This window comes from Schistocerca americana, chromosome 3, assembly GCF_021461395.2.
Source record: "Schistocerca americana isolate TAMUIC-IGC-003095 chromosome 3, iqSchAmer2.1, whole genome shotgun sequence".
Classification (NCBI taxonomy): domain Eukaryota; kingdom Metazoa; phylum Arthropoda; class Insecta; order Orthoptera; family Acrididae; genus Schistocerca; species Schistocerca americana.
The window spans coordinates 34,196,045-34,340,223 of record NC_060121.1 but is presented as its reverse complement, the minus strand read 5'-3'; positions in this window follow the sequence as shown (position 1 = coordinate 34,340,223).

Here is a 144,179-nt window from a genome sequence, read left to right as displayed (position 1 = left end):
GTAATATATTCCGATGCTTCACTTCAGGTTTACTGTTTCCCTCTGACCATCTTATTGACGACGAAACACCGAAATTGCATCGAAATTAAATACAAAAAGCACGATGCCGACTTAAGTACAAGAAGACTGACTCTTCTTACTGTCTATGTTGTGAACCATTCCTGTGACACTAGTTATAGATTCCGATGCTTCAATTCAGGTTTACTGTATCCCTCTGACCATCTCATTGACGATCAAACACAGAAATTTCATCGCAACTAAATACAAAAGGCACAATGCCGACTCAAGTAAAAGAAGACTGGCTCTTCTTACTGTCTATGCTTTGAACCATTCCTGTGACACTAGTTATAGATTCGGTTGCTTCTCTTCAGGTTCACTGTATCCCTCTGACCTTCTAATTGACGATGAAACACAGAAATTGCATCGGAATTAAATACAAAAGGCACAATGCCGACTCAAGTACAAGAAGACTGGCTCTTCTTACTGTCTATGTTTTGAACCATTCCTGTGACACTAGTTATAGATTCCGATGCTTCACTTCAGGTTTACTGTATCCCTCTGACCTTCTTATTGTCGCTCAAGCACACAAAATTCATCGGAATTAAATACAAAATGCACAATGCCGACGTAAGTACAAGAAAACTAACTCTTCTTACTGTCTATGTTTTGAACCATTCCTGTGACACTAGTTATAGATTCCGATGCTTCACTTCAGGCTTACTGTATCCCTCTGACCTTCTTATTGACGATGAAACACAGAAATTGCATCGGAATGAAATACAAAAGGCACAGTGCCGACTTAAGCACAAGAAAACTGACCCTTCTTACTGTTTATATTTTGAACCACTCCTGTGACACTAGGTATAGATTCCGATGCCTCACTTCAGGTTTACTGTATCCCTCTGATCTTCTTATTAACGATGAAACACAGAAATTGCATCGGAATTAAATACAAAAGGCACAATGCCGACTCAAGTACAAGAAGACTGGCTCTACTTACTGTCTATGTTTTGAACCATTCCTGTGACACTAGTTATAGATCCCCATGCTTCACTTCAGGTTTACTGTATCCCTCTGACCTTCTTATTGTCGCTCAATCACAGAAAATTCGACGGAATTAAATACAAAATGCACAATGCCGACATATGTACAAGAAAACTAACTCTTCTTACTGTCTATGTTTTGAACCATTCCTGTGACACTTGTTATAGATTCCGATGCTTCACTTCAGGCTTACTGTAGCCCTCTGACCTTCTTATTGACGATGAAACACAGAAATTGCATCGGAATGAGATACAAAAGGCACAATGCCGACTTAAGTACAAGAAAACTGACTCTTCTTACTGTTTATGTTTTGAACCACTCCCGTGTCACTAGTTATAGATTCCGATGCCTCACTTCAGGTTTACTGTATCCCTCTGATCTTCTTATTGACGATGAAACACAGAAATTGCATCGGAATTAAATACAAAAGGCACAATGCCGACTTAAGTACAAAAAGACTGACTCTTCTTACTCTCTATGGTTTGAACCATTCCTGTGGCACTAGTTATAGATTCCGATGCTTCACTTCAGGTTTAATGTATCCCTCTGACCTTCGTATTGACGATGAAACACAGAAATTGCATCGGAATTAAATACAAAAGCACAATGCCGACTCAAGTACAAGAAGACTGGCTCATCTTACTGACTATGTTTGAACCATTCCTGTGACACTAGTTATAGATTCCTATGCTTCACTTCAGGTTTACTGTATCCCGCAGACCTCCTTATTGACGATGAAACACAGAAATTGCATCTTAATCGAATACAAAAGGCACAATGCCGACTTAAGTACAAGAAGACTGACGATTCTTACTGTCTATGTTTTGAACCATTCCTGTGACACTAGTTATAGATTCCGACGCTTCATTTCAGGTTTACTGTATCCAGCTGACCTTCTTATTGACGATGAAACACAGAAATAGCATCGGAATTAAATACAAAAGCGACAATGCCGACTTAAGTACAAGAATACTGACTCTTCCTACTGTCTATGATTTGAACCATTCCTGTGACACTAGTTATAGATTCCGATGCTTCCCTTCAGGTTTTCTGTATCCCTCTGACCTCCTTATTGACGATGAAACACAGAAATAGCATCTTGATTAAATACAAAAGGCACAATGCCGACTTAAGTACAAGAAGACGGACCCTTCCTACTGTCAATGTTTTCTACCATTCCTGTGGCACTAGTTATAGATTCCGATGCCTCACTTCAGGTTTTCTGTATCCCTCTGACCTTCCTATTGACGATCAAACACAGAAAATCCATCGGAATTAAATACAAAAGGCACAATGCCGACTCAAGTACAAGAATACTTTGTCTTCTTACTGAATATGTTTTGAACCATTCCTTTGGCACTGGTTATATATTCCGATGCTTCACTTCAGGTTTACTGTTTCCCTCTGACCATCTTACTGACGATGAAAGACCGAAATTGCATCGGAATTAAATACAAAAAGCACAATGCCGACTTAAGTACAAGAAGACTGATTCTTCTTACTGTCTATGTTGTGAACCATTCCTGTGACACTAGTTATATATTCCGATGCTTCACTTCAGGTTTACTGTATCCAGCTGACCTCCTTATTGACGATGAAACACAGAAATTGCATCGGAATTAAATACAAAAGGCACAATGCCGACTCAAGTACAAGAAGACTGGATCTTCTTACTGTCTATGTTTTGAACCATTCCTGTGACACTAGTTATAGATTCCGATGCTTCACTTCATGTTTACGGTATCCCTCTGACCTTCTTATTGTCGCTCAAACACAGAAAATTCATCTGAATTAAATACAAAAGGCACAATGCCGACTTAAGTGCAAAAAGACTGACTCTTCTTACTCTCTATGGTTTGAACCATTCCTGCTGCACTAGTTATATATTCCGATGCTTCACTTCAGGTTTACTGTATCCCTCTGACCTTCGTATTGAAGATGAAACACAGAAATTGCATCGGAATTAAATACAAAAGGCACAATGCCGACTCAAGTACAAGAAGACTGGCTCATCTTACTGTCTATGTTTTTCCTGTGACACTAGTTATAGATTCCTATGCTTCACTTCAGGTTTACTGTATCCCGCAGACCTCCTTATTGACGATGAAACACAGAAATGGCATCTTAAGTGAATACAAAAGGCACAATGCCGACTTAAGTACAAGAAGACTCACGATTCTTACTGTCTATGTTTTGAATTATTCCTGTAACACTAGTTATAGATTCCGATGCTTCATTTCAGGTTTACTGTATCCAGCTGACCTTCTTATTGTCGATGAAACACAGAAATTGCATCGGAATTAAATACAAAAGGGACAATGCCGACTTAAGTACAAGAATACTGACTCTTCATACTGTCTATGATTTGAACCATTCCTGTGACACAAGTTATAGATTCCGATGCTTCCCTTCAGGTTTTCTGTATCCCTCTGACCTCCTTATTGACGATGAAACACAGAAATAGCATCTTAATTAAATAAAAAAGCACAATGCCGTCTTAAGTATAAGAAGACTGACCCTTCCTACTGTCAATGTTTTCTACCATTCCAGTGACACTAGTTATAGATTCCTATGCCTCACTTCAGGTTTTCTGTATCCCTCTGACCTTCCTATTGACGATCTAACACAGAAAATCCATCAGAATTAAATACAAAAGGCACAATGCCGACTCAAGTACAAGAAAACTGGCTCTTCTTACTGCCTATGTTTCGAACCATTCCTTTGGCACTACTTATACATTCCGATGCTTCACTTCAGGTTTACTGTTTCCCTCTGACCATCTTATTGACGATGAAACACCGAAATTGCATCTTAATTAAATACAAAAGGCACAATGCCGACTTAAGTACAAGAAGACTGACTCTTCTTACTGTCTATGTTGTGAACCATTCCTGTGACACTAGTTATATATTCCGATGCTTCACTTCAGGTCTACTGTATCCCTGTGACCTTCTTTTTGGCGATGAAACACAGAAATTGCATCGGAATGAAATACAAAAGGCATAATGCCGACTGAAATACAAAAAGACTGACTCTTGCTATTGTCTATGTTTTGAACCATTCCGGTGAAACTAGTTATAGGTTCCGATGCTTCAATTCAGGTTTACTGTATCTCCTCTGATCATCTTATTGACGATGAAACACAGAAATTGCATCGGAATTAAATACAAAAGGCACAATGCCGACTTAAGTACAAAAAAAATGACTCTTCTTACTCTCTATGTTTAGAACCATTCCTGTGACACTAGTTATAGATTCCGATGCTTCACTTCAGGTTTACTGTATCCCTCTGACCTTCATATTGACGATGAAACACTGAAATTGCATCGGCATTAAATACAAAAGGCACAATGCCGACTCAAGTACAAGAAGACTGGCTCTTCTTACTGTCTATGTTTTGAACCATTCCTGTGACACTAGTTATAGATTCCTATGCTTCTATTCAGGTTTACTGTATTCCTCTGACCTCCTTATTGACGATGATACACAGAAATTGCATCTCAATTGAATACAAAAGGCACAATGCCGACTTAAGTACAAGAAGACTGACGATTCTTACTGTCAATGTTTTGAACCATTCCAGTGACACTAGTTATAGATTCCGATGCTTCACTTCAAGTTTACTGTATCCCTCTGACCTTGCCATTGACGATCAAACACAGAAATTTCATCGCAATTAAATAAATACAAAAGGCACAATGCCGACTCAAGTAAAAGAATACTGGCTCTTCTTACTGTCTATGCTTTGAACCATTCCTGTGAGACTAGTTATAGATTCGGTTGCTTCACTTCAGGTTTACTGTATCCCTCTGACCTTCTTATTGACGATGAAACACAGAAGATGCAACGGAATTAAATACAACAGGCACAATGCCGACTCAAGTACAAGAAGACTGGCTCTTCCTACTGTCTATGTTTTGAACCAATCCTGTGACACTAGTTATAGATTCCGATGCTTAACTTCAGGTTTACTGTATCCCTCTGACCTTCGTATTGACGATGAAACACAGAAATTCCATCGGAATTAAATACTAAATGCACAATGCCGACTTAAGTACAAAAAGACTGACTCTTCTTACTGTCTATGTTTTGAACCATTCCTGTGACACTAGTTAAAGATTCCGATGCTTCACTTCAGGTTTACTGTATCCCTCTGACCTTCTTATTGACGATGAAACACAGAAATTGCATCGGAATTAAATACAATAGGCACAAGACAACGGACTCTTCTTACTGTCTATGTATCGAACCATTCCTGTGACACTAGTTATAGATTCCGATGCTTAACTTCGGGTTTAATGTATCCCTCTGAGATACTATTGACGATGAAACACAGAAATTGCATCGGAATTGAATACAAAAGGCACAATGCCGACTTAAGTACAAGAAGACTGACTCTTCTTACTGTCTATGTTTTGAACCATTCCTATGACACTAGTTATAGATTGCGATGCTTCACTTCAGGTTTACAGTATCCCTCTGACCTTATTATTGACGATGAAACCCTGATATTGCATCTTAAATAAATACAAAAGGTACAATGCAGACGTAAGTACAAGAAGACTGACTCTTCTTACTGTCTATGTTTTGAACCATTCCTGTGACACTATTAATAGATTCCGATGCTTCACCTCAGGTTTACTGTATCCCTCTGACTTCCTATTGACGATCAAACACAGAAAATTCATCGGAATTAAATACAAAAGGCACAAAGCTGACTCATGTTCAAGAAGACTGGCTCTTCTTACTGCCTATGTTTTGAACCATTCCTGTGACACTAGTTATAGATTCCGAAGCTTCACTTCAGGTTTACTGTATCCGGATCACCTTCTTATTGACGATGAAACACAGAAATTGCATCGGAATGAAATACAAAAGGCACAATGCCGACTTAAGTACAAGAATACTGACTCTTCCTACTGTCTATGTTTTGAACCATTCCTGTGACACTAGTTATACATTCCGATGCTTCACTTCAGATTTTCTGTATCCCTCTGACCTCCTTATTGACGATGAAACACAGAAATTGCATCTTAATTAAATAAAAACGGCACAATGCCGACATAAGTACAAGAAGGCTGACTCTTCCTACTGTGAATGTTTTCTACCATTCCTGTGACACTAGTTATAGATTCCGATGCTTTACTTCAGGTTTACTGTATCTCTCTGACCATCCTATTGACGATCAAACACAGAAAATTCATCGGAATTAAATACAAAAGGCACAATGCCGACTCAATTACAACAAGACTTGCTCTTCTTACGGCCTATGTTTTGAACCATTCCTGTGGCACTAGTTATAGATTCCGATGCTTCCCTCCAGGTTTACTGTATCCAGCTGACCTTCTTATTGACGATGAAACACAGAAATTGCATCGGAATTATATACAAAAGGCACAATGCCGACTTAAGTACAAGAAGACTGAGTCTTCTTACTGTCTATGTTTTGAACCATTCCTGTGACACTAGTTATATATTCCGATGTTTCACTTCAGGTTTACTGTATCCCTCTGACCGTCTCATTGACGATGAAACACCGAAATTGCATCTTAATTAAATACAAAAGGCACACTGCCGACTTCAGTACAAGAACACTGTCTCTTCTTACTGTCTATGGTTTGAACCATTCCTGTGCCACTAGATATAGATTCCGATGCTTTACTTCAGGTTTACTGTATGTCTCTGACCTTCTTATTGACGATCAAACACAGAAAATTCATCGGAATTAAATACAAAAGGCACAATGCCGGCTCAAGTACAAGAGGACTGGCTCTTCTTACTGTCTATGTTTTGAACCATTCCTGTGACACTAGTTATAGATTCCGATGCTTCACTTCAGGTTTACTGTATCCAGCTGACCTTCTTATTGACGATGAAGCACAGAAATTGCATCGAATTAAATACAAAAAGCACAATGCCGACTTAAGTACTAGAAGACTGACTCTTCTTACTGTCTATGTTTTGAATCATTCCTGTGACACTAGTTATATATTCCGATGCTTAACTTCAGGTTTACTGTATCCTGCTGACCTTCTTATTGACGATGATTCACAGAAATTGCATCGGAATTAAATTCATGAGTCACAATGCCGACATAGGTACAAGAAAACTAACTCTTCTTACTGTCTATGATTTGAACCAATCCTGTGACCCTAGTTATAGATTCCGATGCTTCACTTCAGGCTTGCTGTATCCCTCTGACTTTCTTGTTGACGATGAAACACAGATATTGCATCAGAATTAAATACAAAAGGCACAATGCCGAATTAAGTACAAAAAGACTGACTCTTCTTACTGTCTATGTTTTGAACCATTCCTGAGACACTAGTTATAGATTCCGATGCTTCACTTCAGGTTTACTGTATCCCTCTGACCTTCTTATTGAGGATGAAACACAGAAATTGCATCGGAAGTTTATACAAAAGGCACAATGCCGACTTAAGTACAAGAGGACTGACTCTTATTACTGTCTACGTTTTGAACCTTTTCTGTGACACTAGTTATAGATTTCATGCTTCACTTCAGGTTTACTGCATCCCTTTCACCTTCTTATTGAAGATGAAACACAGAATTTGCATCTTAATTAAATACAAAAAGCACAATGCCGACTTAAGTACAAGACGACTGACTCTTCTTACTGTCTATGTTTTGAACCACTCCTGTGACTTTACTTATAGATTCCGATGCTTCACTTCAGTTTTACTGTATCCCTCTGACCTTCTTATTGACGATGAAACACCGAAAATGCATCTTAATTAAACACAAAAGGCACAATGGCTATTTAAGTACAAGAACACTGTCTCTTTTTACTGTCTATGGTTTGAACCATTCCTGTGACACTAGTTATAGATTCCGATGCTTCACTTCAGGTTTACTGGATCCAGCTGACCTTCTTATTGACGATGAAGCACAGAAATTGCATCGCAATTAAATACAAAAGGCACAATGCCGACTAAAGTACAAGAAGACTGACTCTTCTTACTTTCTATGTTTTGAACCATTTGTGTGACACTAGTTATATATTCCGATGCTTCACTTCAGGTTTACTGTATACAGCTGACCTTCGGATTGACAATGAAACACAGAAATTGCACCGGAATTATATACAAAAGGCACAATGCCGACTTAAGTACAAGAAGACTGACGATTCTTACTGTCTATGTTTTGAACCATTTCTGTGGCACTAGTTAAAGATTCCGATGTTTCATTTCAGGTTTACTGTATCCAGCTGACCTTCTTATTGACGATGAAACACAGAAATTGCATCCGAATTAAATACAAAAGGCAAAATGCCGACTTAAGTACAAGAAAACTGACTCTTCTTACTGTCTATGTTTTGAACCATTCCTTTGACACTAGTTATAGATTCCGATGCTTCACTTCAGGTTTAATGTATCCCTCTTAGCTTCTTATTGACGATGAAACATAGAAATTGCATCGGAATTTTATGCAAAAGGCACAATGCCGACATAAGTACAAGAAGACTGAGTCTTATTACTGTCTATGTTCTGAACCTTTCGTGTGACACTAGTTATAGATTCCATGCTTCACTTCAGGTTTACTATATCCCTTTCACCTTCTCATTGAAGATGAAACACAGAATTTGCATCTTAATTAAATACAAAAGGCACAATGCCGACTTAAGTACAAGAAGACTGACTCTTCTTACTGTCTATGTTTTGAACCATTCCTGTGACACTAGTTATAGATTCCGATGCTTCACTTCAGTTTTACTGTATCCCTCTGACCTTATTATTGACGATGAAACACAGATATTGCATCTTAATTAAATGCAAAAGGCACAATGCAGACGTAAGTACAAGAAGACTGACTCTTCTTACTGTCAATGTTTTGAACCATTCGTGTGGCACTAGTAATAGATTCCGATGCTTCACCTTAGCTTTACTGTATCCCTCTGACCTTCTTATTGACGATCAAACACAGAAAATTCATCGGAAATAAATACAAAAGGCACAATGCCGACTCATGTTCAAGAAGACAGTCTCTTCTTACTGTCTATGTTTTGAACCATTCCTGTGACACTAGTTATAGATTCCGATGCTTCACTTCAAGTTTACTGTATCCAGCTGACCTTCTTATTGACGATGAAGCACAGAAATTCCATCGGAATTAAATACAAAAGGCACAATGCCGACATAAGCACAAGAAGACTGACTCTTCTTACTTTTTATGTTTTGAACCATTTGTGTGACACTAGTTATATAATCCGATGCTTCACTTCAGGTTTACTGTATACAGCTGACCTTCGTATTGACAATGAAACACAGAAATTGCATCGAAATTAAATTTATAAGTCACAATGCCGACATAAGTACAAGAAAACTGACTCTTCTTACTGTCTATGTTTTTAACCATTCCTGTGACACTAGTTACAGATTCCGATGCTTCACTTCAGGCTTACTGTATCCAGCTGACCTTCTTATTGACGATGAAACACAGAAATTGCATCGGAATTAAATACAAAAGGCACAATGCCGACTCAAGTACAAGAACACTGGCTCTTCTTACTGTCTATGATTTGAACCATTCCTGTGACACTAGGTATAGATTCCTATGCTGCACTTCAGGTTTACTGTATCCCTCTGTCCTCCTTATTGACGATGAAACACAGAAATTGCATCTTAATTGAATACAAAAGGCACAATGACGACTTAAGTACAAGAAGACTGACGATTCTTACTGTCTATGTTTTGAACCACTCCTGTGTCACTAGTTATAGATTCCGATGCTTCATTTCAGGTTTACTGTATCCAGCTGACCTTCTTATTGACCATGAAACACAGAAATAGCATCGGAATTAAATACAAAAGGCAAAATGCCGACTTAAGTACAAGAATACTGACTCTTCTTACTGTCTATGCTTTGAACCATTCCTGTGACCCTAGTTATAGATTCCGTTGCTTCGCTTCAGGTTTACTGTATCCCTCTGACCGTATTGTTGACGATGAAACACAGATATTGCATCTTAATTAAATACAAAAGGCACAATGCAGACGTAAGTACAAGAAGACTGACTCTTCTTACAGTCTATGCTTTTAAACCATTCCTGTGACACTAGTAATAGATTCCGATGCTTCACCTCAGGTTTACTGTATCCCTCTGACCTTCTTATTGACGATCAAACACAGAAAATTCATCGGAATTAAATACAAAAGGCACAACGCCGACTCATGTTCTAGAAGACTGGCTCTTCTTACTGTCTACGTTCTGAACCATTCCTGTGACACTAGTTATAGATTCCGATGCTTCACTTCAAGTTTACTGTATCCAGCTGACCTTCTTATTGACGATGAAGCACAGAAATTGCATCGGAATTAAATACAAAAGGCACAATGCCGTCTTAAGTACAAGAAATCTGACTCTTCTTACTGTTTATGATTTGAACCATTCCTGTGACACTAGTTATAGATTCCGATGCTTCACTTCAGGTCTACTGTATCCCTGTGACCTCCTTCTTGACGATGACACACAGAAATTGCATCGGAATTAAATACAAAAGGCACAATGCCGACTTAAGTACAAGAAAACCGACTATTCTTACTGTCTATGTTTTGCACCTTTCCTGTGACACTAGTCATAGATTCCAATGCTTCACTTCAGGTTTACTGTATCCCTCTGACCTTCTTTTGACGATGAAACACAGAAATTGCTTCGGAATTAAATACAAAAGGCACAATGCCGACTGAAGTACAAGAAGACTGACTCTTTCTATTGTCTATGATTTGAACCATTCCGGTGAAACTAGTTATAGGTTCCGATGCTTCACTTCAGGTTTACTGTATCTCTCTGACCTTCTTAATGACGATGAAACACAGAAATTGCATCGGCATTTAATACAAAAGGCACAATGCCGACTCAAGTACAAGAAGATTTGGTCTTCTTACTGTCTATGTTTTGAACCATTCCTGTGACACTAGTTATATATTCCGATGCTTCACTTCAGGTCTACTGTATCCCTGTGACCTTCTTTTTGACGATGAAACACAGAGATTGCATCGGAATGAAATACAAAAGGCATAATGGGGACTGAAGTACAAAAAGACTGACTCTTGCTATTGTCTATGTTTTGAACCATTCCGGTGAAACTAGTTATAGGTTCCGATGCTTCACTTCAGGTTTACTGTATCCCTCTGATCATCTTATTGACGATGAAACACAGAAATTGCATCGGAATTAAATACAAAAGGCACAATGCCGACTTAAGTACAAAAAGACTGACTCTTCTTACTCTGTATGTATAGAACCATTCCTGTGACACTAGTTATAGATTCCGATGCTTCACTTCAGGTTTACTGTATCCCTCTGACCTTCATATTGACGATGAAACACTGAAATTGCATCGGCATTAAATACAAAATGCACAATGCCGACTCAAGTACAAGAAGACTGGCTCTTCTTACTGTCTATGTTTTGAACCATTCCTGTGACACTAGTTATAGATTCCTATGCTTCTATTCAGGATTACTGTATCCCTCTGACCTCCTTATTGACGATGAAACACAGAAATTGCATCTTAATTGAATACAAAAGGCACAATGCCGACTTAAGTACAAGAAGACTGACGATTCTTACTGTCTATGTTTTGAACCATTCCAGTGACACTAGTTATAGATTCCGATGCTTCACTTCAAGTTTACTGTATCCCTCTGACCTTCCCATTGACGATCAAACACAGAAATTTCATCGCAATTAAATACAAAAGGCACAATGCCGACTCAAGTAAAAGAATACTGGCTCTTCTTACTGTCTATGCTTTGAACCATTCCTGTGAGACTAGTTATAGATCCGGTTGCTTCACTTCAGGTTTACTGTATCCCTCTGACCTTCTTATTGACGATGAAACACAGAAATTGCAACGGAATTAAATACAACAGGCACAATGCCGACTCAAGTACAAGAAGACTGGCTCTTCCTACCGGCTATGTTTTGAACCAATCCTGTGACACTAGTTATAGATTCCGATGCTTAACTTCAGGTTTACTGTATCCCTCTGACCTTCGTATTGACGATGAAACACAGAAATTCCATCGGAAATAAATACTAAATGCACAATGCCGACTTAAGTACAAAAAGACTGACTCTTCTTACTGTCTATGTTTTGAACCATTCCTGTGACACTAGTTAAAGATTCCGATGCTTCACTTCAGGTTTACTGTATCCCTCTGACCTTCTTATTGACGATGAAACACAGAAATTGCATCGGAATTAAATACAATAGGCACAAGACAACGGACTCTTCTTACTGTCTATGTATCGAACCATTCCTGTGACACTAGTTATAGATTCCGATGCTTAACTTCGGGTTTAATGTATCCCTCTGAGATACTATTGACGATGAAACACAGAAATTGCATCGGAATTAAATACAAAAGGCACAATGCCGACTTAAGTACAAGAAGACTGACTCTTCTTACTGTCTATGTTTTGAACCATTCCTATGACACTAGTTATAGATTGCGATGCTTCACTTCAGGTTTACAGTATCCCTCTGACCTTATTATTGACGATGAAACCCAGATATTGCATCTTAAATAAATACAAAAGGTACAATGCAGACGTAAGTACAAGAAGACTGACTCTTCTTACTGTCTATGTTTTGAACCATTCCTGTGACACTATTAATAGATTCCGATGCTTCACCTCAGGTTTACTGTATCCCTCTGACGTTCTTATTGACGATCAAACACAGAAAATTCATCGGAATTAAATACAAAGGCACAATGCCGACTCATGTTCAAGAAGACTGGCTCTTCTTACTGCCTATGTTTTGAACCATTCCTGTGACACTAGTTACAGATTCCGATGCTTCACTTCAGGGTTACTGTATCCCTCTGACTTTCTTATTGACGATGAAACACCGAAAATGCATCTTAATTAAACACAAAAGGCACAATGGCTATTTAAGTACAAGAAAACTGTCTCTTTTTACTGTCTATGGTTTGAACCATTCCTGTCACACTAGTTATTGATTCCGATGCTTCACTTCAGGTTTACACTATCCCTCTGACCTTCTTATTGACGATCAAACACAGAAAATTCATCGGAATTAAATACAAAAGGCACAATGCCGGCTCAGGTACAAGAAGACTGGCGCTTCTTACTGTCTATGTTTTGAACCATTCCTGTGACACTAGTTATAGATTCCGATGCTTCACTTCAGGTTTACTGGATCCAGCTGACCTTCTTATTGACGATGAAGCACAGAAATTGCATCGCAATTAAATACAAAAGGCACAATGCCGACTTAAGTACAAGAAGACTGACTCTTCTTACTTTCTATGTTTTGAACCATTTGTGTGACACTAGTTATATATTCCGATGCTTCACTTCAGGTTTACTGTATCCCTTTCACCTTCTCATTGAAGATGAAACACAGAATTTGCATCTTAATTAAATACAAAAGGCACAATGCCGACTTAAGTACAAGAAGACTGACTCTTCTTACTGTCTATGTTTTGAACCATTCCTGTGACACTAGTTATAGATTCCGATGCTTCACTTCAGTTTTACTGTATCCCTCTGACCTTATTATTGACGATGAAACACAGATATTGCATCTTAATTAAATGCAAAAGGCACAATGCAGACGTAAGTACAAGAAGACTGACTCTTCTTACTGTCTATGTTTTGAACCATTCGTGTGGCACTAGTAATAGATTCCGATGCTTCACCTCAGCTTTACTGTATCCCTCTGACCTTCTTATTGACGATCAAACACAGAAAATTCATCGGAAATAAATACAAAAGGCACAATGCCGACTCATGTTCAAGAAGACAGTCTCTTCTTACTGTCTATGTTTTGAACCATTCCTGTGACACTAGTTATAGATTCCGATGCTTCACTTCAAGTTTACTGTATCCAGCTGACCTTCTTATTGACGATGAAGCACAGAAATTCAATCGGAATTAAATACAAAAGGCACAATGCCGACTTAAGCACAAGAAGACTGACTCTTCTTACTTTTTATGTTTTGAACCATTTGTGTGACACTAGTTATATAATCCGATGCTTCACTTCAGGTTTACTGTATACAGCTGACCTTCGTATTGACGATGAAACACAGAAATTGCATCGAAATTAAATTTATAAGTCACAATGCCACACATAAGTACAAGAAAACTAACTCTTCTTACTGTCTATGTTTTTAACCATTCCTGTGACACTAGTTACAGATTCCGATGCTTCACTTCAGGCTTACTGTATCCAGCTGACCTTCTTATTGACGATGAAACACAGAAATTGCAACGGAATTAAATACAACAGGCACAATGCCGACTCAAGTACAAGAAGACTGGCTCTTCCTACCGGCTATGTTTTGAACCAATCCTGTGACACTAGTTATAGATTCCGATGCTTAACTTCAGGTTTACTGTATCCCTCTGACCTTCGTATTGACGATGAAACACAGAAATTCCATCGGAATTAAATACTAAATGCACAATGCCGACTTAAGTACAAAAAGACTGACTCTTCTTACTGTCTATGTTTTGAACCATTCCTGTGACACTAGTTAAAGATTCCGATGCTTCACTTCAGGTTTACTGTATCCCTCTGACCTTCTTATTGACGATGAAACACAGAAATTGCATCGGAATTAAATACAATAGGCACAAGACAACGGACTCTTCTTACTGTCAATGTATCGAACCATTCCTGTGACACTAGTTATAGATTCCGATGCTTAACTTCGGGTTTAATGTATCCCTCTGAGATACTATTGACGATGAAACACAGAAATTGCATCGGAATTAAATACAAAAGGCACAATGCCGACTTAAGTACAAGAAGACTGACTCTTCTTACTGTCTATGTTTTGAACCATTCCTATGACACTAGTTATAGATTGCGATGCTTCACTTCAGGTTTACAGTATCCCTCTGACCTTATTATTGACGATGAAACCCAGATATTGCATCTTAAATAAATACAAAAGGTACAATGCAGACGTAAGTACAAGAAGACTGACTCTTCTTACTGTCTATGTTTTGAACCATTCCTGTGACACTATTAATAGATTCCGATGCTTCACCTCAGGTTTACTGTATCCCTCTGACTTCCTATTGACGATCAAACACAGAAAATTCATCGGAATTAAATAAAAAGGCACAATGCTGACTCATGTTCAAGAAGACTGGCTCTTCTTACTGCCTATGTTTTGAACCATTCCTGTGACACTAGTTATAGATTCCGATGCTTCACTTCAGGTTTACTGTATCCGGATCACCTTCTTATTGACGATGAAACACAGAAATTGCATCGGAATGAAATACAAAAGGCACAATGCCGACTTAAGTACAAGAATACTGACTCTTCCTACTGTCTATGTTTTGAACAATTCCTGTGACACTAGTTATACATTCCGATGCTTCACTTCAGATTCTCTGTATCCCTCTGACCTCCTTATTGACGATGAAACACAGAAATTGCATCTTAATTAAATAAAAACGGCACAATGCCGACATAAGTACAAGAAGGCTGACCCTTCCTACTGTGAATGTTTTCTACCATTCCTGTGAAACTAGTTATAGATTCCGATGCTTCACTTCAGGTTTACTGTATCCCTCTGACCATCCTATTGACGATCAAACACAGAAAATTCATCGGAATTAAATACAAAAGGCACAATGCCGACTCAATTACAACAAGACTTGCTCTTCTTACTGCCTATGTTTTGAACCATTCCTGTGGCACTAGGTATAGATTCCGATGCTTCCCTTCAGGTTTACTGTATCCAGCTGACCTCCTTATTGACGATGAAACACAGAAATTGCATCGGAATTAAATACAAAAAGCACAATGCCGACTTAAGTACTAGAAGACTGACTCTTCTTACTGTCTATGTTTTGAATCATTCCTGTGACACTAGTTATATATTCCGATGCTTAACTTCAGGTTTACTGTATCCTGCTGACCTTCTTATTGACGATGATTCACAGAAATTGCATCGGAATTAAATTCATGAGTCACAATGCCGACATAAGTACAAGAAAACTAACTCTTCTTACTGTCTATGATTTGAACCAATCCTGTGACCCTAGTTATAGATTCCGATGCTACACTTCAGGCTTACTGTATCCCTCTGACTTTCTTGTTGACGATGAAACACAGATATTGCATCAGAATTAAATACAAAAGGCACAATGCCGAATTAAGTACAAAAAGACTGACTCTTCTTACTGTCTATGTTTTGAACCATTCCTGAGACACTAGTTATAGATTCCGATGCTTCACTTCAGGTTTACAGTATCCCTCTGACCTTCTTATTGAGGATGAATCACAGAAATTGCGTCGGAATTAAATACAAAAGGCACAATGCCGACTTAAGTACAAGAAAACTGACTCTTCTTACTGTCTATGTTTTGAACCATTCCTGTGACACTAGTTATAGATTCCGATGCTTCACTTCAGGTTTAATGTATCCCTCTGAGCTTCTTATTGACGATGAAACACAGAAATTGCATCGGAATTATATCCAAAATCACAATGCCGATTTAAGTACAAGAGGACTGACTCTTATTACTGTCTACGTTTTGAACCTTTTCTGTGACACTAGTTATAGATTTCATGCTTCACTTCAGGTTTACTGCATCCCTTTCACCTTCTTATTGAAGATGAAACACAGAATTTGCATCTTAATTGAATACAAAAAGCACAATGCCGACTTAAGTACAAGACGACTGACTCTTCTTACTGTCTATGTTTTGAACCACTCCTGTGACACTACTTATAGATTCCGATGCTTCACTTCAGTTTTACTGTATCCCTCTGACCTTCTTATTGACGATGAAACACAGAAATTGCATCTTAATTAAATACAAAAGGCACAATGCCCACTTAAGTATAAGAAGACTGACTCTTCCTACTGTCAATGTTTTCTACCATTCCTGTGACACTAGTTATAGATTCCGATGTTTCACTTCAGGTTTACTGTATCTCCCTGACCTTTCTATTGACGATCAAACACAGAAATTTAAATGGAATTAAATACAAAAGGCACAATGCCGACTCAAGTACAAGAAGACTGGCTCTTCTTACTGCCTATGCTTTGAACCATTCCTGTGATACAAGTAATAGATTCCGATGCTCACCTCAGGTTTACTGTATCCCTCTGACGTTGTTATTGACGATCAAACACAGAAAATTCATCGGAATTAAATACAAAGGCACAATGCCGACTCATGTTCAAGAAGACTGGCTCTTCTTACTGCCTATGTTTTGAACCATTCCTGTGACACTAGTTACAGATTCCGATGCTTCACTTCAGGTTTACTGTATCCCTCTGACCTTCTTATTGACGATGAAACACCGAAAATGCATCTTAATGAAACACAAAAGGCACAATGGCTATTTAAGTACAAGAACACTGTCTCTTTTTACTGTCTATGGTTTGAACCATTCCTGTGACACTAGTTATAGATTCCGATGCTTCACTTCAGGTTTACACTATCCCTCTGACCTTCTTATTGACGATCAAACACAGAAAATTCATCGGAATTAAATACAAAAGGCACAATGCCGGCTCTGGTACAAGAAGACTGGCTCTTCTTACTGTCTATGTTTTGAACCATTCCTGTGACACTAGTTATAGATTCCGATGCTTCACTTCAGGTTTACTGGATCCAGCTGACCTTCTTATTGACGATGAAGCACAGAAATTGCATCGCAATTAAATACAAAAGGCACAATGCCGACTTAAGTACAAGAAGACTGACTCTTCTTACTTTCTATGTTTTGAACCATTTGTGTGACACTAGTTATATATTCCGATGCTTCACTTCAGGTTTACTGTATCCCTTTCACCTTCTCATTGAAGATGAAACACAGAATTTGCATCTTAATTAAATACAAAAGGCACAATGCCGACTTAAGTACAAGAAGACTGACTCTTCTTACTGTCTATGTTTTGAACCATTCCTGTGACACTAGTTATAGATTCCGATGCTTCACTTCAGTTTTACTGTATCCCTCTGACCTTATTATTGACGATGAAACACAGATATTGCATCTTAATTAAATGCAAAAGGCACAATGCAGACGTAAGGACAAGAAGACTGACTCTTCTTACTGTCTATGTTTGAACCATTCGTGTTACACTAGTAATAGATTCCGATGCTTCACCTCAGCTTTACTGTATCCCTCTGACCTTCTTATTGACGATCAAACACAGAAAATTCATCGGAAATAAATACAAAAGGCACAATGCCGACTCATGTTCAAGAAGACAGTCTCTTCTTACTGTCTATGTTTTGAACCATTCCTGTGACACTAGTTATAGATTCCGATGCTTCACTTCAAGTTTACTGTATCCAGCTGACCTTCTTATTGACGATGAAGCACAGAAATTCCATCGGAATTAAATACAAAAGGCACAATGCCGACTTAAGCACAAGAAGACTGACTCTTCTTACTTTTTATGTTTTGAACCATTTGTGTGACACTAGTTATATAATCCGATGCTTCACTTCAGGTTTACTGTATACAGCTGACCTTCGTATTGACGATGAAACACAGAAATTGCATCGAAATTAAATTTATAAGTCACAATGCCACACATAAGTACAAGAAAACTAACTCTTCTTACTGTCTATGTTTTTAACCATTCCTGTGACACTAGTTACAGATTCCGATGCTTCACTTCAGGCTTACTGTATCCAGCTGACCTTCTTATTGACGATGAAACACAGAAATTGCAACGGAATTAAATACAACAGGCACAATGCCGACTCAAGTACAAGAAGACTGGCTCTTCCTACCGGCTATGTTTTGAACCAATCCTGTAACACTAGTTATAGATTCCGATGCTTAACTTCAGGTTTACTGTATCCCTCTGACCTTCGTATTGACGATGAAACACAGAAATTCCATCGGAATTAAATACTAAATGCACAATGCCGACTTAAGTACAAAAAGACTGACTCTTCTTACTGTCTATGTTTTGAACCATTCCTGTGACACTAGTTAAAGATTCCGATGCTTCACTTCAGGTTTACTGTATCCCTCTGACCTTCTTATTGACGATGAAACACAGAAATTGCATCGGAATTAAATACAATAGGCACAAGACAACGGACTCTTCTTACTGTCTATGTATCGAACCATTCCTGTGACACTAGTTATAGATTCCGATGCTTAACTTCGGGTTTAATGTATCCCTCCGAGATACTATTGACGATGAAACACAGAAATTGCATCGGAATTAAATACAAAAGGCACAATGCCGACTTAAGTACACGAAGACTGACTCTTCTTACTGTATATGTTTTGAACCATTCCTATGACACTAGTTATAGATTGCGATGCTTCACTTCAGGTTTACAGTATCCCTCTGACCTTATTATTGACGATGAAACCCAGATATTGCATCTTAAATAAATACAAAAGGTACAATGCAGACGTAAGTACAAGAAGACTGACTCTTCTTACTGTCTATGTTTTGAACCATTCCTGTGACACTATTAATAGATTCCGATGCTTCACCTCAGGTTTACTGTATCCCTCTGACTTCCTATTGACGATCAAACACAGAAAATTCATCGGAATTAAATACAAAAGGCACAATGCTGACTCATGTTCAAGAAGACTGGCTCTTCTTACTGCCTATGTTTTGAACCATTCCTGTGACACTAGTTATAGATTCCGATGCTTCACTTCAGGTTTACTGTATCCGGATCACCTTCTTATTGACGATGAAACACAGAAATTGCATCGGAATGAAATACAAAAAGCACAATGCCGACTTAAGTACAAGAATACTGACTCTTCCTACTGTCTATGTTTTGAACCATTCCTGTGACACTAGTTATACATTCCGATGCTTCACTTCAGATTTTCTGTATCCCTCTGACCTCCTTATTGACGATGAAACACAGAAATTGCATCTTAATTAAATAAAAACGGCACAATGCCGACATAAGTACAAGAAGGCTGACCCTTCCTACTGTGAATGTTTTCTACCATTCCTGTGAAACTAGTTATAGATTCCGATGCTTCACTTCAGGTTTACTGTATCCCTCTGACCATCCTATTGACGATCAAACACAGAAAATTCATCGGAATTAAATACAAAAGGCACAATGCCGACTCAATTACAACAAGACTTGCTCTTCTTACTGCCTATGTTTTGAACCATTCCTGTGGCACTAGTTATAGATTCCGATGCTTCCCTTCAGGTTTACTGTATCCAGCTGACCTCCTTATTGACGATGAAACACAGAAATTGCATCGGAATTAAATACAAAAAGCACAATGCCGACTTAAGTACTAGAAGACTGACTCTTCTTACTGTCTATGTTTTGAATCATTCCTGTGACACTAGTTATATATTCCGATGCTTAACTTCAGGTTTACTGTATCCTGCTGACCTTCTTATTGACGATGATTCACAGAAATTGCATCGGAATTAAATTCATGAGTCACAATGCCGACATAAGTACAAGAAAACTAACTCTTCTTACTGTCTATGATTTGAACCAATCCTGTGACCCTAGTTATAGATTCCGATGCTTCACTTCAGGCTTACTGTATCCCTCTGACTTTCTTGTTGACGATGAAACACAGATATGGCATCAGAATTAAATACAAAAGGCACAATGCCGAATTAAGTACAAAAAGACTGACTCTTCTTACTGTCTATGATTTGAACCATTCCTGAGACACTAGTTATAGATTCCGATGCTTCACTTCAGGTTTACAGTATCCCTCTGACCTTCTTATTGAGGATGAATCACAGAAATTGCGTCGGAATTAAATACAAAAGGCACAATGCCGACTTAAGTACAAGAAAACTGACTCTTCTTACTGTCTATGTTTTGAACCATTCCTGTGACACTAGTTATAGATTCCGAAGCTTCACTTCAGGTTTAATGTATCCCTCTGAGCGTCTTATTGACGATGAAACACAGAAATTGCATCGGAATTATATACAAAAGGCACAATGCCGATTTAAGTACAAGAGGACTGACTCTTATTACTGTCTACGTTTTGAACCTTTTCTGTGACACTAGTTATAGATTTCATGCTTCACTTCAGGTTTACTGCATCCCTTTCACCTTCTTATTGAAGATGAAACACAGAATTTGCATCTTAATTAAATACAAAAAGCACAATGCCGACTTAAGTACAAGACGACTGACTCTTCTTACTGTCTATGTTTTGAACCACTCCTGTGACACTACTTATAGATTCCGATGCTTCACTTCAGTTTTACTGTATCCCTCTGACCTTCTTATTGACGATGAAACACAGAAATTGCATCTTAATTAAATACAAAAGGCACAATGCCCACTTAAGTATAAGAAGACTGACTCTTCCTACTGTCAATGTTTTCTACCATTCCTGTGACACTAGTTATAGATTCCGATGTTTCACTTCAGGTTTACTGTATCTCTCTGACCTTTCTATTGACGATCAAACACAGAAATTTCAATGGAATTAAATACAAAAGGCACAATGCCGACTCAAGTACAAGAAGACTGGCTCTTCTTACTGCCTATGCTTTGAACCATTCCTGTGATACAAGTAATAGATTCCGATGCTCACCTCAGGTTTACTGTATCCCTCTGACGTTCTTATTGACGATCAAACACAGAAAATTCATCGGAATTAAATACAAAGGCACAATGCCGACTCATGTTCAAGAAGACTGGCTCTTCTTACTGCCTATGTTTTGAACCATTCCTGTGACACTAGTTACAGATTCCGATGCTTCACTTCAGGTTTACTGTATCCCTCTGACCTTCTTATTGACGATGAAACACCGAAAATGCATCTTAATTAAACACAAAAGGCACAATGGCTATTTAAGTACAAGAACACTGTCTCTTTTTACTGTCTATGGTTTGAACCATTCCTGTGACACTAGTTATAGATTCCGATGCTTCACTTCAGGTTTACACTATCCCTCTGACCTTCTTATTGACGATCAAACACAGAAAATTCATCGGAATTAAATACAAAGGCACAATGCCGACTCATGTTCAAGAAGACTGGCTCTTCTTACTGCCTATGTTTTGAACCATTCCTGTGACACTAGTTATAGATTCCGATGCTTCACTTCAGGTTTACTGGATCCAGCTGACCTTCTTATTGACGATGAAGCACAGAAATTGCATCGCAATTAAATACAAAAGGCACAATGCCGACTTAAGTACAAGAAGACTGACTCTTCTTACTTTCTATGTTTTGAACCATTTGTGTGACACTAGTTATATATTCCGATGCTTCACTTCAGGTTTACTGTATCCCTTTCACCTTCTCATTGAAGATGAAACACAGAATTTGCATCTTAATTAAATACAAAAATCACAATGCCGACTTAAGTACAAGAAGACTGACTCTTCTTACTGTCTATGTTTTGAACCATTCCTGTGACACTAGTTATAGATTCCGATGCTTCACTTCAGTTTTACTGTATCCCTCTGACCTTATTATTGACGATGAAACACAGATATTGCATCTTAATTAAGTGCAAAAGGCACAATGCAGACGTAAGTACAAGAAGACTGACTCTTCTTACTGTCTATGTTTTGAACCATTCGTGTGGCACTAGTAATAGATTCCGATGCTTCACCTCAGCTTTACTGTATCCCTCTGACCTTCTTATTGACGATCAAACACAGAAAATTCATCGGAAATAAATACAGAAGGCACAATGCCGACTCATGTTCAAGAAGACAGTCTCTTCTTACTGTCTATGTTTTGAACCATTCCTGTGACACTAGTTATAGATTCCGATGCTTCACTTCAAGTTTACTGTATCCAGCTGACCTTCTTATTGACGATGAAGCACAGAAATTCCATCGGAATTAAATACAAAAGGCACAATGCCGACTTAAGCACAAGAAGACTGACTCTTCTTACTTTTTATGTTTTGAACCATTTGTGTGACACTAGTTATATAATCCGATGCTTCACTTCAGGTTTACTGTATACAGCTGACCTTCGTATTGACGATGAAACACAGAAATTGCATCGAAATTAAATTTATAAGTCACAATGCCACACATAAGTACAAGAAAACTAACTCTTCTTACTGTCTATGTTTTTAACCATTCCTGTGACACTAGTTACAGATTCCGATGCTTCACTTCAGGCTTACTGTATCCAGCTGACCTTCTTATTGACGATGAAACACAGAAATTGCATCGGAATTAAATACAAAAGGCACAATGCCGACTCAAGTACAAGAACACTGGCTCTTCTTACTGTCTATGTTTTGAACCATTCCTGTGACACTAGGTATAGATTCCTATGCTGCACTTCAGGTTTACTGTATCCCTCTGTCCTCCTTATTGACGATGAAACACAGAAATTGCATCTTAATTGAATACAAAAGGCACAATGACGACTTAAGTACAAGAAGACTGACTCTTCTTACTGTCTATGTTTTGAACCATTCCTGTGACCCTAGTTATAGATTCCGTTGCTTCGCTTCAGGTTTACTGTATCCCTCTGACCTTATTGTTGACGATGAAACACAGATATTGCATCTTAATTAAATACAAAAGGCACAATGCAGACGTAAGTACAAGAAGACTGACTCTTCTTACAGTCTATGCTTTTAAACCATTCCTGTGACACTAGTAATAGATTCCGATGCTTCACCTCAGGTTTACTGTATCCCTCTGACCTTCTTATTGACGATCAAACACAGAAAATTCATCGGAATTAAATACAAAAGGCACAACGCCGACTCATGTTCTAGAAGACTGGCTCTTCTTACTGTCTATGATTTGAACCATTCCTGTGACACTAGTTATAGATTCCGATGCTTCACTTCAAGTTTACTGTATCCAGCTGACCTTCTTATTGACGATGAAGCACAGAAATTGCATCGGAATTAAATACAAAAGGCACAATGCCGTCTTAAGTACAAGAAAACTGACTCTTCTTACTGTTTATGATTTGAACCATTCCTATGACACTAGTTATAGATTCCGATGCTTCACTTCAGGTCTACTGTATCCCTGTGACCTCCTTCTTGACGATGACACACAGAAATTGCATCGGAATTAAATACAAAAGGCACAATGCCGACTTAAGTACAAGAAAACCGACTCTTCTTACTGTCTATGTTTTGCACCTTTCCTGTGACACTAGTCATAGATTCCAATGCTTCACTTCAGGTTTACTGTATCCCTCTGACCTTCTTTTTGACGATGAAACACAGAATTTGCTTCGGAATTAAATACAAAAGGCACAATGCCGACTGAAGTACAAGAAGACTGACTCTTTCTATTGTCTATGTTTTGAACCATTCCGGTGAAACTAGTTATAGGTTCCGATGCTTCACTTCAGGTTTACTGTATCTCTCTGACCTTCTTAATGACGATGAAACACAGAAATTGCATCGGCATTAAATACAAAAGGCACAATGCCGACTCAAGTACAAGAAGATTTGCTCTTCTTACTGTCTATGTTTTGAACCATTCCTGTGATACTAGTTATAGATTCCGTTGCTTCACTTCAGGTTTACTGTATCCCTCTGATCTTCTTATTGACGATGAAACACAGAAATTGCATCGGAATTAAATACAAAATGCACAATGCCGACTTAAGTACAAGAAAACTGACTCTTCCTATTGTCTTTGTTTGAACCATTCCTGTGACACTAGTTACAGATTCCGATGCTTCACTTCAGGTTTTCTGTATCCCTCTGACCTCCTTATTGACGATGAAACACAGAAATTGCATCTTAATTAAATACAAAAGGCACAATGCCGACTTAAGTACAAGAAGACTGACTCTTCCTACTGTCAATGTTTTCTACCATTCCTGTGACACTAGTTGTAGATTCCGATGCTTCCCTTCATGTTTACTGTATCCAGCTGACCTTCTTGTTAACGATGAAACACAGAAATTGCATCGGAATTATATACAAAAGGCACAATGCCAACTTAAGTACAAGAACACTGACTCTTCTTACTGTCTATGTTTTGAACCATTCCTGTGACACTAGTTATAGATTCCGATGCTTCACTTCAGGTTTACTGTATCCCTCTGACCATCTTATTGACGATGAAACACCGAAATTGCATCTTAATTAAATACAAAAGGCACAATGCGCGACTTCAGTACAAGAACACTGTCTCTTCTTACTGTCTATGGTTTGAACCATTCCTGTGCCACTAGTTATAGATTCCGATGCTTCACTTCAGGCTTACTGTATCACACTGACCTTCTTATTGACGATGAAACACAGAAATTGCATCGGAATTAAATACAAAATGCACAATGCCGAATTAAGTACAAGAAAACTGACTCTTCTTACTGTCTATGTTTTGAACCATTCCTGTGACACTAGTTATAGATTCCTATGCTTCACTTCAGGTTTACTGTATCCAGCTGACCTTCTTATTGACGATGAAGCACAGAAATTGCATCGGAATTAAATACAAAAAGCACAATGCCGACTTAAGTACAAGAAGACTGACTCTTCTTACTGGCTATGTTTTGAACCATTCCTGTGACACTAGTTATAGATTCCGATGCTTCACTTCAGGTCTACTGTATCCCTGTGACCTTCTTATTGACGATCAAACACAGAAATTGCACTGGAATTAAATACAAAAGGCACAATGCCGACTTAAGTATAAGAAAACCGACTCTACTTACTGTCTATGTTTTGCACCATTCCTGTGACACTAGTTATAGATTCCGATGCTTCCCTTCATGTTTACTGTATCCAGCTGACCTTCTTATTAACGATGAAACACAGAAATTGCATCGGAATTATATACAAAAGGCACAATGCCAACTTAAGTACAAGAAAACTGACTCTTCTTAGTGTTTATGTTTTGAACCATTCCTGTGACACTAGTTATAGATTCCGATGCTTCACTTCAGGTCTACTGCATCCCTGTGACCTTCTTATTGACGATCAAACACAGAAATTGCACTGGAATTAAATACAAAAGGCACAATGCCGACTTAAGTATAAGAAAACCGACTCTACTTACTGTCTATGTTTTGCACCATTCCTGTGACACTAGTTACAGATTCCGATGCTTCACTTCAAGTTTACTGTATCCCCCTGACCTTCTTATTGACGATGAAACACAGAAATTGCATCGGATCAAATACAAAAGGCACAATGCCGACTTAAGTACAAGAAAACTAACTCTTCCTATTGTCTTTGTTTTGAACCATTCCTGTGACACTAGTTACAGATTCCGATGCTTCACTTCAGGTTTTCTGTATCCCTCTGACCTCCTTATTGACAATGAAACACAGAAATTGCATCTTAATTAAATACAAAAGGCACAATGCCGACTTAAGTACAAGAAGACTGACTCTTCCTGCTGTCAATGTTTTCTACCATTCCTGTGACACTAGTTATAGATTCCGATGCTTCCCTTCATGTTTACTGTATCCAGCTGACCTTCTTATTAACGATGAAACACAGAAATTGCATCGGAATTATATACAAAAGGCACAATGCCAACATAAGTACAAGAAGACTGACTCTTCTTACTGTCTATGTTTTGAACCATTCCTGTGACACTAGTTATAGATTCCGATGCTTCACTTCAGGTTTACTGTATCCCTCTGACCATCTTATTGACGATGAAACACCGAAATTGCATCTTAATTAAATACAAAAGGCACAATGCGCGACTTCAGTACAAGAACACTGTCTCTTCTTACTGTCTATGGTTTGAACCATTCCTGTGCCACTAGTTATAGATTCCGATGCTTCACTTCAGGCTTACTGTATCACACTGACCTTCTTATTGTCGATGAAACACAGAAATTGCATCGGAATTAAATACAAAATGCACAATGCCGAATTAAGTACAAGAAAACTGACTCTTCTTACTGTCTATGTTTTGAACCATTCCTGTGACACTAGTTATATATTCCGATGCTTTACTTCAGGGTTTCTGTATCCAGCTGACCTTCTTATTGACGATGAAACACAGAAATTGCATCGGAATTAAATTCATGAGTCACAATGCCGACATAGGTACAAGAAAACTAATTCTTCTTACTGTCTATGATTTGAACCAATCCTGTGACCCTAGTTATAGATTCCGATGCTTCACTTCAGGCTTACTGTATCCCTCTGACTTTCTTGTTGACGATGAAACACAGATATTGCATCAGAATTAAATACAAAAGGCACAATGCCGAATTAAGTACAAAAAGACTGACTCTTCTTACTGTCTATGTTTTGAACCATTCCTGAGACACTAGTTACAGATTCCGATGCTTCACTTCAGGTTTTCTGTATCCCTCTGACCTCCTTATTGACGATGAAACACAGAAATTGCATCTTAATCAAATACAAAAGGCACAATGCCGACTTAAGTACAAGAAGACTGACTCTTCCTACTGTCAATGTTTTCTACCATTCCTGTGACACTAGTTATAGATTCCGATGCTTCCCTTCATGTTTACTGTATCCAGCTGACCTTCTTATTAACGATGAAACACAGAAATTGCATCGGAATTATATACAAAAGGCACAATGCCAACTTAAGTACAAGAAGACTGACTCTTCTTACTGTCTATGTTTTGAACCATTCCTGTGACACTAGTTATAGATTCCGATGCTTCACTTCAGGTTTACTGTATCCCTCTGACCATCTTATTGACGATGAAACACCGAAATTGCATCTTAATTAAATACAAAAGGCACAATGCGCGACTTCAGTACAAGAACACTGTCTCTTCTTACTGTCTATGGTTTGAACCATTCCTGTGCCACTAGTTATAGATTCCGATGCTCCACTTCAGGCTTACTGTATCACACTGACCTTCTTATTGACGATGAAACACAGAAATTGCATCGGAATTAAATACAAAATGCACAATGCCGAATTAAGTACAAGAAAACTGACTCTTCTTACTGTCTATGTTTTGAACCATTCCTGTGACACTAGTTATAGATTCCTATGCTTCACTTCAGGTTTACTGTATCCAGCTGACCTTCTTATTGACGATGAAGCACAGAAATTGCATCGGAATTAAATACAAAAAGCACAATGCCGACTTAAGTACAAGAAGACTGACTCTTCTTACTGGCTATGTTTTGAACCATTCCTGTGACACTAGTTATAGATTCCGATGCTTCACTTCAGGTCTACTGTATCCCTGTGACCTTCTTATTGACGATCAAACACAGAAATTGCACTGGAATTAAATACAAAAGGCATAATGCCGACTTAAGTATAAGAAAACCGACTCTACTTACTGTCTATGTTTTGCACCATTCCTGTGACACTAGTTACAGATTCCGATGCTTCACTTCAGGTTTACTGTATCCCCCTGACCTTCTTATTGACGATGAAACACAGAAATTGCATCGGAATCAAATACAAAAGGCACAATGCCGACTTAAGTACAAGAAAACTAACTCTTCCTATTGTCTTTGTTTTGAACCATTCCTGTGACACTAGTTACAGATTCCGATGCTTCACTTCAGGTTTTCTGTATCCCTCTGACCTCCTTATTGACGATGAAACACAGAAATTGCATCTTAATTAAATACAAAAGGCACAATGCCGACTTAAGTACAAGAAGACTGACTCTTCCTGCTGTCAATGTTTTCTACCATTCCTGTGACACTAGTTATAGATTCCGATGCTTCCCTTCATGTTTACTGTATCCAGCTGACCTTCTTATTAACGATGAAACACAGAAATTGCATCGGAATTATATACAAAAGGCACAATGCCAACTTAAGTACAAGAAGACTGACTCTTCTTACTGTCTATGTTTTGAACCATTCCTGTGACACTAGTTACAGATTCCGATGCTTCACTTCAGGTTTACTGTATCCCTCTGACCATCTTATTGACGATGAAACACCGAAATTGCATCTTAATTAAATACAAAAGGCACAATGCGCTACTTCAGTACAAGAACACTGTCTCTTCTTACTGTCTATGGTTTGAACCATTCCTGTGCCACTAGTTATAGATTCCGATGCTTCACTTCAGGCTTACTGTATCACACTGACCTTCTTATTGTCGATGAAACACAGAAATTGCATCGGAATTAAATACAAAATGCACAATGCCGAATTAAGTACAAGAAAACTGACTCTTCTTACTGTCTATGTTTTGAACCATTCCTGTGACACTAGTTATATATTCCGATGCTTTACTTCAGGGTTTCTGTATCCAGCTGACCTTCTTATTGACGATGAAACACAGAAATTGCATCGGAATTAAATTCATGAGTCACAATGCCGACATAAGTACAAGAAAACTAACGCTTCTTACTGTCTATGTTTTGAACCAATCCTGTGACACTAGTTATAGATTCCGATGCTACACTTCAGGTTTACTGTAACCCCTTGACCTTCTTATTGACGATGAAACACAGAAATTGCATCGGAATTAAATACAAAAGGCACAATGCCGACTGAAGTACGAGAAGACTGTTTCTACCTATTGTCTATGTTTTGAACCATTCCGTCGAAACTAGTTATAGGTTCTGATGTTTCACTTCAGGTTTACTGTATCCCTCTGACGTTCTTATTGACGATGAAAGACAGAAATTGCATCGGAATTAAATACAAAAGGCACAATGCCGACTCAAATACAAGAAGACTGGCTCTTCTTACTGTCTATGCTTTGAACCATTCCTGTGACACCAGTGATAGATTCCGTTGCTTCACTTCAGTTTTACTGTATCCCTCTGAACTTCTGATGGACGATGAAACACAGAAATTGCATCGGAATTAAATAGAAAATGCACAATGCCGACTTAAGTACAAAAAGACTGACTCTTCTTACTCTCTATGTTTTGAACCATTCCTGTGACACTAGTTATATATTCCGATGCTTCACTTCAGGTTTACTGTATCCCTCTGCCCTTCATATTGACGATGAAACACAGAAATTGCATCGGAATTAAATACAAAAGGCACAATGCCGACTCAAGTACAAGAAGACTGGCTCTTCTTACTGTCTATGTTTTGAACCATTCCTGTTACACTAGTTACAGATTCCTATGTTTTACTTCAGGTTTACTGTATCCCTCTGACCACCTTATACGATGAAACACAGAAATTGCATCTTAATTGAATACAAAAGGCACAATGCCGACTTAAGTATCAGAAGACTGACGATTCTTACTGTCTATGTTTTGAACCATTCCAGTGACACTAGTTATAGATTTTGATGCTTCACTTCAGGTTTACTGTTTCCCTCTGACCGTCTCATTGACGACCAAACACAGAAATTTCATCGCAATTAAATACAAAAGGCACAATGCCGACTCAAGTATCCCTCTGACCTGCTTATTGACGATCAAACACAGAAAATTCATCGGAATTAAATACAAAAGGCACAATGCCGACTCATGTTCAAGAAGACTGGCTCTTCTTACTGTCTATGTTTTGAACCATTCCTGTGACACGAGTTATAGATTCCATTACTTCACTTCAGGTTTACTGTATCCCTCTGATCTTCTTATTGACGATGAGACATAGAAATTGCATCGGAATTGAATACAAAAGGATCAATGCCGACTTAAGTGCAAAAAGACTGACTCTTCTTACTCTCTATGTTTTGAACCATTCCTGTGACACTAGTTATAGATTCCGATGCTTCACTTCAGGTTTACTGTATCCTTCTGACCTTCATATTGACGATGAAACACAGAAATTGCATCAGAATTAAATACAAAAGGCACAATGCCGACTCAAGTACATGAAGACTGGCTCTTCTTACTGTCTATGTTTTGAACCATTCCTGTGACACTAGTTATAGATTCCTATGCTTCACTTCAGGTTTACTGTATCCCTCTGACCTCCTTATTGACGATGAAACACAGAAATTGCATCTTATTGGAATACAAAAGGCACAATGCGGACTTAAGTACAAAAAGACTGACTCTTCTTACTGTCTATGTTTTGAACCATTCCAGTGACACTAGTTATAGAATCCGATGCTTCACTTCAGGGTTACTGTATCCAGCTCACCTTCGTATTGACGATGAAACACAGAAATTGCATCGGAATTAAATACAAAATGCACAATGCCGACTTAAGTTCGAGAAGACAGACTCTTCCTATTGTCTATGTTTTGAAACATTCCGGTGAATCTAGTTATAAGTCCCGAAGCTTCACTTCAGGTTTACTGTATCCTTCTGACGTTCTTATTGACGATGAAACACAGAAATTGCATCTTAATTAAATACAAAAGGCACAATGAAGACTTAAGTACAAGGAGACTGACTCTTCCTACTGTCAATGTTTTCTACCATTCCTGTGACACTAGTTATAGATTCCGATGCTTCACTTTAGGTTTACTGTGTCCCTCTGACCTTCCTATTGACGATCAAACACAGAAAATTCATCGAAATTAAATTCAAAAGGCGCAACGCCGACTCAAGTACAAGAAGACTGGCTCTTCTTACTGTCTATGTTTTGAACCATTCCTGTGACACTAGTTATAGATTCCGATGCTTCACTTCAGGGTTACTGTATCCAGCAGACCTTCTTATTGACGATAAAGCACAGAAATTGCATCGGAATAAATGCAAAACGCACAATGCCGACTTAAGTACAAGAAGACTGACCCTTCTTACTGTCTATGTTTTGAACCATTCCTGTGACACTAGTTATATATTCCGATGCTTCACTTCAGGTTTACTGTATTCAGCTGACCTTCTTATTGATGTTGAAACACAGAAATTGCATCGGAATTAAATTCATGGGTCACAATGCCGACATAAGTACAAGAAAACTAACTCTTCTTACTGTCTATGTTTTGAACCAATCCTGTGACACTAGTTATAGATTCCGATGCTTCCCTTCAGGTTTACTGTATACAGCTGACATTCTTATTGACGATGAAACACAGAAATTGCATCGGAATTATATACAGAAGGCACAATGCCGACTTAAGTAAAAGAAGACTGACTCTTCTTACTGTCTATTTTTTTTAACCATTCCTGTGACACCAGTTATAGATTCCGATGCTTCACTTCAGGTTTACTGTATCCCTCTGACCTTTTTATTGACGATGAAACTTAGAAATGGCATCGGAATTAAATACAAAAGTCACAATGCCGACTTAAGTACAAGAAAACTGACTCTTCTTACAGTTTATGTTTTGAACCATTCCTGTGACACTAGTTATAGATTCCGATGCTTCACTTCAGGTCTACTGTATCCCTGTGACCTTCTTTTTGACGATGAAACACAAAATTGCATCGGAACAACATACAAAAGGCACAATGCCGACTTAAGTACAAGAAAACCGACTCTTCTTACTGTCTATGTTTTGCACCATTCCTGTGACACTAGTTATAGATTCCGATGCTTCACTTCAGGTTTACTGTATCCCCCTGACCTTCTTATTGACGATGAAACACCGAAATAGCATCTTAGTTAAATACAAAATGCACAATGCCGACTTCAGTACAAGAACACAGTCTCTTTTTACTGTCTTTGGTTTGAACCATTCCTGTGCCACTAGGTATACATAAAGGATGCTTCACTTCAGGTTTACTGTATCCCTCTGACCTACTTATTGACGATGAAACACAGAAAATTCAACGGAATTAAATACAAAAGGCACAATGCAGCCTCAAGTACAAGAAGACTGGCTCTTCTTACTGTCTATGCTTTGAACCATTCCTGTGACACTAGTTATAGATTCCGATGCTTCACTTCAGGTTTACTGTATCCAGCTGACCTTCTTTTTGACGATGAAGCACAGAAATTGCATCGGAATTAAATACAAAAAGCACAATGCCGACTTAAGTACAAGATGACTGACTCTTCTTACTGTCTATGTTTTGAACAATTCCTGTGACACTTGTTATATATTCCGATGCTTCACTTCAGGTTTACTGTATTCAGCTGACCTTCTTATTGACGATGAAACACAGAAATTGCATCGGAATTAAATTCATGAGAAACAATGCCGACATAAGTACAAGAAAACTAACTCTTCTTACTCTCTATTATTTGAACCAATCCTGTCACACTAGTTATAGATTCAGATGCTTCACTTCAGGCTTACTGTATCCCTCTGACCTTCTTATTGACGATGAAACACAGAAATTGCATCGGAATTAAATACAAAAGGCACAATGCCGACTTAAATACAAGAAAACTGACTGCTCTTACTGTTTATGGTTTGAACCATTCCTGTGACACTAGTTGTAGATTCTGATGCTTCACTTCAGGTCTACTGTATCCCTGTGACCTTCTTTTTGACGATGAAACACAGAAATTGCATCGGAATTACATAAAAATGGCACAATGCCGACTTAAGTACAAGAAAACCGACTCTTCTTACTGTCTATGTTTTGCACCATTCCTGTGACACTAGTTATAGATTCCGATGCTTCACTTCTGGTTAACTGTATCCCTCTGACCTTCTTATTGACGATGAAACACCGAAATTGCATCGGAATTAAATACAAGAAGCACAATGCCGACTGAAGTAGAAGAAGACCTACACTTTCTATTTTCTAAGTTTTGAACCATTCCGGTGAAACTAGTTATAGGTTCCGATGCTTCACTTCAGGTTTACTGTATCCCTCTGACCTTCTCATTGACGATGATACACAGAAATTGCATTGGAATTAAAAACAAAAGGCACACTGCCGACTTAAGTACAAGGAGACTGACTCTTCCTACTGTCAATGTTTTCTACCATTCCTGTGACACTAGTTATAGATTCCGATGCTTCACTTTAGGTTTACTGTGTCCCTCTGACTTTCCTATTGACGATCAAACACAGAAAAGCATCGGAATTAAATACAAAAGGCACAATGCCGACTCAATTACAAGAAGACTAGCTCTTCTTACTGCCTATGTTTTAAACCATTCCTGTGGCACTAGTTATAGATTCCGATGCTTCCCTTCAGGTTTACTGTATCCAGCTGACCTTCTTATTGACGATGAAACACAGAAATTGCATCGGAATTATATACAAAAGGCACAATGCCTACTTAAGTAAAAGAAGACTGACTCTTCTTACTGTCTATTTTTGGAACCATTCCTGTGACACTAGTTATAGATTCCGATGCTTCACTTCAGGTTTACTGTATCCCTCTGTCCTTCTTATTGACGATGAAACACCGAAATTGCATCTTAGTTAAATACAAAAGGCTAAGTGCCGACGTCAGTACAAGAACACTGTCTCTTCTTACTGGCTATGGTTTGAACCATTCCTGTGCCACTAGTTATAGGTTCAGATGCTTCACTTCAGGTTTACTGTATCCCTCTGACCTTCTAATTGACGATCAAACACAGAAAATTCATCGGAATTAAATACAAAAGGCACAATGCCGGCTCAAGTACAAGAAGACTTGCTCTTCTTACTGTCTATGCTTTTGAACCATTCCTGTGACACTACTTACAGATTCCGATGCTTCACTTCAGGTTTACTGTATCCCTCTGACCTTCTTATTGACGATGAAACACCGAAATTGCATCTTAGTTAAATACAAAAGGCTACGTGCCGACGTCAGTACAAGAACACTGTCTCTTCTTACTGTCTATGGTTTGAACCATTCCTGTGCCACTAGTTATAGGTTCAGATGCTTCACTTCAGGTTTATTGTATCCCCCTGACCTTCTTATTGACGATGAAACACCGAAATTGCATCTTAGTTAAATACAAAAGGCACAATGCCGACTTCAGTACAAGAACACTGTCTCTTCTTACTGTCTATGGTTTGAACCATTCCTGTGCCACTAGGTATACATTCCGATGCTTCTCTTCAGGTTTACTGTATCCCTCTGACCTTATTGACGATCAAACAGAGAAAATTCATCGGAATAAAATACAAAAGGCACAATGCCGCCTCAAGTACAAGAAGACTGGCTCTTCTTACTGTCTATGCTTTGAACCATTCCTGTGACACTAGTTATAGATTCCGTTTCTTCACTTCAGGTTTACTGTATCCCTCTGACCTCCTTATTGACGATGAAACACAGAAATTGCATCTTAATTGAATACAAAAGGCACAATGCCGTTCTAAGTACATGAAGACTGACGATTCATACTGTCTATGTTTTGAACCATTCCAGTGACACTAGTTATAGATTCCGATGCTTCACTTCAGGTTTACTGTATCTCTCTGACCTTCTGATGACGATCAAACACAGTAATTTCATCGCAATTAAGTACAAAAGGCACAATGCCGACTCAAGTACAAGAAGCCTGGATCTTCTTACTGTCTATGTTTTGAACCATTCCTGTGACACTAGTTATAGATTCCGTTGCTTCACTTCAGGTTTACTGGATCCCTCTGACCTTCTTATTGACGATGAAACACAGAAATTGCATCGGAATTAAATACAAAAGTCATAATGCCGACTCAAGTACAAAAAGTCTGGCTCTTCTTACTGTCTATGTTTTGAACCTTGCCTTTGAGCCCGGTATTGGATTCCGATGCTTCACTTCAGGTTTTCTGTATCCTTGGACATTCTTATTGACGACGAAACACAGAAATTGCATCGGAATTAAATCCAAAAGGCAAAATGCCGACTTAAGTACAAAAGACTGACTCTTCCTACTGTCTATGTTTTGAACCATTCCTGTGACACTAGTTATAGATTCCGATGCTTCACTTCAGGATTACTGTATCTCTCGGACTGTCTTATTGACGATGAAACACAGAGATTGCATCAGAATTAAATACAAAAGGCACAATGCCGACTCAGGTACAAGAAGTCTGGCTCTTCTAACTGTCTATGATTTGAACCTTTCCTGTGAGACCGGTTTTAGATTCCAATGCTTCACTTCAGATTTACTGAATCCCCCTGACTGTCGTATTGACGATGGACACAGAAATTGCATCGGAATTAAATGCAAAAGGCACAATGCCGACTCAAGTACAAGAAGACTGACTCTTTTTCCTGTCTATGCTTTGAACCGTTCCTGTGACACTAGTTATAGATTCCGATGATTCACTTCAGGTTTACTGTATCCCTCTGACCTTCTTATTGACGATGAAACACCGAAATTGCATCTTAGTTAAATACAAAAGGCACAATGCCGACTTCAGTACAAGAACACTGTCTTTTCTTACTGTCTATGTTTTGAACCATTCCTGTGACACTAGTTATAGATTCCGATGCTTCACTTCAGGGTTACTGTATCCAGCAGACCTTCTTATTGACGATGAAGCACAGAAATTGCATCGGAATTAAATACAAAAAGCACAATGCCGACTTAAGTACAAGAAGACTGACTCTTCTTACTGTCTATGTTTTGAACCATTCCTGTGACACTAGTTATATATTCCGATGCTTCACTTCAGGTTTACTGTATTCAGCTGACCCTCTAATTGATGATGAAACACAGAAATTGCATCGGAAATAAATTCATGAGTCACAATGCTGACATAAGTACAAGAAAACTAACTCTTCTTACTGTCTATGTTTTGAACCAGTCCTGTGACACTAGTTATAGATTCAGATGCCTCACTTCAGGCTTACTGTATCCCTCTGACCTTCTTTTTGACGATGAAACACAGAAATTGCATCGGAATTAAATACAAAAGGCACAATGCCGACTTAAGTACAAGAAAACTGACTCTTCTTACTGTTTATGTTTTGAACCATTCCTGTTACACTAGTTATAGATTCCGATGCTTCATTTCAGGTCTACTGTATCCCTGTGACCTTCTTTTTGACGATGAAACACAGAAATTGCAACGGAATTACATACAAAAGGCACAATGCCGACTTAAGCACAAGAAAACCGACTCTTCTTACTGTCTATGTTTTGCACTATTCCTGTGACACTAGTTAAAGATTCCGATGCTTCACTTCAGGTTTACTGTATAACCCTGACCTTCTTATTGACGATGAAACACAGAAATTGCATCTTAATTGAATACAAAAGGCACAATGCCGTTTTAAGTACAAGAAGACTGACGATTCTTACTGTCTATGTTTTGAACCATTCCAGTGACACTAGTTATACATTCCGATGCTTCACTTCAGGTTTACGGTATCTCTCTGACCTTCTGATTGACGATCAAACACAGAAATTTCATCGCAATTAAATACAAAAATCACAATGCCGACTCAAGTACAAGTAGACTGTCTCTTCTTACTGTCAATGTTTTGAACCATTCCTGTGACACTAGTTATAGGTTCCGTTGCTTCACTTCAGGTTTACTGTATCCTACTGACCTTCTTATAGACGATGAAACACAGAAATTGCATCGGAATTAAATACAAAAGGCACAATGCCGACTCAAGTAAAAGAAGACTGTCTCTTCTTACTGTCTATGTTTTGAACCATTCCAGTGACACTAGTTATAAATTCCGATGCTTCACTTCAGTTTTACTGTATCCCTCTGACCGTCTTATTGATGATGAAACACAGAAATTGCATCGGAATTAAATACAAAAGACACAATGCCGACACATGTTCAAGAAGGCTGGCTCTTCTTACTGTCTATGTTGTGAACCATTGCTGTGACACTAGTTATAGATTCCGATGTTTCACTTCCGGTTTCCTGTATCCAGATCACCTTCTTATTGACGATGAAACACAGAAATTGCATCGGAATTAAATACAAAAGGCACAATGCCGACTTAAGTACAAGAATACTGACTCTTCGCACTGTCTATGTTTTGAACCATTCCTGTGACACTAGTTATAGATTCCGATGCTTCACTTCAGGTTTACTGTATCCAGCTGACCATCTTCTTGACGATGAAGCACAGAAATTGCATCGGAATTAAATAAAAAAGCACAATGCCGACTTAAGTACAAGATGACTGACTCTTCTTACTGTCTATGTTTTGAACCATTCCTGTGACACTAGTTATATATTCCGATGCTTCACTTCAGGTTTACTGTATTCAGCTGACCTTCTTATTGATGTTGAAACACAGAAATTGCATCGGAATTAAATACAAAAAGCACAATGCCGACTCAAGTACAAAAAGTCTGGCTCTTCTTACTGTCTATGTTTTGAACCTTTCCTGTGAGACCGGTTTTAGATTTTTAATGCTTCACTTCAGATTTACTGAATCCCCCTGACTGTCGTATTGACGATGGACACAGAAATTGCATCTTAATTAAATACAAAACGCACAATGCCGACTAACGTACTAGAAGACTGACTCTTTTTACTGTCTATGTTTTGAACCATTCCTGTTACACTAGTTATAGATTCCGATGCTTCACTTCAGATTTACTGTATCCCCCTGACCGTCGTTTTAACGATGAACACTGAAATTGCATCGGAATTAAATACAAAAGGCACAATGCCGACTAATTTACTAGAAGACTGGCTCTTCTTCCTGTCTATGTTTTGAACCATTCCTGTGACACTAGTTATAGATTCCGATGCTTCACTTCCGGTCTAATGTATTCAGCTGACATTCTTATTGACGATGAAACACAGAAATTGCATCGGGATTAATTACAAAAGGCACAATGCCGACTAAGATACTAAAAGACTGGCTCTTCTTACTGTCTATGTTTTAAACCATTCCTGTTACACTAGTTATAGATTCCGATGATTCACTTCAGGTTTACTGTATCCCTCTGACCTTCTTATTGACGATGAAACACCGAAATTGCATCTTAGTTTAATACAAAAGGCACAATGCCGACTTCAGTACAAGAACACTGTCTCTTCTTACTGTCTATGGTTTAAACCATTCCTGTGCCACAAGTTATAGGTTCCGATGCTTCACTTCAGGTTTACTGTATCCCTCTGACCTTCTTATTGACGATTAAACACAGAAAATTCATCGGAATTTAATACAAAAGGCACAATGCCGGCTCAAGTACAAGAAGACTGGCTCTTCTTACTGTCTATGTTTTGAACCATTCCTGTGACACTAGTTATAGATTCCGATGCTTCACTACAGGGTTACTGTATCCAGCAGACCTTCTTATTGACGATGAAGCACAGAAATTGCATCGGAATTAAATACAAAAAGCACAATGCCGACTTAAGTACAAGAAGACTGACTCCTCTTACTGTCTATGTTTTGAACCATTCCTGTGACACTAGTTATATATTCCGATGCTTCACTTCAGGTTTACTGTATTCAGCTGACCCTCTAATTGATGATGAAACACAGAAATTGCATCGGAATTAAATTCATGAGTCACAATGCTGACATAAGTACAAGAAAACTAACTCTTCTTACTGTCTATGTTTTGAACCAGTCCTGTGACACTAGTTATAGATTCAGATGCCTCACTTCAGGCTTACTGTATCCCTCTGACCTTCTTTTTGACGATGAAACACAGAAATTGCATCGGAATTAAATACAAAAGGCACAATGCCGACTTAAGTACAAGAAAACTGACTCTTCTTACTGTTTATGTTTTGAACCATTCCTGTTACACTAGTTATAGATTCCGATGCTTCATTTCAGGTCTACTGTATCCCTGTGACCTTCTTTTTGACGATGAAACACAGAAATTGCATCGGAATTACATACAAAAGGCACAATGCCGACTTAAGCACAAGAAAATTGACTGTTCTTACTGTCTATGTTTTGCACCATTCCTGTGACACTAGTTAAAGATTCCGATGCTTCACTTCAGGTTTACTGTATAACCCTGACCTTCTTATTGACGATGAAACACAGAAATTGCATCTTAATTGAATACAAAAGGCACAATGCCGTTTTAAGTACAAGAAGACTGACGATTCTTACTGTCTATGTTTTGAACCATTCCAGTGACACTAGTTATACATTCCGATGCTTCACTTCAGGTTTACGGTATCTCTCTGACCTTCTGATTGACGATCAAACACAGAAATTTCATCGCAATTAAATACAAAAGGCACAATGCCGACTCAAGCACAAGTAGACTGTCTCTTCTTACTGTCAATGTTTTGAACCATTCCTGTAACACTAGTTATAGGTTCCGTTGCTTCACTTCAGGTTTACTGTATCCTACTGACCTTCTGATAGACGATGAAACACAGAAATTGCATCGGAATTAAATACAAAAGGCACAATGCCGACTCAAGTAAAAGAAGACTTGCTCTTCTTACTGTCTATGTTTTGAACCATTCCCTTGACACTAGTTATTGATTCCGATGCTTCACTTAGGGTCTACTGTATCCAGCTGACCTTCTTATTGACGATGATACACAGAAATTGCATCGGAATTAAACACAAAAGGCACACTGCCGACTTAAGTATAAGTAGACTGACTCTTCTTACTATCTATGTTTTGAATCATTCCTGTGACACTAGTTATAAATTCCGATGCTTCACTTCAGTTTTACTGTATCCTTCTGACCGTCTTATTGATGATGAAACACAGAAATTGCATCGGAATTAAATACAAAAGACACAATGCCGACACATGTTCAAGAAGGCTGGCTCTTCTTACTGTCTATGTTGTGAACCATTGCTGTGACACTAGTTATAGATTCCGATGCTTCACTTCCGGTTTCCTGTATCCAGATCACCTTCTTATTGACGATGAAACACAGAAATTGCATCGGAATTAAATACAAAAGGCACAATGGCGACTTAAGTACAAGAATATTGACTCTTCGCACTGTCTATGTTTTGAACCATTCCTGTGACACTAGTTATAGATTCCGATGCTTCACTTCAGGTTTACTGTATCCAGCTGACCATCTTCTTGACGATGAAGCACAGAAATTGCATCGGAATTAAATAAAAAAGCACAATGCCGACTTAAGTACAAGATGACTGACTCTTCTTACTGTCTATGTTTTGAACCATTCCTGTGACACTAGTTATATATTCCGATGCTTCACTTCAGGTTTACTGTATTCAGCTGACCTTCTTATTGATGTTGAAACACAGAAATTGCATCGGAATTAAATACAAAAAGCACAATGCCGACTCAAGTACAAAAAGTCTGGCTCTTCTTACTGTCTATGTTTTGATCCTTGCCTTTGAGCCCGGTTTTGGATTCCGATGCTTCACTTCAGGTGTACTGTATTCCTTGGACATTGTTATTGACGACGAAACACAGAAATTGCATCGGAACTAAATAGAAAAGGCACAATGGCGGCTTAAGTACAAGAAAACTGACTCTTCATCCTGTCTATGTTTTGAACCATTCCTGTGTCAGTAGTTATAGATTCCGATGCTTTACTTCAGGTTTACTGTATCCCCCTGACCGTCGTTTTAACGATGAACACTGAAATTGCATCGGAATTAAATACAAAAGGCACAATGCCGACTCATTTACAAGAAGACTGGCTCTTCTTCCTGTCTATGTTTTGAACCATTCCTGTGACACTAGTTGTAGATTCCGATGCTTCACTTCAGGTCTAATGTATTCAGCTGACATTCTTATTGACGATGAAACACAGAAATTGCATCGGGATTAATTACAAAAGGCACAATGCCGACTAAGATACTAAAAGACTTTCTCTTCTTACTGTCTATGTTTTAAACCATTCCTGTTACACTAGTTATAGATTCCGATGCTTCACTTCAGATTTACTGTATCCCCCTGACCGTCGAATTAACGATGAACACAGATATTGCATCGGAATTAAATGCAAGAGGCACAATGCCGACTCAAGTACAAGAAGACTGGCTCTTCTTCCTGTCTATGTTTTGAACCGTTCCTGTGACACTAGTTATATATTCCGATGCTTCACTTCAGGTTTACTGTATCCAGCTGACCTGATATTGACGATGAAACACAGAAATTGCATCGGAATTAAATACAAAAGGCACAATGGCGACTTAAGTACAAGAAGCTGACCCTTCTTACTGTCTATGTTTTGAACCATTACTGTGACACTAGTTTTAGATTCCGATGCTTCACTCCAGGTTTACTGTATCCCTCTGACCTTCTTATTGACGATGAAACACAGAAATTGCATCTTAATTGAATACAAAAGGCACAATGCCGACTCAAGTACAAGAAGACTGACTCTTCTTACTGTCCATGTTTTGAACCATTCCTGTGACACTAGTTATAGGTTCAGATGCTTCACTTCAGGTTTATTGTATCCCCCTGACCTTCTTATTGACGATGAAACACCGAAATTGCATCTTAGTTAAATACAAAAGGCACAATGCCGACTTCAGTACAAGAACACTGTCTCTTCTTACTGTCTATGGTTTGAACCATTCCTGTGCCACTAGGTATACATTCCGATGCTTCTCTTCAGGTTTACTGTATCCCTCTGACCTTATTGGCGATCAAACACAGAAAATTCATCGGAATAAAATACAAAAGGCACAATGCCGCCTCAAGTACAAGAAGACTGGCTCTTCTTACTGTCTATGGTTTGAACCATTCCTGTGCCACTAGTTATAGGTTCAGATGCTTCACTTCAGGTTTATTGTATCCCCCTGACCTTCTTATTGACGATCAAACACAGAAATTTCATCGCAATTAAATACAAAAGGCACAATGCCGACTCAACTACAAGAAAACTGGCTCTTCTTACTGTCTATGTTTTGAACCATTCCTGTGACACTAGTTATAGATTCCGTTGCTTCACTTCAGGTTTACTGTATCACTCTGACCTCCTTATTGACGATGAAACACAGAAATTGCATCTTAATTGAATACAAAAGGCACAATGCCGTTTTAAGTACATGAAGACTGACGATTCATACTGTCTATGTTTTGAACCATTCCAGTGACACTAGTTATAGATTCCGATGCTTCACTTCAGGTTTACTGTATCCCTCTGACCTTCTTATTGACGATGAAACACAGAAATTGCATCGGAATTAAATACAGAAGGCACGATGCCGACTCAAGTACAAAAGTCTGGCTCTTCTTACTGTCTATGTTTTGAACCTTGCCTTTGAGCCCGGTTTTGGATTCCGATGCTTCACTTCAGGTTTACTGTATCCTTGGACATTCTTATTGACGACGAAACACAGAAATTGCATCGGAATTAAATCCAAAAGGCAAAATGCCGACTTAAGTACAAAAGACTGACTCTTCCTACTGTCTATGTTTTGAACCATTCCTGTGACACTAGTTATAGATTCCGATGCTTCACTTCAGGTTTACTGTATCTCTCGGACTGTCTTATTGACGATGAAACACAGAGATTGCATCAGAATTAAATACAAAAGGCACAATGCCGACTCAGGTACAAGAAGTCTGGCTCTTCTTACTGTCTATGTTTTGAACCTTTCCTGTGAGACCGGTTTTAGATTCCAATGCTTCACTTCAGATTTACTGAATCCCCCTGACTGTCGTATTGACGATGGACACAGAAATTGCATCGGAATTAAATGCAAAAGGCACAATGCCGACTCAGGTACAAGAAGACTGACTCTTTTTCCTGTCTATGTTTTGAACCGTTCCTGTGACACTAGTTATAGATTCCGATGATTCACTTCAGGTTTACAGTATCCCTCTGACCTTCTTATTGACGATGAAACACCGAAATTGCATCTTAGTTAAATACAAAAGGCACAATGCCGACTTCATTACAAGAACACTGTCTCTTCTCACTGTCTATGGTTTAAACCATTCCTGTGCCACAAGTTATAGGTTCCGATGCTTCACTTCAGGTTTACTGTATCCCTCTGACCTTCTTATTGACGATTAAACACAGAAAATTCATCGGAATTTAATACAAAAGGCACAATGCCGGCTCAAGTACAAGAAGACTGGCTCTTCTTACTGTCTATGTTTTGAACCATTCCTGTGACACTAGTTATAGATTCCGATGCTTCACTTCAGGGTAACTGTATCCAGCAGACCTTCTTATTGACGATGAAGCGCAGAAATTGCATCGGAATTAAATACAAAAAGCACAATGCCGACTTAAGTACAAGAAGACTGACTCTTCTTACTGTCTATGTTTTGAACCATTCCTGTGACACTAGTTATATATTCCGATGCTTCACTTCAGGTTTACTGTATTCAGCTGACCCTCTAATTGATGATGAAACACAGAAATTGCATCGGAATTAAATTCATGAGTCACAATGCCGACTTAAGTACAAGAAAACTGACTCTTCTTACTGTTTATGTTTTGAACCATTCCTGTTACACTAGTTATAGATTCCGATGCTTCATTTCAGGTCTACTGTATCCCTGTGACCGTCTTTTTGACGATGAAACACAGAAATTGCATCTTAATTGAATACAAAAGGCACAATGCTGTTTTAAGTACAAGAAGACTGACGATTCTTACTGTCTATGTTTTGAACCATTCCAGTGACACTAGTTATACATTCCGATGCTTCACTTCAGTTTTACTGTATCCCTCTGACCGTCTTATTGATGATGAAACACAGAAATTGCATCGGAATTAAATACAAAAGACACAATGCCGACACATGTTCAAGAAGGCTGGCTCTTCTTACTGTCTATGTTGTGAACCATTGCTGTGACACTAGTTATAGATTCCGATGCTTCACTTCCGGTTTCCTGTATCCAGATCACCTTCTTATTGACGATGAAACACAGAAATTGCATCGGAATTAAATACAAAAGGCACAATGCCGACTTAAGTACAAGAATACTGACTCTTCCCACTGTCTATGTTTTGAACCATTCCAGTGACACTAGTTATAATTTCCGATGATTCACTTGCGGTTTTCTGTATCCCTCTGACCTCCGTATTGACGATGAAACACAGAAATTGCATCTTAATTAAATACAAAAGGCACAATGCCTACTTAAGTACAAGAAGACTGACTCTTCCTACTGTCAATGTTTTCTACCATTCCTGTGACACTAGTTATAGATTCCGATGCTTCACTTTAGGTTTACTGTGTCCCTCTGACCTTCCTATTGACGATCAAACACAGAAAATACATCGGAATTAAATACAAAAAGCACAATGCCGACTCAAGTACAAAAAGTCTGGCTCTTCTTACTGTCTATGTTTTGAACCTTGCCTTTGAGCCCGGTTTTGGATTCCGATGCTTCACTTCAGGTGTACTGTATTCCTTGGACATTTTTATTGACGACGAAACACAGAAATTGCATCGGAACTAAATAGAAAAGACACAATGGCGGCTTAAGTACAAGAAAACTGACTCTTCATCCTGTCTATGTTTTGAACCATTCCTGTGTCAGTAGTTATAGATTCCGATGCTTTACTTCAGGTTTACTGTATCCAGCTGACCCTTTTATTGACGATGAAACACAGAAATTGCATCGGAATTAAATACAAGAAGTAAAATGCCGACTTAAGTACAAGAAGACTGACTCTTCCTACTGTGTATGTTTTGAACCATTCCTGTGACACTAGTTACAGATTCCGATGCTTCACTTCAGGTTTACTGTATCTCTCGGACTGTCTTATTGACGATGAAACACAGAGATTGCATCAGAATTAAATACAAAAGGCACAATGCAGACTCAGGTACAAGAAGTCTGGCTCTTCTTACTGTCTATGTTTTGAACCTTTCCTGTGAGACCGGTTTTAGATTTTTAATGCTTCACTTCAGATTTACTGTATCCCCCTGACTGTCGTATTGACGATGGTCACAGAAAGTGCATCTTAATTAAATACAAAACGCACAATGCCGACTAACGTACTAGAAGACTGACTCTTCTTACTGTCTATGTTTTGAACCATTCCTGTTACACTAGTTATAGATTCCGATGCTTCACTTCAGATTTACTGTATCCCCCTGACCGTCGTTTTAACGATGAACACTGAAATTGCATCGGAATTAAATACAAAAGGCACAATGCCGACTCATTTACAAGAAGACTGGCTCTTCTTCCTGTCTATGTTTTGAACCGTTCCTGTGACACTAGTTATAGATTCCGATGCTTCACTTCAGGTCTAATGTATTCAGCTGACATTCTTATTGACGATGAAACACAGAAATTGCATAGGGATTAATTACAAAAGGCACAATGCCGACTAAGATACTAAAAGACTGGCTCTTCTTACTGTCTATGTTTTAAACCATTCCTGTTACACTAGTTATAGATTCCGATGCTTCACTTCAGATTAACTGTATCCCCCTGACCGTCGAATTAACGATGAACACAGAAATTGCATCGGAATTAAATGCAAGAGGCACAATGCCGACTCAAGAACAAGAAGACTGGCTCTTCTTCCTGTCTATGTTTTGAACCGTTCCTGTGACACTAGTTATATATTCCGATGCTTCACTTCAGGTTTACTGTATCCAGCTGACCTGATATTGACGATGAAACACAGAAATTGCATCGGAATTAAATACAAAAGGCACAATGGCGACTTAAGTACAAGAAGCTGACCCTTCTTAGTGTCTATGTTTTGAACCATTACTGTGACACTAGTTTTAGATTCCGATGCTTCACTCCAGGTTTACTGTATCCCTCTGACCTTCTTATTGACGATGAAGCACAGAAAATGCATCGGAATTAAATACAAAAGGCACCATGCCGACTTAAGTACAAGAAAACTGACTCTTCTTACTGTCTATGTTTTGAACCATTCCTGTGACACTGGTTATAGATTCCAATGCTTCACTTCAGGTTTACTGTATCCCTCTGACCTTCGTATTGACGATGAAACACAGAAATTGCATCTTAAATAAATACAAAAGGCACAATGCCGACTTAAGTACAAGAAGACTGACACTTATTACTGTCTATGTTTTGAACCATTCCTGTGACACTAGTTATAGATTCCGATGCTTCACTTCAGGTTTAGTGTATCCCTCTGACCGTCGTATTGACGATGAAACACAGAAATTGCATCGGAATTAAATACAAAAGGCACAATGCCGACCTAAGTACAAGTAGACTGACACTTCTTACTGTCTATGCTTTGAAGCATTCCTGTGACACTAGTTATAGATTCCGATGCTTCACTTCAGGTTTACAGTATCCCTCTGACCGTCTTATTGATGATGAAACACAGAAATTGCATCGGTATTAAATACAAAACGCACAATGCCGACTCAAGTACAAGAAGTCTGCCTCTGCTTACTGTCTATGTATTGAACTTTTCCTGTGAGACCGGTTTTGGATTGCGATGCTTCACTTCAGTTTTACTGTATCCCTTGGACTTTCTTATTGACGACGAAACACAGAAATTGCATCGGAATTAATTAGAAAAGGCACAATGCCGACTTAAGTGCAAGAAAACTGACTCTTCTTCCTGTCTATGTTTTGAACCATTCCTGTGACACTTGTTATAGATGCCGATGCTTCACTACAGGTTTACTGTATCCAGCTGACCTTTTTATTGACGATGAAACACCGAAATTGCATCGGAATTAAATACAAAGGGCAAAATGCCGACTTAAGTACAAGAAGACTGACTCTCCCTACTGTCTATGTTTTGAACCATTCCTCTGACACTACTTATAGATTCCGATTCTTCACTTCAAATTGCATCGGAATTAAATACAAAGGGCAAAATGCCGACTTAAGTACAAGAAGACTGACTCTCCCTACTGTCTATGTTTTGAACCATTCCTCTGACACTACTTATAGATTCCGATTCTTCACTTCAGGTTTACTGTATCCCTCTGACCGTCTTATTGACGATGAAACACAGAAATTGCATCGGAATTAAATACAAAGTGCAAAATGCCGACTTAAGTACAAGAAGACTGACTCTTCTTGCTGTCTATGTTTTGAACCATTCCTGTGACACTAGTTATTGATTCTGATGCTTCACTTCAGTTTTACTGTATACCCCTGACCCTCTTATTGACGATGAAACACAGAAATTGCATCGGAATTAAATACAAAAGTCACAATGGCGGCTTAAGTACAAGAAAACAGACTCTTCTAAATATCTATGTTTTGAACCATTCCTGTGGCACTAGTTATAGATTCCGATGCATCACTTGAGCTTTACTGTATCCCTCTGACCGTCGTATTGACGATGAAACACAGAAATTGTATCGGAATTAAATACAAAGGGCACAATGCCGACTCGAGTAAAAGAAGACTGGCTCTTCTTACTGTCTATGATTTGAAAGATTCCTGTGACACTATTTATAGATTCCGATGCGTCACTTCAGGTTTACAGTATCCCTCTGACCTTCTTATTGACGATGAAATACAGAAATTGCATCGGAATTATATACAAAAGGCACAATGCCGACTTAAGTACAAGAAGACTGACTCCTCTTACTGTCTATGTTTTGAACCATTCCTGTGACACTAGTCATAGATTCCTATGCTTCACTTCAGGTTTACTGTATCCAGCTGACCTTCTTATTGACGATGAAACACAGAAATTGCATCGGAATTATATACAAAAGGCACAATGCCGACATAAGTACAAGAAGACTGACTTTTCTTACTGTCTATGTTTTGAACCATTCCTGTGACACTAGTTATAGATTCCGATGATTCACTTCAGGTTTACTGTATCCCTCTGACCTTCTTATTGACGATGAAACACAGAAATTGCATCTTAATTAAATACAAAAGGCACAATGCCGACTTAAGTACAAGAAGACTGACTCTTCTTACTGTCTATGCTTTGAACCATTCCTGCGACACTAGTTATGGATTTCAATGCTTCACTTCAGTTTTACTTTATCCCTCTGACCTTCTTTTTGACGATGAAACACAGAAATTGCATCGGAATTAAATACAAAAGGCACAATGTCGACTTAAGTTTAAGAAAACTGACTCTTCTTACTGTCTATGTTTTGAACCATTTCTGTGACACTAGTTATAGATTCCGATGCTTTACTTCAGGTTTACTGTAGTCCTCTGACCTTCTTATTGACGATGAAACACAGATATTGCATCGGAATTAAATACAAAAGGCACAATGCTGACTTAAGTACAAGAAAACTGATTCTTCTTAAAGGTCTATGTTTTTAACCATTCCTGTGACACTAGTTATAGATTCTGATGCTTCACTTCAGGTTTACTGTATCCCTCTGACCTTCTTATTAACGATGAAACACAGAAATTGCATCGGAAATAAATACAAAAGGCACAATGCCGACATACGTACAAGAAGACTGACTCTTCTTACTGTCTATGTTTTGAACCATTCCTGTGACACTAGTTATAGATTCCGATATTTCACTTAAGGTTTACTGTATCCCTTTGACCTTCTTATTGACGATGAAACACAGATATTGCATCGGAATTAAATACGAAATGCACAATGCCGACTTAAGTACAAGAAATCTGACTGATCTTACTGACTATGCTTTTAACCATTCCTGTGACACTAGTTATAGATTCCGATGCTTCACTTCAGGTTTGCTGTATCCCTCTGACCTTCTTATTGACGATGAAACACAGAAACTGCATCGGAATTAAATACAAAAGGCACAATGCCGACTTAAGTACAAGAAGACTGACTCCTCTTACTGTCTATGCTTTGAACCATTCCTGTGACACTAGTTATAGATTCCGATGTTTCACTTCAGGTTTACTGTATCCCTCTGACCTTCTTATTGACGATGAAACTCAGAAATTGCATCGGAATTAAATACAAAAGGCACAATGCCGACATAAGTATAAAAAGACTGACACTTCTTACTGTCTATGCTTTGAACCATTCCCTTGACACTAGTTATTGATTCCGATGCTTCACTTCAGGTCTACTGTATCCAGCTGACCTTCTTATTGACGATGAAACACAGAAATTGCATCGGAATTAAATACAAAAGGCACAATGCCGACTTAAGTACAAGTAGACTGACTCTTCTTACTGTCTATGATTTGAATCAGTCCTGTGACACTAGTTATAGATTCCGTTGCTTCACTTCAGGTTTACTGTATCCCTCTGACTTTCTTATTGACGATGAAACACAGATATTGCATCGGAATTAAATACAAAAGGCAAAATGCCGACTTAAGTACAAGAAGACTGACTCTTCCTACTGTCTATGTTTTGAACCATTCGTGTGACACTAGTTTTAGATTCCGATGCTTCACTTCAGGTTTACTGTATCTCTCGGACTGTGTAATTGACGATGAAACACAGAGATTGCATCAGAATTAAATACAAAAGGCACAATGCCGACTCAGGTACAAGAAGTTTGGCTCTTCTTACTGTCTATGTTTTGAACCTTGCCTTTGAGCCCGGTTTTGGATTCCGATGCTTCACTTCAGGTTTACTGTATCCCTTGGACGTTCTTATTGACGACGAAACACAGAAATTGCATCGGAACTAAATAGAAAAGGCACAATGTCGGCTTAAGTACAAGAAAACTGACTTTTCATCCTGTCTATGTTTTGAACCATTCCTGTGTCAGTAGTTATAGATTCCGCTGCTTTACTTCAGGTTTACTGTATCCAGCTGACCTACTCATTGACAATGAAACACAGAAATTGCATCGGAATTAAATACAAAAGGCAAAATGCCGACTTAAGTACAAGAACACTGACTCTTCCTACTGTCTATGTTTTGAACCATTCGTGTGACACTAGTTATAGATTCCGATGCTTCACTTCAGGTTTACTGTATCTCTCGGACTGTCTTATTGACGATTAAACACAGAGATTGCATCAGAATTAAATACAAAAGGCACAATGCCGACTCAGGTACAAGAAGTCTAGCTCTTCTCACTGTCTATGTTTTGAACCTTTCCTATGAGACCGGTTTTAGATTTTCAATGCTTCACTTTAGATTTACTGAATCCCCCTGACTGTCGTATTGACGATGGACACAGAAATTGCATCTTAATTAAATACAAAACGCACAACGCCGACTAACGTACTAGAAGACTGACTCTTCTTACTGTCTATGTTTTGAACCATTCCTGTGACACTAGTTATAGATTCCGATGCTTTACTTCAGGTCTAATGTATTCAGCTGACCTTCTTATTGACGATGAAACACAGAAATTGCATCGGAATTAAATACAAAAGGCACAATGCCGACTCAAGTACAAGAAGACTGGCTCTTCTTCCTGTCTATGTTTTGAACCGTTCCTGTGACACTAGTTATATATTCCGATGCTTCACTTCAGGTTTACTGTATCCAGCTGAACTGATATTGACGATGAAACACAGAAATTGCATCGGAATTAAATACAAAAGGCACAATGGCGACTTAAGTACAAGAAGACTGACCCTTCTTACTGTCTATGTTTTGAACCATTACTGTGACACTAGTTTTAGATTCCGATGCTTCACTCCAGGTTTACTGTATCCCTCTGACCTTCTTATTGACGATGAAACACAGAAATTGCATCTTAATTGAATACAAAAGGCACAATGCCGACTCAAGTACAAGAAGACTGACTCTTCTTACTGTCTATGTTTTCAACCATTCCTGTGACACTAGTTATAGATTCCGTTGCTTCACTTTGGGTTTACTGTATCCCTCTGACCTTCGTATTGACGATGAAACACAGAAATTGCATCATAATTAAATACATAAGGCACAATGCCGACTTAAGTACAAGAAGACTGACTCTTCTTACTGTCTATGTTTTGAACCATTCCTGTGACACTAGTTACAGATTCCGATGCTTCACTTCAGGTTTACTGTATCCCTCTGACCGTCGTATTGACGATGAAACACAGAAATTGCATCGGAATTAAATACAAAAGGCACAATGCCGACCTAAGTACAAGTAGACTGACACTTCTTACTGTCTATGTTTTGAACCATTCCTGTAACACTAGTTATAGATTCCGATGCTTCACTTCAGTTTTACAGTATCCCTCTGACCGTCTTATTGATGATGAAACACAGAAATTGCATCGGAATTAAATACAAAACGCACAATGCCGACTCAAGTACAAGAAGTCTGCCTCTGCTTACTGTCTATGTTTTGAACCTTTCCTGTGAGACCGGTTTTGGATTGCGATGCTTCACTTCAGTATTACTGTATCCCTTGGACTTTCTTATTGACGACGAAACACAGAAATTGCATCGGAATTAATTAGAAAAGGCACAATGCCGACTTAAGTGCAAGAAAACTGACTCTTCTTCCTGTCTATGTTTTGAACCGTTCCTGTGACACTTGTTATAGATGCCGATGCTTCACTTCAGGTTTACTGTATCCAGCTGACCTTTTTATTGACGATGAAACACCGAAATTGCATCGGAATTAAATACAAAGGGCAAAATGCCGACTTAAGTACAAGAAGACTGACTCTCCCTACTGTCTATGTTTTGAACCATTCCTCTGACACTACTTATAGATTCCGATTCTTCACTTCAGGTTTACTGTATCCCTCTGACCGTCTCATTGACCATGAAACACAGAGATTGCATCGGAATTAAATACATAAGGCAGAATGCCGACTCAGGTACAAGAAGTCTGGCTCTTCTTAGTGTCTATGTTTTGAACCTTTCCTGTGAGACCGGTTTTAGATTCCGATTCTTCACTTCAGGTTTACTGTATCCCTCTGACCGTCTTATTGACGATGAAACACAGAAATTGCATCGGAATTAAATACAAAGTGCAAAATGCCGACTTAAGTACAAGAAGACTTACTGTTCTTGCTGTTTAAGTTTTGAACCATTCCTGTGACACTAGTTATTGATTCCGATGCTTCACTTCAGTTTTACTGTATACCCCTGACCTTCTTATTGACCATGAAACACAGAAATTGCATCGGAAATAAATACAAAAGTCACAATGGCGGCTTAAGTACAAGAAAACAGACTCTTCTAAATATCTATGTTTTGAACCATTCCTGTGGCACTAGTTATAGATTCCGATGCATCACTTGAGCATTACTGTATCCCTCAGACCGTCGTATTGACGATGAAACACAGAAATTGTATCGGAAATAAATACAAAGGGCACAATGCCGACTCGAGTAAAAGAAGACTGGCTCTTCTTACTGTCTATGTTTTGAAAGATTCCTGTGACACTATTTATAGATTCCGATGCTTCACTTCAGGTTTACAGTATCCCTCTGACCTTCTTATTGACGATGAAATACAGAAATTGCATCGGAATTATATACAAAAGGCACAATGCCAACTTAAGTACAAGAAGACTGACTCTTCTTACTGTCTATTTTTTGAACCATTCCTGTGACACTAGTTATGGATTTCAATGCTTCACTTCAGTTTTACTTTATCCCTCTGACCTTCTTTTTGACGATGAAACACAGAAATTGCATCGGAATTAAATACAAAAGGCACAATGAAGGGTCAAGTACAAGAAGTCCGGCTCTTCTTACTGTCTATATTTTGAAACTTTCCTGTGATACCGGTTCTATACTCCGATGCTTCACTTCAGGTTTACTGTATCCCTTGTACCTTCTTATTGACGAAGAAACGCAGAAATTGCATCAGAATTAAATAAAAAATCCACAATGCCGACTTAAGTACAAGAGAACTGAGTCTTCTTCCTGTCAATGTTTTGAACCATTACTGTGACACTAGTTATAGATTCCGATGCTTTACTTCAGGTTTACTGTAGTCCTCTGACCTTCTTATTGACGATGAAACACAGATATTGCATCGGAATTAAATACAAAAGGCACAATGCTGACTTAAGTACAAGAAAACTGATTCTTCTTACCGTCTATGTTTTTAACCATTCCTGTGACACTAGTTATAGATTCTGATGCTTCACTTCAGGTTTACTGTATCCCTCTGACCTTCTTATTAACGATGAAACACAGAAATTGCATCGGAATTAAATACAAAAGGCACAATGCCGACTTACGTACAAGAAGACTGACTCTTCTTACAGTCTATGTTTTGAACCATTACTGTGACACTAGTTATAGATTCCGATATTTCACTTAAGGTTTACTGTATCCCTTTGACCTTCTTATTGACGATGAAACACAGACATTGCATCGGAATTAAATACGAAAGGCACAATGCCGACTTAAGTACAAGAAATCTGACTGATCTTACTGACTATGCTTTTAACCATTCCTGTGACACTAGTTATAGATTCCGATGCTTCACTTCAGGTTTGCTGTATCCCTCTGACCTTCTTATTGACGATGAAACACAGAAATTGCATCGGAATTAAATGCAAAAGGCACAATGCTGACTTAAGTACAAGAAGACTGACTCCTCTTACTGTCTATGCTTTGAACCATTCCTGTGACACTAGTTATAGATTCCGATGTTTCACTTCAGGTTTACTGTATCCCTCTGACCTTCGTATTGACGATGAAACTCAGAAATTGCATCGGAATTAAATACAAAAGGCACAATGCCGACATAAGTACAAAAAGACTGACTCTTCTTACTGTCTATGTTTTGAACCATTCTCTTGACACTAGTTATTGATTCCGATGCTTCACTTCAGGTCTACTGTATCCAGCTGACCTTCTTATTGACGATGAAACACAGAAATTGCATCGGAATTAAATACAAAAGGCACAATGCCGACTTAAGTACAAGTATACTGACTCTTCTTACTGTCTATGTTTTGAATCATTCCTGTGACACTAGTTATAGATTCCGATGCTTCACTTCAGATTTACTGTATCCCCCTGACCGTCGTTTTAACGATGAACACTGAAATTGCATCGGAATTAAATACAAAAGGCACAATGCCGACTCATTTACAAGAAGACTGGCTCTTCTTCCTGTCTATGTTTTGAACCGTTCCTGTGACACTAGTTATAGATTCCGATGCTTTACTTCAGGTCTAATGTATTCAGCTGACCTTCTTATTGACGATGAAACACAGAAATTGCATCGGAATTAAATACAAAAGGCACAATGCCGACTAAGATACTAAAAGACTGGCTCTTCTTACTGTCTATGTTTTGAACCATTCCTGTTACACTAGTTATAGATTCCGATGCTTCACTTTAGATTTACTGTATCCCCCTGACCGTCGAATTAACGATGAACACAGAAATTGCATCGGAATTAAATGCAAAAGAAACAATGCCGACTCAAGTACAAGAAGACTGGCTCTTCTTCGTGGCTATGTTTTGAACCGTTCCTGTGACACTAGTTATAGATTCCGTTGCTTCACTTTAGGTATACTGCATCCCCCTGACCTTCTTATTGTCGATGAAACACAGAAGTTGCATCGGAATTATACAGAAAAGGCACAATGCCGACTTAAGTACAAGTAGACTGACACTTCTTACTGTCTATGTTTTGAACCATTCCTGTGACACTAGTTATAGATTCCGATGCTTCACTTCAGGTTTACTGTATCCAGTTGACCTTCTTATTGACGATGAAGCACAGAAATTGCATCGGAATTAAATACAAAAGGCACAATGGCAACTTAAGTACGAGACGACTGGCTCTTCTTACTGTCTATGTTTTGAACCATTCCTGTAACACTTGTTATAGATTCCGATGCTTCACTTCAGGTTTACTGTATCCCCTGGACCTTCTTATTGACTACGAAACACAGAGATTGCAACGGAATTAAATAGAAAAATGCACAATGCCGACTCAAGTACAAGAAAACAGACCCTTCTTAATATCTATGTTTTGTACCATTCCTGTGACAGTAGTTATAGATTCCGATGCATCTCTTGAGGTTCACTGTATCCCTCTGACCTTCTTATTGACGATGAAGCACAGAAAATGCAACGGAATTAAATACAAAAGGCACCATGCCGACTTAAGTACAAGAAAACTGACTCTTCTTACTGTCTATGTTTTGAACCATTCCTGTGACACTGGTTATAGATTCCAATGCTTCACTTCAGGTTTACTGTATCCCTCTGACCACCGTATTGACGATGAAACACAGATATTGCAACTTAATTAGATACAAAAGTCACAATGCCGACTTAAGTACAAGAAGACTGGCTCTTCTTACTGTCTATGTTTTGAACCATTCCTGTGACACTAGTTATAGATTCCGATGCTTCACTTCAGGTTTACTGTATCCCTCTGACCGTCGTATTGACGATGAAACACAGAAATTGCATTGGAATTAAATACATAAGGCACAATGCCGACCTAAGTACAAGTAGACTGACACTTCTTACTGTCTATGTTTTGAACCATTCCTGTGACACTAGTTATAGATTCCGATGCTTCACTTCAGTTTTACTGTATCCGTCTGACCGTCTTATTGACTATGAAACACAGAAATTGCATCGGAATTAAATACAAAACGCACAATGCCGACTCAAGTACAAGAAGTCTGCCTCTGCTTACTGTCTATGTTTTGAACCTTTCCTGTGAGACCGGTTTTGGATTGCGATGCTTCACTTCAGTTTTACTGTATCCCTTGGACTTTGTTATTGACGACGAAACACAGAAATTGCATCGGAATTAATTAGAAAAGGCACAATACCGACTTAAGTGCAAGAAAACTGACTCTTCTTCCTGTCTATGTTTTGAACCACTCCTGTGACACTAGTTATAGATGCCGATGCTTCACGTCAGGTTTACTGTATCCAGCTGACCTTCTTATTGACGATGAGACACAGAAATAGCATCGGAATTAAATACAAAGGGCAAAATGCCGACTTAAGTACAAGAAGACTGACTCTTCCTACTGTCTATGTTTTGAACCATTCCTCTGACACTAGTTATAGATTCCGATTCTTCACTTCAGGTTTACTGTATTACTCTGACCGTCTCATTGACGATGAAACACAGAGATTGCATCGGAATTAAATACATAAGGCGCAATGTCGACTCATGTACAAGAAGTCTGGCTCTTCTTACTGTCTATGTTTTGAACCTTTCCTGTGAGTACGGTTTTAGATTCCGATTCTTCGCTTCAGGTTTACTGTATCCCTCTGACCGTCTTATTGACGATGAAACACAGAAATTGCATCGGAATTAAATACAAAGGGCAAAATGCCGACATAAGTACAAGAAGACTGACTCTTCTTACTGTCTATGTTTTGAACCATTCCTGTGGCACTAGTTATTGATTCCGATGCTTCACTTCAGTTTTACTGTATACCCCTGACCTTCTTATTGACAATGAAACACAGAAATTGCATCGGAATTAAATTCAAAAGTCACAATGGCGGCTTAAGTACAAGAAAACAGACTCTTCTAACTATCTATGTTTTGAACCATTTCTGTGGCACTAGTTACAGATTCCGATGCGTCACTTGAGCTTTACTGTATCCCTCTGACCTTCTTATTGACGATGAAACACAGAAAATGCATCGGAATTAAATACAAAAGGCACAATGCCGACTTAAGTACAAGAAAAGTGACTCCTCTTACTCCCTATGCTTTGAACCATTCCTGTGACACTAGTTACAGATTCCGATGCTTCACTTAAGGTTTACTGTATCCCTCTGACCTTCTTATTGACGATGAAACACAGAAATTGCATCTTGATTAAATACAAAAGGCACAATCCCGACTTAAGTACCAGAAAACCGACTCCTCTTACTGTCTATGTTTTGAACCATTCCTGTGACACTAGTTTTAGATTCCGATGCTTCACTTCAAGTTTACTGTATCCCTCTGACCTTCTTATTGACGATCAAACACAGAAAATTGTTCGGAATTAAATACAAAAGGCACAATTCCCATTCAAGTACAAGAATACTAGCTCCTCTTACTGTCTATGTTTTGAACCATTCCTGTGACACTAGTCATACATTCCTATGCTTCACTTCAGGTTTACTGTATCCAGCTGACCTTCTTATTGACGATGAAACACAGAAATTGCATCGGAATAATATACAAAATGCACAATGCCGACATAAGTACAAGAAGACTGACTTTTCTTACTGTCTATGTTTTGAACCATTCCTGTGACACTAGTTATAAATTCCGATGATTCACTTCAGGTTTTCTGTATCCCTCTGACCTTCTTATTGACGATGAAACACAGAAATTGCATCTTAACTAAATACAAAAGGCACAATGCCGACTTAAGTACGAGAAGACTGACTCTTCTTACTGTCTATGCTTTGAACCATTCCTGTGACACTAGTTATGGATTTCAATGCTTCACTTCAGTTTTACTTTATCCCTCTGACCTTCTTTTTGACGATGAAACACAGAAATTGCATCGGAATTAAATACAAAAGGCACAATGCCGACTCAAGTACAAGTAGACTGGCTCTTCTTACTGTCTATGTTTTGAACGATTCCTGTAAGACCAGTTTTAGATTCCGATGATTGACTTCAGGGTTACTGTATCCATTGGACCCTCTTATTGACGACGAAACACAGAATAAGCATTGGAATTAAATAGAAAAGGCACAATGCCGATTCAAGTACAAGAAAACTGACTCTTCTGAGTGGCTATTTTTTGAACCATTCCTGTGACACTAGTCATAGATTCCTATGCTTCACTTCAGGTTTACTGTATCCAGCTGACCTTCTTATTGACGATGAAACACAGAAATTGCATCGGAATTATATACAAAATGCACAATGCCGACATAAGTACAAGAAGACTGACTTTTCTTACTGTCTATGCTTTGAACCATTCCTGCGACACTAGTTATGGATTTCAATGCTTCACTTCAGTTTTACTTTATCCCCCTGACCTTCTTATTGACGACGAAACACAGAAATTGCATCAGAATTAAATAAAAAAGGCACAATGCCGACTTAAGTACAAGAGAACTGAATCTTCTTCCTGTCAATGTTTTGAACCATTACTGTGACACTAGTTATAGATTCCGATGCATCACATCAGATTTACTGTATCCCTCTGACCATCGTATTGGCGATGAAACACAGAAATTGCATCGGAATTAAATACATAAGGCACAATGTCGACTTAAGTTTAAGAAAACTGACTCTTCTTACTGTCTAAGTTTTGAACCATTCCTGTGACACTAGTTATAGATTCCGATGCTTCACTTCAGGTTTACTGTATCCCTCTGACCTTCTTATTGACGATGAAACACAGAAATTGCATCGGAATTAAATACAAAAGGCACAATGCTGACTTACGTACAAGAAAACTGATTCTTCTTACCGTCTATGTTTTTAACCATTCCTGTGACACTAGTTGTAGATTCTGATGCTTCAGTTCAGGTTTACTGTATCCCTCTGACCTTCTTATTGACGATGAAGCACAGAAATTGCATCGGAATTAAATACAAAAGGCACAATGCCGACTTAAGTACAAGAAGACTGACTCCTCTTACTGTCTATGCTTTGAACCATTCCTGTGACACTAGTTACAGATTCCGATGTTTCACTTCAGGTTTACTGTATCCCTCTGACCTTCTTGTTGACGATGAAACTCAGAAATTGCATCAGAATTAAATACAAAAGGCACAACGCCGACTTATGTACAAGAAAATTGATTCTTCTTACAGTCTATGTTTTGAACCATTCCTGTGACACTAGTTATAGATTCCGATGCTTCACTTCGAGTTTACTGTATCCCTCTGACATTCTTATTGACGATGAAACACAGAAATTGCATCGGAATTAAATACAAATTGCACAATGGAGCCTTAAGTACAAGAAGACTGACACTTACTACTGCCTATGTTTTGAACCATTCCTGTGACACTAGTTTTAGATTCCGATGCTTCACTTCAGTTTTGCTGTATCCCTCTGACCTTCATATTGACGATGAAACACAGAAATTGCATCGGAATTAAATACAAAATGCACAATGCCGAATTAAGTACAAGAAATCTGACTGATCTTACTGACTATGCTCTTAACCATTCCTGTGACACTAGTTATAGATTCCGATGCTTCACTTAAGGTTTACTGTATCCCTCTGACCTTCTTATTGACGATGAAACACAGAAATTGTATCGGAATTAAATACAAAAGGCACAATGCTGACATAAGTACAAGAAAACTGATTCTTCTTACCGTCTATGTTTTTAACCATTCCTGGGACACTAGTTACAGGTTCTGATGCTTCACTTCAGGTTTACTGTATCCCTCTGACCTTCTTATTAACGATGAAACACAGAAATTGCATCGGAATTAAATACAAAAGGCACAATGCCGACTTAGGTAGAAGAAGACTGACTCTTCTTACTGTCTATGTTTTGAACCATTCCTGTGACACTAGTTATAGATTCCGATATTTCACTTCAGGTTTACTGTATTCCTTTGACCTTCTTAATGTCGATGAAACACAGAAATTGCATCGGAACTAAATACGAATGGCACAATGCCGACTTAAGTACAAGAAATCTGACTGATCTTACTGACTATGCTTTTAACCATTCCTGTGACACTAGTTGTAGATTCCGATGCTTCACTTCAGGTTTACTGTATCCCTCTGACCTTCTTATTGACGATGAAACACAGAAATTGCATTGGAATTAAATACAAAAGGCACAATGCCGACTTAAGTACAAGAAGACTGACTCTTCTTACTGTCTATGCTTTGAACCATTCCTGTGACACTAGTTACAGATTCCGATGTTTCACTTCAGGTTTACTGTATCCCTCTGACTTTCTTATTGACGATGAAACTCAGAAATTGCATCGGAATTAGATACAAAAGGCACAATGCCGACTTAAGTACAAAAAGACAGACTCTTCTTACTGTCTATGTTTTGAACCATTCCTGTGACACTAGTTATAGATTCCGATGCTTCATTTCAGGTTTACCGTACCCCTGTGACCTTCTTATTGACGATGAAACACAGAAATTGCATCGGAATTAAATACAAAAGGCACAATGCCGAATTAAGTACAAGAAAATTGACTCTTCTTACAGTCTATGTTTTGAACCATTCCTGTGACACTAGTAATAGATTCCGATGCTCCACTTCGGGTTTAGTGTATCCCTCTGACATTCGTATTGACGATGAAACACAGAAATTGCATCGGAATTAAATACAAAATGCACAATGCCGACTTAAGTACAAGAATACTGACTCTTCCTACTGCCTATGATTTGAACCATTCCTGTGACACTAGTTATGGATTCCGATGCTTGACTTCAGTTTTACCGTATCCCTCTGACCTTCTTATTGACGATGAAACACAGAAATTGTATCAGAATTAAATACAAAAGGCTCAATGCCGACTTAAGTACAAGAAGACTGACTCTTCCTACTGTCTATGTTTTGAACCATTCCTGTGATACTAGTTTTAGATTCCGATGCTTCACTTAAGTTTCGCTGTATCCCTCTGACCTTCTTATTGACGATGAATCACAGAAATTGCATCGGAAATAAATACAAAATGCACAATTCTGACATAAGTACAAGAAGACTGTTTCTTCCTACTGCCTATGCTTTGAACCATTCCTGTGACACTAGTTATAGATTCCGATGCTTCACTTCAGGTTTACTGTATCCCTGTGACATTCTTATTGACGATCAAACACAGAAAATTGATCGGAATTAAATACAAAAGGCACAATGCCGACTCAAGTACAAGAAGACTGGCTCTTCTTACTGTCTATGTTTTGAACCATTCCTGTGATACTAGTCATAGATTCCGATGCTTCACTTCAGGTTTACTGTATCCAGCTGATCTTCTTATTGACGTTGAAACACAGAAATTGCATCGGAATTAAATACAAAAGGCACAATGCCGACTTAAGTACAAGAAGACTGACTCTTCTTACTGTCTATGTTTGAACCATTCCTTCGACACAAGTTATGGATTCCGATGCTTCACTTCAGTTTTACTGTATCCCTCTGACCTTCTCATTCACGATGAAACACAGAAATTGCATCAGAATTAAATACAAAAGGCACAATGCCGACTTAAGTACAAGAAGACTGACTCTTCCTACTGTCTATGTTTTGAACCATTCCTGAGACACTAGTTTTAGATTCCGATGCTTCACTTCAGGTTTACTGTATCCCTCTGACCTTCTTATTGACGATGAAACACAGAAATTGCATCGGAATTAAATACAAAAGCAATAATGCCGACTCAAGTACAAGAAGACTGGCTCTACTTACTGTCTATGTTTTGAACCATTCCTGTGACACTAGTTTTAGATTGCGATGCTTCACTTCAGGTTTACTGTATCCCTCTGACCTTCTTATTGACGATGAAACACAGAAAATGCATCTTACTTAAATACAAAAAGCACAATGCCGACTTAAGTACAAGAAGACTGACTCTTCCTATTGCCTTTGTTTTGAACCATTCCTGTGACACTAGTTATAGATTCCGATGCTTCACTTCAGTTTTACTGTATCCCTCTGACCGTCGTACGGACGATGAAACACAGAAATTGCATCGGAATTAAATACAAAAGGCACAATGCCGACTAAAGTACAAGATGTCTGTCTCTTCTTACTGTCGATGTTTTGAACCTTTCCTGTGAGACCGGTTTTAGATTCCGATGCTTCACTTCAGGTTTGCTGTATCCCTTGGACCTTCTTAGAGGCGACGAAACACAGAAATTGCATCGGAATTAAATAGAAAAGGCACAATGCCGACTTAAGTACGAGAAAACTTACTATTATTCCTGTCTATGTTTTGAACCATTCCTGTGACACTAGTTATAGATTCCGATGCTTCACTTCAGGTTTACTGTATCCAGCTGACATTCTTATTGACGATGAAACACAGACATTGCATCGGCATTAAATACAAAAGGCACAAGGCCGACTTAAGTACAAGAAGACTGACTCTCCCCACTGTCTAAGTTTTGAACCATTCCTGTGACACTAGTTATGGATTCCGATGCTTCACTTCAGGTTTACTGTATCCATCTTACCGTCTTACTGGCGATGAAACACAGAAATTGCATCTGAATGCTATACAAAAGGCACAATGCCGACTCAGGTACAAGGAGTCTGGCTCTTCTTACTGTCTATGTTTTGAACCTTTCCTGTGACACTAGTCATACATTCCGATGCTTTACTTCAGGTTTACTTTATCCCTCTGACCTTCTTTTTGACGATGAAACACAGACAATGCATCTTACTTAAATACAAAATGCACAATGCCGATTTAAGTACAAGAAGACTGACTCTTCCTACTGCCTATGTTTTGAACCATTCCTGTGACACTAGTTATAGATTCCGATGCTTCACTTCAGGTTTACTGTATCCCTCTGACCTTCTTATTGACGATGAAACACAGAAAATGCATCTTACTTAAATACAAAAAGCACAATGCCGACTTAAGTACAAGAAGACTGACTCTTCCTATTGCCTTTGTTTTGAACCATTCCTGTGACACTAGTTATAGATTCCGATGCTTCACTTCAGTTTTACTGTATCCCTCTGACCGTCGTACGGACGATGAAACACAGAAATTGCATCGGAATTAAATACAAAAGGCACAATGCCGACTAAAGTACAAGATGTCTGTCTCTTCTTACTGTCGATGTTTTGAACCTTTCCTGTGAGACCGGTTTTAGATTCCGATGCTTCACTTCAGGTTTGCTGTATCCCTTGGACCTTCTTAGAGGCGACGAAACACAGAAATTGCATCGGAATTAAATAGAAAAGGCACAATGCCGACTTAAGTACGAGAAAACTTACTATTATTCCTGTCTATGTTTTGAACCATTCCTGTGACACTAGTTATAGATTCCGATGCTTCACTTCAGGTTTACTGTATCCAGCTGACATTCTTATTGACGATGAAACACAGACATTGCATCGGCATTAAATACAAAAGGCACAAGGCCGACTTAAGTACAAGAAGACTGACTCTCCCCACTGTCTATGTTTTGAACCATTCCTGTGACACTAGTCATAGATTCCGATGCTTCACTTCAGGTTTTAATTTATCCCTCTGACCTTCTTATTGACGATGAAACACAGAAAATGCATCTTACTTAAATACAAAAAGCTTAATGCCGACTTAAGTACAAGAAGACTGACTCTTCCTACTGCCTAAGTTATCAACCATTCCTGTGACACTCGTCCTGTGACACAATAGATTCTGACGCTTCACTTCAGTTTTACTGTATCCCTCTGACCGTCTTATAGACGATGAAACACAGAAATTGCATCGGAATTAAATACAAAAGGCACGTTGCCGACTAAAGTACAAGATGTCTGGCTCTTCTTACTGTCTATGTTTTGAACCTTTCCTGTGAGACCGGCTTTCGATTCCGATGCTTCACTTCAGGTTTACTGTATCACTTGAACCTTCTTAGTGACGACGAAACACAGAAATTGCATCGGAATTAAATAGAAAAGGCACAATGCCGACTTAAGTACGAGAAAACTGACTCTTCTTCCTGTCTATGTTTTGAACCATTCCTGTGACACTAGTTGTAGATTCCGATGCTTCACTTCAGATTTACTGTATCCAGCTGACATTCTTACTGACGATGAAACACAGAAATTGCATCGGAATTAAATACAAAAGGCACAAGGCCGCCTTAAGTACAAGAAGACTGACTCTTCCTACTGTCTATGTTTTGAACCATTCCAGTGACACTAGTTATGGATTCCGATGCTTCACTTCAGGTTTACTGTATCCCTCTGACCGTCTTGTTGACGATGAAACACAGAAATTGCTTCGTAATGCAATACAAAAGGCACAATGCCGACTCAGGTACAAGAAGTCTGGCTCTCCTTACTGTCTAAGTTTTAAACATTTCCTGTGAGACCGGTTTTAGATTCCGATGTTTCTCTTCAGGTTTACTGTATCCCTCTGACCTTCTTATTGCCGATGAAACACAGAAAATGCATCGGAATTAAATACAAATCGCACATTGCCGACTGAAGTATATGAAAACTGACTCTTCTTACTGTCTATGCTTTGAACCATCCCTGTGACACTAGTTATAGATTCCTATGCTTCACTTCAGCTTTATTGTATCCCTCTGACCTTCTTATTGACGATGAACCACAGAAATTGCATCGGAATTAAATACAAAAGGCACAATGCCGACTCAAGTATAAGTAGACTGGCTCTTCTTACTGTCTATGTTTTAAACCTTTCCTGTAAGACCAGTTTTAGATTCCGATGCTTGACTTCAGGTTTACTGTATCCATTGGACCTTCTTATTGACGACGAAACACAGAATATGCATTGGAAAAAAATAGAAAAGGCACAATGCCGACTTAAGTACAAGAAAACTGACTTTTCTGAGTGGCTATATTTTGAACCATTCCTGTGACACTAGTTATAGATTCCGATGCTTCACTTCAGGTTTACTGTATCCCTCTATCAGTCTTATTGACGATGAAACACAGAAATTGCATCGGAATTAAATACGAAACGCACAATGAAGAGTCAAGTACAAGAAGTCTGGCTCATGTTACTGTCTATATTTTGAACCTTTCCTGTGAAACCGGTTCTATATCCCGATGCTTCATTTCAGGTTTACTGTACCCCTTGGACCTTCTTATTGACGACGAAACACAGAAATTGCATCGGAATTAAATAGAAAAGGCACAATGCTCACTTAAGTACAAGAGAACTGAATTTTTTTCCTGTCAATGTTTTGAACCATTACTGTGACACTAGTTATAGATTCCGATGCATCACTTCAGGTTTACTGTATCCCTCTGACCTTCTTACACTCCTGGAAATGGAAAAAAGAACACATTGACACCGGTGTGTCAGATCCACCATACTTGCTCCGGACACTGCGAGAGGGCTGTACAAGCAATGATCACACGCACGACACAGCGGACACACCAGGAACCGCGGTGTTGGCCGTCGAATGGCGCTAGCTGCGCAGCATTTGTGCACCGCCGCCGTCAGTGTCAGCCAGTTTGCCGTGGCATACGGAGCTCCATCGCAGTCTTTAACACTGGTAGCATGCCGCGACAGCGTGGACGTGAACCGTATGTGCAGTTGACGGACTTTGAGCGAGGGCGTATAGTGGGCATGCGGGAGGCCGGGTGGACGTACCGCCGAATTGCTCAACACGTGGGGCGTGAGGTCTCCACAGTACATCGATGTTGTCGCCAGTGGTCGGCGGAAGGTGCACGTGCCCGTCGACCTGGGACCGGACCGCAGCGACGCACGGATGCTCGCCAAGACCGTAGGATCCTACGCAGTGCCGTAGGGGACCGCACCGCCACTTCCCAGCAAATTAGGGACACTGTTGCTCCTGGGGTATCGGCGAGGACCATTCGCAACCGTCTCCATGAAGCTGGGCTACGGTCCCGCACACCGTTAGGCTGTCTTCCGCTCATGCCCCAACATCGTGCAGCCCGCCTCCAGTGGTGTCGCGACAGGCGTGAATGGAGGGACGAATGGAGACGTGTCGTCTTCAGCGATGAGAGTCGCTTCTGTCTTGGTGCCAATGATGGTCGTATGCGTGTTTGGCGCCGTGCAGGTGAGCGCCACAATCAGGACTCCATACGACCGAGGCACACAGGGCCAACACCCGGCATCATGGTGTGGGGAGCGATCTCCTACACTGGCCGTACACCACTGGCGATCGTCGAGGGGACACTGAATAGCGCACGGTACATCCAAACCGTCATCGAACCCATCGTTCTACCATTCCTAGACCGGCAAGGGAACTTGCTGTTCCAACAGGACAATGCACGTCCGCATGTATCCCGTGCCACCCAACGTGCTCTAGAAGGTGTAAGTCAACTACCCTGGCTAGCAAGATCTCCGGATCTGTCCCCCATTGAGCATGTTTGGGACTGGATGAAGCGTCGTCTCACGCGGTCTGCACGTCCAGCACGAACGCTGGTCCAACTGAGGCGCCAGGTGGAAATGGCATGGCAAGCCGTTCCACAGGACTACATCCAGCATCTCTACGATCGTCTCCATGGGAGAATAGCAGCCTGCATTGCTGCGAAAGGTGGATATACACTGTACTAGTGCCGACATTCTGCATGCTCTGTTGCCTGTGTCTATGTGCCTGTGGTTCTGTCAGTGTGATCATGTGATGTATCTGACCTCAGGAATGTGTCAATACAGTTTCCCCTTCCTGGGACAATGAATTCACGGTGTTCTTATTTCAATTTCCAGGAGTGTATTTACGATGAAACACAGAAATTGCATCGGAATTAATTACAAAAGGCACAATGTCGACTTAAGTACAAGACAACTGACTCTTCTTACTGTCTATGTTTTGAACCATTCCTGTGACACTAGTTATAGATTCCGATGCTTCACTTCAGGTTTACTGTATCCCTCTGACCTCCTTATTGACGATGAAACACAGAAATTGCATGGGAATTAAATACAAAAGGCAAAATGCCGACTCAAGCACAAGAAGACTGGCTCTTCTTACTGTCTATGTTTTGAACCTTTCCTGTGTTACCGGTTTTAGATTCCGATGCTTCACGACAGGTTTACTGTATCCCTTGGTCCTTCTTATTGACGACGAAACACAGAAACTGCATCGGAATTAAATAGAAAATGGCACAACGTAGTCTTAAGTACAAGAAAAAGGGGATACGGAATCACCTATCCCCGCAATGTTAATATATGCCTACTATAGGGAACATTTTCTCACAAACTACTGGAGACAGAGAGGTAAAAATTTTACTGTATGTGCATTCATATGTTACAACAATACTGAAGCAACAGTCTATTGTCAAAGTATTTTCCTACAGAGATATTGTACATTTATTTTTAAGTAAATTTTTTCCATTGCTTTTTACTAGACTATCACCCCTAAGTCTTTTGTAAATCAAGTAATTAAAAAATCGTTGTTTCAGTATGTAATAGGGACCTATGTCACTACGTCATAAAAATTTCAGACTTCTAGGTTGACCAGTACCTGAGATAATGTTCCTAGATGAAGTAAAAAGTAAACTTACGGGAAACGGAGAAAGAAGATTAAAACATTCCTGATCCGTAGCTAATACCCCCTTCACAATCTTCATAATCATCTTCAAGTCTTCTTTTGGCACCCCTCTGCACCTGTCTTGCTTTTTTCACTAATGTCTTGATTATATTATCAGCATGCCTTAGTCTGTGCTGATCTAAAAAGAACATAGCACGTACCGTACGGGAACCAACACACATACCCAACTTTTGAAGGACCTGGCATTTAGTTATATTTCCAAGATTGAAGGTTGCCACAGCATCATACACACCAAAATGTAGTGTATTAATTCCGACAAACACTGTTTTTGGGAGACGATGCCATATCACACTATTCAAGCACTCGTTGGGGTTCTGCGTTTTTCCGTGAAGACATTTCATCAGAAGACTTCTGTCAGCCAGATCTCTGAAAATGGGCTTTATTTCTGCCATGATGGCTGATGGTAGACTGTGGTGGTGAATGTATTTCTCTCCTGTTGTTAGTCCCCTATTGTATTTACACCAGCTGTTTTCACCTTTGGGGCACAAACCATGTTGTGGATGCTCATCCGTGGATGCGGTGTGGAAATATAAAGCCCATATAGCTCTCCTCATTTCTTCAAGATTGCCTGTATTTTGCCTGATTGCAAGGCCATAGCAGTTCTGAATGTGGTCTATTATGGAATCAGTCAATCTTCCTCTGCCATCCAAGGTTTTCCCATCATCTAGTTTTTTCCCTTTCATAACTGATTTTAACCTTCTCAGCCTGGCACCCATTCTCTTCTGCACATGTCCTATACATTCAAGTTTGCTTATATTTACACTGTTCCCATATGGTTTGCTTTCCAAAACTTCTTTGAATGCTTTAGAGTCACCATCTCCCAGATATTTGACACAGCGAACATTATACCACTGTGAAGAGCGATGAAAAATTTTCTTCACCCCAGCAACCTCCATGCCACCACTACTACCATAATAATTAGCAATACAGTCATCACTGTGTTCATTTTTCAGCCTGCCTGTGCACCTACAGTATTTAGACATTATTGCAACATCAATAACCTTGCCAGTATCAACACTAGTTGCTGTTACAACACCATTGTTGGAGGTGTGGCCCCTTTTCTGCCACGTGCCATCAAACGCCACTGTGAGGTCACGACTGCCGTCATTTTCTTCCACTGCTTCTTAAACAGCAACCTGCATTGACTTCTGTGCTACATCTTCAACTGCAGATCCTAGTACATAATTGTAAGCTTCAAACTTTGAAGGTGCACTTGGAAGATTTAGAACACCACATAGCATATCACCAGCTGCTTTGCCCTTACCAATTGCTCGCAATCCATAAACTAACCTAATATTTACACTATAAAGTTCAATTTTCTTGTATCCATTATTTACAGTTACTGAAACAGCTGTATTTACAAACACTGCATATTAAATTAAACTGGGCAGCCAGGCCAACATGGGATTCTACTTTCAGAGAAACGTTTCCATGACATTTTTTGCAGCACAAACTGTTTTCAAGAGCTTCACACAATATATTCGTATCAATGAGTTCAAAAACTTCATTCCCTCTATCAAGTAAATTATATTTCTCTTCCAAATCTCTTAGTTTTTTATGAGAAGCACTGTTTTCATTTGGTGTAAGTTCGTTCGGCAAATCAGTAATAAGTGGATTCACATTTTCCAACAGTGATGATGATGAACTGCTTTGATTTGCTAATGAATCATTATTTCTTTTCTTTTGCCAGTTCACACGCTTTTTAAATACTTTTGCTTTAGCTCTAGGCATTTTCACTGCGAAAAATTAAGCACTAAATACGAAATAACTCAACAACAACTACTTTCTTATATCACACTGTTTACAAAACAGTCCCGCCACAAAGTCAAAGAGTAACTTGAGGAAACCAGAGAGAAACATTTTGGGGCAACTAGTGTATAAATAGTCGCTGGAAACCGGGATATTTGAATTCATGTCACTTGAAAGGTACTGCCAAAAAGTACATGGTCAGCCACGAGAGATGTGTATAACTAAAGCGCAATACCCGATCTCACAAATATATAAAAATAAAATAGTTATAATTGTAGTAGAGCTATGTATGATACGTCATTTTAAAGAGGAAACATGGCAGAATATAATACGCCAATAAAAAAAAAATTCGATTTTTTAACCCAAAATCCGATTCCGTATCCCCTGACAACTGACTCTTCTTACTGTCTATGTTTTGAACCATTCCTGTGACACTACTTATAGGTTCCGATGCATCACTTCAGGTTTACTGTATCCCTCTGTCCTTCTTATTGACGATGAAACACAGAATTTGAATCGGAATTAAATACAAAAGGCACAATGCCGACTTAAGTACAAGAAAACTGATTCCTCTTAATGTCTATGATTTTAACCATTCCTGTGACACTAGTTATAGATTCCGATGCTTCACTTCAGGTTTACTGTATCCCTCTGACCGTCTTATTGACGATCAAACACAGAAATTGCATCGGAATTAAATACAAAAGGCACAATGCCGACTCAAGTACAAGAAGACTGGCTCTTCTTGCTGTCAATGTTTGAACCTTTCCTGTGGTACCGGCTTTAGATTCCGATGCTTCACGTCAGGTTTACTGTATACCTTGGTCCTTGTTATTGACGACGAAACACAGAAACTGCATCGGATTAAATAGAAAATGGCACAATGTTGACTTAAGTACAAGAAAACTGATTCTTCTTATTGTCTATGCTTTGAACCATTCCTGTGACACTGGTTATAGGTTCCGATGCATCACTTCAGGTTTACTGTATCCCTCTGACCTTCTTATTTACGATGAAACACAGAAATTGCATCGGAATTAAAAACTGAAGGCACAATGTCGACTTAGGTACAAGACAACTAACTCTTCTTACTGTCTATGTTTTGAACCATTCCTGTGTCACTAGTTATAGATTCCGATGCTTCACTTCAGGTTTACTGTATCCCTCTGACCTCCTTGTTGACGATGAAACACAGAAATTGCATCGGAAGTAAATACAAAAGGCACAATGCCGACTCAAGCACAAGAAGACTGGCTCTTCTTACTGTCTATGTTTTGAACCTTTCCTGTGATACCGGTTTTAGATTCCGATGCTTCACGTCAGGTTTACTGTATCCCTTGGTCCTTCTTACTGACGACGCAACACAGAAACTGCATCGGAATTAAATAGAAAATGGCACAATATAGTCTTAAGTACAAGAAAACTCATTCTTCTTACTGTCTATGTTTTGAACCATTCCTGTGACACTACTTATAGGTTCCGATGCATCACTTCAGGTTTACTGTATCCCTCTGTCCTTCTTATTGACGATGAAACACAGAATTTGCATCGGAATTAAATACAAAAGGCACAATGCGGACTTAAGTACAAGAAAACTGATTCTGCTTAATGTCTATAATTTTAACCATTCCTGTGACACTAGTTATAGATTCCGATGCTTCACTTCAGGTTTACTGTATCAACTGACCGTCTTATTGACGATCAAAGACAGAAATTGCATCGGAATTAAATACAAAAGGCACAATGCCGACTCAAGTACAAGAAGACTGGCTCCTCTTGCTGTCTATGTTTGAACCTTTCCTGTGATACCGGTTTTAGATTCCGGTGCTTCACTTCAGGTTTACTGTATCCCTCTGACAGTCTTATTGACGATGAAACACAGAAATTGCATCGGAATTAAATACGAAAGGCACAACGAAGAGTCAAGTACTAGAAGTCTGGCTCTTCTTACTGTCTATATTTTGAACCTTTCCTGTGATACCGGTTCTATATCCCGATGCTTCACTTCAGGTTTACTGTATCTCTTGGACCTTCTTATTGACGTCGAAACACAGAAATTCCATCGGAATTACATAGAAAACGCACAATGCCGACTTAAGTACAAGACAACTGACTCTTCTTACTGTCTATGCTTTGAACCATTCCTGTGACACTAGTTATAGATTCCGGTGCTTCACTTCAGGTTTACTGTATCCCTCTGACAGTCTTATTGACGATGAAACACAGAAATTGCATCAGAATTAAATACGAAAGGCACAATGTCGACTTAAGTACAAGACAACTGACTCTTCTTACTGTCTATGTTCGGAAACACTCCTGTGACACTAGTTATAGATTCCGATGCTTCACTTCAGGTTTACTGTATCCCTCTGACCTCCATATTGACGATGAAACACAGAAATTGCATCGTAATTAAATACAAAAGGCACAATGCCGACTTTAGTACAAGACAACTGACTCTTCTTACTGTCTATGTTTTGAACCATTCCTGTGACACTAGTTATAGATTCCGGTGCTTCACTTCAGGTTTACTGCATCCCTCTGACAGTCTTATTGACGATGAAACACAGAAATTGCATCGGAATTAAATACGAAAGGCACAATGAAGAGTCAAGTACAAGAAGTCTGGCTCTTCTTACTGTCTATATTTTGAACCTTTCCTGTGATACCGGTTCTATATCCCGATGCTTCACTTCAGGTTAACTGTATCCGTTGGTCCTTCTTATTGACGACGAAACACAGAAACTGCATCGGAAGTAAAAAGAAAATGGCACAATGTAGTCTTAAGTACAAGAAAACTCATTCTTCTTACTGTCTATGCACAATGCCGACTTAGGTACAAGAAGTATGGCTCTTCTTACTGTCTATGTGTTGAAAATTTCCTGTGAGACCGGTTTTAGATTCCGATGCTTCGCTTCAGGTTTACTGTATCCCTTGGACCTTCTTATTGACGATGAAACACAGAAATCGGAATTAAATACAAAAGGCACAATGCAGACTTAAGTACAAGAAGACTGACTCTTCTTACTGTCTATGTTTTGAACCATCCCTGTGACACTAGTTATAGATTCCGATGCTTCACTTCAGTTTTACTGTATCCCTCTGTCCTTCTTATTGACGATGAAATACAGAAATTGCATCGGAATTTAATACAAAAGGCACAACGCCGACTCAAGTACTATGAGACTGACTCATCTTACTGGCTATGTTTTGAACCATTCCTGTGACACTAGTTATAGACTTCGATGCTTCACTTCAGGTTTACTATATCCCTCTGACCGTCGTATTGACAATGAAACACAGAAATTGCATCGGAATTAAATACAAAAGGCACAATGCCGACTCGTGTACTAGAAGACTGGCTCTTCTTCCTGTCTATGTTTTGAACCATTCCTGTGACACTAGTTATAGATTCCGATGCTTCACTTCAGGTTTACTGTTTCCAGCTGACCTTCTTATTCACGATGAAACACAGAAATTCACACCGGAATTAAATACAAAAGGCACAATGCCGACTTAAGTACAAGAAGACTGACTCTTCTTACTGTCTATGCTTTGAACTATTAATGTGACACTAGTAATAGATTCCGATGCTTCACTTCAGTTTTACTGTATCCCTCTGATCTTCGTATTGACGATGAAACACAGATATTGCATCGGGATTAAATACAAAAACACAAAGCCAAATCAAGTACTAGATGACTGACTCTTCTTCCTGTCTATGTTTTGAACCATTCCTGTGACAGTAGTTATAGATTCCGATGCTTTACTTCAGTTTTACTGTATCTAGGTGAGCTACGTAGAGACGACGAAACGCAGAAATTGCATCGGAATTAAATAGAAATGTCACAATGCCGACTTAAGTACAAGAAAACTGACTCATCTTCTTGTCTATATTTTGAACCATTACTGTGACACTAGTTACAGATTCCGATGCATCACATCAGGTTTACTGTATGCCTCTCACCTTATTGACGATGAAACACAGAAATTGCATCGGGATTAAATACAAAAGGCACAATGCCAACATAAGTACAAGAAAACTGACTCTTCTTAGTGTCTATGTTTTGAACCATTCCTGTGACACTAGTTATAGATTCCGATGCTTCACTTCAGGTTTACTGTATCCCTCTGACCTTCTTATTGACGATGAAACACAGAAATTGCATCGGACTTAAATACAAAAGGCACAATGCCGAATCAAGTACAAGAAGACTGGCTCTTCTTACTGTCTATGTTTTGAGCCTTTAATGCAAGACCAGTTTTAGATTCCGATGCTTGACTTCAGGTTTACTGTATCCATTGGACCTTCTTATTGACGACGAAACACAGAATATGCATTGGAATTAAATAGAAAAGGCACAATGCCTACTTAAGTACAAGAAAACCTACTCTTCTTAGTGTCTATGTTTTGAACCATTCCTAAGACACTAGTTAAAGATTCCGATGCAACACTTCTGGTTTACTGTATCCCTCTGACCTTCTTATTGACGATGAATGACAGAAATTGCATCGGAATTAAATACAAAAGGCACAATGCCGACCTAAGTATAAGAAAACTGACTCTTCTTACTGTCTATGCTTTGAACCATTCCTGTGACACTAGTTATAGATTCCGATCCTTTTCTTCAGGTTTATTGTATCCCTCTGACCTTCTTATTGACGATGAAACACAGAAATTGCATTGGAATTAAATACAAAAGGCACAATGCCGACTCAAGTTCAAGAAGACTGGCTCTTCTTACTGTCTATGTTTTGAACCTTTCCTGTGACACCGGATTTAGATTCCGTCCCTTCATTTCAGGTTTACTGTATCCCTTGGACCTTCTAATTGACGACGAAACACAGAAACTGCATCGGAAGTAAATAGAAAGGGCACAATGTCGACTTAATTACAAGAAAACTGACTCTTCTTACTGTCTATGTTTTGAACCATTCCTGTGACACTAGTTATAGATTCCGATGCATCACTTCAGATTAACTGTATCCCTCTGACTTCCTTATTGACGATGAAACACAGAAATTGCATCGAAATTAAATACAAAAGACAAAATGCCGACTCTAGTTTGTGAAGACTGGCTCTTCTCACTGTCTATATTTTAAACCTTTCCTGTGAGACCGGTTTTAGATTCCGATGCTTCGCTTTATGTTTACTGTATCCCTTGGACCTTCTTGTAGACGTCGAAACACAGAAATTGCATCGGAATTAAATAGAAAAAGTACAATGCCGACTTAAGTACAAGAAAACTGACTCTTCTTACTGTCTACGTTTGAACCATTCCTGTGACACTAGTTATAGATTCCGATGCTTCACTTCAGGTTTACTGTATCCCTCTGACCGGCTTATTGACGATGAAACACAGAAATTGCATCGGAATTAAATACAAAAGGCACAATGCCGACTCAAGTACAAGAAGACTGGCTCTTCTTACTGTCTATGTTTTGAACCTTTCCTGTCAGACCAGTTTAAGATTCCGATGCTTCACTTCAGGTTTACAGAATCCCTTGGACCTTCGTATTGACGATGGAACACAGATATTGCGTCGGAATTAAATACAAAAGGCACAATGCAGACTCAAGTACGAGAAAAATGACTGTTCTTACTGTCTATGGTTTTAACCATTCCTGTGACACTAGTTATAGATTCCGATGCTTCACCTCAGGTTTACTGTATCCCTCTGACCCTCCTATTGACGATGAAACACAGAAATTGTATCGGAATTAATTAAAAACGCACAATTGGGACTTAAGTACAGAAAACTGACTCTTCTTACTGTCTATGTTTTGAACCATTCCTGTGACACTAGTTATAGATTCCGATGCTTCACTTCAGGTTTACTGTATCCCTCTGACCTACTTTTAGCGATGAAACACAGAAATTGCATCGGAATTAAATACAAAAGGCACAATGCCGACTCTAGTACAAGAAGACTGGCTCTTCTTACTGTCTATGTTTTGAACCTTTCCTGTGAGACCGGTTTTAGTTTCCGATGCCTCACTACAGGTTTACTGTATCCCTATGACCTTCTTATTGACGATGAAACACAGACATTGCATCTCAATTAAATACTAAGGGCACAATGCCGACTCTATTACAAGAAGACTGGCTCTTCTTACTGTCTATATTTTGAACCTTTCCTGTGAGACCGGTTTTAGATTCCGATGCTTCGCTTCAGGTTTACTGTATCCCTTGCACCTTCTTATTGACGACGAAACACAGAAATTGCATCGGAATGAAATAGAAAAGGCACAATGCCGACTTAAGTACAAGAAAACTGACTCTTCTTACTGTCTATGTTTTGAACAATTCCTGTGACACTAGTTGTAGATTCCGATGCTTCACTTCAGGTTTACTGTATCCAGCTGACCTTCATATTGACGATGAAACACAGAAATCGGAATTAAATACAAAAGGCACAATGCAGACTTAAGTACAAGAAGACTGACTCTTCTTACTGTCTATGTTTTGAACCATCCCTGTGACACTAGTTATAGATTCCGATGCTTCACTTCAGTTTTACTGTATCCCTCTGACCGTCGTATTGACAATGAAACACAGAAATTGCATCGGAATTAAATACAAAAGGCACAATGCCGACTCGTGTACAAGAAGACTGGCTCTTCTTCCTGTCTATGTTTTGAACCATTCCTGTGACACTAGTTATAGATTCTGATGCTTCACTTCAGGTTTACTGTTTCCAGCTGACCTTCTTATTCACGATGAAACACAGAAATTCACACCGGAATTAAATACAAAAGGCACAATGCCGACTTAAGTACAAGAAGACTGTCTCTTCTTACTGTCTATGCTTTGAACTATTCCTGTGACACTAGTTATAGATTCCGATGCTGCACTTCAGTTTTACTGTATCCCTCTGATCTTCGTATTGACGATGAAACACAGATATTGCATCGGGATTAAATACAAAAACACAAAGCCAAATCAAGTACTAGATGACTGACTCTTCTTCCTGTCTATGTTCTGAACCATTACTGTGACACTAGTTATAGATTCCGATACTTCACTTCAGGTTTACTGTATCCCTCTGACCTTCTTATTGACGATGAAAGACAGAAATTGCATCGGAATTAAATACAAAAGGCACAATGCCGACCTAAGTATAAGAAAACTGACCCTTCTTACTGTCTATGCTTTGAACCATTCCTGTGACACTAGTTATAGATTCCGATCCTTTTCTTCAGGTTTATTGTATCCCTCTGACCTTCTTATTGACGATGAAACACAGAAATTGCATTGGAATTAAATACAAAAGGCACAATGCCGACTCAAGTACAAGAAGACTGGCTCTTCTTACTGTCTATGTTTTGAACCTTTCCTGTGATACCGGATTTAGATTCCGTCCCTTCATTTCAGGTTTACTGTATCCCTTGGACCTTCTAATTGACGACGAAACACAGAAACTGCATCGGAAGTAAATAGAAAGGGCACAATGTCGACTTAATTACAAGAAAACTGACTCTTCTTACTGTCTATGTTTTGAACCATTCCTGTGACACTAGTTATAGATTCCGATGCATCACTTCAGATTAACTGTATCCCTCTGACTTCCTTATTGACGATGAAACACAGAAATTGCATCGAAATTAAATACAGAAGACAAAATGCCGACTCTAGTACGTGAAGACTGGCTCTTCTCACTGTCTATATTTTAAACCTTTCCTGTGAGACCGGTTTTAGATTCCGATGCTTCGCTTCATGTTTACTGTATCCCTTGGACCTTCTTGTAGACGTCGAAACACAGAAATTGCATCGGAATTAAATAGAAAAAGTACAATGCCGACTTAAGTACAAGAAAACTGACTCTTCTTACTGTCTATGTTTGAACCATTCCTGTGACACTAGTTATAGATTCCGATGCTTCACTTCAGGTTTTACTGTATCCCTCTGACCGGCTTATTGACGATGAAACACAGAAATTGCATCGGAATTAAATACGAAAGGCACAATGCCGACTCAAGTACAAGAAGTCTGGCTCTTTTTACTGTCTATGATTTGAACCTCTCCTGTGAGACCGGTTTTAGATTCCGATGCTTCACTTCAGGTTTACTGTATCCCTTGGACCTTCTTATTGACGACGAAATACTGAAATTGCATCGGAATTAAATAGAAAAGGCACGATGTCGACCTAAGTACAAGAAAACTGACTCTTCTTACTGTCTATGCTTTGAACTATTCCTGTGACACTAGTTATAGATTCCGATGCTTCACTTTAGGTTCACTGTATCCCTCTCACCTTCTTATTGACGATGAACCACAGAAATTGCATCGGAATTAAATACAAAAGGCAAAATGCCGACTTAATTATAAGAAAACTGACTCTTCTTACCGTCTATGCTTTAAACCATTCCTGTGACACTAGTTATAGATTCCGATGCTTCACTTCAGGTTTACTGTATCCCTCCGACCTACTTTTAGCGGTGAAACACAGAAATTGCATCGGAATTAAATACAAAAGGCACAATGCCGACTTTAGTACAAGAAGACTGGCTCTTCTTACTGTCTATGTTTTGAACCTTTCCTGTCAGGCCAGTTTAAGATTCCGATGCTTGACTTCAGGTTTACCGAATCCCGTGTACCTTCGTATTGACGATGGAACACAGATATTGCGTCGGAATTAAATACAAAAGGCACAATGCAGACTCAAGTATGAGAAAAATGACTGTTCTTACTGTCTATGGTTTTAACCATTCCTGAGACACTAGTTATAGATTGCGATGCTACACTTTAGGTTTACTGTATCCCTCTCACCCTCTTATTGACGATGAAACACAGAAATTGCATCGGAATTAATTAAAAAAGGCACAATGGCGACTTAAGTACAGAAAACTGACTCTTCTTACTGTCTATGTTTTGAACCATTCCTGTGACAATAGTTATAGATTCCGATGGTTCACTTCAGGTTTACTGTATCGCTCTGACCGTTTTATTGACGATGAAACACAGAAATTGCATCGGAATTAAATACAAAAGGCACAATGCCGACTCTAGTACAAGAAGACTGGCTCTTCTTACTGTCTATGTTTTAAACCTTTCCTGTGAGACCGGTTTCAGTTTCCGATGCCTCACTACAGGTTTACTGTATACCTTGGACCTTCTTATTGACGACGAAACACAGAAATTGCATCGGAATTAAATAGAAAATGCAAAATGCCGACTTACGCACACGGAAACTGACTCTTCTTACTGTCTATGTTTTGAACCATTCCTGCGACACTAGTTATAGATTCCGATGGTTCACTTCAAGGTTTACTGTATCCCTCTGACCATCTTATTCACGATGAAACACAGAAATTGCATCGTTATTAAATACAAAAGGCACAATGCCGACTTAAGTACACTGTAACTGACTCCTCTTACTGTCTATGTTTTGAGCCATTCCTGTGACACTACTTATAGATTCCGATGCTTCACTCATGGTTTACTGTATCCCTCTGACCTTCTTATTGACGATGAAACACAGACATTGCATCTCAATTAAATACTAAAGGCACAATGCCGACTCTATTACAAGAAGACTGGCTGTTCTTACTGTCTATATTTTGAACCTTTCCTGTGAGACCGGTTTTAGATTCCGATGCTTCGCTTCAGGTTTACTGTATCCCTTGGACGTTCTTATTGACGCCGAAACACAGAAATTGCATCGGAATGAAATAGAAAAGGCACAATGCCGACTTAAGTACAAGAAAACTGACTCTTCTTACTGACTATGTTTTGAACCATTCCTGTGACACTAGGTATAGATTCCGATGCTTCACTTCAGGTTTACTTTATCCCTCTCACCTTCTTATTGCCGATGAAACACAGAAATTGCATCGGAATTAAATACAAAAGGCACAATGCCGACTTAATTATAAGAAAACTGACTCTTCTTACTTTCTATGCTTTGAACCATTCCTGTGACATTGGTTATAGATTCCGATGCTTCACTTCAGGTTTACTGTATCCCTCTGACCTTCTTATTGACGATGAAACCCAGAAATTGCATCGGAATGAAATACAAAAGGGACAATGCCGACTTAAGTACCAGAAAACTGATTCTTCTTACTGTCTATGTTTTTAACCACTCCTGTAACACTAGTTAAAGATTCCGATGCTTCACTTCAGGTTTACTGTATCCCTTGGACCTTCTTATTGACGACGAAACACAGAAATTGCATCGGAATTAAATAGAAGAGCGCAATGCCGACTTAAGTACAAGAAAACTGACTATTCTTACTGTCAATGTTTTGAACCTCTCCTGTGACACTTGTTATAGATTCCGATGCTTCACTTCAGGTTTACTGTATCCCTTGGACCTTCTTATTGACGATCAAACTCAGAAATTGCATCGGAATTAAATACAAAAGGCACAATGCCGACTTAAGTACAAGAAAACTGATTCTTCTTACTGTCTATGTTTTGAACCTTTTCTGTGAGACCAGTCTTAGATTCCGGTGCTTGACGTCAGGTTTGCAGTATCCCTTGGACCTACTTATTGACGACGAAACACAGAAATTGCATCGGAATTAAATAGAAAAGGCACAATGCCGACTTAAGTACAAGAAAACTGACTCTTCTTACTGTCTATGATTTGAACCATTCCTGTGACACTAGTTACAGGTTCCCATGCATCACTTCAGGTTTTCTGTATCCCTGTGACCTTCTGATTGACGATGAAACAAAGAAATTGCATCGGAATTAAATACAAAAGGCACAATGCCGACTTAAGTACAAGAAGACTGGCTCATCTTACTGTCTATGTTTTGAACCTTTCCTGTGATACCGGTTTTAGATTCCGATGCTTCACTTCAGGTGTACTGTATCCCTTGGACCTTCTTATTGACGACGAAACACAGGAATTGCATCTGAATTAAATAGAAAAGGCACAATGCCGACTTAAGTACAAGAGAACTGACTCTTCTTCTTATGTCTATGTTTTGAACCATTACTGTGACACTAGTTACAGATTCCGATGCTTCACTTAAGGTTTACTCTATCCCTCTGACCTTCTTATTGACGATGAAACACAGAAATTGCATCGGAATTAAATACAAAAGGCACAATGCCGACCTAAGTATAAGAAAACTGACTCTTCTTACAGTCTATGCTTTGAACCATTCCTGTGACACTAGTTATAGATTCCGATCCTTTTCTTCAGGTTTATTGTATCCCTCTGTCCTTCTTATTGACGATGAAACACAGAAATTGCAACGGAATTAAATGCAAAAGGCACAATGCCGACTCAAGTACAAAAAGACTGGCTCTTCTTACTGTCTATGTTTTGAACCTTTCCTGTGATACCGGTTTTAGATTCCGTCCCTTCATTTCAGGTTTACTGTATCCCTCGGACCTTCTTATTGACGACGAAACACAGAAACTGCATCGGAAGTAAATAGAAAAGTGCACAACGTCGACTTAATTACAAGATAACTGACTCTTCTTGCTGTCTATGATTTGAACCATTCCTGTGACACTAGTTATAGGTTCCGTTGCTTCACTTCAGGTTTACTGAATCCCACTGACCTTCTGATTGACGATGAAACACAGAAATTGCATCGGAAGTAAATACAAAAGGCACAATGCCGACTTAAGTATAAGAAAACCGACTCTTTTTACTGCCTATGCTTTGGACCATTCCTGTGACACTAGTTATAGCTTCCGATGCTTCACTTCAGGTTTACTGTATCCCTCTGACCTTCTGATTGACGATGAAACACAGAAATTGCATCGGAATTAAATACAAAAGGCACAATGCCGACTCAAGTACAAGAAGACTGGCTCCTCTTACTGTCTATGTTTTGAACCTTTCCTGTAAGACCAGTTTTAGATTCTGATGCTTGACTTCAGGTTTACTGTATCCATTGGACCTTCTTACTGACGACGAAACACAGAAATAGCATCGGAATTAAATAGAAAAGGCACTATGCCGACTTAAGCACACGGAAACTGACACTTCTTACTGTCTATGTTTTGAACCATTCCTGTGACACTAGTTATAGATTCCGATGCTTCACTTCAGGTTTACTGTATCCCTCTGACCGGCTTATTGACGATGAAACACAGATATTGCACAGGAATTAAATACTAAAGGCACAATGCCGACTCAAGTACAAGAAAACTGATTCATCTTACTGTCTACGTTTTGAACCTTCCCTGTGAGACCAGTCTTAGATTCCGGTGCTTGACGTCAGGTTTACAGTATCCCTTGGACCTTCTTGTTGACGACGAAACACAGAAATTGCATCGGAATTAAATAGAAAATCACAATGCCGACTTTAGAACAAGAACACTGAGTCATCTTACTGTCTATGTTTGAACCATTCCTGTGACACTAGTTCTAGATTCCGATGCTTCACTTCAGGTTTACTGTTTCCCTCTGACCTTCTTTGTGACTACGAAACACAGATATTACATCAGAATTAAATACAAAAGGCACAATGCCGACTCAAGTACAAGAAGACTGGCTCTACTTACTTTCTATGTTTTGAACCTTTCCTGTAAGACCGGTTTTAGATTCCGATGCTTCACTTCAAGTTTACTGTATCCCTTGGACCTTCTTATTAACGACGAAACACAGAAATTGCATCGGAATTAAATACAAAAGGCACAATGGAGACTCAAGTACAAGAAAACTGACTCTTCTTACTGTCTATGGTTTTAACTATTCCTGTGACACTAGTTATAGATTCCGATGCTTCACTTCAGATTTACTGTATCCCTCTGACCCTCTTATTTACGACGAAACACAGAAATTACATCGGAATTAATTAAAAAAGCACAATGGCGACTTAAGTACAGAAAACTGACTCTTCTTACTGTCTATGTTTTGAACCATTCCTGTGACATTAGTTATAGATTCCGATGCTTCACTTCAGGTTTACTGTATCCGTCTGACCTTCTTACTGACGATGAATCACAGAAATTGCATCGGAATTAAATACAAAAAGCACAATGCCGACCTAAGTACAAGAAAACTGATTCTTCTTACTGTCTATGTTTTTAACCACTCCTGTGACACTAGTTATAGATTCCGATGGTTCACTTCAGGCTTACTGTATCCCTCTGACCATCGTATTGACCATGAAACACAGAAATTGCATCGGAATTAAATAGAAAAGCACAATGCCGACTTAAGTACAAGAAAACTGACTCTTCTTACTGTCTATGTTTTGAACCATTCCTGTGACACTAGTTGTAGATTCAGAAGGTTCACTTCAAGGTTTACTGTATCTCTCTGACAATCTTATTGACGATGAAACACAGAAATTGCATCGGAATTAAATACAAAAGGCACAATGCCGACTTAAGTACACGGAAACTGACTCATCTTACTGTCTATGTTTTGAACCATTCCTGTGACACTAGTTATAGTTTCCGATGCTTCACTTCAGGTTTACTGTATCCCACTGACCTTCTTATTGACGATGAAACACAGAAATTGCATCGGAATTAAATACGAAAGGCACTATGCCGACATAAGTACAAGAAAACTGATTCTTCTTACTGTATATGTTTTGAACCATTCCTGTGACACTAGTTATAGACTCCGATGGTTCACTTCAGGTTTACTGTATCGCTCTGACCTTTTTATTGACGATGAAACACAGAAATTGCATCGGAATTGAATACAAAAGGCACAATGCCGACTCTAGTACAAGAAGACGGGCTCTTCTTACTGTCTATGATTTGAACCTTTCCTGTGAGACCGGTTTTAGATTCCGATGCTTCACTACAGGTTTACTGTATACCTTGGACCTTCTTATTGACGACGAAACACAGAAATTGCATCGGAATTAAATAGAAAATGCACAATGCCGACTTAAGTCCATGGAAACTGACTCTTCTTACTGTCTATGTTTTGAACCATTCCTGTGACACTAGTTATAGATTCCGATGCTTCACTTCAGGTTTACTGTATCACTCTCACCTTCTTATTGACAATGAAACACAGAAATTGCATCGGAATTAAATACAAAAGGCACAATGCCGACTTAATTATAAGAAAACTGACTCTTCTTACTGTCTATGCTTTGAACCATTCCTGTGACACTAGTTATAGATTCCGATGCTTCACTACAGGTTTACTGTATCCCTCTGACCTTCTTATTGACGATGTAACACAGAAATAGCATCGGAATTAAATACAAAAGGCACAATAACGACTCAAGTACAAGAAGACTGGCTCCACTTACTGTCTATGTTTTGAACTTTTCCTGTGAGACCATTTTTAGATTCCGATGCTTGACGTCAGGTTTACTGAATCCCTTGGACCTTCTTATTGAGGATGGAACACAGAAATTACATTGGAATTAAATAAAAAAGGCACAATGCAGACTTAAGTACAAGAAAACTGACTCTTCTTACTGTCTATGTTTTGAACGATTCCTGTGACACTAGTTAAAGATTCCGATGCTTCACTTCAGGCTTACTGTACCCCTCCGACCTTCTTATTGATGATGAAACACTGAAATTGCATCGGAATTAAACAGAAAACGCACAATGCCGACTTAAGTACAAGAAAACTGACTCTTCATGCTGTCTATGGTTTTAACCATTCCTGTGGCACTAGTTATAGATTCCGATGCTTCACATCAGGTTTACTGTATCCCTCTGACCCTCTTATTGATGATGAAACACAGAAATTGCATCGGAATTAATTAAGAAAGGCACAATGGCGACTTAAGTACAGAAAACTGACTCTACTTTGTGTCTATCTTTTGAACCTTTCCTGTGACATTAGTTATAGATTCCGATGCATCACTTCAGGTTTACTGTATCCCTCTGACCTTCTTATTGACGATGAAACCCGGAAATTGCATCTGAATGAAATACAAAAGGCACAATGCCGACTTAAGTACAAGAAAACTGATTCTTCTTACCGTCTATGTTTTAACCATTCCTGTAACACTTGTTAAAGATTCCGATGCTTCACTTCAGGTTTACTGTATCCCTTGGACCTTCTTATTGACGACGAAACACAGAAATTGCATCGGAATTGAATAGAAAAGCACAATGCCGACTTAAGTACAAGAAAACTGACTCTTCTTACTGTCAATGTTTTGAACCACTCCTGTGACACTAGTTATAGATTCCGGTGATTCACTTCAGGCTTTTCTGTATCCCTCTGACCGTCTTATTGACCATGAAACACAGAAATTGCATCGGAATTCAAAAGAAAAGCCCAATGCCGACTTAAGTACAAGAAAAATGACTCTTCTTTCTGTCTATGTTTTGAACCACTCCTGTGACACTAGTCATTGATTCCGATGCTTCACTTCAGGTTTACTGTATCCCTCTGACTTTCTTATTGTCGATGAAACACAGAAATTGCATCGGAATACAAACAAAAGGCACAATGTCGACTTAAGTACAAGAAGACTGACTCTTCTTACTGTCTATGTTTTGAACCATTCCTCTGACACTAGTTATAGATTCCGATGCTTCACTTCAGGTTTACTGTATCCCTCTGACCGTCTTATTGACGATGAAACACGGACATTGCATCGGAATTAAATACAAAAGGCACAATAACGACACAAGTACAAGAAAACTGGCTCTTCTTACTGTGTATGTTTTGAACCTCTCCTGTGAGACCAGTTTGAGATTCCGATGCTTGACTTCAGGTTTAATGTATCCCCTGGACCTTCTTATTGAAGATGAAACACAGAAATTGCATCGGAATTAAATACAAAAGGCACAATGCCGACTTCAGTACAACAAAACTGACTCTCCTTACTGTCTATGTTTTGAACCATTCCCGTGACACTAGTTATAGATTCCGATGCTTCACTTCAGGTTTACTGTATCCCTCCGACCTTCGTATTGACGACGAAACACAGAGATTGCATCGGAATTAAATAGAAAAGGCACAATGCCGACTTAAGCACACTGAAACTGACTCTTCTTACTGTCTATGTTTTGAACCATTCCTGTGACACTAGTTATAGATTTCGATGCCTCACTTCAGGTTTACTGTATCCCTCTCACCTTCTTATTGACGATGAGACACAGAAAATGCATCGGAATTAAATACAAAAGGCAAAATGCCGACTTAATTATAAGAAAACTGACTCTCCTTACTGTCTATGCTTTAAACCATTCCTGTGTCACTAGTTATAGATTCCGATGCTTCACTTCAGGTTTACTGTATCACTCTCACCTTCTTATTGACAATGAAACACAGAAATTGCATCGGAATTAAATACAAAAGGCACAATGCCGACTTAATTATGAGAAAACTGACTCTTCTTACTGTCTATGCTTTGAACCATTCCTGTGACACTAGTTATAGATTCCGATGCTTCACTACAGGTTTACTGTATCCCTCTGACCTTCTTATTGACGATGTAACACAGAAATAGCATCGGAATTAAATACAAAAGGCACAATAACGACTCAAGTACAAGAAGACTGGCTCCTCTTACTGTCTATGTTTTGAACTTTTCCTGTGAGACCATTTTTAGATTCCGATGCTTGACGTCAGGTTTACTGAATCCCTTGGACCTTCTTATTGAGGATGGAACACAGAAATTACATTGGAATTAAATACAAAAGGCACAATGCAGACTTAAGTACAAGAAAACTGACTCTTCTTACATTCTATGTTTTGAACGATTCCTGTGACACTAGTTAAAGATTCCGATGCTTCACTTCAGGCTTACTGTACCCCTCCGACTTTCTTATTGATGATGAAACACTGAAATTGCATTGGAATTAAACAGAAAACGCACAATGCCGACTTAAGTACAAGAAAACTGACTCTTCATGCTGTCTATGGTTTTAACCATTCCTGTGGCACTAGTTATAGATTCCGATGCTTCACATCAGGTTTACTGTATCCCTCTGACCCTCTTATTGATGATGAAACACAGAAATTGCATCGGAATTAATTAAGAAAGGCACAATGGCGACTTAAGTACAGAAAACTGACTCTTCTTACTGTCTATCTTTTGAACCTTTCCTGTGACATTAGTTATAGATTCCGATTCTTCACTTCAGGTTTACTGTATCCCTCTGACCTTCTGATTGACGATGAAACACAGAAATTGCATCGGAATTAAATACAAAAGGCACAATGCCGACTCAAGTACAAGAAGACTAGCTCTTCTTACTGTCTATGTTTTGAACCTTTCCTGTAAGACCAGTTTTAGATTCTGATGCTTGACTTCAGGTTTACTGTATCCATTGGACCTTCTTACTGACGACGAAACACAGAAATAGCATCGGAATTAAATAGAAAAGGCACTATGCCGACTTAAGCACACGGAAACTGACAATTCTTACTGTCTATGTTTTGAACCATTCCTGTGACACTAGTTATAGGTTCCGATGCTTCACTTCAGGTTTACTGTATCCCTCTGACCGGCTTATTGACGATGAAACACAGATATTGCACAGGAATTAAATAGTAAAGGCACAATGCCGACTCAAGTACAAGAAAACTGATTCTTCTTACTGCCTATGTTTTGAACCTTCCCTGTGAGACCAGTCTTAGATTCCGGTGCTTGACGTCAGGTTTACAGTATCCCTTGGACCTTCTTATTGACGACGAAACACAGAAATTGCATCGGAATTAAATAGAAAATCACAATGCCGACTTTAGAACAAGAACACTGAGTCATCTTACTGTCTATGTTTGAACCATTCCTGTGACACTAGTTCTAGATTCCGATGCTTCACTTCAGGTTTACTGTATCCCTCTGACCTTGTTTGTGACTATGAAACACAGATATTACATCAGAATTAAATACAAAAGGCACAATGCCGACTCAAGTACAAGAAGACTGGCTCTACTTACTTTCTATGTTTTGAACCTTTCCTGTAAGACCGGTTTTAGATTCCGATGCTTCACTTCAAGTTTACTGCATCCCTCGGACCTTCTTATTGACGACGAAACACAGAAATTGCATCGGAATTAAATACAAAAGGCACAATGCAGACTCAAGTACAAGAAAACTGACTCTTCTTACTGTCTATGGTTTTAACCATTCCTGTGACACTAGTTATAGATTCCGATGCTTCACTTCAGATATACTGTATCCCTCTGACCCTCTTATTTTTGACGAAACACAGTAATTGCATCGGAATTAATTAAAAAAGGCACAATGGCGACTTAAGTACAGAAAACTGACTCTTCTTACTGTCTATGTTTTGAACCATTCCTGTGACATTAGTTATAGATTCCGATGCTTCACTTCAGGTTTACTGTATCCGTCTGACCTTCTTACTGACGATGAAACACAGAAATTGCATCGGAATTAAATACAAAAAGCACAATGCCGACCTAAGTACAAGAAAACTGATTCTTCTTACTGTCTATGTTTTTAACCACTCCTGTGACACTAGTTATAGATTCCGATGGTTCACTTCAGGCTTACTGTATCCCTCTGACCATCGTATTGACCATGAACTACAGAAATTGCATCGGAATTAAATAGAAAAGCACAATGCCGACTTAAGTACAAGAAAACTGACTCTTCTTACTGTCTATGTTTTGAACCATTCCTGTGACACTAGTTATAGATTTCGATGCCTCACTTCAGGTTTACTGTATCCCTCCCACCTTCTTATTGACGATGAGACACAGAAAATGCATCGGAATTAAATACAAAAGGCAAAATGCCGACTTAATTATAAGAAAACTGACTCTCCTTACTGTCTATGTTTTAAACCATTCCTGTGTCACTAGTTATAGATTCCGATGCTTCACTTCAGGTTTACTGTATCACTCTCACCTTCTTATTGACAATGAAACACAGAAATTGCATCGGAATTAAATACAAAAGGCACAATGCCGACTTAATTATGAGTAAACTGACTCTTCTTACTGTCTATGCTTTGAACCATTCCTGTGACACTAGTTATAGATTCCGATGCTTCACTACAGGTTTACTGTATCCCTCTGACCTTCTTATTGACGATGTAACACAGAAATAGCATCGGAATTAAATACAAAAGGCACAATAACGACTCAAGTACAAGAAGACTGGCTCCTCTTACTGTCTATGTTTGAACTTTTCCTGTGAGACCATTTTTAGATTCCGATGCTTGACGTCAGGTTTACTGAATCCCTTGGACCTTCTTATTGAGGATGGAACACAGAAATTACATTGGAATTAAATACAAAAGGCACAATGCAGACTTAAGTACAAGAAAACTGACTCTTCTTACATTCTATGTTTTGAACGATTCCTGTGACACTAGTTAAAGATTCCGATGCTTCACTTCAGGCTTACTGTACCCCTCCGACTTTCTTATTGATGATGAAACACTGAAATTGCATCGGAATTAAACAGAAAACGCACAATGCCGACTTAAGTACAAGAAAACTGACTCTTCATGCTGTCTATGGTTTTAACCATTCCTGTGGCACTAGTTATAGATTCCGATGCTTCACATCAGGTTTACTGTATCCCTCTGACCCTCTTATTGATGATGAAACACAGAAATTGCATCGGAATTAATTAAGAAAGGCACAATGGCGACTTTAGTACAGAAAACTGACTCTTCTTACTGTCTATCTTTTGAACCTTTCCTGTGACATTAGTTATAGATTCCGATTCTTCACTTCAGGTTTACTGTATCCCTCTGACCTTCTGATTGACGATGAAACACAGAAATTGCATCGGAATTAAATACAAAAGGCACAATGCCGACTCAAGTACAAGAAGACTGGCTCTTCTTACTGTCTATGTTTTGAACCTTTCCTGTAAGACCAGTTTTAGATTCTGATGCTTGACTTCAGGTTTACTGTATCCATTGGACCTTCTTACTGACAACGAAACACAGAAATAGCATCGGAATTAAATAGAAAAGGCACTATGCCGACTTAAGCACACGGAAACTGACAATTCTTACTGTCTATGTTTTGAACCATTCCTGTGACACTAGTTATAGATTCCGATGCTTCACTTCAGGTTTACTGTATCCCTCTGACCGGCTTATTGACGATGAAACACAGATATTGCACAGGAATTAAATAGTAAAGGCACAATGCCGACTCAAGTACAAGAAAACTGATTCTTCTTACTGTCTATGTTTTGAACCTTCCCTGTGAGACCAGTCTTAGATTCCGGTGCTTGACGTCAGGTTTACAGTATCCCTTGGACCTTCTTATTGACGACGAAACACAGAAATTGCATCGGAATTAAATAGAAAATCACAATGCCGACTTTAGAACAAGAACACTGAGTCATCTTACTGTCTATGTTTGAACCATTCCTGTGACACTAGTTCTAGATTCCGATGCTTCACTTCAGGTTTACTGTATCCCTCTGACCTTGTTTGTGACTATGAAACACAGATATTACATCAGAATTAAATACAAAAGGCACAATGCCGACTCAAGTACAAGAAGACTGGCTCTACTTACTTTCTATGTTTTGAACCTTTCCTGTAAGACCGGTTTTAGATTCCGATGCTTCACTTCAAGTTTACTGCATCCCTTGGACCTTCTTATTGACGACGAAACACAGAAATTGCATCGGAATTAAATACAAAAGGCACAATGCAGACTCAAGTACAAGAAAACTGACTCTTCTTACTGTCTATGGTTTTAACCATTCCTGTGACACTAGTTATAGTTTCCGATGCTTCACTTCAGATATACTGTATCCCTCTGACCCTCTTATTTTTGACGAAACACAGTAATTGCATCGGAATTAATTAAAAAAGGCACAATGGCGACTTAAGTACAGAAAACTGACTCTTCTTACTGTCTATGTTTTGAACCATTCCTGTGACATTAGTTATAGATTCCGATGCTTCACTTCAGGTTTACTGTATCCGTCTGACCTTCTTACTGACGATGAAACACAGAAATTGCATCGGAATTAAATACAAAAAGCACAATGCCGACCTAAGTACAAGAAAACTGATTCTTCTTACTGTCTATGTTTTTAACCACTCCTGTGACACTAGTTATAGATTCCGATGGTTCACTTCAGGCTTACTGTATCCCTCTGACCATCGTATTGACCATGAACTACAGAAATTGCATCGGAATTAAATAGAAAAGCACAATGCCGACTTAAGTACAAGATAACTGACTCTTCTTACTGTCTATGTTTTGAACCATTCCTGTGACACTAGTTGTAGATTCAGAAGGTTCACTTCAAGGTTTCCTGTATCTCTCTGACAATCTTATTGACGATGAAACACAGAAATTGCATCGGAATTAAATACAAAAGTCACAATGCCGACTTAAGTACACGGAAACTGACTCGTCTTACTGTCTATGTTTTGAACCATTCCTGTGACACTAGTTATAGTTTCCGATTCTTCACTTCAGGTTTACTGTATCCCACTGACCTTCTTATTGACGATGAAACACAGAAATTGCATCGGAATGAAATACAAAAAGCACAATAACGACTCAAGTACAAGAAGACTGACTCTTCTTACTGTCTACGTTTTGAACCTCTCCTGTGAGACCAGTTTTAGATTCCGATGCTTGACCTCAGGTTTAATGTATCCCTCTGACCTTCTTATTGACGATGAAACACAGAAATTGCATCGGAATTAAATACGAAAGGCACTATGCCGACATAAGTACAAGAAAACTGACTCTTCTTACTGTATATGTTTTGAACCATTCCTGTGACACTAGTTATAGACTCCAATGGTTCACTTCAGGTTTACTGTATCGCTCTGACCTTTTTATTGACGATGAAACATAGAAATTGCATCGGAATTTAATACAAAAGGCACAATGCCGACTCTAGTACAAGAAGACTGGCTCTTCTTACTGTCTATGTTTTGAACCTTTCCTGTGAGACCGGTTTTAGATTCCGATGCTTCACTATAGGTTTACTGTATACCTTGGACCTTCTTATTGACGACGAAACACAGAAATTGCATCGGAATTAAATAGAAAATGCACAATGCCGACTTTAGTCCACGGAAACTGACTCTTCTTACTGTCTATGCTTTGAACCATTCCTGTGACACTAGTTATAGATTCCGATGCTTCACTTCATGTTTACTGTATCACTCTCACCTTCTTATTGACAGTGAAACACAGAAATTGCATCGGAATTAAATACAAAAGGCACAATGCCGACTTAATTATAAGAAAACTGACTCTTCTTACTGTCTATGCTTTGAACCATTCCTGTGACACTAGTTATAGATTCCGATGCTTCACTACAGGTTTACTGTATCCCTCTGACCCTCTTATTGACGATGTAACACAGTAATAGCATCGGAATTAAATACAAAAGGCACAACTTAAGTACAAGAAGACTGACTCTTCTTACTGTCTATGTTTTGAACCATTCCTCTGACACTAGTTATAGATTCCGATGCTTCACTTCAGGTTTACTGTATCCCACTGCCCATCTTATTGACCATGAAACACAGAAATTGCATAGGAATTAAAAAGAAAAGCACAATGCCGACTTAAGTACAAGAAAATTGACTCCTCTTACTGTCTATGTTTTGAACCACTCCTGTGACACTAGTTTCAGATTCTGATGATTCACTTCAGGTTTACTGTATCCCTCTGACCTTCGTATTGACGATGAAACACAGAAATTGCATCGGAGTACAAACAAGAAGCACAATGCCAACTTAAGTACAAGAAGACTGGCTCTTCTTACTGTCTATGCTTTGAATCTTTCCTGTGAGACCAGTTTAAGATTCCGATGCTTGACTTCAGGTTTACCGAATCCCTTGGACCTTCTTATTGACGATGGAACACAGATATTGCATCGGAATTAAATACAAAAGGCACAATTCAGACTCAAGTACAAGAAGACAGGCTTTCCTTACTGTGTATGTTTGAACCTCTCCTGTGAGACCAGTTTGAGATTCCGATGGTTGACTTCAGGTTTAATGTATCCCTTTGACCTTCGTATTGACGATGAAACACAGAAATTGCATCGGAGTACAAACAAAAAGCACAATGCCAACATAAGTACAAGAAGACTGGCTCTTCTTACTGTCTATGTTTTGAACCTCTCCTGTGAGACCAGTTTTAGATTCCGATGCTTGACTTCAGGTTTAATGTATCCCTCTGACGTTCGTATTGACGATGAAACACAGAAATTGCATCGGAATTAAATACAAAAGGCACTATGCCGACATAAATACAAGAAGACTGACTCTTCTTACTGTCTAGTTATAGATTCCGATGCTTCACTTCAGGTTTACTGTATCCCACTGCCCATCTTATTGACCATGAAACACAGAAATTGCATAGGAATTAAAAAGAAAAGCACAATGCCGACTTAAGTACAAGAAAATTGACTCCTCTTACTGTCTATGTTTTGAACCACTCCTGTGACACTAGTTTCAGATTCCGATGATTCACTTCAGGTTTACTGTATCCCTCTGACCTTCGTATTGACGATGAAACACAGAAATTGCATCGGAGTACAAACAAGAAGCACAATGCCAACTTAAGTACAAGAAGACTGGCTCTTCTTACTGTCTATGCTTTGAATCTTTCTTGTGAGACCAGTTTAAGATTCCGATGCTTGACTTCAGGTTTACCGAATCCCTTGGACCTTCTTATTGACGATGGAACACAGATATTGCATCGGAATTAAATACAAAAGGCACAATTCAGACTCAAGTACAAGAAGACAGGCTTTCCTTACTGTGTATGTTTGAACCTCTCCTGTGAGACCAGTTTGAGATTCCGATGGTTGACTTCAGGTTTAATGTATCCCTTTGACCTTCGTATTGACGATGAAACACAGAAATTGCATCGGAATACAAACAAAAAGCACAATGCCAACATAAGTACAAGAAGACTGGCTCTTCTTACTGTCTATGTTTTGAACCTCTCCTGTGAGACCAGTTTTAGATTCCGATGCTTGACTTCAGGTTTAATGTATCCCTCTGACCTTCGTATTGACGATGAAACACAGAAATTGCATCGGAATTAAATACAAAAGGCACTATGCCGACATAAATACAAGAAAACTGACTCTTCTTACTGTCTATGTTTTGAACTACTCCTGTGACACTAGTTATAGATTCCGATGGTTCACTTCAGGTTTACTGTATCCTTCTGACCTTCTTATTGACGATGAAAAACAGAAACTGCATCGGAATTAAACAGAAAAGGCACAATGCCGACTCAAGTACAAGAATACTGACTCTTCATTCTGCCTATGGTTTTAACCATTCCTGTGACACTAGTTATTGATTCCGATGCTTCACTTCAGGTTTACTGTATCCCTCTCACCTTCTTATTGACGATGAAACACAGAAATTGCATCGGAATTAAATACAAAAGGTACAATGCCGACTTAATTATAAGAAAACTGACTCTTCTTACTGTCAATGCTTTGAACCATTCCTGTGACACTAGTTATAGATTCCGATTCTTCACTTCAGGTTTACTGTACCCCTCCGACCTTCTTATTGATGATGAAACACAGAAAGTGCATCGGAATTAAACAGAAAAGGCACAATGCCGACTTAAGTACAAGAAAACTGACTCTTCATACTGTCTATGGTTTTAACCATTCCTGTGACACTAGTTATTGATTCCGATGCTTCCCATCAGGTTTACTGTATCCCATTGACCCTATTATTGACGATGAAACACAGAAATTGCATCGGAAATAATTAAAAAAGGCACAATGGCGACTTAAGTACAGAAAACTGACTCTTCTAACTGTCCATGCTTTGAACCATTCCTGTGACAATAGTTATAGATTCCGATGCTTCACTTCAGGTTTACTGTATCCCTCTGACCTACTTATTGACGATGAAACACAGATATTGCATCGGAATTAAATACAAAAGCCACAATGCCGACTTAAGTACAAGAAGACTGATTCTTCTTACTGTCTATGTTTTTAACCATTCCTGTGTCACTAGTTAAAGATTCCGATGCTTCACTTCCAGTTTACTGTATCCCTAGGACCTTCTCATTGACGACGAAACACAGACATTGCATCGGAATTAAATAGAAAAGCACAATGCCGACTTAAGTACAAGAAAACTGACTCTTCTTACTGTCAATGTTTTGAACCACTCATGTGACACTAGTTATAGATTACGATGCTTCACTTTAGGTTTACTGTATACCTCTGACCGTCTTATTGACCATGAAACACAGAAATTGCATCGGAATTAAAAAGAAAAGCACAATGCCGACTTAAGTACAAGAAAACTGGCTCTTCTTACTGTCTATGTTTTGAACCACTCCTGTGACACTAGAGTACAGATTCCGATGCTTCACTTCAGGTTTACTGTATCCCTCTGACCTTCTTATTGACGATGAAACACAGAAATTGCATCGAAATTAAATGCAAAAGGTACAATGCCGACTTAATTATAAGAAAACTGACTCTTCATACTGTCTATGCTTTGAACCAGTCCTGTGACACTAGTTATAGATACTGATGCTTCACTTCAGGTTTACTGTATCCGTCTGACCTTCTTATTGACGATGAAACACAGAAATTGCATCGGAATTAAATACAAAATGCACAATAACGACTCAAGTACAAGAAGACTGGCTCTTCTTACTGTCTATTTTTTGGAACCTTTCCTGTGAGACCAGTTTTTGTTTACGATGCTTGACTTCAGAATTACTGCATCCCTTGGACATTCTTATTGACGATGGAACCCAGAAATTGCATCGGAATTAAATACAAAAGGCACAATGCAGACTTAAGTACAAGAAAACTGACTCTTCTTACTGTCTATGTTTTGAACCATTCCTGTGACACTAGTTATAGACTCCGATGCTTCGCCTCAGGTGTACTGTACCCCTCCGACCTTCATATTGATGATGAAACACAGAAATTGCATCGGAATTAAAATGAAAAGGCTCAATGCCGACTTAAGTACAAGGAAACTGACTCTTCGTACTGTCTATGGTTTTAACCATTCCTGTGACACTAGTTCTAGATTCCGATGCTTCACATCAGGTTTACTGTATCCCTTTGACCCTCTTAATGACGATGAAACACAGAAATTGCATCGGAATTAAATACAAAAGGCACTATGCCGACATAAGTACAAGAAAAACTGACTCTTCTTACTGTCTATGTTTTGAACCATTCCTGTGACATTAGTTATAGATTCCGATGCTTCACTTCAGGTTTACTGTATCCGTCTGACCTTCTTACTGACGATGACAGACAGAAATTGCATCGGAATTAAATACAAAAGGCACAATGCCGACTTATGTACAAGAAAACTGATTCTTCTTACTGTCTATGTTTTGAAGCACTCCTGTGACACTAGTTATAGATTCCGATGCTTCACTTCAGGTTTACTGTATCACTCTGACCGTCTTAATGACTATGAAACACAGAAATTGCATCGGAATTAAATACAAAAGCACAATGCCGACTTAAGTACTAGAAAACTGACTCTTCTTACTGTCTATGTTTTGAACCACTCCTGTGACACTAGTTATAGATTCCGATGCTTCACTTCGGGATTTCTGTATCCCTCTGACCGTCTTATTGACAATGAAACACAGAAATTGCGTCGGAATTAAATAGAAAATCACAATGCCGACTTAAGTACAAGAAAACGGACTCTTCTTACTGTCTATATTTTGAACAATTCCTGTGACACTAGTTATAGATTCCGATGGTTCACTTCAGGTTTACTGTATCCCTCTGACCTTCTTATTGACGATGAAGCACAGAAATTGCATCGGAAATAAATACAAAAGGCACAATGCCGACTTAAGTACACGGAAACTGACTCCTCTTACTGTCTATGTTTTGAACCATTCCTGTGACACTAGTTATAGATTCCGATGCTTCACTTCAGGTTTACTGTATCCCTCTGACCTTCTTATTGACGATGAAACACAGAAATTGCATCGGAATTAACTACAAAAGGCACAATAACGACTCAAGTACAAGAAGACTGGCTCTTCTTACTGTCTATGTTTTGAACCTCTCCTGTGAGACCAGTTTTAGATTCCGATGCTTGACTTCAGGTTTAATGCATCCCTCTGACCTTCTTATTGACCATGAAACACAGAAATTGCATCGGAATAAATACAAAAGGCACTATGCCGACATACGTACAAGAAAACTGACTCTTCTTACTGTCTATGTTTTGAACCATTCCTGTGACATTAGTTACAGATTCCTATGATTCACTTCGGGTTTACTGTATCCCTGTGACCTTCATATTGACGATGAAACACAGAAATTGCATCGGGATGAAATACAAGAGGCACAATGCCGACTCTAGTACAAGAAGACTGGCTCTTCTTACTGTCCATGTTTTGAACCTTCCCTTTGAGACCAGTTTTAGATTCCGATGCTTCACCACAGGTTTACTGTATCCCTTGGACCTTCTTATTGACGACGAAACACAGAAATTACATCGGAATTAAATGGAAAATGCACAATGCCGACTTAAGCACACGGAAAGTGACTCTTCTTACTGTCTATGTTTTGAACCATTTCTGTGACACTAGTTATAGATTCCGATGCTTCACTTCAGGTTTACTGTATCCCTCTGACCTTATTATTGACGATGAAACACAGAAATTGCATCAAAATTAATACTAAAGGCACAATGCCGACTCTAGTACAAGAAGACTGGCTCTTCTTACTGTCTATATTTTGAACCTTTCCTGTGAGACCGGTTTTAGATTCCGATGCATCGCTTCAGGTTTACTGTATCCCTTGGACCTTCTTATTGACGACGAATCAGAGAAATTGCATCGGAATTAAATAGAAAAGGCACAATGCGGACTTAAGTACAACAAAACTGACTCTTCTTACTGTCTATGTTTTGAACCATTCCTGTGACACTAGTTATAGATTCCGATGCTTCACTTCAGGTTTACTGTATGCCTCTCACCTTCGTAGTGACGATGAAACACAGAAATTGCATCGGAATTACATACAAAAGGCACAATAACGACTCAAGTACAAGAAGACTGGCCCTTCCTACTGTCTATGTTTAGTACCTTTCCTGTGAGACCAGTTTTTGATTCCGATGCTTGACATCAGGTTTACTGAATCCCCTGGACCTTCTTATTGACGATGGAACACAGAAATTGCATCGGAATTAAATACAAAAGGCACAATGCAGACCTAAGTACAAGAAAACTGACTCTTCTTACTGTCTATGTTGGAACCATTCCTGTGACACTAGTTATAGATTCCGATGCTTCACTTCAGGTTTACTGTACCCCTTCGACCTTCTTATTGATGATGAAACACAGAAATTGCATCGGAATTAAACAGAAAAGGCACAATGCCGACTTAAGTACAAGAAAACTGACTCTTCATACTGTCTATGGTTTTAACCATTCCTGTGACACTAGTTATAGATTCCGATGCTTCACATCAGGTTTACTGTTTCCCTTTGACTCTCTTATTGACGATGAAACACAGAAATTGCATCGGAAATAATTAAAAAAGGCACAATGGCGACTTAAGTACAGAAAACTGACTCTTCTTACTGTCTATGTTTTGAACCCTACCTGTGACATTAGTCATAGATTCCGATGCTTCACTTCAGGTTTACTGTATCCCTCTGACCTTCTTATTGACGATGAAACACAGAAATTGCATCGGAATTAAATACAAAAGGCACAATGCCGACTTAAGTACAAGAAGACTGATTGTTCTTACTGTCTATGTTTTTAACCATACCTGTGACACTAGTTAAAGATTCCGATGCTTCACTTCCAGTTTACTGTATCCCTTGGACCTTCTTATTGACGACGAAAGACAGACGTTGCATCGGAATTAAAAAGAAAAGCACAATGCCGACTTTTGTACAAGAAAACTGACTCTTCTTACTGTCAATGTTTTGAACCACTCCTGTGACACTAGTTATAGATTCCGATGCTTCACTTCCAGTTTACTGTATCCCTCTGACCGTCTTACTGACCATGAAACACAGAAATTGCATCGGAATTAAAAAGAAAAGCACAATGGCGACTTAAGTACAAGAAAACTGACTCTTCTTACTGTCTATGTTTTAAACCACTTAATTGACACTAGTTATAGATTCCGATGCTTCACTTCAGGTTTACTGTATCCCTCTGACCTTCTTATTGACGATGAATCACAGGAGTTGCATCGGAATGAAATACAAAAGGCACAATGAAGACTCTAGTACAAGAAGACTGGCTCTTCTTACTGTCTAGGTTTGAACCTTTCCTGTGAGACCGGTTTTAGATTCCGATGCTTCACTACAGGTTTACTGTATCCCTTGGACCTTCTTATTGACGACAAAACACAGAAATTGCATCGGAATCAAATAGAAAATGCACAATGCCGACTTAAGCACACGGAAACTGACTCTTCTTACTGTCTATGTTTGAACCATTCCTGTGACACTAGTTATAGATTCCGATGCTTCACTTCAGGTTTACTGTATCCCTCTGTCCTTCTTATTGACGATGAAACACAGAAATTGCATCGAAATTAAATAATAAAAGCACAACGCCGACTCTAGTACAAGAAGACTTGCTCTTCTTACTGTCTATATTTTGAACTTTTCCTGTGAGACCAGTTTTAGATTCCGATGCTTCGCTTCAGGTTTACTGTATCCCTTGGACATTCTTATTGACGACGGAACAGAAAAAATGCATCGGAATTAAATGGAAAAGGCACAATGCCGACTTAAGTACAAGAAAACTGACTCTTCTTACTGTCTATGTTTTGAACCATTCCTGTGACACTAGTTATAGATTACGATGCTTCACTTCAGGTTTACTGTATCCCTCTCACCTTCTTATTGACGATGAGACACAGAAATTGCATCGGAATTAAATACAAGAGGTACAATGCCGACTTAATTATAAGAAAACTGACTCTTCTTACTGTCTATGTTTTGAACCATTCCTGTGACACTAGTTATAGATTCCGATGCTTCACTTCAGGTTTACTGTATCCCTCTGACCCTCTTATTGACGATGAAACACAGAAATTGCATCGGAATTAAATACAAAAGGCACAATAACGACTCATGTACAAGAAGATTGGCTCTTCTTACGGTCTATGGTTTGAACCTTTCCTGTGAGACCAGTTTTAGATTCCGATGGTTGACTTCAGGTTTACTGAATCCCTTGGACCTTCTTATTGACGATGGAACACAGAAATTGCATCGGAATTAAATACAAAAGGCACAATGCAGACTTAAGTACAAGAAAACTGACTCTTCTTACTGTCTATGTTTTGAACCATTCCTGTCACACTAGTTAAAGATTCCGATGCTTCACTTCCAGTTTACTGTATCCCTTGAACCTTCTTATTGACGACGAAACACACACATCGCATCGGAATTAAATAGAAAAGCACAATGCCGACTTAAGTACAAGACAACTGACTCTTCTTACTGTCAATGTTTTGAACCACTCATGTGACACTAGTTATAGATTCCGATGCTTCACTTCAGGTTTACTGTATCCCTCTGACCGTTTTATTGACCATGAAACACAGAAATTGCATCGGAATTAAATACAAAAGGTACAATGCCGACTTAATTATAAGAAAACTGACTCTTCTTACTGTCTATGCTTTTAACCATCCCTGTGACACTAGTTATAGTTACCGATGCTTCAGTTCAGGTTTACTGTATCCCTCTGACCTTCTTATTGTCGATGAAACACAGAAATTGCATCGGAATTAAATACAAAAGGCACAATAAAGACTCAAGTACAAGAAGACTGGCCTCTCTTACTGTCTATGTTTGAACCTTTCCTGTGAGACCAGTTTTTGATTCCGATGCTTGACTTCAGGTTTACTGAATCCGTTGGACCTCCTTATTGACGATGGAACACATAAATTGCATCGGAATTAAATACAAAAGGCACAATGCAGACATAAGTACAAGAAAACTGACTCTTCTTACTGTCTATGTTTTGAACCATTCCTGTGACACTAGTTACAGATTCCGATGCTTCACTCCATTTTTACTGTACCCCTCCGACCTTCTTATTGATGATGAAACACAGAAATTGCATCGGAATTAAAATGAAAAGGCACAATGCCGACTTAAGTACAAGAAAACTGACTCTTCATACTGTCTATGGTCTTAACCATTCCTGTGACACTAGTTATAGATTCCGATGCTTCACTTCAGGTTTACTGTACCCCTGCGACCTTCTTATTGATGATGAAACACAGAAATTGCATCGGAATTAAACAGAAAAGGCACAATGCCGACTTAAGTACAAGAAAACTGACTCTTCATACTGTCTATGGTTTTAACCATTCCTGTGACACTAGTTATAGATTCCGATGCTTCACATCAGGTTTACTGTTTCCCTTTGACCCTCTTATTGACAATGAAACACAGAAATTGCATCGGAAATAATTAAAAAAGGCACAATGGCGACTTAAGTACAGAAAACTGACTCTTCTTACTGTCTATGTTTTGAACCATTCCTGTGACATTAGTTATAGATTCCGATGCTTCACTTCAGGTTTACTGTATCCGTCTGACCCTCTTATTGACGATGAAACACAGAAATTGCATCGGAATTAATTAAAAAAGGCACAATGCCGACTTAAGTACAAGAAAACTGATTCTTCTTACTGTCTATGTTTTTAACCATTCCTGTGACACTAGTTACAGATTCCGATGCTCACTTCAGGTTTACTTTATCCCTTGGACCTTCTTATTGACGACGAAACACAGAAATTGCATTGGAATTAAATAGAAAAGCACAATGCCGACTTAAGTACAAGAAACCTGACTCTTCTTACTGTCTATGTTTTGAAGCACTCCTGTGACACTAGTTATAGATTCCGATGCTTCACTTCAGGTTTACTGTACCCCTCTGACCGTCTTAATGACCATGAAACACAGAAATTGCATCCGAATTAAATACAAAAGCACAATGCCGACTTAAGTACAAGAAAACTGACTATTCTTACAGTCTATGTTTTGAACCACTCCTGTGACACTAGTTATAGATTGCGATGCTTCACTTCGGGATTTCTGTATCCCTGTGACCGTCTTATTGACCATGAAACACAGAAATTGCATCGGAATTAAATAGAAAAGCACAATGCCGACTCTAGTACAAGATGACTGGCTCTACTTACTGTCTATACTTTGAACCTTTCCTGTGAGACCGGTTTTAGATTCCGATGCATCGCTTCAGGTTTACTGTATCCCTCTAACCTTCTTATTGACGATGCAACACAGAAATTGCATCGGAATTAAATACAAAAGGTACAATGCCGACTTAATTATAAGAAAACTGACTGTTCTTACTGTCTATGCTTTGAACCATTCCTGTGACACTAGTTATAGTTTCCGATGCTTCACTTCAGTTTTACTGTGTCCCTCCGACCTTCTTATTGACGATGAAACACAGAAATTGCATCGGAATTAAACAGAAAAGGCACAATGCCGACTTAAGTACAGAAAACTGACTCTTCTTACTGTCTATGTTTTGAACCACTCCTGTGACACTAGTTATAGATTCCGATGCTTCACTTCCAGTTTACTGTATCCCTTGGACCTTCGTATTGACGACAAAAGACAGACATTGCAACGGAATTAAATAGAAAAGCACAATGCCGACTTAAGTACAAGAAGACTGTCTCTCCTTACTGTCAATGTTTTGAACCACTCCTGTGACACTAGTTATAGATTCCGATGCTTCACTTCAGGTTTACTGTATCCCTCTGACCGTCTTATTGACCATGAAACACAGCAATTGCATCGGAATTAAAAAGAAAAGCACAATGCCGAATTAAGTACAAGAAAACTGACTCTTCTTACTGTCTATGTTCTGAACCATTCCTGTGGCACTAGTTATAGATTCCGATGCTCCACATGAGGTTTACTGTATCCCTTTGACCCTCTTATTGACGATGAAACACGGAAATTGCATCGGAATTAATTAAAAAAGGCACAATGGCGACTTAAGTACTGAAAACTGACTCTTCTTACTGTCTATGATTTGAACCATTCCTGTGACATTAGTTATAGATTCCAATGCTTTACTTCTGGTTTAATGTATCCCTCTGACTTTCTTATTGACGATGAAACACAGAAATTGCATCGGAATTAAATACAAAAGGCACTATGCCGACATAAATACAAGAAAACTGGCTCTTCTTACTGTCTACGTTTTGAACTATTCCTGTGACACTAGTTATAGATTCCGATGGTTCACTTCAGGTTTACTGTATCCCTCTGACCTTCTTACTGACGATGAAACACAGAAGTTACATCGGAATGAAATACAAAATGCACAATGCCGACTCTAGTACAAGAAGACTGGCTCTTCTTACTGTCTATGTTTGAACCTTTCCTGTGAGACCGGTTTTAGATTCCGATGCTTCACTACAGGTTTACTGTATCCCTTAGACCTTCTTATTGACGACAAAACACAGAAATTGCATCGGAATTAAATAGAAAATGCACAATGCCGACTTAAGCACACGGAAATTGACTCCTCTTACTGTCTATGCTTTGAACCATTCCTGTGACACTAGTTATAGATTCCGATGCTTCACTTCAGGTTTACTGTATCCCTCAGTCCTTCTTATTGACGATGAAACACAGAAATTGCATCGAAATTAAATACTAAAGGCACAATGCCGACTCTAGTACAAGATGCCTATATTTTGAACCTTTCCTGTGAGACCGGTTTTAGATTCCGATGCTTCGCTTCAGGTTTACTGTATCCCTTGGACATTCTTATTGACGACGAATCAGAGAAATTGCATCGGAATTAAGTAGAAAAGGCACAATGCTGACTTAAGTACAAGAAAACTGACTCCTCTTACTGTCTATGTTTTGAACCATTCCTGTGACACTAGTTATAGATTCCGATGCTTCACTTCAGGTTTACTGTATCCCTCTCACCTTCTTATTGACGATGAAACACAGAAATTGCATCGGAATTGAATACAAAAGGTACAATGCCGACTTAATTATAAAAAAACTGACTCTTCTTACTGTCTATGCTTTGAACCATTCCTGTGACACTAGTTATAGATTCCGATGCTTCACTTCAGGTTTACTGTATCCCTCCGACCTTCTTATTGACGATGAAACACAGAAATTGCATCGGAATTACATACAATAGGCACAATAACGACTCAAGTACAAGAAGACTGGCCCTTCTTACTGTCTATGTTTTGAACCTTTCCTGTGACCAGTTTTTGATTCCGATGCTTCACTTCAGGTTTACTGTATCCCTTGGACCTTCTTATTGACGATGGAACACAGAAATTGCATCGGAATTAAATACAAAAGGCACAATGCAGTCTTAAGTACAAGAAAACTGTCTCTTCTTACTGTCTATGATTTGAACCATTCCTGTGACACTAGTTATAAATTCCGATGCTGCACTTCAGGTTTACTGTACCCCTCCGACCTTTTTATTGATGATGAAACACAGAAATTGCATCGGAATTAAACAGAAAAGGCACAATGCCGACATAAGTACAAGAAAACTAACTCTTCATACTGACTATGGTTTTAACCATTCCTGTGACACTAGTTATTGATTCCGATGCTTCACATCAGGTTTACTGTTTCCCTTTGACCCCCTTATTGACGATGAAACACAGAAATTGCATCGGAAATAATTAAAAAAGGCACAATGGCGACTTAAGTACAGAAAACTGACTCTTCTTACTGTCTATGTTTTGAACCATTCCTGTGACATTAGTTATAGATTCCGATGCTACACTTCAGGTTTACTGTATCCCTCTGACCTTCTTGTTGACGATGAAACACAGAAATTGCATCGGAATTAAATACAAAAGGCACAATGCCGACTTAAGTACAAGAAGACTGATTCTTCTTACTGTCTATGTTTTTAACCATACCTGTGTCACTAGTTAAAGATTCCGATGCTTCACTTCCAGTTTACTGTATCCCTTGGACCTTCTTATTGACGAAGAAAGACAGACATTGCATCGGAATTAAATAGAAAAGCACAATGCCGACTTAAGTACAAGAAGACTGACTCTTCTTACTGTCAATGTTTTGAACCACTCCTGTGACACTAGTTATAGATTCCGATGCTTCACTTCAGGTTTACTGTATCCCTCTGACCGTCTTATTGACCATGTAACACGGAAATTGCATCGGAAATAAAAAGAAAAGCACAATGCCGAATTAAGTACAAGAAAACTGACTCTTCCTACTGTCTATGATTTGAACCACTCCTGTGACACTAGTTATAGATTCCGATGCTTCACTTCAGGTTTACTGTATCCCTCTGACCTTCTTATTGACGATGAAACACAGACATTGCATCGGAATTAAATAGAAAAGGCACAATGCCGACTTAAGTACAAGAAAACTGACTCTTCATACTGTCTATGGTTTTAACCACTCCTGTGACACTAGTTATAGATTCCGATGCTTCACATCAGGTTTACTGTATCCCTTTGAGCCTCTTATTGACGATGAAACACAGAAATTGGATCGGAATTAATTAAAAGAGGCACAATGGCGACTTAAGTACAGAAAACTGACTCTTCTTAATGTCTATGTTTTAAACCATTCCTGTGACATTAGTTATAGATTCCGATGCTTCACTTCAGGTTTACTGTACCCCTTGACCTTCTTATTGATGATGAAACACAGAAATTGCATCGGAATTAAACAGAAAATGCACAATGCCGACATAAGTACAAGAAAACTGACTCTTCATACTGTCTATGGTTTTAACCATTACTGTGACACTAGTTATAGATTCCGATGCTTCACATCAGTTTTACTGTATCCCTTTGACCCTCTTATTGACGATGAAACACAGAAATTGCATCGGAAGTAATTAAAAAAGGCACAATGGCGACTTAAGTACAGAAAACTGACTCTTCTTACTGTCTATGATTTGAACCATTCCTGTGACATTAGTTATAGATTCCGATGCTTCACTTCATGTTTACTGTGTCCCTCTGACCTTCTTATTGACGATGAAACACAGAAATTGCCTCGGAATTAAATACAAAAGGCACAATGCCGACATAAGAACAAGAAAACTGATTCTTCTTACTGTCTATGTTTTTAACCATTCCTGTGACACTAGTGAAAGATTCCGATGGATCACTTCCAGTTTACTGTATCCCTTGGACCTTCTTATTGACGACGAAACACAGACATTGCATCGGAATTAAACAGAAAAGCATAATGCCGACTTAAGTACAAGAAAACTGACTCTTCTTACTGTCTATGTTTTGAACCACTCCTGTGACACTAGTTATAGATTCCGATGCTTCAGTTCAGGTTTACTGTATCCCTCTGACGTTCTTATTGACGATGAAACACAGAAATTGCATCGGAATTAAATACAAAAGGTTGAATGCCAACTTAATTATAAGAAAACTGACTCTTCTTACTGTCTATGCTTTTAACCACCCCTGTAACACTAGTTGTAGATTCCGATGCTTCACTTCAGGTTTATTGTATCCCTCTGACCTTTTTATTGACGATGAAACAAAGAAATTGCATCGTAATTAAATACAAAAGGCACAATAACGACTCAAGTACAAGAAAACTGTCTCTTCTTACTGTCTATGATTTGAACCATTCCTGTGACACTAGTTATAGATTCCGATGCTGCACTTCAGGTTTACTGTACCCCTCCGACCTTCTTATTGATGATGAAACACAGAAATTGCATCGGAATTAAACAGAAAAGGCACAATGCCGACTTAAGTACAAGAAAACTGACTCTTCATACTGTCTATGGTTTTAATCATTCCTGTGACACTAGTTATGGATTCCGATGCTTCACATCAGGTTTACTGTATCCCTTTGACCCTCTTATTGACGATGAAACACAGAAATTGCATCGGAAATAATTAAAAAAAGCACAATGGCGACTCAAGTACAGAAACCTGACTCTTCTAACTGTCTATGTTTTGAACCATTCCTGTGGCATTAGTTATAGATTCCGATGCTTCACATCAGGTTTACTGTATCCCTCTGACCTTCTTATTGACGATGAAACACAGAAATTGCATCGGAATTAAATACAAAAGGCACAATGCCGACTTAAGTACAAGAAGACTGATTCTTCTTACTGTCTATGTTTTTAACCATTCCTGTGACACTAGTTAAAGATTCCGATGCTTCACTTCCAGTTTACTGTATCCCTTGGACCTTCTTATTGACGGCGAAACACAGACATTGCATCGGAATTAAATAGAAAAGCACAATGCCGACTTAAGTACAAGAAAACTGACTCTTCTTACTGTCAATGTTTTGAACCACTAATGTGACAGTAGTTATAGATTCCGATGCTTCACTTCAGGTTTACTGTATCCCTCTGACCGTCTTATTGACCATGAAATACAGAAATTGCATCGGAATTAAATACAACAGGTACAATGCCGACTTAATTATAAGAACACTGACTCTTCTTACTGTCTATGCTTTGAACCATTCCTGTGACACTAGTTATAGATACCGATGCTTCACTTCAGGTTTACTGTATCCCTCTGACCTTCTTATTGACGATGAAACACAGAAATTGCATGGGAATGAAATACTAATGGCACAATGCCGACTCAAGTACAAGAAGACTGGCTCTTCTTACTGTTTATACTTTGAACCTTTCCTGTGAGACCGCTTTTAGATTCCGATGCTTCGCTTCAGGTTTACTGTATCCCTCTCACCTTCTTATTGACGATGAAACACAGAAATTGCATCGGAATTGAATACAAAAGGTACAATGCCGACTTAATTATAAAAAAACTGACTCTTCTTACTGTCTATGCTTTGAACCATTCCTGTGACACTAGTTATAGATTCCGATGCTTCACTTCAGGTTTACTGTATCCCTCCGACCTTCTTATTGACGATGAAACACAGAAATTGCATCGGAATTACATACAAAAGGCACAATAACGACTCAAGTACAAGAAGACTGGCCCTTCTTACTGTCTATGTTTTGAACCTTTCCTGTGACCAGTTTTTGATTCCGATGCTTCACTTCAGGTTTACTGAATCCCTTGGACCTTCTTATTGACGATGGAACACAGAAATTGCATCGGAATTAAATACAAAAGGCACAATGCAGTCTTAAGTACAAGAAAACTGTCTCTTCTTACTGTCTATGATTTGAACCATTCCTGTGACACTAGTTATAGATTCCGATGCTGCACTTCAGGTTTACTGTTCCCCTCCGACCTTTTTATTGATGATGAAACACAGAAATTGCATCGGAATTAAACAGAAAAGGCACAATGCCGACATAAGTACAAGAAAACTAACTCTTCATACTGACTATGGTTTTAACCATTCCTGTGACACTAGTTATTGATTCCGATGCTTCACATCAGGTTTACTGTTTCCCTTTGACCCCCTTATTGACGATGAAACACAGAAATTGCATCGGAAATAATTAAAAAAGGCACAATGGCGACTTAAGTACAGAAAACTGACTCTTCTTACTGTCTATGTTTTGAACCATTCCTGTGACATTAGTTATAGATTCCGATGCTACACTTCAGGTTTACTGTATCCCTCTGACCTTCTTGTTGACGATGAAACACAGAAATTGCATCGGAATTAAATACAAAAGGCACAATGCCGACTTAAGTACAAGAAGACTGATTCTTCTTACTGTCTATGTTTTTAACCATACCTGTGTCACTAGTTAAAGATTCCGATGCTTCACTTCCAGTTTACTGTATCCCTTGGACCTTCTTATTGACGACGAAAGACAGACATTGCATCGGAATTAAATAGAAAAGCACAATGCCGACTTAAGTACAAGAAGACTGACTCTTCTTACTGTCAATGTTTTGAACCACTCCTGTGACACTAGTTATAGATTCCGATGCTTCACTTCAGGTTTACTGTATCCCTCTGACCGTCTTATTGACCATGTAACACGGAAATTGCATCGGAAATAAAAAGAAAAGCACAATGCCGAATTAAGTACAAGAAAACCGACTCTTCCTACTGTCTATGATTTGAACCACTCCTGTGACACTAGTTATAGATTCCGATGCTTCACTTCAGGTTTACTGTATCCCTCTGACCTTCTTATTGACGATGAAACACAGACATTGCATCGGAATTAAATAGAAAAGGCACAATGCCGACTTAAGTACAAGAAAACTGACTCTTCATACTGTCTATGGTTTTAACCACTCCTGTGACACTAGTTATAGATTCCGATGCTTCACATCAGGTTTACTGTATCCCTTTGAGCCTCTTATTGACGATGAAACACAGAAATTGGATCGGAATTAATTAAAAAAGGCACAATGGCGACTTAAGTACAGAAAACTGACTCTTCTTAATGTCTATGTTTTGAACCATTCCTGTGACATTAGTTATAGATTCCGATGCTTCACTTCAGGTTTACTGTACCCCTTGACCTTCTTATTGATGATGAAACACAGAAATTGCATCGGAATTAAACAGAAAATGCACAATGCCGACTTAAGTACAAGAAAACTGACTCTTCATACTGTCTATGGTTTTAACCATTACTGTGACACTAGTTATAGATTCCGATGCTTCACATCAGTTTTACTGTATCCCTTTGACCCTCTTATTGACGATGAAACACAGAAATTGCATCGGAAGTAATTAAAAAAGGCACAATGGCGACTTAAGTACAGAAAACTGACTCTTCTTACTGTCTATGATTTGAACCATTCCTGTGACATTAGTTATAGATTCCGATGCTTCACTTCATGTTTACTGTGTCCCTCTGACCTTCTTATTGACGATGAAACACAGAAATTGCCTCGGAATTAAATACAAAAGGCACAATGCCGACATAAGAACAAGAAAACTGATTCTTCTTACTGTCTATGTTTTTAACCATTCCTGTGACACTAGTGAAAGATTCCGATGCATCACTTCCAGTTTACTGTATCCCTTGGACCTTTTTATTGACGACGAAACACAGACATTGCATCGGAATTAAACAGAAAAGCATAATGCCGACTTAAGTACAAGAAAACTGACTCTTCTTACTGTCTATGTTTTGAACCACTCCTGTGACACTAGTTATAGATTCCGATGCTTCAGTTCAGGTTTACTTTATCCCTCTGACCTTCTTATTGACGATGAAACACAGAAATTGCATCGGAATTAAATACAAAAGGTTGAATGCCAACTTAATTATAAGAAAACTGACTCTTCTTACTGTCTATGCTTTTAACCACTCCTGTAACACTAGTTATAGATTCCGATGCTTCACTTCAGTTTTATTGTATCCCTCTGACCTTTTTATTGACGATGAAACAAAGAAATTGCATCGTAATTAAATACAAAAGGCACAATAACGACTCAAGTACAAGAAGACTGGCTCTTTTTACTGTCTATGTTTTGAACCTTTCCTGTGAGACCAGTTTTTGATTCCGATGCTTCACTTCAGGTTTACTGAATCCCTTGGACCTTCTTATTGACGATGGAACACAGAAATTGCATCGGAATTAAATACAAAAGGCACAATGCAGACTTAAGTACAAGAAAACTGTCTCTTCTTACTGTCTATGATTTGAACCATTCCTGTGACACTAGTTATAGATTCCGATGCTGCACTTCAGGTTTACTGTACCCCTCCGACCTTTTTAATGATGATGAAACACAGAAATTGCATCGGAATTAAACAGAAAAGGCACAATGCCGACATAAGTACAAGAAAACTGACTCTTCATACTGACTATGGTTTTAACCATTCCTGTGACACTAGTTATTGATTCCGATGCTTCACATCAGGTTTACTGTTTCCCTTTGACCCCCTTATTGACGATGAAACACAGAAATTGCATCGGAAATAATTAAAAAAGGCACAATGGCGACTTAAGTACAGAAAACTGTCTCTTCTTACTGTCTATGTTTTGAACCATTCCTGTGACATTAGTTATAGATTCCGATGCTACACTTCAGGTTTACTGTATCCCTCTGACCTTCTTGTTGACGATGAAACACAGAAATTGCATCGGAATTAATTACAAAAGGCACAATGCCGACTTAAGTACAAGAAGACTGATTCTTCTTACTGTCTATGTTTTTAACCATACCTGTGTCACTAGTTAAAGATTCCGATGCTTCACTTCCAGTTTACTGTATCCCTTGGACGTTCTTATTGACGACGAAAGACAGACATTGCATCGGAATTAAATAGAAAAGCACAATGCCGACTTAAGTACAAGAAGACTGACTCTTCTTACTGTCAATGTTTTGAACCACTCCTGTGACACTAGTTATAGATTCCGATGCTTCACTTCAGGTTTACTGTATCCCTCTGACCGTCTTATTGACCATGTAACACGGAAATTGCATCGGAATTAAAAAGAAAAGCACAATGCCGAATTAAGTACAAGAAAACTGACTCTTCCTACTGTTTATGTTTTGAACCACTCTTGTGACGCTAGTTATAGATTCCGATGCTTCACTTCAGGTTTACTGTATCCCTCTGACCTTCTTATTGACGATGAAACACAGACATTGCATCGGAATTAAATAGAAAAGGCACAATGCCGACTTAAGTACAAGAAAACTGACTCTTCATACTGTCTATGGTTTTAACCACTCCTGTGTCACTAGTTATAGATTCCGATGCTTCACATCAGGTTTACTGTATCCCTTTGAGTCTCGTATTGGCGATGAAACACAGAAATTGGATCGGAATTAATTAAAAAAGGCACAATGGCGACGTAAGTACAGAAAACTGACTCTTCTTAATGTCTATGTTTTGAACCATTCCTGTGACATTAGTTATAGATTCCGATGCTTCACTTCAGGTTTACTGTACCCCTTTGACCTTCTTATTGATGATGAAACACAGAAATTGCATCGGTATTAAACAGAAAATGCACAATGCCGACTTAAGTACAAGAAAACTGACTCTTCATACTGTCTATGGTTTTAACCATTACTGTGACACTAGTTATAGATTCCGATGCTTCACATCAGTTTTACTGTATCCCTTTGACCCTCTTATTGACGATGAAACACAGAAATTGCATCGGAAGTAATTAAAAAAGGCACAATGGCGACTTAAGTACAGAAAACTGACTCTTCTTACTGTCTATGATTTGAACCATTCCTGTGACATTAGTTATAGATTCCGATGCTTCACTTCATGTTTACTGTGTCCCTCTGACCTTATTATTGACGATGAAACACAGAAATTGGCTCGGAATTAAATACAAAAGGAAAAATGCCGACTTAAGAACAAGAAAACTGATTCTTCTTACAGTCTATGTTTTTAACCATTCCTGTGACACTAGTAAAAGATTCCGATTCATCACTTCCAGTTTACTGTATCCCTTGGACCTTCTTATTGACGACGAAACACAGACATTGCATCGGAATTAAACAGAAAAGCATAATGCCGACTTAAGTACAAGAAAACTGACTCTTCTTACTGTCTATGTTTTGAACCACTCCTGTGACACTAGTTATAGATTCCGATGCTTCAGTTCAGGTTTACTGTATCCCTCTGACCTTCTTATTGACGAAGAAACACAGAAATTGCATCGGAATTAAGTACAAAAGGTAGAATGCCAACTTAATTATAAGAAAACTGACTCTTCTTACTGTCTATGCTTTTAACCAATCCTGTGACACTAGTTATAGATTCCGATGCTTCACTTCAGGTTTATTGTATCCCTCTGACCTTTTTATTGACGATGAAACAAAGAAATTGCATCGTAATTAAATACAAAAGGCACAATAACGGCTCAAGTACAAGAAGACTGGCTCTTCTTACTGTCTATGTTTTGAACCTTTCCTGTGAGACCAGTTTTTGATTCCGATGCTTGACTTCAGGTTTACTGAATCCGTAGGACCTTCTTATTGACGATGGAACACAGAAATTGCATCGGAATTAAATACAAAAGGCACAATGCAGACTTAAGTACAAGAAAACTGACTCTTCTTACTGTCTATGTTTGAACCATTCCTGTGACACTAGTTATAGATTCCGATGCTTCACTTCAGGTTTACTGTACCCCTCCGACGATCTTATTGATGATGAAACACAGAAAATGCATCGAAATACAAACAAAAGGCACAATGCCGACTTAAGTACAAGAAGACTGACTCTTCTTACTGTGTATGTTTTGAACCTCTCCTGTGAGACCAGTTTGAGATTCCGATGCTTGACTTCAGGTTTAATGTATCCCTTGGACCTTCTTATTGAAGATGAAACACAGAAATTGCATCGGAATTAAACAGAAAAGGCACAATGCCGACTTAAGTACAAGAATTCTGACTCTTCGTACTGTCTATGGTTTTATCCATTCCTGTGACATTAGCTATAGATTCCGGTGCTCCACATCAGGTTTGCTGTATCCCTTTTGACCCTCTTATTGACGATGAAACACGGAAATTGCATCGGAATTAATTAAAAAAGACACAATGGCGACTGAAGGACAGAAAACTGACTATTCTTACTGTCTATGTTTTGAACCATTCCTGTGATATTAGTTATAGATTCCGATGCTTCACTTCAGGTTTACTGTATGCCTCTGACCTTCTTATTGACGATGAAACACAGACATTGCATCGGAATTAAATAGAAAAGCACAATGCCGCCTTAAGTACAAGAAAACTAACTCTTCTTACTGTCATTGTTTTGAACCACTCCTGTGTCACTAGTTATAGATTCCGATGCTTCACTTCAGGTTTACTGTATTTCTCTGACCGTCTTATTGAACATGAAACACAGAAATTGCAACGGAATTAAAAAGAAAAGCACAATGCCGACTTAAGTACAAGAAAACTGACTTTTCTTACTGTCTATGTTTTGAACCACTCCTGTGACACTAATTATAGATTCCGATGCTTCACTTCAGGTTTACTGTATCCCTCTGACCTTCTTATTGATGATGAATCACAGAAAATGCATCGAAATACAAACAAAAGGCACAATGCCGACTTAAGTACAAGAAGACTGACTCTTCTTACTGTGTATGTTTTGAACCTCTCCTGTGAGACCAGTTTGAGATTCCGATGCTTGACTTCAGGTTTAATGTATCCCTTGGACCTTCTTATTGAAGATGAAATACAGAAATTGCATCGGAATTAAATAGAAAAGGCACAATGCCGACTTAAGATCAAGAAAACTGATTCTTCATACTGTCTATGTTTTGAACCATTCCTGTGACACTAGTTATAAAATGCGATGCTTCACTTCAGGTTTACTGTATCCCTTTGACATTCTTATTGACGATGAACACAGAAATTGCATCGGAATTAAATACAAAAGGCACAATGTCGACTCAATTACAAGAAGACTGGCTCTTCTTACTGTCTATGCTTTGTACCATTCCTGTGACACTAGTTATAGATTCCGATGCTTCACTTCAGGTTAACTGTACCCCTCTGACCTTCTTATTGACGATGAAACACAGAAATTGCATCGGAATTAAATACAAAAGGCACAATGCCGACTTAAGTACAAGTAAACTGAATTTTCTTACTGTGTTTGATTTGAACCATTTGTTTGACACTAGTTATAGATTCCGATGCTTCACTTTAGGTTTACTGTAACCCTCTGACCTTCTTATTAACGATGAAACACAGAAATTGCATCGGAATTGAATACAAAAGGCACAATGCCGACTTAAGTACAAGAAGTCTGACTCTTCTTACTGTCTATGATTTGAACCATTCCTGTGACACTAGTTATAGATTCCGATGATTCACTTCAGGTGCACTGTATCCCTCTGACCGTCGTATGGACGATGAAACACAGAAATTGCATCAGACTTAAATACAAAAGGCACAATGCCGACTTAAGTACAAGGAAACTAACTCTTCTTACTGTCTGTGTTTTGAACGATTCCTGTGACACTATTTATAGATTCCGATGCTTCACTTCAGGTTTACTCTATCCCTCTGACCTTCTTATTGACGATGAAACACAGAAACTGCATCGAAACTAAATACAAAAGGCACAATGCCGACTTAAGTACAAGAAAACTGACGCTTCTTACTGTTTATGTTTTGAACCACTCCTGTGACACTAGTTATAGATTCCGATGCTTCACTTCAGGTTTACTGTATCCCTTGGCCCTTCTTATTGACAACGAAACACAGAAAGTGCATCGGAATTAAATAGAAAAGGCACAATGCCGACTTAAGTACAAGAAAACTGACTCTTCTTACTGTCTATGTTTTGAACCATTCCTGTGACACTAGTTATAGATTCCGATGCTTCACTTCAGGTTTGCTGTATCCCTCTGACCGTCTTATTGACGATGATACACAGAAATTGCATCGGAATTATAAACAAAAGGCACAATGCCGACTCAAGTACAAGAAGACTGGCTCTTCTTACTGTCTATGTTTTGTACCTTTCCTGTGAGACCGGTTTTACATTCCGATGCTTCACTTCAGGTTTACTGTATCCCTTGGCCCTTCTTATTGACGACGAAACACAGAAAGTGCATCGGAATTAAATAGAAAAGGTACAATGCCGACTTAAGTACAACAAAACTGACTCTTCTTACTGTCTATGTTTTGAATCTATCCTGTGACACTAGTTATAGATGACGATGCTTCACTTCAGGTTTACTGTATCCCTCTGACCTTCTTATTGACGATGAAACACAGAAAATGCATCGGATTTAAGTAAAAAATGCACAATGCCGAATTAAGTACAAGTAAACTGACTCTTCTTACTGTCAATGTTTTGAACTATTCCGGTGACACTAGTTATAGATTCCGATGCTTCACTTCATGTATACTGTATCCCTCTGACCTTCTTATTAACGATGAAACACAGAAATTGCATCGGAATTAAATACAAATGGCACAATGTCGACTTAAGTACAAGGAAACTGACTCTTCTTACTGTCTATGCCTTGCACCATTAATGTGACACTAGTAATAGATTCAGATGCTTCACTTCAGGTTTACTATTTACCTCTGACCTTCTTATTGACGATGAAACATAGAAATTGCATCGGACTTAAATACAAAAGGCACAATGTCGACTTAAGTACAAGAAAACTGACGCTTCTTACAGTTTATGTTTTGAACCATTCCTGTGACACTAGCTATAGATTCCGATGCTTCACTTCAGCTTTACTGTATCCCTGTGACCTTCTTATTGACGATGAAACACAGAAATTGCACCGGATTTAAATACAAAATGCACAATGCCGACTTAAGTACAAGTAAACTGACTCTTCTTACTGTCTATGTTTGAATCATTCCTGTGACACTAGCTATAGATTCCGATACTTCACTTCAGGTTTACTGTATCCCTCTGACCTTCTTGTTGACGATGAAACACAGGAATTGCTTCGGAATTAATTACAAAACGCACAATGCCGACTTAAGTACAAGAAAACTGACTCTTCTTACTGTCTTTATTTTGAACCATTCCTGTGACACTTGTTATAGATTCCGATGCTTCATTTCAGGTTTACTGTATCCCCCTGACATTCTTATTGACGATGAAACACAGATATTGCATCGGAATTAAATACAAAAGGCACAATGCCGACTTAAGTACAAGGAAACTAACTCTTCTTACTGTCTGTGTTTTGAACCATTCGTGGGACACTATTTATAGATTCCGATGCTTCACTTCAGGTTTACTGTATCCCTCTGACCTTCCTTTTGACGATGAAACACAGAAATTGCATCGGTATTAAATACAAAAGGCACAATGCCGACTTAAGTACAAGAAAACTGACGCTTCTTACTGTTTATGCTTTGAACCACTCCTGTGACATTAGTTATAGTTCCCGATGCTTCACTTCAGGTTTGCTGTATCCCTCTGACCGTCTTATTGACGATGAAACACAGAAATTGCATCGGAAATATAAACAAAAGGCACAATGCCGACTCAAGTACAGGAAGACTGGCTCTTCTTACTGTCTATGGTTTGAACCTTTCCTGTGAGACCGGTTTTAGATTCCGAGGCTTCACTTCAGGTTTACTGTATCCCTTGGCCCTTCTTATTGACGACGAAACACAGAAAGTGCATCGGAATTAAATAGAAAAGGCACAATGCCGACTTAAGTACAAGAAAACTGACACTTCTTACTGTCTATGTTTTGAACCTATTCTGTGACACTAGCTATAAATGACGATGCTTCACTTCAGGTTTACTGTATCCCTCTGACCTTCTTATTGACGATGAAATACAGAAAATGCAACGGATTTAAATACAAAAGGCACAATGCCGAATTAAGTACAAGTAAACTGACTCTTCTTACTGTCTATGTTTTGAACTATTCCTGTGGCACTAGTTATAGATTCCGATGCTTCACTTCAGGTTTACTGTATCCCTCTGACCTTCTTATTAACGATGAAACACAGAAATTGCATCGGAATTAAATACAAAAGGCACAATGTCGACTTAAGTAAAAGGAAATTGAGTTTTCTTACTGTCTATGTTTTGAACCATTCCTGTGACACTAGTAATAGATTCCGATGCCTCACTTCACGTTCACTGTATCCCTCTGACCGTCGTATTGACGATGAAACACAGAAATTGCATCGGAATTAAATACAAAAGGCAGGTATACTTAAGTACAAGTAAACTGACTCCTCTTACTGTCTATGCTTTGAACCATTCCTGTGACACTAGCTATAGATTCCGATACTTCACTTCAGGTTTACTGTATCCCTCTGACCCTCTTGTTGTCGATGAAACACAGGATTTGCTTCGGAATTAATTACAAAACGCACAATGCCGACTTAAGTGCAAGAAAACTGACTCTTCTTACTGTCTTTATTTTGAACCATTCCTGTGACACTTGTTATAGATTCCGATGCTTCACTTCAGGTTTACTGTATCCCTCTGACCTTCTTATTGACGATGAAACATAGAAATTGCATCGGAATTAAATACAAAAGGCACAATGCCGGCTTAAGTACAAGAAAACTGACGCTTCTTACTGTTTGTGTTTTGAACCACTCCAGTGGCACTAGTTATAGATTCCGATGCTTCACTACAGGTTTACTGTATCCCTTGGCCCTTCTTATTGACGACGAAACAGAGAAAGTGCATCGGAATTAAATAGAAATGGTACAATGCCGACTTAAGTACAAGAAAACTGACTCTTCTTACTGCCTATGTTTTGAACCATTCCTGTGACACTAGTTATTGATTCCGATGCTTCACTTCAGGTTTGCTGTATCCCTCTGACCGTCTTATTGTCGATGAACCACAGTAATTGCATCGGAATTATAAACAAAAGGCATAATGCCGACTCAAGTACAAGAAGACTGGCTCTTCTTACTGTCTATGTTTTGAACCTTTCCTGTGAGACCGGTTTTAGATTCCGATGCTTCACTTCAGGTTTACTGTATCCCTTGGATCTTCTTATTGACGACGAAACACGGAAAGTGCATCGGAATTAAATAGAAAAGGCAAAATGCCGACTTAAGTACAACAAAACTGACTCTTCTTACTGGCTATGTTTTGAATCTATCCTGTGACACTAGTTATAGATGACGATGCTTCACTTCAGGTTTACTGTATCCCTCTGACCTTCTTATTGACGATGAAACACAGAAAATGCATCGGATTTAAGTACAAAATGCACAATGCCGAATTAAGTACAAGTAAACTGACTCTTCTTACTGTCTATGTTTTGTACTATTCCGGTGACACTAGTTATAGATTCCGATGCTTCACTTCATGTTTACTATATCCCTCTGACCTTCTTATTAACGATGAAACACAGAAATTGCATCGGAATTAAATACAAATGGCACAATGTCGACTTAAGTACAAGGAAACTGACTCTTCTTACTGTCTATGCCTTGAACCATTAATGTGACACTAGTAATAGATTCAGATGCTTCACTTCAGGTTTACTATTTCCCTCTGACCTTCTTATTGACGATGAAACATTGAAATTGCATCGGACGTAAATACAAAAGGCACAATGTCGACTTAAGTACAAGAAAACTGACGCTTCTTACAGTTTATGTTTTGAACCATTCCTGTGACACTAGCTATAGATTCCGATGCTTCACTTCAGCTTTACTGTATCCCTGTGACCTTCTTATTGACGATGAAACACAGAAATTGCACCGGATTTAAATACAAAATGCACAATGCCGACTTAAGTACAAGTAAACTGACTCTTCTTACTGTCTATGTTTGAACCATTCCTGTGACACTAGCTATAGATTCCGATACTTCACTTCAGGTTTACTGTATCCCTCTGACCTTCTTGTTGACGATGAAACACAGGAATTGCTTCGGAATTAATTACAAAACGCACAATGCCGACTTAAGTACAAGAAAACTGACTCTTCTTACTGTCTTTATTTTGAACCATTCCTGTGACACTTGTTATAGATTCCGATGCTTCACTTCAGGTTTACTGTATCCCCCTGACATTCTTATTGACGATGAAACACAGATATTGCATCGGAATTAAATACAAAAGGCACAATGCCGACTTAAGTACAAGGAAACTAACTCTTCTTACTGTCTGTGTTTTGAACCATTCCTGGGACACTATTTATAGATTCCGATGCTTCACTTCAGGTTTACTGTATCCCTCTGACCTTCCTATTGACGATGAAACACAGAAATTGCATCGGTATTAAATACAAAAGGCACAATGCCGACTTAAGTACAAGCAATCTGACGCTTCTTACTGTTTATGGTTTGAACCACTCCTGTGACATTAGTTATAGTTCCCGATGCTTCACTTCAGGTTTGCTGTATCCCTCTGACCGTCTTATTGACGATGAAACACAGAAATTGCATCGGAATTATAAACAAAAGGCACAATGCCGACTCAAGTACAGGAAGACTGGCTCTTCTTACTTTCTATGGTTTGAACCTTTCCTGTGAGACCGGATTTAGATTCCGAGGCTTCACTTCAGGTTTACTGTATCCCTTGGCCCTTCTTATTGACGACGAAACACAGAAAGTGCATCGGAATTAAATAGAAAAGGCACATTGCCGACTTAAGTACAAGAAAACTGACACTTCTTACTGTCTATGTTTAGAACCTATTCTGTGACACTAGCTATAAATGACGATGCTTCACTTCAGGTTTACTGTATCCCTCTGACCTTCTTATTGACGATGAAATACAGAAAATGCAACGGATTTAAATACAAAAGGCACAATGCCGAATTAAGTACAAGTAAACTGACTCTTCTTACTGTCTATGTTTTGAACTATTCCTGTGGCACTAGTTATAGATTCCGATGCTTCACTTCAGGTTTACTGTATCCCTCTGACCTTCTTATTAACGATGAAACACAGAAATTGCATCGGAATTAAATACAAAAGGCACAATGTCGACTTAAGTAAAAGGAAATTGAGTTTTCTTACTGTCTATGTTTTGAACCATTCCTGTGACATTAGTAATAGATTCCGATGCCTCACTTCACGTTCACTGTATCCCTCTGACCGTCGTATTGACGATGAAACACAGAAATTGCATCGGAATTAAATACAAAAGGCAGGTATACTTAAGTACAAGTAAACTGACTCCTCTTACTGTCTATGCTTTGAACCATTCCTGTGACACTAGCTACAGATTCCGATACTTCACTTCAGGTTTACTGTATCCCTCTGACCCTCTTGTTGTCGATGAAACACAGGATTTGCTTCGGAATTAATTACAAAACGCACAATGCCGACTTAAGTGCAAGAAAACTGACTCTTCTTACTGTCTTTATTTTGAACCATTCCTGTGACACTTGTTATAGATTCCGATGCTTCACTTCAGGTTTACTGTATCCCTCTGACCTTCTTATTGACGATGAAACATAGAAATTGCATCGGAATTAAATACAAAAGGCACAATGCCGACTTAAGTACAAGAAAACTGACGCTTCTTACTGTTTGTGTTTTGAACCACTCCAGTGGCACTAGTTATAGATTCCGATGCTTCACTACAGGTTTACTGTATCCCTTGGCCCTTCTTATTGACGACGAAACAGAGAAAGTGCATCGGAATTAAATAGAAATGGCACAATGCCGACTTAAGTACAAGAAAACTGACTCTTCTTACTGCCTATGTTTTGAACCATTCCTGTGACACTAGTTATTGATTCCGATGCTTCACTTCAGGTTTGCTGTATCCCTCTGACCGTCTTATTGACGATGAAATACAGAAATTGGATCGGAATTATAAACAAAAGGCATAATGCCGACTCAAGTACAAGAAGACTGGCTCTTCTTACTGTCTATGTTTTGAACCTTTCCTGTGAGACCGGTTTTAGATTCCGATGCTTCACTTCAGGTTTACTGTATCCCTTGGATCTTCTTATTGACGACGAAACACGGAAAGTGCATCGGAATTAAATAGAAAAGGCAAAATGCCGACTTAAGTACAAGAAAACTGACTCTTCTTACTGTCTATGTTTTGAACCTATCCTGTGACACTAGTTATAGATGACGATGCTTCACTTCAGGTTTACTGTATCCCTCTGACCTTCTTATTGACGATGAATTACAGAAAATGCATCGGATTTAAATACAAAAGGCACAATGCCGAATTAAGTACAAGTAAACAGACTCTTCTTACTGTCTATGTTTTGAACTATTCCTGTGCCACTAGTTATAGAATCCGATGCTTCACTTCAGGTTTACTGTATCCCTCTGGCCTTCTTATTAACGATGAAACACAGAAATTGCATCGGAATTAAATGCAAATGGCAGAATGTCGACTTAAGTACAAGGAAACTGACTCTTCATACTGTCTATGTTTTGAACCATTCCTGTGACACTAGTAATAGATTCCGATGCTTCACTTCAGGTTTACTGTTTCCCTCTGACCATCTTATTGACGAAGAAACTTAGAAATTGCATCGGAATTAAATACAAAAGGCACAATGCCGACTTAAGTACAAGAAAACTGACGCTTCTTACAGTTTATGTTTTGAACCACTCCTGTGACCCTAGTTATAGATTCCGATGCTTTACTTCAGGTTTACTGTATCGCTGTGACCTTCTTATTAACGATGAAACACAGAAATTGCATCGGAATTAAATACAAAAGTCACAATGCTGACTTAAGTACAAGAGAACTGACTCTTCTTACTGTCTATGTTTTGAACCATTCCTGTGACACTAGTTATAGATTCAAAAGCTTCACTTCAGGTTTACCGTATCCCTATGACCTTCTTATTGACGATGAAACACAGAAATTGCATCAGAATACAAACAAAAGGCACAATGCCGACTTAGGTACAAGAAGACTGACTCTTCTTACTGCCTATGTTTTGAACCATTCCTGTGACACTAGTTATAGATTCCGATGCTTCTCTTCAGGTTTGCTGTATCCCTCTGACCGTCTTATTGACGATGAAACACAGAAATTGCATCGGAATTAAAAACAAAAGGCACAATGCCGACATAAGCACAAGAAAACTAACTCTTCTTACTGTGTATGATTTGAATCAAGCCTGTGTCACTAGTTATAGATTCCGAGCTTTACTTCAGGCTTAGTGTATCCCTCTGACCTTCTTATTGACGATGAAACACAGATATTGCATCAGAATTAAATACAAAAGGCACAATGCCGACTTAAGTACAAAAAGACTGACTCTTCTTACTGTCTACGTTTTGAACCGTTCCTGTGACACTAGTTACAGATTCCGATGCTTCACTTCAGGTTTACTGTATCCCTGTGACCTACTTATTGACGATGAATCACAGAAATTGCATCGGAATTAAATACAAAAGCCACAATGCCGACTTAAGTACTAGAAACCTGACTCTTCTTACTGTCTATGATTTGAACCTTTCCTGTGACACTAGTTATAGAGTCCGATGCTTCACTTCAGGTTTAATGTATCCCTCTGAGCTTCTTATTGACGATGAAACACAGAGATTGCATCGGAATTAAATACAATAGGCACAATGCCGACTTAAGTACAAGAAGACTGACTCTTCTTTCTGTCTATGTTTTGACCATGCCTGTGACACTAGTTATAGATTCCGATGCTTCACTTTAGGTTTACTGTATCCCTCTGACCTTCTTATTGACGATGAAACACAGAAATTGCATCGGAATTAAATACAAAAGGCACAATGCCGACTCAAGTACAAGAAGACTGGCTCTTCTTACTGTCTATGTTTTGAACCCTTCCCGTGAGACCGGTTTTAGATTCAGATGCTTCACTTCAGGTTTACTGTATCCCTTGCACCTTCTTATTGACGACGAAACACAGAACTTGCATCGGAATTAAATAGAAAAGGCACAATGCCGGTTTAAGTACAAGAAAACTGACTCTTCTTACTGTCTATGTTTTGAACCATTCCTGTGACACTATTATGGATTCCGATGCATCACTTCAGGGTTACTGTATCCCTCTGACCTTCTTATTGACGATGAAACACAGAAATTGCATCGGAATTAAATACAAAAGGCACAATGCCGACTTAACTATAAGAAAACTGACTCTACTTACTGTCTATGCTTTGAACAATTCCTGTGACACAAGGTATAGATTTCGATGCTTCACTTCAGGTTAATTGTATCCGTCTGACCCTCTTATTGACAATGAAACACAGAAATTGCATCGGAATGAAATACAAAACGCACAATGCCAACTTAAGTACAAGTGAACTGACTCTTCTTACTGTCTATGCTGTGAACCTATCCTGTGACACTAGTTATAGATTTCGGTGCTTCCCTTCAGGTGTACTGTATAACTCAGACCTTCTTATTGACGATGAAACACAGAAAATGCATCGGAATTAAATACAAAAGGCACAATGCCGAATTAAGTACAAGTACACTGACTCTTCTAACTGTCTATGTTTGAACTATTCCTGTGACATTAGTTATAGATTCCGATGCTTCAGTTCAGGTTTACTGTATCCCTCTGACCTTCGTATTAACGACGAAACACAGAAATAGCATCGGAATTAAATACAAAAGGCACAATGCCGACCTAAGTACAAGGAAACTGACCCTTCTTACTGTCTATGTTTTGAACCATTCCTGTGACACTAGTAATAGATTCCGATGCTTCACTTCAGGTTTACTGTATCCCTCTGACCTTCTTATTGACGATGAAACACAGAAATTGCATCGGAATTAAATACAAAAGGCACAATGCCGACTTAAGGACAAGAAAACTGACGCCTCTTACTGTTTATATTTTGAACCACTCCTGTGACCCTTGTTACAGATTCCGATGCTTCACTTCAGGTTTACTGTATCCCTTGCACCGTCTTATTGACGACAAAACACACAAAGTGCATCGGATTTAAATAGAAAAGGCACAATGCCGACTTAAGTACAAGGCAACTGACGCTTCTTACTGTCTATGTTTTGAACCATTCCTGTGACACTAGTTATAGATTCCGATGCTTCACTTCAGGTTTGCTGTATCATTCTGACCGTCTTATTGACGATGAAACACAGAAATTGCATCGGAATTAAAAACAAAAGGCACAATGCCGACTCAAGTACAAGAAGATTGGCTCTTCTTACTGTATATGTTTTGAAACTTTCCAGTGAGACCGGTTTTAGATTTCGATGCTTCACTTCAGGTTTACAGTATCCCTTGGATCTTCTTATTGACGACGAAACACGGAAAGTGCATCGGAATTAAATAGAAAAGGCAAAATGCCGACTTAAGTACAAGAAAACTGACTCTTCTTACTGTCTATGTTTTGAACCTATCCTGTGACACTAGTTATAGATGACGATGCTTCACTTCAGGTTTACTGTATCCCTCTGACCTTCTTATTGACGATGAATTACAGAAAATGCATCGGATTTAAATACAAAAGGCACAATGCCGAATTAAGTACAAGTAAACAGACTCTTCTTACTGTCTATGGTTTGAACCATTCCTGTGACACTAGTTATAGATTCCGATGCATCACCTCAGGGTTACTGAATCCCTCTGACCTTCTTATTGACGATGAAACACAGAAATTGCATCGGAATTAAATACACAAGGCACAATGCCGACTTAATTATTAGAAAACTGACTCTTCTTACTGTCTATGCTTTGAACCATTCCTGTGACTCTAATTATAGATTGCGATGCTTCACTTCAGGTTTACTGTATCCCTCTGACCTTCTTATTGACGATGAAACACAGAAATTGCATCGGAATGAAATACAAAACTCACAATGGAAACTTAAGTACAAGTAAACCGACTCTTCTTACTGTCTGTGTTTTGAACCATTCCTGTGACACTAGTTATAGATTCCGAGGCTTCACTACAGGTTTACTGTATACCTCTGACCTTCTTATTGACGATGAAACACAGAAAATGCATCGGAATTAAATACAAAAGGCACAATGCCGACTCAAGTTCAAGAAGACTGGCTCTTCTTACTGTCTATGTTTTGAACCTTTCCTGTGAGACCGGTTTTAGATTCCGATGCTTTACTTCATGTTTACTGTATCTCTTGGCCCTTCTTATTGACGACGAAACTCAGGAAGTGCATCGGAATTAAATAGAAAAGGCATAATGCCGACTTAAGTACACGAAAACTTACTCTTCTTACTGTCAATGTTTTGAACCACTCCTGTGACACTAGTTATAGATTCCGATGCTTCACTTCAGGTTTGCTGTATCCCTCTGACCGTCTTAATGACGATGAAACACAGAAATTGCATCGGAATTAAAAACAAAAGGCACAATGCCGACTCAAGTACAAGAAGCCTGGCTCTTCTTACTGTCTATATTTTGAACCATTCCTGTGACACTAATTATAGATTCCAATGCATTACTTCAGGGTTACTGTATCCCTCGGACCTTCCTATTGACGATGAAACACAGAAATTGCATCGGAATGAAATACAAAACTCACAATGCCAACTTAAGTACAAGTAAACCGACTCTTCTTACTGTCTGTGTTTTGAACCATTCCTGTGACACTAGTTATAGATTGCGATTCTTCACTACAGGTTTACTGTATACCTCTGACCTTCTTATTGACGATGAAACACAGAAAATGCATCGGAATTAAATACAAAAGGCAGAATGCCGACTCAAGTTGAAGAAGACTGGCTCTTCTTACTGTCTATGTTTTGAACCTTTCCTGTGAGACCGGTTTTAGATTCCGATGCTTTACTTCATGTTTACTGTATCTCTTGGCCCTTCTTATTGACGACGAAACTCAGGAAGTGCATCGGAATTAAATAGAAGAGGCATAATGCCGACGTAAGTACACGAAAACTTACTCTTCTTACTGTCAATGTTTTGAACCACTCCTGTGACACTAGTTATAGATTCCGATGCTTCACTTCAGGTTTGCTGTATCCCTCTGACCGTCTTAATGACGATGAAACACAGAAATTGCATCGGAATTAAAAACAAAAGGCACAATGCCGACTCAAGTACAAGAAGACTGGCTCTTCTTACTGTCTATATTTTGAACCATTCCTGTGACACTAATTATAGATTCCAATGCATCACTTCAGGGTTACTGTATCCCTGTGACCTTCTTAATGACGATGAAACACAGAAATTGCATCGGAATTAAATACAAAAGGCACAATGTCGACACAAGTACAAGTAAACTGACTCTTCTTACTGACTATGTTTTGAACCAATCCTGTGACACTAGCTATAGATTCCGATTCTTCACTTCAGGTTTACTGTAACCCTCTGACCTTCTTATTGACGATGAAACACAGAAATTGCATCGGAATTAAATACAAAAGGCACAATGCCGACCTGAGTACAAGTAAACTGACTCTTCTTGCTGTCTATGTTTTGAACCATTCCTGTGACACTAGTTATAGATTCCGATGCTGCACTTCAGGGTTACTGTATCCCTCTGACCTACGTTTGACGATGACGCACAGAAATTGCATCGGAATTAAAGACAAAAGGCACAATGCCGACTTTAGTACAAGAAAACTGACTCTTCTTACTGTCTATGTTTTGAACCATTCCTGTGACACTAGCTATAGATTCCGATTCTTCACTTCAGGTTTACTGTAACCCTCTGACCTTCTTTTTGACGATGAAATACAGAAATTGCATCGGAATTAAATACAAAAAGCACAATGCCGACTTAATTATTTGAAAACTGACTCTTCTTACTGTCTATGTTTTGAACTATTCCTGTGACTCTAGTTATAGATTCCGATGCTTCACTTCAGGTTTATTGTAACCCTCTGACCTTCTTATTGGCGATGAAACACAGAAATTGCATCGGAATTAAATACAAAAGGCACAATGCCGACTCAAGTTCAAGAAGACTGGCTCATCCTACTGTCTATGTTTTGAACCATTCCTGTGAAACTAGTTATAGATTCCGATGCATCACCTCAGGGTTACTGTATCCCTCTGACCTTCTTATTGACGATGAAACACAGAAATTGCATCGGAATTAAATACAAAAGGCACAATGCCCACTTAATTATTAGAAATCTGACTCTTCTTACTGTCTAAGTTTTGAACCATTCCTGTGACTCTAGTTATAGATTCCAATGCTTCACTTCCGGTTTACTGTAACCCTCTGACCTTCTTATTGGCGATGAAACACAGAAATTGCATCGGAATTAAATGCAAAAGGCACAATGCCGACTCAAGTACAAGAAGACTGGCTCTTCCTACTGTCTATGTTTTGAACCTTTCCTGTGATACCGGTTTTAGATTCCGATGCTTCAGATCAGGTTTACTGTATCCCTTGGCCCTTCTAATTGACGACGATACACAGAAATTGCATCGGAATTAAATACAAAAGGCACAATGCCGACTTAAGTACAAGGAAACTGACGCTTCTTACTGTCTATGTTTTGAACCATTCCTGTGACACTAGTTATAGATGCCGATGCTTCACTTCAGGTTTACTGTATCCCTGTGACCTTCATATTGACGATGAAACACAGAAATTGCATCGGAATTAATTACAATAGGCACAATGCCGACTTAAGTACAAGAAAACTGACTGTTCTTACTGTCTATGTTTTGAACCTTTTCTGTGACACTAGTTATAGATTCCGATGCTTCACTTCAGGTTTACTGTATCCCTGTGACCTTCATATTGACGATGAAACACAGAAATTGTATCGGAATAAATTTGAAAAGGCACAATGCCGACCTAAGTACAAGGAAACTGACCCTTCTTACTGTCTATGTTTTGAACCATTCCTGTGACCCTAGTAATAGATTCCGATGCTTCACTTCAGGTTTACTGTATCCCTCTGACCTTCTTATTGACGATGAAACAAAGAAATTGCATCGGAATTAAATACAAAAGGCACAATGCCGACTTAAGTACAAGGAAATTGACGCTTCTTACTGTCTATGTTTTGAACCATTCGTGTGACACTAGTTACAGATTCCGATGCTTCACTTCAGGTGTACTGTATCCCTCAGACCTTCTTATTGGCGATGAAACACAGAAAATGCATCGGAATTAAATACAAAAGGCACAATTCCGAATTAAGTACAAGTACACTGACTCTTCTTACTGTCTATGTTTGAACTATTCCTGTGACATTAGTTATAGATTCCGATGCTTCAGTTCAGGTTTACTGTATCCCTCTGACCTTCGTATTAACGATGAAACACAGAAATAGCATCGGAAGTAAATACAAAAGGCACAATGCCGACTTAAGTACAAGGAAACTGACCCTTCTTACTGTCTAAGTTTTGAACCATTCCTGTGACACTAGTAATAGATTCCGATGCTTCACTTCAGGTTTACTGTATCCCTCTGACCTTCTTATTGACGATGAAACACAGAAATTGCATCGGAAATAAATACAAATGGCACAATGCCGACTTAAGGACAAGAAAACTGACGCCTCTTACTGTTTATATTTTGAACCACTCCTGTGACCCTTGTTACAGATTCCGATGCTTCACTTCAGGTTTACTGTATCCCTTGGACCGTCTTATTGACGACGAAACACACAAAGTGCATCGGATTTAAATAGAAAAGGCACAATGCCGACTTAAGTACAAGGAAACTGACCCTTCTTACTGTCTATGTTTTGAAACATTCCTGTGACACTAGTAATAGATTCCGATGCTTCACTTCAGGTTTACTGTATCCCTCTGACCTTCTTATTGACGATGAAACACAGAAATTGCATCGGAAATAAATACAAAAGGCACAATGCCGACTTAAGGACAAGAAAACTGACGCCTCTTACTGTTTATATTTTGAACCACTCCTGTGACCCTTGTTACAGATTCCGATGCTCCACTTCAGGTTTGCTGTATCCCTCTGACCGTCTTATTGACGATGAAACACAGAAATTGCATCGGAATTAAAAACAAAAGGCACAATGCCGACTCAAGTACAAGAAGATTGGCTCTTCTTACTGTCTATGTTGTGAACCTTTCCTGTGAGACCGGTTTTAGATTTCGATGCTTCACTTCAGGTTTAATGTATCCCTTGGACAATCGTATTGACGTCGAAACAAAGAAATTGCATCGGAATTAAATAGAAAAGGCACAATGCCGGGTTAAGTACAAGAAAACGGACTCTTCTTACTGTCTATGGTTTGAACCATTCCTGTGACACTAGTTATAGATTCCGATGCATCACCTCAGGGTTACTGTATCCCTCTGACCTTCTTATTGACGATGAAACACAGAAATTGCATCGGAATTAAATACAAAAGGCACAATGCCGACTTAATTATTAGAAAACTGACTCTTCTTACTGTCTATGTTTTGAACCATTCCTGTGACTCTAGTTATAGATTCCGATGCTTCACTTCAGGTTTACTGTAACCCTCTGACCTTCATATTGGCGATGAAACACAGAAATTGCATCGGAATTAAATGCAAATAGCACAATGCCGACTCAAGTTCAAGAAGACTGGCTCTTCCTACTGTCTATGTTTTGAACCTTCCCTGTGAGACCGGTTTTAGATTCCGATGCTTCACTTCAGGTTTACTGTATCCATTGGCCCTTCTAATTGACGACGATACACAAAAATTGCATCGGAATTAAATACAAAAGGCACAATGCCGACTTAAGTACAAGGAAACTGACGCTTCTTACTGTCTATGTTTTGAACCATTCCTGTGACACTAGTTATAGATTCCGATGCTTCACTTCAGGTTCACTGTATCCCTGTGACCTTCTTATTGAAGATGAAACACAGAAATTGTGTCGGAATTAAATACAAAAGGCACAATGCCGACTTCAGTACAAGAAAACTGACTCTTCTTACTGTCTATGTTTTGAACCATTTCTGTGACACTAGTTATAGATTCCGATGCATCACTTCAGGTTTACTGTATCCCTCTGACATTCTTATTGACGATGAAACACAGAAATTGCATCAGAATACAAACAAAAGGCACAATGCCGACTTAAGTACAAGAAGACTGACTCTTCTTACTGCCTATGTTTTGAACCATTCCTGTAACACTAGTAATAGATTCTGATGCTTCACTTGAGGTTTACTGTATCCCCCTGACCTTCATATTGGCGATGAAACACAGAAATTACATCGGAATTAAATACAAAAGGCACAATGCCGACTCAAGTTCAAGAGGACTGGCTCTTCCTACTGTCTATGTTTTGAACCTTTCCTGTGAGATCGGTTTTAGATTCCGATGCTACACTTCAGGGTTACTGTATCCCTTGGCCGTTCTAATTGACGACGAAACACAGAAAGTGCATCGGAATTAAATAGAAAAGGAACAATGCCGACTTCAGTACAAGAAAACTGACTCTTCTTACTGTCTATGTTTAGAACCATTCCTGTGACACTAGTTATAGATTCCGATGCTTCACTTCAGGTTTGCTGTATCCCTCTGACCGTCTTATTGACGATGAAACACAGAAATTGCATCGGAATTAAAACAAAAGGCACAATGCCGACTCAAGTACAAGAAGACTGGCTCTGGTTACTGTCTATGTTTTGAACCTTTCCTGTGAGACCGGATTTAGATTTCGATGCTTCACTTCAGGATTACTGTATCCCTTGGACCTTCTTATTTACGACGAAACACAGGAATTGCATCGGAATTAAATAGAAAAGGCACAACGCCGGAATAAGTACAAGAGAACTGACTCTTCTTACTGTCTATGTTCTGAACCATTCCTGTGACACTAGTTATAGATTCCGATGCATCACTTCAGGGTTACTGTATCCCTCTGACCTTCTTATTGACGATGGAACACAGAAATTGCTTCGGAATTAAATACAAATGGCACAATGCCGACTTAATTATTAGAAAATTGACTCTTCTTACTGTCTATGCTTTGAACCATTCCTGTGACTCTAATTATAGATTGCGATGCTTCACTTCCGGTTTACTGTATCCCTCTGACCTTCTTATTGACGATGAAACACAGAAATTGCATCGGAATGAAATACAAAACTCACAATGCCAACTTAAGTACAAGTAAACCGACTCTTCTTACTGTCTATGTTTTGAACCATTCCTGTGACTCTAGTTATAGATTCCGATGCTTCACTTCAGGTTTGCTGTATCCCTCTGACCGTCTTAATGACGATGAAACACAGAAATTGCATCGGAATTAAAAACAAAAGGCACAATGCCGACTCAAGTACAAGAAGACTGGCTCTTCTTACTGTCTATATTTTGAACCATTCCTGTGACACTAATTATAGATTCCAATGCATCACTTCAGGGTTACTGTATCCCTCTGACCTTCTTAATGGCGATGAAACACAGAAATTGCATCGGAATTAAATTTAAAAGGAAATGTGCCCACTTAATTATAAGAAAACTGACTCTTCTTACTGTCTATGCTTTGAACCATTCCTGAGACACTAGTTATAGATTCGGATGCTTCACTTCAGGTTTACTGTATCCCTCTGACCTTCTTATTGACGATGAAACACAGAAATTGCATCGGAATTAAATACAAAAGGCACAATGTCGACACAAGTACAAGTAAACTGACTCTTCTTACTGACTATGTTTTGAACCAATCCTGTGACACTAGCTATAGATTCCGATTCTTCACTTCAGGTTTACTGTAACCCTCTGACCATCTTATTGACGATGAAACACAGATATTGCATCGGAATTAAATACAGAAGGCACAATGCCGAACCTGAGTACAAGTAAACTGACTCTTCTTGCTGTCTATGTTTTGAACCATTCCTGTGACACTAGTTATAGATTCCGATGCTTCACTTCAGGGTTACTGTATCCCTCTGACCTACGTATTGACGATGACGCACAGAAATTGCATCGGAATTAAAGAGAAAAGGCACAATGGCGACTTTAGTACAAGAAAACTGACTCTTCTTACTGTCTATGTTTTGAACCATTCCTGTGACACTAGTTATAGATTCCGATGCTTCACTTCAGGTTCACTGTATCCCTGTGACCTTCTTATTGAAGATGAAACACAGAAATTGTATCGGAATTAAATACAAAAGGCACAATGCCGACTTCAGTACAAGAAAACTGACTCTTCTTACTGTCTATGTTTTGAACCATTTCTGTGACACTAGTTATAGATTCCGATGCATCACTTCAGGTTTACTGTATCCCTCTGACATTCGTATTGACGATGAAACACAGAAATTGCATCAGAATACAAACAAAGGGCACAATGCCGACTTAAGTACAAGAAGACTGACTCTTCTTACTGCCTATGTTTTGAACCATTCCTGTAACACTAGTAATAGATTCTGATGCTTCACTTGAGGTTTACTGTATCCCTCTGACCTTCATATTGGCGATGAAACACAGAAATTACATCGGAATTAAATACAAAAGGCACAATGCCAACTCAAGTTCAAGAAGACTGGCTCTTCCTACTGTCTATGTTTTGAACCCTTCCCGTGAGACCGGTTTTAGATTCAGATGCTTCACTTCAGGTTTACTGTATCCCTTGCACCTTCTTATTGACGACGAAACACAGAACTTGCATCGGAATTAAATAGAAAAAGCACAATGCCGGTTTAAGTACAAGAAAACTGACTCTTCTTACTGTCTATGTTTTGAACCATTCCTGTGACACTAGTTATGGATTCCCATGCGTCACTTCAGGGTTACTGTATCCCTCTGACCTTCTTATTGACGATGAAACACAGAAATTGCATCGGAATTAAATACAAAAGGCACAATGCCGACTTAATTATAAGAAAACTGACTCTTCTTACAGTCTATGCTTTAAACAATTCCTGTGACACAAGGTATAGATTTCGATGCTTCACTTCAGGTTAACTGTATCCCTCTGACCCTCTTATTGACAATGAAACACTGAAATTGCATCGGAATGAAATACATAACGCACAATGCTAACTTAAGTACAAGTGAACTGACTCTTCTTAATGTCTATGCTTTGAACCTATCCTGTGACACTAGTTATAGATTCCGATGCTTCACTTCAGGTGTACTGTATCCCTCAGACCTTCTTATTGGCGATGAAACACAGAAAATGCATCGGAATTAAATACAAAAGGCACAATGCCGAATTAAGTACAAGTACACTGACTCTTCTTACTGTCTATGTTTGAACTATTCCTGTGACATTAGTTATAGATTCCGATGCTTCAGTTCAGGTTTACTGTATCCCTCTGACCTTCGTATTAACGATGAAACACAGAAATAGCATCGGAAGTAAATACAAAAGGCACAATGCCGACCTAAGTACAAGGAAACTGACCCTTCTTACTGTCTATGTTTTGAACCATTCCTGTGACACTAGTAATAGATTCCGATGCTTCACTTCAGGTTTACTGTATCCCTCTGACCTTCTTATTGACGATGAAACACAGAAATTGCATCGGAAATAAATACAAATGGCACAATGCCGACTTAAGGACAAGAAAACTGACGCCTCTTACTGTTTATATTTTGAACCACTCCTGTGACCCTTGTTACAGATTCCGATGCTTCACTTCAGGTTTACTGTATCCCTTGGACCGTCTTATTGACGACGAAACACACAAAGTGCATCGGATTTAAATAGAAAAGGCACAATGCCGACTTAAGTACAAGGAAACTGACCCTTCTTACTGTCTATGTTTTGAACCATTCCTGTGACACTAGTAATAGATTCCGATGCTTCACTTCAGGTTTACTGTATCCCTCTGACCTTCTTATTGACGATGAAACACAGAAATTGCATCGGAAATAAATACAAAAGGCACAATGCCGACTTAAGGACAAGAAAACTGACGCCTCTTACTGTTTATATTTTGAACCACTCCTGTGACCCTTGTTACAGATTCCGATGCTCCACTTCAGGTTTGCTGTATCCCTCTGACCGTCTTATTGACGATGAAACACAGAAATTGCATCGGAATTAAAAACAAAAGGCACAATGCCGACTCAAGTACAAGAAGATTGGCTCTTCTTACTGTCTATGTTGTGAACCTTTCCTGTGAGACCGGTTTTAGATTTCGATGCTTCACTTCAGGTTTATTGTATCCCTTGGACAATCGTATTGACGTCGAAACACAGAAATTGCATCGGAATTAAATAGAAAAGGCACAATGCCGGGTTAAGTACAAGAAAACGGACTCTTCTTACTGTCTATGGTTTGAACCATTCCTGTGACACTAGTTATAGATTCCGATGCATCACCTCAGGGTTACTGTATCCCTCTGACCTTCTTATTGACGATGAAACACAGAAATTGCATCGGAATTAAATACAAAAGGCACAATGCCGACTTAATTATTAGAAAACTGACTCTTCTTACTGTCTATGTTTTGAACCATTCCTGTGACTCTAGTTATAGATTCCGATGCTTCACTTCAGGTTTACTGTAACCCTCTGACCTTCTTATTGGCGATGAAACACAGAAATTGCATCGGAATTAAATGCAAATAGCACAATGCCGACTCAAGTTCAAGAAGACTGGCTCTTCCTACTGTCTATGTTTTGAACCTTCCCTGTGAGACCGGTTTTAGATTCCGATGCTTCACTTCAGGTTTACTGTATCCATTGGCCCTTCTAATTGACGACGATACACAAAAATTGCATCGGAATTAAATACAAAAGGCACAATGCCGACTTAAGTACAAGGAAACTGACGCTTCTTACTGTCTATGTTTTGAACCATTCCTGTGACACTAGTTATAGATTCCGATGCTTCACTTCAGGTTCACTGTATCCCTGTGACCTTCTTATTGATGATGAAACACAGAAATTGTATCGGAATTAAATACAAAAGGCACAATGCCGACTTCAGTACAAGAAAACTGACTCTTCTTACTGTCTATGTTTTGAACCATTTCTGTGACACTAGTTATAGATTCCGATGCATCACTTCAGGTTTACTGTATCCCTCTGACATTCTTATTGACGATGAAACACAGAAATTGCATCAGAATACAAACAAAAGGCACAATGCCGACTTAAGTACAAGAAGACTGACTCTTCTTACTGCCTATGTTTTGAACCATTCCTGTAACACTAGTAATAGATTCTGATGCTTCACTTGAGGTTTACTGTATCCCCCTGACCTTCATATTGGCGATGAAACACAGAAATTACATCGGAATTAAATACAAAAGGCACAATGCCGACTCAAGTTCAAGAGGACTGGCTCTTCCTACTGTCTATTTTTTGAACCTTTCCTGTGAGATCGGTTTTAGATTCCGATGCTACACTTCAGGGTTACTGTATCCCTTGGCCGTTCTAATTGACGACGAAACACAGAAAGTGCATCGGAATTAAATAGAAAAGGAACAATGCCGACTTCAGTACAAGAAAACTGACTCTTCTTACTGTCTATGTTTAGAACCATTCCTGTGACACTAGTTATAGATTCCGATGCTTCACTTCAGGTTTGCTGTATCCCTCTGACCGTCTTATTGACGATGAAACACAGAAATTGCATCGGAATTAAAACAAAAGGCACAATGCCGACTCAAGTACAAGAAGACTGGCTCTGGTTACTGTCTATGTTTTGAACCTTTCCTGTGAGACCGGATTTAGATTTCGATGCTTCACTTCAGGATTACTGTATCCCTTGGACCTTCTTATTTACGACGAAACACAGGAATTGCATCGGAATTAAATAGAAAAGGCACAACGCCGGAATAAGTACAAGAGAACTGACTCTTCTTACTGTCTATGTTCTGAACCATTCCTGTGACACTAGTTATAGATTCCGATGCATCACTTCAGGGTTACTGTATCCCTCTGACCTTCTTATTGACGATGGAACACAGAAATTGCTTCGGAATTAAATACAAATGGCACAATGCCGACTTAATTATTAGAAAATTGACTCTTCTTACTGTCTATGCTTTGAACCACTCCTGTGACTCTAATTATAGATTGCGATGCTTCACTTCCGGTTTACTGTATCCCTCTGACCTTCTTATTGACGATGAAACACAGAAATTGCATCGGAATGAAATACAAAACTCACAATGCCAACTTAAGTACAAGTAAACCGACTCTTCTTACTGTCTACGTTTTTAACCATTCCTGTGACACTAGTTATAGATTCCGATGCTTCACTTCAGGTTTGCTGTATCCCTCTGACCGTCTTAATGACGATGAAACACAGAAATTGCATCGGAATTAAAAACAAAAGGCACAATGCCGACTCAAGTACAAGAAGACTGGCTCTTCTTACTGTCTATATTTTGAACCATTCCTGTGACACTAATTATAGATTCCAATGCATCACTTCAGGGTTACTGTATCCCTCTGACCTTCTTAATGGCGATGAAACACAGAAATTGCATCGGAATTAAATTTAAAAGGAACAATGCCCACTTAATTATAAGAAAACTGACTCTTCTTACTGTCTATGCTTTGAACCATTCCTGAGACACTAGTTATAGATTCGGATGCTTCACTTCAGGTTTACTGTATCCCTCTGACCTTCTTATTGACGATGAAACACAGAAATTGCATCGGAATTAAATACAAAAGGCACAATGTCGACACAAGTACAAGTAAACTGACTCTTCTTACTGACTATGTTTTGAACCAATCCTGTGACACTAGCTATAGATTCCGATTCTTCACTTCAGGTTTACTGTAACCCTCTGACCATCTTATTGACGATGAAACACAGATATTGCATCGGAATTAAATACAGAAGGCACAATGCCGAACCTGAGTTCAAGTAAACTGACTCTTCTTGCTGTCTATGTTTTGAACCATTCCTGTGACACTAGTTATAGATTCCGATGCTTCACTTCAGGGTTACTGTATCCCTCTGACCTACGTATTGACGATGACGCACAGAAATTGCATCGGAATTAAAGACAAAAGGCACAATGGCGACTTTAGTACAAGAAAACTGACTCTTCTTACTGTCTATGTTTTGAAACATTCCTGTGACACTAGTTATAGATGCCGATGCTTCACTTCAGGTTTACTGTATCCCTGTGACCTTCATATTGACGATGAAACACAGAAATTGCATCGGAATTAATTACAAAAGGCCCAATGCCGACTTAAGTACAAGAAAACTGACTGTTCTTACTGTCTATGTTTTGAACCATTTCTGTGACACTAGTTATAGATTCCGATGCTTCACTTAAGGTTTACTGTATTCCTCTCACCTTCTTATTGTCGATGAAACACAGAAATTGCATCAGAATACAAACAAAAGGCACAATGCCGACTTATGTACAAGAAGATTGGCTCTTCTTACTGTCTATGTTTTGAACCTTTCCTGTGAGACCGGTTTTAGATTTCGATGCTTCACTTCAGGTTTATTGTATCCCTTGGACAATCTTATTGACGTCGAAACACAGAAATTGCATCGGAATTAAATAGAAAAGGCACAATGCCGGGTTAAGTACAAGAAAACGGACTCTTCTTACTGTCTATGGTTTGAACCATTCCTGTGACACTAGTTATAGATTCAGATGCATCACCTCAGGGTAACTGTATCCCTCTGACCTTCTTATTGACGATGAAACACAGAAATTGCATCGGAATTAAATACAAAAGGCACAATGCCGACTTAATTATTATAAAACTGACTCTTCTTACTGTCTATGTTTTGAACCATTCCTGTGACTCTAGTTATAGATTCCGATGCTTCACTTCAGGTTTACTGTAACCCTCTGACCTTCTTATTGGCGATGAAACACAGAAATTGCATCGGAATTAAATGCAAATAGCACAATGCCGACTCAAGTTCAAGAAGACTGGCTCTTCCTACTGTCTATGTTTTGAACCTTCCCTGTGAGTCCGGTTTTAGATTCCGATGCTTCACTTCAGGTTTACTGTATCCCTTGGCCCTTCTAATTGACGACGATACACAGAAATTGCATCGGAATTAAATACAAAAGGCACAATGCCGACTTAAGTACATGGAAACTGACGCTTCTTACTGTCTATGTTTTGAACCATTCCTGTGACACTAGTTATAGATTCCGATGCTTCACTTCAGGTTCACTGTATCCCTGTGACCTTCTTATTGAAGATGAAACACAGAAATTGTATCGGAATTAAATACAAAAGGCACAATGCCGACTTCAGTACAAGAAAACTGACTCTTCTTACTGTCTATGTTTTGAACCATTTCTGTGACACTAGTTATAGATTCCGATGCATCACTTCAGGTTTACTGTATCCCTCTGACATTCTTATTGACGATGAAACACAGAAATTGCATCAGAATACAAACAAAAGGCACAATGCCGACTTAAGTACAAGAAGACTGACTCTTCTTACTGCCTATGTTTTGAACCATTCCTGTAACACTAGTAATAGATTCTGATGCTTCACTTGAGGTTTACTGTATCCCTCTGACCTTCATATTGGCGATGAAACACAGAAATTACATCGGAATTAAATACAAAAGGCACAATGTCGACTCAAGTTCAAGAAGACTGGCTCTTCCTACTGTCTATGTTTTGAACCTTTCCTGTGAGACCGGTTTTAGATTGCGATGCTACACTTCAGGGTTACTGTATCCCTTGGCCGTTCTAATTGACGACGAAACACAGAAAGTGCATCGGAATTAAATAGAAAAGGAACAATGCCGACTTCAGTACAAGAAAACTGACTCTTCTTACTGTCTATGTTTAGAACCATTCCTGTGACACTAGTTATAGATTCCGATGCTTCACTTCAGGTTTGCTGTATCCCTCTGACCGTCTTATTGACGATGAAACACAGAAATTGCATCGGAATTAAAACAAAAGGCACAATGCCGACTCAAGTACAAGAAGACTGGCTCTGGTTACTGTCTATGTTTTGAACCTTTCCTGTGAGACCGGATCTAGATTTCGATGCTTCACTTCAGGGACCTTCTTATTTACGACGAAACACAGGAATTGCATCGGAATTAAATAGAAAAGGCACAACGCCGGAATAAGTACAAGAGAACTGACTCTTCTTACTGACTATGTTCTGAACCATTCCTGTGACACTAGTTATAGATTCCGATGCATCACTTCAGGGTTACTGTATCCCTCTGACATTCTTATTGACGATGGAACACAGAAATTGCTTCGGAATTAAATACAAATGGCACAATGCCGACTTAATTATTAGAAAATTGACTCTTCTTACTGTCTATGCTTTGAACCATTCCTGTGACTCTAATTATAGATTGCGATGCTTCACTTCCGGTTTACTGTATCCCTCTGACCTTCTTATTGACGATGAAACACAGAAATTGCTTCGGAATGAAATACAAAACTCACAATGCCAACTTAAGTACAAGTAAACCGACTCTTCTTACTGTCTATGTTTTGAACCATTCCTGTGACACTAGTTATAGATTCCGATGCTTCAGTTCAGGTTTACTGTATCCCTCTGACCTTCGTATTAACGATGAAACACAGAAATAGCATCGGAATTAAATACAAAATTCACAATGCCGACCTAAGTACAAGGAAACCGACCCTTCTTACTGTCTATGTTTTGAACCATTCCTGTGACACTAGTAATAGATTCCGATGCTTCACTTCAGGTATACTGTATCCCTCTGACCTTCTTATTGACGATGAAACACAGAAATTGCATCGGAAATAAATACAAAAGGCACAATGCTGACTTAAGGACAAGAAAACTGACGCCTCTTACTGTTTATATTTTGAACCACTCCTGTGACCCTTGTTACAGATTCCGATGCTTCACTTCAGGTTTACTGTATCCCTTGGACCGTCTTATTGACGACGAAACACACAAAGTGCATCGGATTTAAATAGAAAGGCACAATGCCGACTTAAGTACAAGGAAACTGACCCTTCTTACTGTCTATGTTATGAACCATTCCTGTGACACTAGTAATAGATTCCGATGCTTCACTTCAGGTTTACTGTATCCCTCTGACCGTCGTATTGACGATGAAACACAGAAATTGCATCGGAATTAAAAACAAAAGGCACAATGCCGACTCAAGTACAAGAAGATTGGCTCTTCTTACTGTCTATGTTTTGAACCTTTCCTGTGAGACCGGTTTTAGATTTCGATGCTTCACTTCAGGTTTATTGTATCCCTTGGACAATCTTATTGACGTCGAAACACAGAAATTGCATCGGAATTAAATAGAAAAGGCACAATGCCGGGTTAAGTACAAGAAAACGGACTCTTCTTACTGTCTATGGTTTGAACCATTCCTGTGACACTAGTTATAGATTCCGATGCATCACCTCAGGGTAACTGTATCCCTCTGACCTTCTTATTGACGATGAAACACAGAAATTGCATCGGAATTAAATACAAAAGGCACAATGCCGACTTAATTATTATAAAACTGACTCTTCTTACTGTCTATGTTTTGAACCATTCCTGTGACTCTAGTTATAGATTCCGATGCTTCACTTCAGGTTTACTGTAACCCTCTGACCTTCTTATTGGCGATGAAACACAGAAATTGCATCGGAATTAAATGCAAATAGCACAATGCCGACTCAAGTTCAAGAAGACTGGCTCTTCCTACTGTCTATGTTTTGAACCTTCCCTGTGAGACCGGTTTTAGATTCCGATGCTTCACTTCAGGTTTACTGTATCCCTTGGCCCTTCTAATTGACGACGATACACAGAAATTGCATCGGAATTAAATACAAAAGGCACAATGCCGACTTAAGTACATGGAAACTGACGCTTCTTACTGTCTATGTTTTGAACCATTCCTGTGACACTAGTTATAGATTCCGATGCTTCACTTCAGGTTCACTGTATCCCTGTGACCTTCTTATTGAAGATGAAACACAGAAATTGTATCGGAATTAAATACAAAAGGCACAATGCCGACTTCAGTACAAGAAAACTGACTCTTCTTACTGTCTATGTTTTGAACCATTTCTGTGACACTAGTTATAGATTCCGATGCATCACTTCAGGTTTACTGTATCCCTCTGACATTCTTATTGACGATGAAACACAGAAATTGCATCAGAATACAAACAAAAGGCACAATGCCGACTTAAGTACAAGAAGACTGACTCTTCTTACTGCCTATGTTTTGAACCATTCCTGTAACACTAGTAATAGATTCTGATGCTTCACTTGAGGTTTACTGTATCCCTCTGACCTTCATATTGGCGATGAAACACAGAAATTACATCGGAATTAAATACAAAAGGCACAATGTCGACTCAAGTTCAAGAAGACTGGCTCTTCCTACTGTCTATGTTTTGAACCTTTCCTGTGAGACCGGTTTTAGATTGCGATGCTACACTTCAGGGTTACTGTATCCCTTGGCCGTTCTAATTGACGACGAAACACAGAAAGTGCATCGGAATTAAATAGAAAAGGAACAATGCCGACTTCAGTACAAGAAAACTGACTCTTCTTACTGTCTATGTTTAGAACCATTCCTGTGACACTAGTTATAGATTCCGATGCTTCACTTCAGGTTTGCTGTATCCCTCTGACCGTCTTATTGACGATGAAACACAGAAATTGCATCGGAATTAAAACAAAAGGCACAATGCCGACTCAAGTACAAGAAGACTGGCTCTGGTTACTGTCTATGTTTTGAACCTTTCCTGTGAGACCGGATCTAGATTTCGATGCTTCACTTCAGGGACCTTCTTATTTACGACGAAACACAGGAATTGCATCGGAATTAAATAGAAAAGGCACAACGCCGGAATAAGTACAAGAGAACTGACTCTTCTTACTGACTATGTTCTGAACCATTCCTGTGACACTAGTTATAGATTCCGATGCATCACTTCAGGGTTACTGTATCCCTCTGACATTCTTATTGACGATGGAACACAGAAATTGCTTCGGAATTAAATACAAATGGCACAATGCCGACTTAATTATTAGAAAATTGACTCTTCTTACTGTCTATGCTTTGAACCATTCCTGTGACTCTAATTATAGATTGCGATGCTTCACTTCCGGTTTACTGTATCCCTCTGACCTTCTTATTGACGATGAAACACAGAAATTGCATCGGAATGAAATACAAAACTCACAATGCCAACTTAAGTACAAGTAAACCGACTCTTTTTACTGTCTATGTTTTGAACCATTCCTGTGACACTAGTTATAGATTCCGATGCTTCAGTTCAGGTTTACTGTATCCCTCTGACCTCCGTATTAACGATGAAACACAGAAATAGCATCGGAATTAAATACAAAATTCACAATGCCGACCTAAGTACAAGGAAACTGACCCTTCTTACTGTCTATGTTTTGAACCATTCCTGTGACACTAGTAATAGATTCCGATGCTTCACTTCAGGTATACTGTATCCCTCTGACCTTCTTATTGACGATGAAACACAGAAATTGCATCGGAAATAAATACAAAAGGCACAATGCCGACTTAAGGACAAGAAAACTGACGCCTCTTACTGTTTATATTTTGAACCACTCCTGTGACCCTTGTTACAGATTCCGATGCTTCACTTCAGGTTTACTGTATCCCTTGGACCGTCTTATTGACGACGAAACACACAAAGTGCATCGGATTTAAATAGAAAGGCACAATGCCGACTTAAGTACAAGGAAACTGACCCTTCTTACTGTCTATGTTATGAACCATTCCTGTGACACTAGTAATAGATTCCGATGCTTCACTTCAGGTTTACTGTATCCCTCTGACCGTCTTATTGACGATGAAACACAGAAATTGCATCGGAATTAAAAACAAAAGGCACAATGCCGACTCAAGTACAAGAAGATTGGCTCTTCTTACTGTCTATGTTTTGAACCTTTCCTGTGAGACCGGTTTTAGATTTCGATGCTTCACTTCAGGTTTATTGTATCCCTTGGACAATCTTATTGACGTCGAAACACAGAAATTGCATCGGAATTAAATAGAAAAGGCACAATGCCGGGTTAAGTACAAGAAAACGGACTCTTCTTACTGCCTATGTTTTGAACCATTCCTGTAACACTAGTAATAGATTCTGATGCTTCACTTGAGGTTTACTGTATCCCTCTGACCTTCATATTGGCGATGAAACACAGAAATTACATCGGAATTAAATACAAAAGGCACAATGCCAACTCAAGTTCAAGAAGACTGGCTCTTCCTACTGTCTATGTTTTGAACCTTTCCTGTGAGATCGGTTTTAGATTCCGATGCTACACTTCAGGGTTACTGTATCCCTTGGCCGTTCTAATTGACGACGAAACACAGAAAGTGCATCGGAATTAAATAGAAAAGGAACAATGCCGACTTCAGTACAAGAAAACTGACTCTTCTTACTGTCTATGTTTAGAACCATTCCTGTGACACTAGTTATGGATTCCGATGCTTCACTTCAGGTTTCCTGTACCCTCTGACCGTCTTATTGACGATGAAACACAGAAATTGCATCGGAATTAAAACAAAAGGCACAATGCCGACTCAAGTACAAGAAGACTGGCTCTGGTTACTGTCTATGTTTTGAACCTTTCCTGTGAGACCGGATTTAGATTTCGATGCTTCACTTCAGGTTTACTGTATCCCTTGGACCTTCTTATTTACGGCGAAACACAGGAATTGCATCGGAATTAAATAGAAAAGGCACAACGCCGGAATAAGTACAAGAGAACTGACTCTTGCTACTGTCTATGTTCTGAACCATTCCTGTGACACTAGTTATAGATTCCGATGCATCACTTCAGGGTTACTGTATCCCTCTGACCTTCTTATTGACGATGGAACACAGAAATTGCTTCGGAATTAAATACAAATGGCACAATGCCGACTTAATTATTAGAAAATTGACTCTTCTTACTGTCTATGCTTTGAACCATTCCTGTGACTCTAATTATAGATTGCGATGCTTCACTTCCGGTTTACTGTATCCCTCTGACCTTATTGACGATGAAACACAGAAATTGCATCGGAATGAAATGCAAAACTCACAATGCCAACTTAAGTACAAGTAAACCGACTCTTCTTACTGTCTATGTTTTGAACCATTCCTGTGACACTAGTTATAGATTCCGATGCTTCACTTCAGGTTTGCTGTATCCCTCGGACCGTCTTAATGACGATGAAACACAGAAATTGCATCGGAATTAAAAACAAAAGGCACAATTCCGACTCAAGTACAAGAAGTCTGGCTCTTCTTACTGTCTATATTTTGACCCATTCCTGTGACACTAATTATAGATTCCAATGCATCACTTCAGGGTTACTGTATCCCTCTGACCTTCTTAATGACGATGAAACACAGAAATTGCATCGGAATTAAATTTAAAAGGAACAATGCCCACTTAATTATAAGAAAACTGACTCTCCTTACTGTCTATGCTTTGAACCATTCCTGAGACACTAGTTATAGATTCGGATGCTTCACTTCAGGTTTACTGTATCCCTCTGACCATCTTATTGACGATGAAACACAGAAATTGCATCGGAATTAAATACAGAAGGCACAATGCCGACCTGAGTACAAGTAAACTGACTCTTCTTGCTGTCTATGTTTTGAACCATTCCTGTGACACTAGTTATAGATTCCGATGCTTCACTTCAGGGTTACTGTATCCCTCTGACCTACGTATTGACGATGACGCACAGAAATTGCATCGGAATTAAAGACAAAAGGCACAATGGCGACTTTAGTGCAAGAAAACTGACTCTTCTTACTGTCTATGTTTTGAAACATTCCTGTGACACTAGTTATAGATTCCGATGCTTCACTTCAGGTTTACTGTATCCCTGTGACCTTCATATTGACGATGAAACACAGAAATTGCATCGGAATTAATTACAAAAGGCCCAATGCCGACTTAAGTACAAGAAAACTGACTGTTCTTACTGTCTATGTTTTGAACCATTTCTGTGACACTAGTTATAGATTCCGATGCTTCACTTAAGGTTTACTGTATTCCTCTCACCTTCTTATTGTCGATGAAACACAGAA